At 48.3% G+C, this 121,567-nt stretch overlaps 5 protein-coding genes, 1 long non-coding RNA gene and 1 other non-coding gene across 7 annotated transcripts; 3 read left to right on the forward strand and 4 right to left on the reverse strand.

Moving 5' to 3' along the window:
* Positions 1-27,532: 27,532 nt before the first annotated feature.
* Positions 27,533-65,725, reverse strand: LOC119450686 (fatty-acid amide hydrolase 2-A). Its single transcript, XM_037714199.2, has 7 exons — positions 65,451-65,725; positions 57,718-57,937; positions 44,102-44,311; positions 39,091-39,210; positions 38,446-38,600; positions 37,915-38,010; positions 27,533-30,932 (listed from the first exon to the last, which is right to left on the reverse strand). The coding sequence occupies exons 1-7, from the start codon at positions 65,637-65,639 to the stop codon at positions 30,333-30,335; spliced, it is 1,590 nt and encodes a 529-aa protein (XP_037570127.1). The 5' UTR covers positions 65,640-65,725; the 3' UTR covers positions 27,533-30,332.
* Positions 65,726-74,076: 8,351 nt separating this feature from the next.
* Positions 74,077-76,358, forward strand: LOC119448318 (uncharacterized). Its single transcript, XR_007466507.1, has 5 exons — positions 74,077-74,527; positions 75,190-75,376; positions 75,715-75,771; positions 75,850-75,897; positions 76,220-76,358. It is a non-coding gene; the product is annotated as an uncharacterized LOC119448318 (long non-coding RNA).
* A 584-nt stretch (positions 76,359-76,942) lies between these two features.
* LOC125945027 (uncharacterized) lies at positions 76,943-77,921 on the forward strand. The gene has a single exon (XM_049666577.1). It carries the CDS (start codon positions 76,943-76,945, stop codon positions 77,630-77,632), a length of 690 nt encoding a protein of 229 aa, XP_049522534.1. The 3' UTR covers positions 77,633-77,921.
* Positions 77,656-81,324, reverse strand: LOC119448946 (uncharacterized). Its single transcript, XM_049666578.1, has 3 exons — positions 81,114-81,324; positions 79,307-79,939; positions 77,656-77,663 (listed from the first exon to the last, which is right to left on the reverse strand). The coding sequence occupies exons 1-3, from the start codon at positions 81,199-81,201 to the stop codon at positions 77,656-77,658; spliced, it is 729 nt and encodes a 242-aa protein (XP_049522535.1). The 5' UTR covers positions 81,202-81,324.
* Positions 81,325-82,635: 1,311 nt separating this feature from the next.
* Trnal-cag (transfer RNA leucine (anticodon CAG)) lies at positions 82,636-82,719 on the forward strand. Its single transcript has one exon. It is a non-coding gene; the product is annotated as a tRNA-Leu (tRNA).
* Positions 82,720-90,431: 7,712 nt separating this feature from the next.
* Positions 90,432-97,383, reverse strand: LOC119450687 (uncharacterized). Its single transcript, XM_037714200.2, has 3 exons — positions 93,846-97,383; positions 91,988-92,357; positions 90,432-90,937 (listed from the first exon to the last, which is right to left on the reverse strand). The coding sequence occupies exons 1-3, from the start codon at positions 96,908-96,910 to the stop codon at positions 90,617-90,619; spliced, it is 3,756 nt and encodes a 1,251-aa protein (XP_037570128.2). The 5' UTR covers positions 96,911-97,383; the 3' UTR covers positions 90,432-90,616.
* Positions 97,384-101,005: 3,622 nt separating this feature from the next.
* On the reverse strand, positions 101,006-107,709 carry LOC119448947 (uncharacterized). Its single transcript, XM_037712152.2, has 2 exons — positions 105,929-107,709; positions 101,006-101,802 (listed from the first exon to the last, which is right to left on the reverse strand). Exons 1-2 carry the CDS (start codon positions 107,707-107,709, stop codon positions 101,115-101,117), a joined length of 2,469 nt encoding a protein of 822 aa, XP_037568080.2. The 3' UTR covers positions 101,006-101,114.
* Positions 107,710-121,567: the final 13,858 nt, after the last annotated feature.

Raw genomic sequence — 121,567 nt, forward strand, 5'->3', positions numbered from 1 at the left:
AGCCATGTCCAATAATGCACTAACGCGGAGGCCATCGAGCACAACAGGTATGTCTAGCGAGAGTCTGTCGCTGAGTTCGGCTGCTGTCGTCGTTGAATCGTGTTGAATAGACCGTGCTCGCGTCGACGGGAGGTCTTCGGAAGCGTGATTATCAGCGGACTCGCCCCCGAAAGTCGCTGTTCTTAGCTTTCCCAGCGAGGACTTGGCAATCGTCGCTGCGCCGCCATTGGAGGGCTTCTAGGGGCTGGGGAAGATCGCCTGGGGGGGGGACGGTGAGCGCGACTGCCGCCGCGGAAGCAGTGGCATACTCTACTGGTTTCAATCGCCCTAGGCCTTTCACCATACCTGGGCCTTTGTGAATCCGTGGCACAACCTTGCAGTCCGAGGTGGCGGTATGACAACTCGTGGTACACGTGACCGGCTTCTCCACAGTGATAGCACAGAGGCCTTCTGTCCGGGGTACGCCAGACGTCAGATTTCCTTTGGAGCCGGCGCCGATCCTCCATACGTTGGATCGGTTGCAATGATGGGAGCGGCTGGACGTATGACGCGGCGTAAGACGTGGCGGGGACGAAATGGGTCGGAGCGGGGACAGGGACTAGCCACAAAACTTCCAAATACGATGCCCGCTGCAGCTGTGCTGACATAGGTGGCGTTTTGCTGCTTGGAACGGGACCTTGGATCGCTTGCTGCAGTTCATTTCTCACGAGGGCAGAAACGGAACCCAGCGTGGGCGGAGGCGGGCAGCTAAGCCGTTCAAGCTCATTACGCACCACAAAGCGGATAAGGTCTCGGAGAACGTCCACGTTTCCAAAGGCAATCGTGTCCGCCAGTGAAGCAGCGTTCGCTTGCCTGTCATACGGAGCTGAGCGCTGGTCCGAAGGTAAAGTAGCGTTCAATTGCCTTTCATAGAAAGCTGAGCGCTGCTGTAGCATCTTTTCCATCGTGGTGGCTTCGGTCAAGAATTCAGCCACGTTCTTCGGCGGGCTTCGAACAACGCCAGCAAATAGCTGTTCTTTAACTCCCCACATTAAATGGCGCAGCAATTCTTTTCCTCTGACATGGTTGAGTCCACCCGACGAAAGAGGCGCGTCATATCCTCGACGTACGACATCGCGCTCTCCTTCGGCAGATGAATGCGGGATTGGAGCGCCCGTTCGGCTTATTCGCGGCGATCAGCAGTGGTCTAGGTCTCCAGCCAGGCACGGCGGAACTCAAACCACGATTTGATGAACCCTTCTCGGTTCTCGTACCAATTGCGAGCACCGTCCTACAAGCTGAAGTAGACGTTTCTCAACTCCGCCGCGTCGCTCCATTCGTTTACCTTAGCAACGCGCTCATACTGGGCTAACCAGTCTTCTACATCCTCGAAGATATCCCCGTGGAACACGTTAGGCACTAGTAGATTCTGCAGCTGGTACTGAGTTGCCGTTGTGGCCGTATGGCCGTACCTTGCATAATGGTTGGTATAGAGACGTCGACGTTCCTTCCATACCGGTCCGTGGGGACGTCGATGTTGTTTCGGAGAGATGATCAAGCTCCGGAGGCAATCGTTCGATTCTCATGCTGGCCCGGTGGACAGGTGTGTTCACTAGTATAGGGCTGGTACTCCTGCTACTAGGAGAGGTTTGTGTCATCAGATGAACCGTACCCAGCACCTCCACCAGTTTTGTCATGAAAAGGCAATTGAAGATGTACCCGGCATCGGCGAGATATACAGCTGGACAAGATGTAGATGTAGATCCTTGGGATATACTGGCAATACGGCGTGCAAAAACTCAAGCCGGCGTCCTCAGCCTCTACTTCTTCAGCGCCCGCATCTTGCAGAGCGCGCGTCCCAGTCACAACATCTTTCTCAGTAGGAGTCTTCATGCAACGCCGTTTTAAGCGCTTGCACGCAGGCTCCCTATTTCTCAGCGCTGGCTAGTGACACCTAGCGGCAATATGCTTAGATAATGAACATGCTGCTGTATGTTCATCATCATCATCCTCATCATCATCATCAGCCTATACACACACACATATATATATATATATATATATATATATATATATATATATATATGTCCACTGCAGGACGAAGGCCTCTCCCTGCGATCTCCAATTACCCCTGTCTTCCGCTAGCGTATTACAACTTGCGCCTGCAAATTTCCTAACTTCATCATTCCATCTGGTTTTCTGCCGACCTCGACTGCGCTTCCCTTCTCTTCGTATCCATTCTGTAACCCTAATGGTCCACCGGTTATCCATCCTACGCATTACATGGCCTGCCCAGCTCCATTTCTTCCGCTTAATGTCAACTAGAATATCGGCTATCCCTGTTTGTTCTCTGATCCACACCGCTCTCTTCCTGTCTCTTAACGTTAGTCCTAAGATTTCTCGTTCCATCGCTCTTTGTGCGGTCCTTAACTTGTTCTCGAGCTTCTTTGTTTACCTCCAAGTTTCTGCCCCATATGTTAGCACCGGTAGAATGCAATGATTGTACACTTTTCTTTTCAACGACAGTGGTAAGCTCCCAGTCAGGATTTGGTAATGCCTGCTGTATGCACTCCAACCCAATTTTATTCTTCTGTAAATTTCTTTCTCGTGATCAGGGTCCCCTGTGAGTAAATGACCTAGATAAACGTATTCCTTTACAGACTCTAGAGGCTTACTGGCGATCCTGAATTCTTGTTCCCTTACCAGGCTATTGAACATTATCTTTGTCTTCTGCCTATTCATCTTCAACCCAATTCTTACACTTTCTCGAGTAAGGTCCTCAATCATTTGTTGTAATTCGTCTCCAGTGTTGCTGAATAGGACAATGTCATCTGCAAACCGAAGGTTGCTGAGATATTCGCCGTTTATCCTCACTCCTAAGCCTTCCCAGTCTAAGAGCTTGAATACTTCTTCTAAGCATGCAGTGAATAGCATTGGAGAGATTGTGTCTCCTTGCCTGACCCCTTTCTTGATAGGTAACTTTCTACTTTTCTTGTGGAGAACCAAGGTAGCTGTGGAATCCTTGTAGATGTTTGCTAAGATATTCACGTATGCCTCATGTACTCCTTGATTACGCAATGCCTCTATGACTGCTGGTATCTCTACTCAATCAAATGTCTTTTCATAATCTATGAAAACCATGTAGAGAGGTTGATTGTACTCCGCAGATTTCTCTATTACCTGATTTATGACATGGATATGATCCATCGTAGAATATCAATTCCTGAAGCCAGCCTGTTCTCTTGGTTGGATGAAGTCAAGTGTTGCCCTGATTCTATAGGCACCGGGCGCGGGATGAATTTGGACCGGTGGCGCCTTCATGCGGCGGCGCCATGAAAGTAATGGCATGTGGCGGCCGGGCAGCGCGCAACTGGCGCTGCCGTGAAACCACGTCTGATCAAACATGCTGGGTTTTCGGGTGCACCAACAGTTACTGAAACATGATTGAAGCTGGTTAGGCCATTCAATTCAATCGTTGTTCATCGCGGCATCGCGTTTTTCAGGCGGAAAGTCTGTATATGTGCGGTCTGTATATAGGCAGCAGCGCGTTCAGTGAGTGTTCAGCAGTTGAAACGCGATACTCGAATCGCATGGTCGCCAGCGCTTTTTGCACTGACTGTAAGCGCTGGGGACCCCAAACTGGTGCATTGTGGTGTAGAGTGAAAGCGAGAACCTTCCTAACGCATTATGACTGCATTTGGTCCCAAGGCGCGTCACTGTGGCTCGAAAAAAGAAAAAAAAAAGTTGCAGTGGCTTAGCTCGGCTATGCCAGGATATACGTAGCGTTAGCGAAGGTTCAGCTGATTATTCTTAGCTTTCCTGGTTGTCTAGATTGTCAAGGATTAGCTTGAGAGCAGCATTTGCGCTCTCCTTCTCCATGGCTATACCACACTGGCAAACGCCAGTCACAAGCGCAGCGGCTCCAGCGCAGTGTCAGACGGCGACTGCACAGCGAGCGCGCGCCGGCGCCAGTGCGTCTACCACGGCTACGACGTCACTCCTCTGGAATGCGCAGACCGGCGGCGGTGAGTCGCGCGCGGCGGCGGCGGAGTGCGCGAGAGGTGCCGGCTCCGGTGGCTCCGGTGCGCAAGCCGTGTGACATCACTCATCCTTGCGCATGCGCAGCACGGCTCTTGATGTGCCGCGCGAAACGGGCTTGGCTAGGCCAGTGTAGCTAACGCTACAAAAACGGCGGCAGCCGCGCGCTGCCAGTGCTTCAATCGCTGTGCACTGTACATTTCCGACGCTGATTTGGTATAGTCTAGTTGTTCTAACGTTAATAAAAGAGCCGTTCATACGCAAGAGCTTCGTGTCCCACTTGCCTGTCTTTGCCTCCGCAGTGTAACGGCTCCGGAGCTTGGGAACCGAAGGCGAACACTCAGATTTGTCGTCATTTTGCCATCTTATCAGTGCATCAGTCTTCCTTTTAATGTACATTTTCCTTCCTAGCAATTCCCAACTCTGGTTGCGTCCGGCACACGACTGTGCTGTGCATCGACGGCGAACGCCAACGCAGTGGTGTGTTCACACTCGGCGCCACCGACGGCTCCCGTCGCGCTAAGCTATATAAAATGGGCCGTGACTGAAGATTGGGCTAGTTTATAAGCAATTAAGAATGGGGAAGCATAGCAAAGATAAAAACTACAATGGACAGAGAGCGGGAACTTACTGACACATGTGCGATCGGCGAAGCAGCTCAAAAAACAAAATAAGGAAGACGTATGTCTCTTTTTTTTTCTGTCCATAATTTTTGTGCCATTCGCATATTTCCATGATTAAATACGCGGTAATGTTAAAGCGCAAAGCAAAATAGCATGTGGAATATAACTGATGGAGTTCCACGTCTTAGCTTGCCGCTGTGAGCTCCGTTCGCGTGGTGCATTTGCATCGCAATTTGCGCTCGTTTTCTGCTTTATATACTACCTGATGCCACGAATGTGATCTGCCTCGTACAAGTGACGAGCTTTCTCAAAAGCAGACACACGAAAATGCGTTTTCTGGTGCGTCGGCCCTTAAAACCCGCAGTGCCAAATCACTGGAAGCACCGAGCCCCGTCGTCCCGTTGTCTGCTTCACATGCCAGTGCTCCGACAGCTGCCGTTCGCGGCGCTGTTCACCAGCATATCGTAAAGTCCCTAAAAAAACTTTTTTTTTATTTTTATTTTTATTTTTTTTGGGACTTTAGCATATCGCCGGCGCGCCGCTGGCGCCTTACGACGGCCGCCCGGTGCCTATTGGAAATTATCTTGGTGAATATTTTATACAATTCTGAAAGCAAGCTAATGGGTGTATAATTCTTCAGTTCTTTAACGTCTCCCTTCTCATGGATTAGTATAATGTTGGCGTTCTTCCAGCTTTCTGGTACACATGAAGTTGTGAGGCATTGCGTATAAAGGGCCGCAAGCTTTTCAAGCATGATATCTCCTCCATATTTGATTAAATCTACTGTTATTCCATCTTCTCCAGCAGCTTTTCCCCTGGTCATGTCTTTCAAGGTCCTTCTAACTTCAGCGCTAGTTATAGAAGGAGCCTCTGTATCCGGTTCATCACTATTTTGAATGAAAGTAGTTTGGCTGTTTTGGGCACTGTACAGGTCAGTATAGAATTCTTCTGCTGCTTTTACTATGTCATCGAAATTGCTGATGATATTACCATACTTATCTTTCAGTGCATATATCTTGCCTTGTCCTATGCCAAGCTTTCTTCTTACTGATTTAATGCTGCGTCCATATTTTACGGCTCCCTCAATCTTTCCCACGTTATAATTTCGAATATCGTTTACTTTTTTCTTGTTGATTAGTTTTGACAGTTCAGCGAATTCTATCTGATCTCTTGAGTTGGACATTTTCATCTTCTGTCGTGTCTTTATTAGGTCCTTTGTTTCTTGCGAGAGCTTACCTACTGGTTGCCTTGGTGCCCTACCTCCCACTTCAATTGCTGCTTCTGAGATCAACCTAGTTACGGTTTCATTCATTACCTCTATGTTGTCTTTATCTTCCTTTTCTAAAGCTGCATATTTGTTTGCAAGCACCAGCGTGAATTGGTCTGCTTTTATCCTTACTGCCTCTAGGTTGGCCTGTTTCCTATTGACTAATTTCACTCTCTCTCTCTTCAAGTTGAGAGAAATCCTAGACCTCACTAACCTATGGTCACTGCACTTAACCTTAGCCAACACTTCTACCTCCTGCACTATGCTTGGATCGGCAGAGAGTATAAAATCTATTTCATTCCTTGTTTCTCCATTAGGGCTTTTCCAGGTCCACTTCCTGTTGCTGCGCTTCCTGAAGAAGGTATTCCTTCTTTCCTTTGAAGCATTCCTTCGAAGCAATTTATACCTTGCTTTAAATTGCTTTGCGCGTTTTTTGAACACTGAAAAAAAATGTGCAGACTTCAGGGATCCTTTCGGCAGTCTTTTATCAACTGCGTGTGCAATGCACGTGAATGACATGTGTCTCAGTATTGCTTCTCTTTCCAGTAGGCAATGCTAACGGCTCATGAAAAACTTCGGCAGAGACACTTAAAGCTGCTTACGTGGTAGAATGCGAAAGCATTATAGTCCCTTTGGTGAAATGTTTTAGGTGCGAAGCACCTTCTGCGCCCAGGTTACCGGCGTCTCCTGTCGTTGTCGTCGTAGTCTCGGTAAGCAAGCGGCTCGTGCTCGCGCTCGGCACGCGCTCGTGCCACTGCTGCCGCGTTCGTCGTCATCGTCGCCTTCCACAGCTGGCTGCGTTGCCGCTCATCATTCCAGCGTAGAATTTCACTTCTCTTCTGTCGTCGTAATGGGAAATCCGCGTTTGCGGCGTTTACGGGGTTATGAGCCAATTAGCGGTGCATCACTGTATGTTTCGCATCTCCCCAGGTTTCACGTTAGTGGAGCTGCATTTCGCTCAATGGTCCGGGAAAAAGAAAACCTCCGACGTTCATTTGATACTTACGCATAAAATTTAATTCACCACTCAAACCGAGCCTACGATTTAACTCGCGGTAACTGTAATCACTAATAAAAAATCACATCATCTCACCCTACGGGCAGCCATGGTGGGATGCGAAAGCATCGCGGGGGGTGCGCATCGAGTTTCCGTTTCGTTTCACTTGGTAAAACAACCCAATGAAAGTTAGAGTGAGAGAATGTATTGAGAAGAGAGGAGACGTTTGTACTGGGTTGTTGCGTCTTTATTTAGAGATCGTACGTGATTCTTAGCGTCGGTGCACTAGGAATCGGTGACGGAAGCACAGCGAACGCGCGCTTTATACTGATGATTTATTGGCATCCCCTTACTGCGCCGCGACACTGCGCCGCGACACTTGCGCCGCCTACCGGCGTACCCTTAGAGAGAGTGAGAGATCTATGCAATGATTTACCTCTCCGCCACACCTGTGGCGGAGAGGTAAATCAGGTGTGCGGTAAAGGTGTGCGGTAAAGCAGGTGTGCGCTCTCCCCCTCCCCTCTCCGCCACACCTGTGGCGGAGAGGGGAGGGGGAGAGCGCACACCTGCGTAGGAGAGGAGGATGAGGGAGAGTTGCGCATGCGCAGTATGGGTGCGGTGCCGCAGAACGGACACTGCCCCGGGCATAAGACGCTCTCGCATCTAAAATTTTCCCTGCTTTCCTTGTCTGCGCATGCTCTCGCTTCTCGCCTTACGTTCTAACTGCGCCTCGGTAAGGCCAAATGAAAACGCGCCAAGCGTTCATAGCCAAGGAGTTCATAACTCGACGGACCGCTCAGCGGCGTTCAATTGGACATTAATACTTTTATTGCGATAGCAATTATATGGACACTCCATGCGGATTTCTGCCGTCGTATTCGTCGTCTCCGTGAGATCCCGTAAAAAATCCAAGGGCGATAAAATGGGCGCCGCGCGACGTATGCTGCTTGTGAGCGTGAAAGTACGTGAGACGCGCGCTTTCACGGAGAGCGAACACACGGCGTGGAGCCAACGCGACGTATTCCGTCGCGCGAAAGGCCGTGGGGAGATGGGAGCGAAGGAGGGGGGGGGGGGCGACGTTGTGCTGCGGCACCAACTGCGTATGTTGTGACCGGGCGCAAGGGGAACTGATGACCAGCAGTTCGCCATTGTTACTATTTACTCCTCTCCTCCCTCCGACGTCACATCAGGCGTGCCGCATGGAAGTGTCCTCGGTCCATTACTCTCTTTAATTTACATCAATGCTCTGCCAAACAACTTCTCATCTTGTATACGCATATTTGCTGACGACTGCATTGTTTATCGTTCAATAAAAAGTACTAACGACCAGATTTCACTCCAAAGTGACCTGGATCGCATTAACAATTGGTGTAAAACATGGCTAATGACTCTGAACTTTTCCAAATGTAACACAATCTCTTTTACCCAAAAATAAGCTGGTTCGCATTTTCCTTACAACATTAATAACAATACATTGGCTAGAACCCCACGGTATAAGTACCTAGGCGCCCACCTCACACCAAATCTTCCTTGGGTTGATCATATCACCTCCATTTCTGCGAATGCTTCCAGATCACTAGGCTTTCTTCGCTGCAACCTACAAAGCACTACCCTTTGCGTGCGTAAATAACAAGCCTATATAACATTTGTCAGAGCGCAGTTAGAGTACGCTTCATCCGGTCGCTTCGTCAAAAATACTGAACAGATCAACTTGAAGCGATCCAGAACAGAGCATGGCGTTTTATTTCGCGGAATTACAATTATCAGTTAAGTGCAACCCAGTTGATGCGCGCACTTTCACTCCACCCGTTGAAAACCCGTCGAGACATTGCCCTTTTTATCTCTCATAAATACGCCCATGCCACTCAGTCACCCCTACCACAATGACAACGCCCCTCTTACTTATCGCATAGATTACGTAATAACTACAGCTACACCCTTATTTGCGGCACTACACATGCTTTATCTTCTCGTCACTCCCGCGCGTCATCCGCCTGTGTAACAATCTTCCGGAATGCATCGTCCTGCAGCGCAATTACGACATCTTTCGCGAACATCTGCGCAAACACTTCATTGATAACACTCAGCATGTTCGTTTGTTCTCATGATTCATTTAACTTTTCGTTGTTTTTTGTGCACTATGCATAAACCTTTATGCATTTTCCGTATTGTTTCCTTGATACATAGTTGTCGTCTTGTACTTCATATCATCATTTCCGAATGGCAAAATCTTGTAATCTTATATATGTGAGCACTAGGTTTGTAGCGAGAGCTACATTGGCCGTATTCTAGCCGTTTCGCTGCGGCCGCTGGCCGCACCGCTAGCTGAGCCGTTGCCTATAGTAACCGCCGCAGCTGGCAGCGCCGCACGCCGCGAAATCTGGCATGACATCAGAGGAGGAGCCGGTGAAACTGCGTTGCAACAACAGAGGAGGAGCCGGCGTTGCATCGTATATATAGAAGGGGCGGCCCGGTGGGATTCGTCAGCGAATATGTAAAGTGAGTCGGAGAGATTGAAAGAAGCCAGGTTTCGTCGTCGGAACGAAACCAAGAGGAGGCAGCGAGCCGAGGAGACGGAGGAAGAACGAGCCGCACGCCTATAGAAGCGTCGTAAGTACGAAGCGGCCAGGTTAGTGGATGCAGATGAGGATAGCTCACGAAACGTGGTCAAGTCACTGGAGGACAACCCCTTATCCTCCCGCCTCACTGACCATCGGGCCGTCTTTGTGGCAATTGAGAAACACCAAGATGACTTTCAAAATAAATCCGTTACACTTTAAAAATGTCTAGTCTTGAATGTAACCATAACTAACAACCAACAACAACCAAACCTAAACACTCAGACGTAGGAAGCTAAACGATAAAGATGTAACCGTAGAGAGAACCAAGCTAAAGAATTAGATTAACCGTACCTCTCGCTACGCACACCCAGGCATAACTGAGTTAAGCCACAGCCAATTTTTGTACTTACCTTTATCTTGCAGTTATGTTTCTTTATTGTTATCCTAATGTGTATTGACTTTTGTATTTTACCCCCCTAGCACAATGCCTCTGATGATGCCTGTAAGGTATTTGTAAATAAAAATAAATCTCGCACGCGAAAGGAGTAAAGGGGGAAGGCAGCGCGGAAGGGAGGGGCTGCGGCTTCTACTCTGCCATCAACTGCGTACTTGTACTTGGCGCAGCTCTGGGTGGTATATTGAAAGCGATCTGCACTCGGCTCCTACCTTTGTATGCGATGTGCTTTCGCCGCTCAGTTTCCGTTGAACCGATAGACCGCACGAACCTTCTCTGGCTGCTGATGCAGCCGCGCTTGCTCACGCCAGCGTTTCGACAGCGGTTGTGTGCGCTCATCGAGTGTGATTTATTCATGTTTGCTTGTGCGCGCTGACACCATGCTTGTTATGTCAGTTAGTAAACGAATGTGTCCAAGTTTATACAGCCGATAAAGCTACCACCCTTACTCCATATAGCTGTCTACTAATTTGCTATCGCAATTGATGCTTCACCCTTCGGGCGATACTGTGATTTTTTTTATTTCATACACTCATTTTATACACTCCTGACGTGGCGGCACATCCTACCCACTGGCTGCGTCGTCACGTGCCTAACGACGCAAGCACTAGGCCACACGTTTAGTCAGCCAGATGGCTTCCACTTGACGTGTGCAATGACGCACGCCTATAGGCACACCTTTAGTTGGGGCCACGATGGTGTCGGGGAAGCGTGCTCGTCTCGCACCCCGGAGGGGAGGGTTTGAGTCCCACCCAGACCGAAATTTACCCGATTTTCTTTTCAAAGGGAACCGTTTATTTCGTTTCCGGGAACCCCCCTAAGAAATTTAGTGTCAACCCGAGTATTAATTGTTTGAAGTTTTTGCTCTTTGCCGGCGGCCATTCTTGGTACCATAATTCGGTCCCGCCGCCGACTATGACGTCGGAGTTTCGCGTAGTGGGGCATATAATGCTTTTGCATTAGAGGAAAAAACTCTTATAACGGTTTACAACATTTATTAGGGATGGAAACATTACCACTTGCCTGCAGGTGTCATAAGTAGGGATAATTGACTCAGGAACCGAAATGAAACCGAGCCGGCTTCACTCGAAATGGGAATGAATAGTAGCATGCGCAGCAGCGCTAATACGCAGACTTACCAGTAATAAAAAAAAACCTGGCACTTATTTCGAAGCAGTATTCGTCACAGCGCAGCATAAGAATTCTTCCACGTGAACAATTCTTCGAGATCACACTAGGTTTCTTCTATATATAAACGAAAGAAGAAGGGAGACGGAGGAGTTCCATTTTTGTTAATCCTGACCGTGCGTGTAAACCCAACAGACAATGACGCCAGGGAAAGCATCGGGGAAGTTAACTGTAGCTGAAATTGCAATGTAGCAAATAATAAGCAACAGTGAAATCAAAGTGAACGAAAAGAAAACACGTTGCCGGTGGGCATTTCCCCGATTCTTTCCTTGGCTTCCTAAGTGCTAAATGCTTTCTATCCTAAATGCCAAATTCATTTATATGAGATTACTTTATGATACAATGTGTTTATGTGATTTTTGTTGCCAACTGCTGTAGTGTTTTTACGTCACCAGCGTGTCTGACTTTTTTTTTTGTTCTAGATATTTTATTTTCACCAGTGCCTGCTTGTTATTTCATTTTCAGTGTATAATTGTTCTATGTGAAAAAGGAGTAGCAAGCGCCGCTTGAAGGCGCCAACATCTTCTAAATATTATGTAATAAAAGAATGGGGAAAACTGAAGAAACTGTTGGGTTAAAATGCCTGTAGGTGATGAAAACTAGATTGCAACGACGCTCGCTGAATAGTTGTGTGAAAGGTAGTTGTGTCCGTACGCTGATTATAACACAAATACACAGATGGCTTAGGCATCAATGAAACATGTACTCTTTCTATTGCCACGGCGATGTTCAACTAGTTAGCCACGGCCAAACCAAACCCCAAGGATGTCAGAGGATCTGGAACAACGGAGTGAAAACTCCTGCCTGCGCACGGCTAATATAATTTCACTAACACGCCAGGACATTGGTGCGTGATAATAAATTCCCGACGAAAAGGTAATGGTCAAAGTATGATATATGACATTTCAACTCAGAGTAATGTCATCTGTATATGAAGCGCAGTTATTTAAAAAAAATTATGGGGTTTTACGTGCCAAAACCACCATCTGATTATGAGGCACGCCGAAGTGGGGGACTCCGAAATAATTTAGACCACGTGGGGCTTTTTACCGTGCACCTAAATCAAAGTACATTGGTGTTATCGCATTTCGCCCCCATCGAAATGCGGCCGCCGTGGTCGGGGTTTATCCCGCTACCTCGTGCTTCGCAGCCCATAATCATAGCCACTAAGCAACCACGGCGGGTGAAGGGCAGTTATTACCTTAAAATTCTACGTACGTAGTAACCAACGAAATAACAGAGCAACAAAACACAAGGCCAACAGCGGGAGGAGAAGGAAAAAGAAGGAAGGAAAGGCAGGGAGGTCAACAAGACACTTTGCTACCCTACACGGCGGAAGGGGTTTAAAGGGACGACAAGAAAGAAAGCAGAGAGAGGGAAGAAGGTACACTCATTATGAACACGTGCGGCTGTCCAACACTTCACAATCGGGCACTGAGGCCAGTCGAGTTCATGAATCGTAGCAATGATCGCGTCGCTTTGTAAGCCTGCAACGCGTGGGGCCACAATCCAAGGATCTTTGCCTCTGAAAATGGTCTGGCCAGCAGCGGCGTTTGAAAATTTTTAGCGCGGTGAATTGTCCTCAGTGCTCTGGGGTGGTCTGTGTATCTGTCTGCCAAGTGTTGTGTTCTCATTAGCAATGTCTTTTATGAACTCTTATGTTTACGTCGTTGTTATATTTTGCTATGCTTATGAGCGCCTACCTAAAAAGAAACATGCAGCTGTCTGAGCTACTTGCGTATGCCGCTAAGGTAACGATTGTCGAATCCGAAAAGTGTCGCTCTTCGGCAGTGATCGCGTTAGGTTTGCATACACGCGTTTCGCGAGGCAGGCCACGTTGAACGGATACTTCACCTTGCCATTTCTGATGTCGGTCGCAAGAGAAGTAGCAGAACGCAGCAGGAGCTTGTCAGTGACAGCTGGCAGTTGTACTGGCTTTCTCAAGGAGAACCACAGTGCAAACACCAGCCTGGCCCCGGTGCACCACAAGAATACGCCTAACTCCAGCAGCAGCTCACGACAGGTTTCTAGGATGGAAGCCATTGCACGAGGAACGCTGTGTCAGACGACACCAGCGTACACAAGCATACCGCTTATCGCTGCACATAGTCGTTGAAGAGGCTCCGCGCTATCTCGCTTCAGACTCTGTTATCTGCCCTCGATAGCGCAGAAATAGCGCATGCTTGAGTCAAAGATTACACAGCAGTTGCCGGAGTATACTGCAGAGAGCACAACATGTTTATGACTTATCGGGAATGGTGGGGGCGGGGTGATGGGGAACATTCTGTTTTGGAAAGCGTTTCGGTATCGCAAAAGTTGCTGTGGCTAGGTGTTATCTGCGGAGCGTGTCACTTCTATTTAAACCAATATACAGTAGTGAACAAAAATATATATTATTGCCGTTTTCCGTGAAGTAATTCATCAACCACGTTCCCAAGGTCATCAGTAGCTGTTTATTTTGTTTCATTTTTCGCTTGTGCCAAACAGAATATGCACGGATGGTGCCAAGGGGACAGAGATATGAAGCATTTTGTTTATTGCCGTAGATATGTAGCTCGATCTAGTTTTCACTACGCTGATTTAATGATGTTAACTGGGGCCTACGTTAACGTACGGTATATATATAGATGGATTGTTTAACAGTACCCCGTGAGCGTCGACTGGCCGGCTGATCAGCGCCTTCTAACGACGCAAAGCGACGAGATCATCAAATTGCTCTCAAAGCGCAAGTTTCGTCTACGCGGCTCTTCCTACAGGTATGACATCGCCTCTGTCGCGATTAACTCAGTGGAAGCTTCCCTCCATATCGGAGACCGCAAGTGCGCGTGAACCCGGACGCGTCCTATTTATAACATATGCCACTGTAGTCTACGTGCACTGTAAGATAAAGAACAAAGCGCCCCCCCCCCCTCCCCAGAGATTTTCTGGGGGCTATGCCCCGGCTGCGGCTATGGCCATGACTGCGGTACAACCACAGATGGGCTTGTTGAAGAGCATCCGCCGCGACTGTGGGAGGCAAGTCCTGCCGCCGGGTACCTCCCAATAAAATAGGTACAAGCGCACTCCTGGTCTGGTGCTCGGCCATTATGGGACCTCAACGCTTGGAAAGGGGTGTTGCTCTCCAACCCGAAGTCGTCCCCACCTCTATAGGTGCATTTGGGCTGCCACGTAGAAAATGGCCATCATGGGAGTGGACCAAATATCACATTTCTTTTTTGCGCTCACGAGTTTTGATGGGAATTCAGGGCGCAGGCTATTTTCCCAAGCGTATAACCCCTAAAGAAAGCCGAACGCCAGTCTGGGGTACACTTGTGCCCATTTGTGCCCGGCGGCCGTAGGAATCGAGCCCATCAGCTCCCGCAGCCGAGCCGGCGCTCTACAACTAGGCCACGGCTGCGGCGGCTGCCCCCCCCCCCCCCCCCTCTCCCCGGGAGATTAGTGAAGGGGTCAGGGGGCATCATGTCTGCTTTTGTACGGTGTTGGACTAATCGAGCAAAGAACTACAGTTGCGTAAAAGTTGAAAGAAAAGCACAACCTCAAATTGCCGCGGCTACATAAATATGTCTCGCACCAACATAGGCGACGGCTGGCAACACCAACAGTTTCAGATCCAGTTCACCATAAGGGATTCTGACTGGCAAGGCGTGTCTTCGAACGTCTACTATTCCAAGTCTCTGTGCGGAATCTAATGAACAGCCACTTGATAAGTGCAGGTGTCTCTTTCGTACACATTCCCTTCTAAGACTTCGAACACCCAAATTCAGAACACCCAAATCAATTCTTTACTCGAAACATCAACTATGAACTTACCTGTAAGATTAAGCCCGGCAGAGACTACACATAATCTTTGCGAATAGAAATAAAATGTTTATAGCAAAATGAATGATACTCTGAGTTCAATATTAAACTCTAAATCATTTAACACATCATGAGCGAATGGTGGTGAGCCAGACACTGGACGCGGTTCTACGTTGTGGCCTTGTGCCATCCGGGAATCGGTCACACGCATGTAAACCACAGCCACTCCTTAAGAAAGGGGACCCACCGATCTGTGAAGAATGCTCGGACTGTTTATCATCGATACATTCCGGTGAATTTCTCCCACGGCCTCTACGGGAAGCTGTAATTTCTCGCCTGGGTCTCCTTCGCCACTGTGGCGTGGCAGCCTGTTACGCAGCATTTCCGGCGCTCATTCTTCCGCTTCAGATTCCGAGAATATATGTCAACCAGAGAAATTGAAACTGAATTGAAACCTGCCGCCGACTGTCGGAATCGCAACCACCGCGGGTCAAAAAGATCTTGTGCGTCATCGACGTCCGGAATCAACGTGGCCATTAAAACTGCAGACTCGACAACGACGGCTGCAGTGATCGACGTCACTCCTGCTCTGCTCGCTGAAAGGTATGCTAACGTTGCCTCTGGAAGCGACCTGTAAGGCCCGCTATGGGTAACGCCAGACGGTTTCTCGAACAAACTCGAAGGCCCGCGCGCCAGCGAGCGCTTCTCGGAGGAGCACGGCCGGGGCCATCCTCTTCCGACGACCTTGACGACGGAGTGCGCCCGTGGACGGACGGTTCGAAAAGGCTCGAGCTTTTTGAAGGACACAAGGGGGAGAGAGAAGCAACTTAAAGGGACACTAAAAAGAAACAGGAAGTTCAGCTGGAATAAAAGAGGGACCTTCAGGAATGCATGCAGTTTTTGTTGGGTGCAAAAATATGAGTTATCAGCGCAGAAATTCGTAAACAAAGACCAAAAATCTCTTCCTCAATTTCTCTCACCCCAGATTTGGCGCTGAAGCAGTGTCGTCACAGATTTCAATGCTGTCAGCAAATCAGAATTCGCCATGATACGTCACCGCTTGCGTAAACGGCCGAGGCGCTGGCTGCATCATGGCTGCATGGCCGCTGCGTTTGCGTTCGCCGCGATGGATGCCGTTGCTGCCGCTGAACCTTGCAACGAAGAGCTCGCCAGGGAAGCAGGACTGCATTTCAGCGATATTCAGTGAAACGGAGAGCGAAATTATCTTCCGTGCTCGAGCAGTAGGTGTTTCCGCGTGCGATGGCGGTGAGCCGTCGGTCGCGCCGGCGGAAAGCAGAGCTTCGTTTTCGTCGACGAAAGGCGTGTGTCCGGTCCGCCAGGCGACGATGTTCCCTACAGAACAAGCGTAGAAAGTTGTGCACGTACTCGGTATGGTTATTTCGTGGCTTTATTTAGTGACATTCAGCACTCACCGAGCCGCCAGTTTGCTGCTGCAGGGCACCGGTAGGGGGTTTAATGAAGGTCGCGTTGAGGGAACAGTTGCTCGAGAAAGGACTGGCCTCTGGGGCACGCCAAGATACTTTCCGAGGGTAGGATTATACATATAATCCGAGGGCGAGAAATGCATAGAGCAAACCATCGGTTTCTCTGGCTCTTTTGCCGTTTTATCATCGGCAGAACACTGAGCCATTGCGAACGCCGGGGAGTCCGGGCTCACCGCGCGGCACCACATGAAAGGACACAATCGGGTCAACACTGCCGCTGCCACTGAGCAAGCACCTTGGGCCATTTATGCAGCCCTCAACATACACACACAAGGCATTTCCTGGCTGTTTCCCGCGAAGTCAACGTTTTTCGAGCCACGCAACACGCAAGCAAACACTGTAGAGCGGAACAGGCGCGCGCGATGATGCATGAACCAAAAAAACGAAACTACGAAACTATCACGACCGGATGTATCGCCATGCCATTTTTTCTGATTTCATTTTGTGCTAAACTTGTACTTCCTCACTTGCAACGGTTTAAAAAAGTTGGCAAATGCTGTTTATGTACGTTTAAGGTGTATTTCATTTTGCGTTTTCTTAACAGCGATAAATCGCTCTCGACCAATCGTGACCGGCCTGCGTTTGTCTTCGACGTCACGAACGTGTAGTGCGGGAAATTCGAAGGGGCGTCAGCACCTAGCCGTCAGTTTTTCGCTATTTTCTCGCTTATTAAACATCTGTTCGCCGTAAGAATGGTATGACTGTGATTACGATGGGATAATCTATTAAAGCTCAACTTCCGGTTTCTCTTTAGTGCCCCTTTAACACGCACTGAGCCATTTCTTTTCTCAGCGCCACCGTCCGTCTCTCGAATTTTCGGGCCATGTTAGATAAGTGCGCGCTTGGCGTGCTGCATGTCGTTATTTGGTATTTAGGTTAGGCTTCGAGCAGTGAAGTAGATAACATCGGCCTATGGGAAGTCTTGAAGTGTGAGCGTTAAGTGTTAAGTGTTCTGTCAGCTTTGGCAGCTGAGCAACAAGTGTTTAGTCAGCTTTGATAGCTGAGTGCGAAGCTTTTGTTACGTCTGTGTGTGTTTTACTGTACTGTTCTATTGCTATAGCAATTATATGAACACTCCAAGCGCATTTTTGCCGTCATCGTCGCCGGCACCGTGATGTTCCGTATCAAGTCTAACGGCGATAAAATCGTCACCGCACGCCGTGCGTTGTGTGTGCGAGTGAAAGCGTGCGAGGGTGAGCCGGCAACCGCAGCTTTAATCTCGCGCACGCTAGAGAGGAAGGCGGCCGGAAGCGCATGGTCTTCGTTCACGCGCGAGGAATGCGGAGGATGCGACGGAGACGGGAGGGGGGGGGGGCGTTCTGCTCGCGCGGCTGCCCATCACGGAGCTATCTTGAAAGCGATCTGCAACGCGCGCACCGTATCTTGAAAGCGATCTCCAGACGGCTCTGACCTTTGTATGCGCTGTGCCTTTCGCCGCTCTGTTTCCGTTGAAGCGATAGACCGCACGAACCTGTGCTCACTGTGCGGCCGCGCTCGTTCGCGCCAGAGTTTTGACAGGGGTTGTCTGCGGTCATCGAGTGTGATCTATTCATGTTTGCTTGTGCGCGCTGACACCACGCTCGTTAATTCAGTTAGTAAGCGAATGTGTTCAAGTTTATGCAGCCGATAAAACCACTATCTCTAATCCGTATAGCTGTCTACTAATTTGCTATCGCAATTGATGCTTCGCCTTTGAGGTGTAACTGCGACATTTTTTTAAACTGTTATATAAATGAACTTCTTCTGTTTCTCCGTGTGTCGTCCGTTTGGCGTTTGCAAGTCTGTTTGCGAAACGTCCCAACCCAAATAAATGTGTACCTCGAGGCAGGTACCAAAGTGAAGAAAGAACAACCATGAACTTTACTCGACCTATTTGTTCTTTGTACGTACAGACCGAAACACTGTTAGCCCGAACAAACGATCAACGTGCTTTTTTTATTTTTTTACAGCTAAGCTATTTACCTCTGGCCCCCGTATGAATGAGCCGCATGTGTGCTCTCGTAGGGGGTATCAGGGCTGGCTAACGTCCGCGCCGTGAAAAAAAAAAACGGTTTGCAGCAAAGCCAACTTTATTGCGAATGCTCTGCACAAAATGGCTCCAACTCTTGTTTTATCAAAACCAGCGCAAACGATTATATGAAAATTGGCCGCTAAGACGAGTCTATCATTACGCCGAGTTTCATTTGTAGTTCATAGTGAAGTTGTAAAGGTTGTGGAATTCCCGTCTGCTGTCAATACATGGGCTTTTACGGGAGGGAAATGGGCAGCCTCATGTTTCTATGCAAGGTATTTTGTGAAAACTGTCGCGCTGCTTGTGAGATAAACACTTGTCTTCAAAAGACTTCCATGGAAAAGGACTCTCGCTTCACGTTTGTGCAAAAGGGTTTTTCTAACTGGAAGAAAGCTCCTATAAGATTTCAAAGTCATGAGGCCTCGAATCTGCACCGTGCGGCCATGAGCGGAACCGCAGCTGTGAAAAGCGGGGGCGGGGGGGGGGGGGGGGTGCGTTGAATGTAGCAACTGCTTGTGTAATTGGGAAGCAAAAAGAAATGGAAGACACAAGGAAAGCGCTGATAGCGACATTATCTTCTTTTCGGCGCTTATCATGCTAGGGGTTGGCAGTACGTGTTCATGATGACGCAGAAAGTAATCTAAGACAGCTTCTGGAACGTCATGCCAATGACATTCCAGAACTGCAATCATTGCTTTCTCCAACGAATTACAGGTGGCTCTCCCACCACAATTTAAACGAATTTTTGGAAATTTTGGTTCATGATGTTCTTTGGTCACTCACAAATGAGGTTCATGAAGCGGGGCAGTATGCCGTATTCATGGATGAAACAGCGGACATATCTGCCAAGGAGCAAGTGTCGATCTGTTTTCTTATTGCCCAAAAGAACCTCGAAACACATGAGCTGTTCTCTTGATTTTATAACACTGCAAAAACCAGAGCGGCCAGTCTTTTTGCCCTCCTAAAGGACGTCCTCTGCTGTTTTAATCTTAGCATTGACAATTGCCGTGGGCAATCCTATGATGACGCTGCAAATATGAGAGGGCAGCACGGTGTGCTGCAAACCCTCACACAATATGAGGAGCCGCGAGCACTGTACGCACACTGTCTTGCGCACATACTTAACCTGGTGCTGCAGGACACGATTCTGAAAGTGGAAATGTGGCACGATTTCTTGGGCATGATATCAGAAATTATAAACTTTGTCACGTGCTCCCCAAAGCGCCTTGATATGTTCCAGGCATATCAGAAGATGAGAGCGCAAACTTGCGGAAGTTTTGTACCACGAGGCGGACGCTAAGGGCCACTTCTCTGAAGCCGATAGTTCAACACTATAGCCACCTGATCTCGTTTCGTAATGACCTTGCGTCGGAAGAACGGAACGACGCCGGAGCCAAAGCAGGTGGATTTTTGAAAGCGCTGTGAAAATTCTACACATACTTCATCCTCAAGCTCCGGAGACCCGTGTTTTCGCGATCAGAAGCCGTAATTACTACGGTGCAGAAAGCAGCACTCAGATTTGGTCAAGCAGAAAAAATGGTCAAGGTCGTCAGGTAGAGTCTTAGCGGACTTAGGAAGGAAGTATTTTGCCGATTTTGAAGCGAGACACACGCAGAGGCGTGTGAATTGCAACTGAATGCTAAAAAGAAAGGAGCTCCTGCGCCAAGGCAAAGGTAGACTCCACTAAGGTATGACAACGGATCTGTACCTCACGTATTTCCTTCGGCCGAGCACATGTATCGCCAGCAGTTGCACGAGCTATTGGATACAGACGATTCATCGCCGAACGACAGGTATCCACCAGACATGCGGCAGCACATGACACAATTGACAATTACAAGGACTTTATTGAAGTGACACAGATAGGGCAGTTTTTGACTGGGAATAGTGACAGCATGTACCTGTTGAAGTTCTATGGACAATAGACAGTTTTAGTTTGGCGTGGTTACCGGAATAGCGGGCGTACCGGAATAGCGGGATCCAAATGCGCATGCGCAGAACGCTAAACGACCCATACCGTTTACCGTGCGCACGCTATTTCTCAGAGTTAACGTTACCGTGTTAGCGTGTTTACGTAGTGTACGTAAAACATGGCGGCGGTCCCGGCCGCCCGCTTCGAACTGAATTTGGAGTTGCTGTTGCATAATTCACTTCGTTGGTAGGAAATGACTGCGTAAATCGCTTTCGCTTACCTTAAGGCAGGATCGACAATATGTTTTTATGGATAATTTAGCGGAGTTTTCAAGATGGATTTTCGTTTCGAACGCGCCTAAGCCTAACGAAAAAAACTTTCTCCGAGTAGTTAGCGCCACCTGTCGATAAAGTCGATAGATAGGCGCGACGACGGCATATGGCCTCTGAGATGGAAGGATTTCGGAGGCTATGGTAGACAGCTTGTACTGCTTGTCTGTTAAGTTGCAGATCGACGGACATGTGAATTAAAAATACAACGCGCTCCTGGCTTCCATTGCGCTGCCTATCGCACTTTCCGGACGCACACACACATAGAATTAGGTGCCCTATGTATGCGAAATTCAAAGCGCAATGGAATAGCGTCCCGCACGTAAACTACGCTATCACGCTATACTAAAACTCTCTTTCTGCAAATTTCGTTTGCGGAACGGTAACGCTATTTCCCGTAACCCCGCTATTACGCTAACGCTAAACTAAAACTGTCTAATATCTTGAGCCTGAACGGCTCAACGTTTACCGTAGTATGCTCATACAGCAAGGCAGCACAATACACCCTTGAAAACATTTCAGGATGTTGTAGAGATGCTTTCCGGCGATAACTGTGAGCAGCTGCGAGGTCGAGGCGGCTAAGCTTGTCAAAATTGCTCTGACCATCCCAGTCACGTCATGCACATCTGAGAGATCGCTTTCATGCATCCGTCGCATCAAAACGTACCTGTGGTCAACAATGGGACAAGCGCGGTTAAAATACATACCAGTTCTCCATGGGCACAAAGAGCTCACCCGCAAAATAAATCTCAGTGGCATCGCGGACGAGTTTATTCAGAGATAAACTTTGCGTAGAAACAGATTCTCGATTGTGCGGTAGCCTTTGTATAAACGTACAGGGAACTTCATCACAGTATAATGCGCCAGCTTTATTCAACCTGTCACAGCCTCTGACCTTAATTTATCCCCTCCCATAAAATCTGCATTTTGCCGCTTCGTTATTACAACCTCTGCCCTATGAGTAATTGTTGTTGTCTTTGAGAGCGCAGCTATTACTTAATGGCCCTTTCCTGTGGCGAACGTCGGCGGCGTAACCGAGCAACGCGCACAACTGCGAAAGATGAAAGGCACGAGCCGCAAACGGCGGAGACCAATGAGAGCGGCCTCTTCAGTGACGTGCGCGCGGGAAACTGGTTTTATGCGAACCCGCCCGACTGCTCGATGCGTAATCGTATCTGGTCTCAGTTGGACCGCTCGTTTCGTACTACCGTCTGCTCGCGTCAGCTCTCGCTCGCGCTTGTTTGGTTTCGTTCGCTCTTGCTTCGGTTTTCATGGTTTGCGATTGTTTTGTAATATGATTCTGTGCGCAACGCAAATTGTGTTGTACTCTCTGGAAGCCAAGCGACACCAGCGATGACACTTAAACTTCGCTTTCCTCTTTCTACTCCCCCTTTCCCTTCCCCCAGTGTAGAGCAGCAATCCGGACGATCATCTGGTTGCCCTCCCTGCCTTTCTGCTTGCTTTCCCTCTCTCTTCGACGAGTCGGGTATAAAATCCGACGCGCTTGAACCGCAGATCAGATTTTCGAGGATTGCCGACTCTGTTACAAATCTCTCTCAATTTATTTGCCTCAATATGTCGCGAAATTAAAACATGTATATAGCTGCGCTCACATTTCGCATTAGGGAGTATCGTAATCATCGGTTAATTTTTGTTTTGTATCGAGTTTGGTAGTTCGTTTACATTTTTGAAAGGCGAAGAGTTTATTATTTGTCTTTACATTTTATATTCTTAGCTGATCGTGGAAATGTTTCTATTGTCCAGTGGTTCTTACAAACGAAGAGTTTGTAATAAGTTGTGATATTTTAATTGTTAGGTTGTTGAGGAAATGTTCGCCAGTGTTCAAAGTTCTTTCACTTTGACTAAGGGCGTTATGAGTGTCTACCAAAAGATTACGTGTTTTTCACTTTCTTTTTTCATTTATTTATTTAGTATCTTAACAATGATGCGGTCATTGTTTTTAGCATAGTCGCTTGACTTCAGAAACAAATAAACTGCTGTTTACATATTTTGTCTCTCCGCCTGTGTATATGTCTTGCCAAGGAGCATGCCAGGGGTGGGGTGGGGGGTGGGGGAGAATGAAAAACGAGAGGGTGCGAAGTGGGCCCCAGCCACCCTACCCCCCCCCTCCCCAGAATATTTAAAACCCGGCATCTATATCAGTTTCTACAAGGTTGCCTATCAATATGGCTTCCAACCCTCTTATAACAATAGTTTGTAATCACCAGCATCATACTTTCAAATTTGCGTATGCTATAACGGTATTAATGAATAAAAAGGAATAAAGCCCTATAAAATGAAGTGTGTCAAGAGTGGGATTCCAACCCACGCCACGAAGACCGGACTGCGAACTGAACGCAGGCAGCGCCTTGGTCCACTCGGCCATCCTGACACGTAGGAAAATCTACAACACAAAACCCTAATTAAGCAAGAGAAACACATCTTCTGACACTTCCATCAGGCTGTAGAGGACAGGCTTTGATTGGAACTTCTCTTAACGCTTACTCTAGCGTAGACTAGTTCGACCAGTTCAATGTGTTCGCGCCGCTCCCTCAAAGCTCGCTTACTCCAAAAAAGCAATTGTTGTAGAACTAAATCCGACTGGATTTCTTTGTGGTATTTTTTTTTTTTGCTTTGATTCAGTAGTGATTTCAGGAATGTCGCTGCCGAAATATTTTTTTAGAAAACTGTAGTACAAAGTGGCAAAATTGGACAGTAATGGTGACATGACGATTATGATTATGATCACCTCAAAGGCATGGCAGCTACCTTCAAGTGCTGTTGCTGCTAATGTTAATCCTGTCGTCATCCTCGTCGTTCTTTTTTGTTGTTGTTGTTGTTCAGTGAAAATGTGGTTCATGCCTACTGAGAGGAATTAGCCCACGATTGGATGGATTACTTTAAGTTATAATCACAAATAAATTTCAGGACTAATATACAATACATTATGTAAAAAACATAATTTTATGTTAAAATTAGAAGCAAAGCAACAGTCAGAATGAATGATCAATAACTGAAAAGTACTACGACTACTCCAGAAAAGAGAAATGCAAACCTAACAGGGCAACTGGTTGTGCTTAGGAAGGAATTCCTGGACGGCGAAACCAACATCCCTGCGGCTCAATCGCAGAGTCGAGGCCCCAAGCGAATGAATAACAGGATCTGCGAAATCCGGGCCAAGTCTTCGAAGAGGTAGTTCCAAGGTTGCTTTTCTTGCAACAGTGAAGGGGCAACAAGATCAGAACAACTGGGGAATTGTTTCTTCCTTATTACAAAGAAAAACGTGCAGATGACGGCAGGACACCTGACCTGATCTGCATGGAGGGAGTGTGGCAACGTAACTTAGTGAGGGAGACCTCAAACCTTAAGTGTTGCCGAATTCACTTCACCGGGGAAATAACTGGTGCTTATAATTCTGCAGAAGGAGCGAGTATTAGATGTGCTAATACTTTCATAACTAAAAGATCTAGGGATCTTGATGTGTGCTGCCAGCGGCGAGATGGAAGGAAAGAGCCGCGAAGCGCCGCCTCTGCCAGCTAGCCACCAGATTTGTATTAAGCACAAACCTTGATGACCTGGTAACGAAATTAACTTAGCACATTGTAGTATGTCATGAACTAACGAATGAAAGAGTTTTGGCATGAGAGAATCGCTATACGGGCAACGGAAGAGCTCGAAAATCGCGAGTCGACAATAATAGCAGCTACGAGGTGTGTTAGAAAAGTATCCGACCTTATTTTTTTTTGCGAACACCTGATGGATATGAAGCAAGCGCGCTTGCATCAGCTGACCATGAGCCTTCGTGCGCATGCGCGAATTTTTTCCCGCCTGCCGATAGCGTCAGTCGCCCGGACGCAGCGTTTGTGTGAGGTAGTGCGCCGTGCTCTCATCTGTTTTTTATTGCAAGGAAAATGACGGAGCGACTGGAGCAGCGCTACTGCCTCAAATTTTGCCAGAAACTGGGCGACAGCCAAGTGGAAACCATTCGGAAGATTCAGGGCTTTCGGTGACGATGCTATGAGCAGCACAAAGATTAAGGAGCGGTACAACCGGTTTAAAGACGGCCGCATATCGGTGGAGAGCGAGCCACGCTCCAGTCGGCCATCAATATGCCGAAATGACCAGGTCATTGCCGAAGTGAATGCTGTGGTGATGTGGGACCATCGTGTGACTATCCGAGAAGTTGCGGAAGTGGTGGACATCAGCCCTTTTTCTGCACATTCCATTATGACCGAAGATTTGGCCATCAAGAGAGTTGTGGCGAAATTTGTGCCGGAGCTGCTCACGGTGGAGCAAAAGCAACTTCGTGTTGAAGTCTCACAAGACATGCTGGATTCCACAAGCAATGACCCCGACTTCATTAACACCATAATCACTGGTGACGACGCTTGGTGGTACGGGTACGACCCGGAAACCAAATCCCAGTCGTCACAGTGGAAGCATTCCACGTCACCAAGACCAAAGAAGGCCCGCCAAGTACGCAGCAACGTCAAAGTGATGCTGACTGCTTTCTTTGACTCCCGCGGTGTGGTACACCACGAGTACGCATCACAGAGTCAAACAATCACCAAAGAGTACTACAGGGATGTCCGCCGTTGCCTACGTGATGCTGTGCGGTGCAAGAGACCGGAGTTGTTGTCAACAGGAAATTGGCGCATCCATCACGACAATGCTCCTGCACATTCCTCGCACTTGATTCAGGCTTTTTTTTTTTGGGGGGGGGGGGGGGGGAGGAACCAGACTCCTGTAGTTCAACAGGCTCCTTACGCTCCTGATATGGCCCCCTGCGAGTTCTGGCTGTTTCCCAAAATGAAGAGGCCATTGAAAGGACTGCGATTTCAAACAAGAGAAGACATTATGGCTGCAACGACAGCTGAGCTAAACTCCATTCCGAAAGAGGCCTTCTCGGAATGCTCCCAACAATGGCAGCACCACTGGGAGAAGTGTGTGGTATCCCAAGCAGACTACTTTGAGGGTGATTAGGTTTCCAACGCTCCAGTTATGCCAGTTTTTTTTTTTTTTTCTTCAGCCAAAGGTCGGATACTTTTCTAACAGACCTCGTATTGTAGTTGAAAAGTTTAATTTACGCAGAGCTAGACAGACTGAAATAGAACTCAACCAGAAATATTACGGCATAGAAGATGGCATACACATGTCTGCTTCCTCGTCTTTTGTACTGTCGTCACCCTCCTCAATAGCAGCGTCCACAATATCATTATTGTAGAAAATAATTGAAAGTAGACCCTCATTTGAGACCCAGGGGAGCTCCACTTATATAGTTGAAGACACGGATCAGTTTAAACCCACATACTGTTTCGCAGTCACAACTACTCGACAGTCCATGCTGCAGGGTGAAGAGTTACAGCGAGGCATTTCATTGCCCTTTCTCGCACTTTTAGGGCGTTGTCTTGCACAATGAACCGGCTCTGGAGTTTGTGCATAAAGGCACTGGTGATGGTGCCAATCGAAGCTCCAACACAATCAAGCTGACCTCGTGTCCCCGTCATGATGAATCTGTCCGCGTCACTTTGTCACTTCCATTCGTTTGTCGTCATTTCATCGTCGCCATTCTATCGTTCTCATGCGGTCGTCACCGTTAAGTCTTCATCACTTTGTCGTCGTCATTACGCCGTAGTAATGCAGTCGTTATCACTCCATCGTCTTCATGTAGTAGTCATGAACTCATCGTCGTCTTTTCGTCCATGCCTTCTCCTGGTCGTCATTTTATCCTCGTCATTCTGCCGTCAACATGCGGTCGTCACTCCTTCGCCAGCATGCCCTCGTCGTTACGTCATTACACAGTTGTCGTCATTGCGTCGCATCATACAATCGTAAACACGAATTGGAGCCGCTTCTACTGGCGGCGATGCTCACCTCGAGAAGTGCAGTGAGCATTTCTGCCGGAAACACGAAGCGGAACAGCGTCGATAAACAGCGAATGGCTCGGAACGTGAGGGCGCACTTGCGCGTAAATGCGCAGATGGGCGATGCCCGGTGAGAGGGCCGCGGTGAGACAGCAATGGAACCGTGAAAACCCAACCAAAAGGAAGAAGTTCCCGACCGATTTCTGGCGTCTGTCGGCGTCACGTGGCGTCGGTAAAGTTTCATGTTTCGCTAGCCACTCCTGGCCTTTTGGGCGTTGGTACTGTGATGCGGATGAATTTGGCGTCGAAAGCGCGCCACCCCTAGTGTCGCATTGTTCTTGACGGCGCCTGCCGGCGCCGACGCTGAAAATGCGTTGGACGCTTGTTCCCAGTGATTGGGGCTTCAAGTACTGTCTACGGGTGGAAACAGGTGTTTTGAGAACAACCGTGCAGGAGGAGTTCATTTCTGCTTGTTGCGTGTACCATAGACTTGGCTTCTGTCGAGTGATCACACAAAAGTTTTCGCTCGTTCCACTAGTATAGTTATATATTTGGGTCAATTCAATTAATCATGTTATCCAAGAAAAGAAAGTATTTCTGAAGAGATGTTGAGAGCAATTAAATATCGAACCACGATTCATGTGTGCTACAATATTTGCGCATAATACGCGCTGTAATACTTCCACCTGCGACGCGTTAAACAATCGGTACATAATCGGTGACGCTACTTCGTGGACACGATTTTTGTAGTCTGAGAAAACTGAGGCAATCCCCGAGTCTCAAAGCAAGGTTTCTGCCACTGATTTTTCTAGTCTTTGAAGAAAAAGTGGTGTCAGTTCGCGTAAATTGTGAAAACTTTATTTGTGAAGCCATCAGGACCTTCATCTGTAGAAGTAGTCAATAACTCTATGCCATGTTTAACGGAGTCATCTATGGCACTTACACCTTCTTGTGGGATATTTAGTTCTGCATCGTTGCGCAGTAATCATAGAACGAAAGACGGAAGTGAATTGTTCATTAAAACTCAATGCTTTATTTTCGTTATCAGGAGAAACTATGCCTCCAAAAACAAGTGGAGGACGATCCGTTCCCTCCTTTTCAGTTATTTTCACTGTGCTGCCACCGTGACTTAGCATTAAAAAAATTAAATTACAGGGTTTTACGTGCCGAAACCAGTTCTGACTATGAGGCACGCCGTAGTGGGGGACTTCGGAAATTTGGACCACCTGGGGTTCTTTAACGTGCACCTAAATCTAAGTACACGGGTGTTTTCGCATTTCGCCCCCATCGAAATGCGGCCGCCGTGGCCGGGACGTGACTTAGCACCATGGCTTATTCTCGAATGAATGGATTTGCTAGAGATATTAGGGGACAATGAATGCACTCCTTTATACTATATTTCATGTTTTCAATTTCAAGCTAACTCCTATCGGTGCTTGGTCCACGAGTTGCTCTACTGTGTTCAGATGTGTTCCTTTATAAGGGCAGAAATTAGTGTTAGGCGAAGGAGGGAGGGACTCGCATAGTTTCTCGTTAGACAGCTTCAAGCCGGCTCCGGTCTCTTTTGATGAGGCATTAAAACTAGGTTCGAGAGACTAGTCAAAAATGTAAAATAGAAGGGGCAACAACACTAGTCTTGTAAGAACAGGCACCACTGGTCTAACAATATACGGCTCATCAGGTGCAAGGTGCTAACAGCCTTCTGGCGCGCAGGACAAGCCTTGGGGCCGCACAGCCTACTGCCTAATGCACAGCCTAATGCACGGGGACTGCGTTCTGTCAGGCGTTGAGACTCTATATAATTTTACTACATAATTATTGATGTCGCGCATTTGACGCACGGACACCTGCGGGGAATTAAGCCTGAAAATTCGCAATTTGTTTTATTCAAACTTCCTGCAAAACAACCCCGCTTGAAATGCGGGTGTTTCTGGGCAATGGCTTAAAATAATAAACAATAGAAATTCTGCTTATGCACGGCCGTGGCGAAACCTTTTTTGGAAAATGCCACATGCTTTTTACGGCACATATTCTCACTTCTCAAGATAACAAATGTACAATAATATTAATAGAGGTCCCTTATGCTATAACTAAGACGACTTGAAGGCGAAAGCCCGAGCGCCGCTAAATCAATGACACGTCCTTATTTCACCAAACTTGTCATCCTTACTTCACCAAACTCAGACCGTGACTCAGCACTCTTTTGCAGAGTCATCGTCCTTCTGAACCTATATTTTGCAGTCACTTTTGCAAGTCATCCTTTATTCACCAAACTCGAACCGTGACTACGTTTTTTTTTTTTTTTTGCTGAGTCATCATCACCCTGAAAGCACAATTTACAGCCATTTTTGCAAGTTTTTTTTTGCAAGTCACACATCCTATGAATCACCAAAATCCAACCGTGACTCAGCAGATTTTTTGCTGAGTCACTGTCACTTGGACCCTTAAATCTCACATATACCTTTTAACACATAGTTTTTTGTAAGTCAGTCCCCCACTCCATAACCCCTTGCTCCACTCTTAATTCACACTTCATTCACTTTTGATCTTCACCTTCACTCACTCTATCATCTCGGTTTTACTTCCATCACACTTGGTTTGCTCTTTTACTCCAAATTTCCATCACCGTTGATTCAACCTATCACCACTTGATTCTCCTTCATTCTTAATTCACTCTCATTTACTCTTCATTATCTTAGCTCGCCCTATCTCATCATTGCCTTTTCTTTGACTCCTATCACCCAACTAAACCCCTTTAATTCACCATCAATGCACACTTAAATCACCTCATTCACCTCTCTGTATACCCATTATCACTTCAGTTCACTTGCTTAATCATTCTTCCACCCTTAATCGCGGTTTTGTGTGCATTGTCGCCTCTTATCCTAAGAGGACCATTTCGTGTCGAGGACGTGGTTTTGAAACGTCCTTGAAATGAAGACCTCACCATGAGACGTAAAAAGCTTTCGCCATAATATTTTACATGCGTACGTACAAGCTATTTCTCCTGAGGCGCGCACCTCCTTTGTGATTGCGCACACCTGGAAACAGCTTCCGGGCAATTCTGGCCAACATAAAAAGCCCTCACAAGAAGGGACAGCTATAAAAATTGGCAGTCACTTTAGCATAGGCCAAAGAGGATGAAGGCGAAAGCCTCCGCGTTCAAGAGGCATTCATCAAATAACTTGGCATTCTCATTCGAATGTGTTGTCCCTTCTTATTGTTTTCTCCGACCAAATGCTGCGCGCTCGAGTGTCTTAATTGACGTTACCTTAAATAACTGCGCCCTAATTAACACCAAAGGTCGTGAGTTCGATTTCCACCAAAGTTCGTGGGTTTGAGTGCCTAATTAACTCTATATATTTAACTGTGCCTTAATTGCCTTGGCCGTAACGCCAAAGGTGATGAGTTCGACTAACACACAAGCTCGAGGGTTCAACCACTACCAAAGGACGTGGGTTCGAGTGCCCGAATTTACTCTATCTTAATTAACACAATGACGACAGTGACCCACACACCATCAAAATTCTTGCGTGAGCGTTGCTTGCTTCGCCTGCGCACCGTCAAAATTGTTGAGCGAGCGTTGCTTGCTTACTCATAGAAGACGATGGCGACGGTGAACCTGCACACCATCAGAATTGTTGCATGAGCATTTGTATATAGGTAAGACACGACGCCGGGTCCGAGTCGCCATCGTGTACGATTTCACTTCGACGACACGGTTTTCACTCAAGAACATTGGAGGTCGACTGAACGATGAGACATATAAGGCTTTCGCCTCAACAAAACTGTCCTTTTGCCGGACATCAGGCTCCACCCGGCTGTTTGGCCGAAGGATCGAGCCACCCACCAAAGCGGTTCTCGATCTCCCTGGCGACAGCCAGGCATAGCCTGTCGTTTCCCCTCTTCGCCACTACCTGCACGCACAGGGGCAATCTCTCCGATGACCACATTACGGGGCACACCGTGACGGGCACCTTGAACAAGCTAAACAGTGCCGTCATGCCCAGCGAATCCAAGAATAGCAAGTCCTGATTCTGGAACGGGGCAGCGCTGGTGGCCGCGGGCAGGACGAGCACTCCGTTGTCCCCCAGCGTCTCCTCGAACCGGTCGCGGGCGATGTCAAAGGAAGTCATGTAGTCTGCAGCCGTCTGCTTGGAACGGAAGCGGAAAAGCGGTGCCATGCTCGACGCGGCCAACGCTGCAAGTGAGTGCCGGCCAGCGCCCACCAGGTGGCGGAGCAGTTCGACTAACGTGTTGAAGCCGCCGAGCCGGAAGATCTCGGACAAAGGCTTAGGCTCCTTGACGCCGGTCACCTTGAACCACATAAGCGTGCCAAATCGCATCTCGGGCAGGTGCAGCCGATGCGCTTCGAGTCCGTGCGCCCCCCTCAAGTACTGGGTTACCTGCGTAGAGTACGGAGACAAGAAACGCTGTAAAAATAATGTCACCTATGTTGATGATGATGGAAACAAAACAGAAGACAGGCTGCGAGAGAGAGACGGAGTTGGGGTATACAAAAAATCATGAGCCATTCCACTGTGTGAACGTGGATGACCAGCGAAGCTGTTTGGTACACGTGTGCTCTTGCGTCGTCTTGCATAGCAAGCCGCTTGCGGCTAGCCTCTCGGGAACGATCTTCATCGGTGTTTGCCGCCCGCTACCGCCGATTGCATTCTCGAATCTGTTCTCGCCCTCGCTATTCGTAGGCGCGCTGCTCCTCGGGAGTACGTACTACAAGCGGCCTCCACATTACTACAAGGGAAGATAAGTGAACTTCAAGATGCAGAACGGCAGCTTGTCTTGCCGACAACGCACGACGCTGCCGCCGCCCCGGGAGAGCGAAACTAGGCATGTCCGACCTTGGAACGACGAAAAGAGAGGGCGGTGTGAACGTAGACATGGCTGACGTGGACCGCAGAGCCGTAAATCTTGGAGAAACGTTTATTATCTACTAGAGAGTCTACTGACCTCGAAAACGGTGCCTGTTGATAACTAATTTACTCAAAATGCGTATCCAAGCGATGAGAAGTATAAGGTTTCGCTCAAAAACCGGGAGCTGAGTTTTTGCAACAATAAGATCTGTAGACGGACACGAAAAATGCATAGAACCCTAGCCCTAGACAGCTTCGCTGTAAAAGCGCTTACAGCCCACAGCACACTTCTCCGGGGCGCGCGAGCGGGGTACGGAAGCGAGGAGGTGTAACATCTAATGCATGTCAGCTGGTACAGAAGAACACCTTTTTGAGCAAGAGGTGCGCTGGTGGCGGGCCCCTGCAAGTCACGTTGCCTAACTGTGCATAGAAGACAGCCTTTGTAGTTGGCGGTATGTCGCGCGACGGAAGGTTACATCGTCGCCATGTGCTTTAGCGACTGCCCAGGCCATAAAGTGTCGCTGATAGAATGGAGCAGAGAAAGCTATTTACAAAGCGAGGAGCAGGAACAGATGCGACCAGCCCATCTTGCAACGCATACTCAATGCAAGTTATTTCGAAACGGTCGCGCACGGTACACGGTGCACACAGACTTCTGAATGCCCCACTCCCCCATTCTATAGGCAATTCAACTGCACTGGAGGCTGTGCACGCATTATATTCAACAATGTGGAATGAGTAAACGCGGCTTCGTCGAATGTATTTAATCTACGGACTATATTACCTCATCGGCATACTTCCGCGAAGGTGAGTTAAACGTTACCTCAGCAGCAAGGCAAAGAGGCTGTCACTCTTCGTGCACCGTACGTAAAAGCGACAGCTGGCCTCTGTGGTCTTGGGAAATTTCGTAAAAGTACAGCGGATGCAGACATACAAGTGCCGTTATTCTCTCTGTGCACAGTCTGTCGCATGAATAGAAAATGACTGTGCAACAAACCAATTCTCGTGTTGGTCTTGCAGTAACCAGTTCAGATAATAAGATTTGAAAGTTCTGCGATCAATAAAGGGAAAGCTACGGGCGCGTGGCTGCTGCATGTGTGTTAATCGCGCCAAGTAGTCCGGCAGCGTTTGATAGTGCTTTTGGTTGCTCTTCTTTCTGGGGTTTTACGTCCCAAAACCAGTTCTGATTATGAGGCACGCCGTAGTGAAGGGCTCCGGATTAATTTTGACCACCTGGGGTTCTTTAACGTGCACTACAACGCAAGCACACGGGAGTTTTTGCATTTCGCCTCCATCGACATGCGGCCGCCGCGGCCGGGATTCGATCCCGCGACCTCGTCCTCAGCAGCGCAACGCTCTGAACAGACGGTTTCGCGTTTGCTCAGACGCGAAAATGAAAAGCGCCAAAATAACTAAACTTTCATACTCAGTGGTGTGTTTTTTCTTATTTAAGTGTTGCTAATGAGCTGTTTATGTTTTATCTTCCCCAGCCTAAACCAACGTGGATTAAAACGCGGGACTGTCTTCAGAAGCGCTCTCACATGTGCGCACTTTGCCCTCCGTAGCCATAGCCACAGAAAGTTGTCTCCGAGTGCACTATGTTGCGTGGCTGGTATGGGGAGGCCGCATACAGTGCATACTGCCGAAGAACAGCTCCGCTGGAAGCCCACATTCACAGAGTGGTAAGGCTGCGATTGTTTTGTTTTTTTATGCCTGTGGGATGTAGCAGAATTCAGGTCCATGAGCTGGTCTACTCAATGAGGCGGAAACTACTTGCACAAAAATTGAAATGCATAATCGACTAATTAACAAAATAGCACTAATTCAGTTTCATTGGGATAGCAATTATAAGGACACTCAAAGAGGATTTCTGCCGTCGGCGTCGCCGTGAGGTTCCGTATGACGTCAACGGCGATGAAATCATCGCCGCGCGCCCGACGCTGTATGTGCGAGTGAAAGGGCGCGAGGAACGCGCACTTTCACGGGGAGCGAACGCACGGCGGAGAACAAACGCGCGTTCTGCGCCGGGAAGGGATGCAGAATCCGCCTTTTGCGTTGCGCTGTGGCGCCACCTTAGCGGGCTCCGCCAGAAACAATATGTACGGCGTCGGGGCCCCGCGGGACGCAGAGGCACGCTGCAAGAAGCGAGCTGAAATGGGTTTGTGCATTTGTCAGTCATTGTAATTTTCGTTTTGTGTGAGTGGCCGCTTGTTGGACAGCATGCCAAGGCCGGCAATAACTCTGGTGCGACTTACAACCGCAAGTCGTCGAAATATGATGACGGGATTTCATGCAGCTACGCCGACAAAACCAGTCACCGTGCGATGTGCCTCTGAACGAATACATCGCACCGTAACGCAATTGACACAGCGCCTAGGCTTGTATTCCTGTTATGCATATTTATTCGTACCGAATATGAGTCGAAACATGCTTCGGAAGTTGAAATGCACGAACGTGAGCACTCGCCAGCCGCCCACATCAAGTTTAAGTTGGCGTCGATTCCGCTCAGCGAAGGTTAGCCGTATCGTATATAGCAGCCGAGTTCATGCATTTGCCACTGTTAGACCTGCACTGAACGTACGCTAATAGGATGATAAAAACTCCTTTTATAGCTGAGTCTTGACTACAGTGGCCATAGCTCTTTGAAGGGGCGACACTGCGCCCAGAGTATTTATGCAACGCAAGAACGGCGCATTTGTTTACATCGGCAGGCGTACGGCCACCGCTCGCTGTTCGCTTCAAGTACCGTAGAAACCGTGCACCGCTCACACGAAATAATGAGGAAATGTTCAAAGCATATATGAACACTTCTCATGCACATATCAAAAGCGATCACACTGGGACGAGAAGGCATGAACGTCCCGAGCACATCGAAAACGGCGACAACGACCACCTAGCCGCACTGGCACGCGAAAATGCCGATGCCCGTCGTACCCGCGTGGCAACGAGCGGTGTTGTTGCTTACGATGCAGTATCGAAAGGGCCATCATTTGTTGCCTGTTTAGCATAAGAGGCAAAATGTGTTTTCGGTAACTACTAAATCTGGCAGCATGAACATACTCTTCATAGGTGCACTTCGTGCATGGAAGCGCCGGCGACTGCGACCGACAGCCTTCGTTCAAGAACGGTGCCTGTACCGCGGTATTAGCACTGCGCCGTGTCACCGCTTCCCACTGTGTGTGTGCATCGTACTATGCTAAGAGTGGTTCACTTCAAGTCGGTAAGGTCAGTACTGAAGTGCATAAGCAGTTTCCTTCGTCGTACTTGCTTATCCTATCTTTCAGGTCCGCCGGTAGCGAACGAACTCGTAGGCTGTAAGGCCTAATGAAGCTGCCTGAACGAGATCGACACCGCCTCAAACTTGATGTGGAGAGCTGGAAAGGGCTGGAAATCGTGCGTACCAGCATCGGAAGCACGTTTCGACTCAATTTGAGCGTCAATAAATACATACAGGAGCGCATTTGCGGCGATATTCACGTTGTCGGTGCGATGTTCTCACTCGGAGATCAGCACACTGGTTTTGTCGGCGTCGTCGGCACGAAAGCTTATCACACTACGATCACTCGCTGTCGTCGGTCGCGTCGTCGGTCGCGTCTTCATCATATACTTGTATGACAATATAGGTCTCCCATTGGCACAGTATCACAACTACAGCCGGCCGAGCGTTGGCACCGGCGTGAGGTCGACTTCTGACCGACATCGGTGTCATGTCGGCATATATTGTGATGTACCGGACGTTAAGCGAATATTGCTGTGAACAGCTGAAGTTCATACCGAAACACAGCGCAAATACCGCGTCGTCGACCGGAACAGCGCCGACAATAAAGAGTTCGCGTGCTCGACGGCTATGCTGCATACGCGTGCGTCGTCAGCTGCACGAACCACCGACCCCGTACAAAACGTTTTCGGCGCTCGCCGCTAGGGTACAGCGCATTCGCAGTCGGGACATGCAAAAGGCGGATTAGGCGTCTCTTTCCTCCTTTGCAATTACCTTTACAAGTCCACGGTCGCGAAGCCACTACGACGTTGGATGCCATGCTGTCTCACGAGTGTGTCGACATACCTACCGACGTTGCCGAATTTACTCAGCGCGCCGAAGAAGCCAGACAGCATCTGCTATCAGCAAGGCCAAGATGCAAAACGGTACGATCTTCGACACAGGTCCGTTCTCTACACTCCCGGCGATAAAGTATGGGTTTGGATACCCATACGCCGTCGTGGACTTTCCTAAAAACTGCTAAGACGGTACTTTGGGCCGTACAGAGTGATTCGACGCCTGAGCGACGTCACCTGCGAGGTCGTTCCTGACAGTGACAGTAGTTCCAGTCGCCGCAAGCACTTACACGAAGTGGTGCATGTGGTGCAGATGAAGCCGTATCTGTCGAACACGTTTCGTGTGTTATTTTCTGTTGTTTTCTGTGATTTTGTTTTGCGTGTCTTACTCTGTGCCATTTGTACACCGCCCTCATATGCTTAAGTTGCGCATCGGGACGATGCTTCCTTCGGAGGGACGCAAATGCCGCGCCTGTACTCCGATGAAGAGGAGGACTAGGCGAGCAGGCATGCGCGCTTCTATCAAGGCGCGGCGAAGAAGTCGCAGTAGCGCGCTGTATTAAAAAAGGCCACCTCCTGCTATTCCTCATGATCAGGGCTGTGCGACCTCTGTTTTTGATGTTGCGACAATATATATATATATATATATATATATATATATATATATATATATATATAGAACAAACACGACTTCTCCCGTCGCGCGAAAGGCCGTGGGGGGACGGGAGGGAGGGAGGGGTGGCGACGTTTAGCTGCGGCACCAAATGCGTATTTATATAAAAACGTTGCGAGGCGTGAAGGTGGTAAGGTCTTCCGACGCTGCTCGACGAGTTTCCCGTTCTGATCTCGTCGAAAACAATCCGACCCGCCCCCAGAGGCCCTGGAAACACTCACCAACGCTGCGCGCGTTCGTTGCGAACGCGGGCAAAAGGCGACGGCGTGGACAACAGTTCTGCGCGTTGCTGGTGCTGCTGCATGTCCAAGTTTATACAGCTGGTAAAACTACTATCCTTACTCCGTATAGCTCTCTACTAAGTTGCTAACGCAATTGATGCTTCGCCTTTCAGGTGACACTGCGACATTTTCATTACGCCTGCTATCAGCCAGAGGTACACGCCACCGCAAATAGCAGAGTCCATTGTTTGCATCCGGTGAAACAATGATGCAAAATAAAGCTCGGAAACATCTTTGCGGCGCCGTTTCCCTGCCCTCCACCCAAGTGTCGCTCTTTTACGTATTCTTTCGTTTCTTTTTAACTAATTGTCTTATGGTACATATTCCAATTATTTACAAATTCTATCGGGTGAGACTTTTGTGCGGCTAGTTAAATCATCGCACCAGCTCTCACGCAGTTCATGTTCTTGTATCTATTTCATGCGTGGCTTTGCACATGTTTAACTGTTGCTAGTTGCTTCATAGATAACAGATTTTTTTAAGTGCGAGGATTTGCCTCGCCTCGTTTTTAGCGTGGTTAAATCACGCTGCGTTTTATCGCAATGGTACAGTCAACTGCTTTTTTTAACAGTTAGATTTTTTTTTTTTTTTGCCCGAGCGCACCTTCCATATTGTGACTACTTGGGAAATGTTTTAGAAATAGGGTAGCTCAGGTCGATCATTGCTGTTAGCAGCTGCATATTGTGTTGCTGTTCGATTTTCGCTGAAAGAACAGTGTCATCTTTGTGAAGTCAATAAAGCTGGCCGCTGTCTGGGCCGAGTTAACACGGAGGGTGCTTTGTTTGTTTCACTGCCGATTCCTTTTCGCATGCATTTCGTAATCATTTTAATCTTTTCTTAATATCTTTTGTAGAGTGGCACTGCATTGTTTACGCCCCAAAGAACTAAACCCGCCCTTTCCGCCAGTGCCCACCTACCTTGGCCGGCACTGCTCCGTCTTTAAATATCTCGTGTGGCTCCACATCTTCAGTAACGTTCTAAAGAAACGATGCTCAAATGTTGGTAAAGCCGTTGCGCTGTACGTTTCCAAGCATGTCACTAAGATAACTTCAAATTGAGAAAACATTAGTGGGAAGGGCAGTTCATCAACGTACGGAACGGAATTGCATCGGCCATGCAGCGCTACGTCGCGCTTCTATATTCCACCCGTGCTTCTTCCGACTTCGTTGACGGTTGTGCGCATTTGCATTAAGTGTTTCCCAATTGATCTTCATGGGGCGATTTTCACTGTAGTTATTCGGCGATGTCACGCGTATTCAGCGTCTATTCAACCACTGAAGAACAGTCTTCAGGCGATATGCACGCCGCATGCGCACATGTAAACATGTAGTGGCAGCAGACATCGCTAGGCACAAACCACAGTATGCGCGGTTCAGTCGGTCTCCGCCAGGTGTAGCGATTCCACTCGATTTCGCAGCGAACGCCCATCAAAACAGAACACTCTTGTCATTTTGTTTCTACAGACACGTTTAAAGCGTCAGTGTGGAGATTTTGTGAAAGCACATACCCGTCTAACTGCCCGGCGAGCCTCAGTGGTCACACGGCTGATGTAAAGGCTTCCCTCTGTGTCCATGTAATACAGCTTGAGCGTCTTCAGATTTACCTGAATAAAAAAAATATTGTGTTTGCATTTCATCGTTGCAGAGATATTTCATTTATTATGCATGGTACCCCGGTTAGACAATATTGCATTCGTATATGAAAACTATGCCCGTCAATCTCATCAGTATACACTAGGAAATGTGTACAAATGCACTGCGATTGATTTAGCATGTTCTCAGCCTTCGTGTCCTCCTTTTGTCCAAATCGCGGGGCTGAAATTTCTTATTATGCCTTATGATCTGCATCTTGAAGGCAGCTTCTAAAAGTCGACTTAAACGAGAAGTTTGAAGAATTTAGATGCCGGAATGAAAAGAAAGCTATCTACGATAATATCTTAATTCACTTTTCGCATTGCTCACCGTTGTGTTCATTATGTGCAGAAGAACGGTGGCTCATTCACTCGCTCTACGACAGCACGCCATAGAATCGTACACACCTTTTCATTTAGTCTAAGCCCGCTGGTCGCACTTTCCGCCAGAACGCTGAGCATCAGCGGCAAGTCCTCCGAGAACTTGGCCATGGGGCCCACGCAGTTGAACTGCTCCAGATTTTCTCCAACATCGGGCAGCAGGCCAGTGTTGGGCACCACTCCTGAGGTTTGCGTGCGAAGAGCAGAGGTCAGCAAAACAACGCCTCCATCATCATCTTAACCCAGTTTCGCCAATATAAAGTATTTCCTCTAACAGTGAAAGCGTGATTGAAGGAAGCTCGGAGCTTAAATGCGAACAGGAGAAAAAAGTAAGTAATGTGCAAGGGGGAAGGTAATGGTGACGAAAGAAGTTGTGGATTTATGGCGTCTTATGCTGCTAATAATAAATCCCTCGGCTAACGAAAGCTGTATTGGTATTCGGGGTCACTTGTTTAATTGTAACCCTCTTGGGCCACAAGCACTTGCCAAAATCCCTACACACTGGCGTTCTTGCTTACAGGCCCTGTCAAAAAGTTACAGGTGAGATTTGGAATTTAACATACAATCTCGGGCTCACGAGCACGATGTCGTAGTCAATGTACTATCACGTAGGGTACAAGAAAAGAGATGGCTGAGTTATTAAATTGCAAAAGCTCGATTTGTATTTTTCACCGGCTGTTGGCTTGTGGCTGAAGACCCCGCAGTAGGCGGCTGGTATTCGCAGGCTTCCGGCGATGTCTGTGCCTAGGCCAATCAGTGAGCCAGCTGCAGCCAGGAGGCTTCCCTCTCCACCTGCGGTTTGTGGGAAAAAATGTTTGTAAATCGGGTAGGCCGTTTCAGGGATGCAGCCACAGTGGGATATGTGAAACATTTTCTGCGTGCTGCAGAGGGCTATGGGGGCTATATGGTACAGAGATGACTTAACCAAGTGCACAACTTACGTTTTACAGCGAAGCTGCTAACTGTTGAAAACCGCTGTTAAGCTGTTTCTACACCGGCGTGTACAACAATTCAAATGCGTCGCGCCACCTTGTGGCGTCGTATGAAAACGTCGGGATGGCGGCGTTTTTAAACTTAGGGATCGTAAGACAATTTCAGACACGTCGCGCCACCTTGTGGCATGGTATGACAACGTCGGGATGGCGGCGTTTTTAAACTTCGGGATCGTAAAAAACTTGTGCACTACATCGCGCTTTTCGCAGGAACTTAAGTTTGCTTCTTCATTACGTGATGTAGCTCACCCTGCATGGCACGTGAGCGCGTCAGCGCTAGTACGCGCGCTGCGATTGGCGTATCCGTCTTTAAAAACAAAATAAAAATCATCATACTCTCTCCTGTATCGTATGTAGGTTCATTGTCTGTGCGTTAGCGCACATCGCTCCTGAGCGTTGCGGCCCCTTGCGGCGCCGGCTGAAAGCTTCATCGCTCCAAAGCAAAACGTACATCGCACCAAAGCGTAGCGCCACCTTGTGGCGCCCGCTGAAATCTCGGGGTTTCGCGGAGAAAACGGAATGGGCGCGGCGGTTGCGGCAGGATACCAGCGACGATGAGCGGTTCGCGGACGCCAAGAGTGAAACGTGCCGCCCGCCAGGACACCGAGGCGGAAAAAAATGCGAACCGTCCTTGTGACCCCGATCCCGCGAAATTGGAGCGTTTCACCGGAGCAGTGGTCAATCACCACATAACCAGATTCACTGGTCATCCACCTTCACAGAGTGGAATGGCGCTGAATTTTTACGCCTTGAAATCCTTAGACGCTTAACTTATGCTACAGCTTTAGTAAGGGTTTTACGATCTAATTTGGCAATGGTGCTCGCAACCTATCCGTAGTGGGCCTTGTTTGTTTTACAGAGGGTGTTTGGGCGATAGGGTCGAATGCAGCGGCGTCATCCCGGAGCAAGCGTGGAATATCTGCAATTGTAAGCGTTTTAACTCCCGATTAGCAGCGGCATGAGTTCGATGAATCACACTAATATGGAAGATACAGAGTGAGCTCTCTTAAACGCTACCTCTCCTGCTCTAATCGACAAATGTACGGCCGAGTTATGCCTCTCTCAACGCCGCCCGCAAGGCTAAATGTAGCTGCGATTGCTTCATGTGTGGTGCTACAACGGCGCTACCTGCGCACGCGAAACATTTTTTAATTTTTTTTTACATACATGACACTGCAGACCTCATTGGTCCAAGCAGAATCGTCAATGCATGAGTAATAGCTTCTCTTTATTGTACGCAACGATACCAAAGCAAGGTGCGTGGGTAATTATGGTTGCAAAGGTATAAGCAATATCAGTGTTACATGCTTTCGTTATATGCGCTTTAGCAAGTGACCCACACGACCCATACGACCAGCGACCGATATCATAGACGTTTCCGGTCAAAAACGGGATGAAAAACATCAACTTACGCTCATTGAATATGACGAGATTCAATACGTTAAATAGCATATCTATCCTTCAGGACTGGAGAGGCGTGATTGAACTTCGGTTTAGAAGTCGCTATAGAATGTTATTCAAAAAATAGCCTTTCGGGAATTTATCACACCACCTCTTTTTGGCTTTGACCAGGAGCAAGTATTTCTAGTTGAGGCTATTGATCATGCGTATCTACGCCAATGTTTATGATATATATTTATCAAAGCAGGACACGCACTCTCGAAAAAGCCCTACTCAAGGGCTGCTGGCCAAGGTGGGCAACCTGGGCCCCTTTAGAAGCCGCCCAAACCTTAGTACACGATCATTTTTGCATTCCGCCCCCACGAGCGCGTGTTTATTTATCGTATCGTGCTAATGCTATTCTGTGTAATGCTAATGCTAATTCTCAGGTTCATTCACCCACTTTTCCGGGGCTATCTATCTACTGTCCATCTATCTATCTATCCGTCCATCTACCTATCCGTCCATCTATCCATCCCCGTCCATCCGTCCGTCTATCCGCACGTCTATCCTTCCATCCGCCCGTCTATCCGTCCGTCTATCCGTCCGCCTACCCGTCCGTCTGCCCGTCCGTCTACCCATCCGTCTGCCAGTCCGTCTGTCAGTCCGTCTGTCAGTCCGTCCGTGTGTCAGTCGGTCGGTCGGTCGGTCGGTCGGTCGGTCGGTCGGTCGGTCGGTCGGTCGGTCGGTCGGTCGGTCGGTCGGTCGGTCGGTCGGTCGGTCGGTCGGTCGGTCGGTCGGTCGGTCGGTCGGTCGGTCGGTCGGTCGGCCGGTCGGTCGGTCGGTCGGTCGCTCGGTTGGCAGAACCGTTTTCGTGCCCACTTGGGTCATTGGGAAGTCCGTGGTCTAATGGTTAGATAGAACTATCGGGCTGCTGTGCTGAGGAAACAGGCTTCGAAACAAACCACCCGACCACCTAGGGTCACTGGGTATGCGATGATAGGTATGTGCCACTCGTAAATTTACCCTTTTCACACCAGTTCATGTTACTGGGCACGTGCCATTGCTTATGTGCCACTCTTGAGGGAACCTCCTTCACACCAACTGAGGTCACGGGGTATTGTGCCTGGCGGTCCTTCTGGACAAAAGGTGCTTCACCGACGAGCGTGCGATTTACGAAATGCCACCCTCACTTCATCTTTTCGACGCCAAACAGCTGGCGCCGAAGCCACCGTCTCCTCAAGATAACTGACAGTGACATTGTGTCGCGTCTTCACCTCTCCGACGACCCAAAGCTGACTTGATTTTCTCATCGCTCGGACGTCATTCTGGACCTCTCTTTCGACCGGCACCTGGCACATCACCAGTGAGGGAACCTTTGTGGCCTCTCGGACCCCGAACATCACAATAGTATGTGCAGCAGGATATGCACGGCTCTTCAATAAGCCTCATTAGCACGATTGCGGCAGATTAGAGTTACTGTGTAGAGAGCCTATACTGTAACTCTGCGGGACATGTACACGGCACGCCATCTCTCGGCGGCGGCCGCGCACCCTGGTGTAAGTGAATGGGGAAAAGATAAATATATATATATTTAACATGAACAAAATTATTTATCGAAAATGACTCGCGGTTTTACATGATAGAGACCCACTGGGTCATTCTGGTGAAATTCCAGTAGCGTGCTGCGAAGCGCGTAGGATCCTAAGACATTTAAATATTTTACAAGAGAGCCTATGATAGAGTCCCATAGGCTCTAGCATGGGCGCCAATAAAATTTAATTCCCAGAATTTGTTAATTATGGTGGGAGTCTTGTGATAACAGTCACTGCATAAAACAAAAAGAGGAAAATAATGGCGACAATTCAGTTTTTTTTTTTTTTTTTTTTTTTTTTTTTTTTTGCTGTCGCATAGTGGCTCGACGACAACTGTACTTGTGCCAAAGACCACTGTATAAGACAAGAAGGAACTATTCCACTCACTTAATTTTTTTAACTCCACCTACTGACCTACGTTCAGGTTTTTATGGTAAACCCACGATACGACAGGGTATCAGAAGGGCACTTAAGATCTCACTTTGTTGCCTTACAAGCAACAACGAGAAGATACAATCAGAGCAGGTTGGATGCGACAAGGTCAGCTCACAGATAAGGGTGCCCTGCAAACAATTAGATTAGATCCTTTGTGTACTGCAAGTGAACAAAAAAAGAAAAGAAAGACAAGGACAGATGAATGGTACACCGCGTCCGCTAACTTCAACAAATGGTTTACTTGGAACAGGGAGCAGAGTATATATTTGCACACAAGTGACATTGAAGTGGCTTAGATGTCACACTCGCATAAATCAACATTTTGAAGAGATTACTCTGTTTTTGAAAGAGATATGGAAGGGACGCTTACACACTGAGGTTCTCTGAGGTCTTTACATATCGTCCGTCACATCCGTCATTTTCTGGCCGATCGCACCCGTTGGTGCTATGAACCTCGAGTAAACAAGCGACTGGCTTCCCTACAACTCGGCTCACTCTAAACTCGTAAAACGAAGTGTTGTTATGTTGTGCGTTTATAATGCCCTGAAGAAATCCTCATGTCACTGCATTAATGACACTTTGTTCACGCAATATGATCACCTCTTGGATGCAGGTTACCCTATACACATCCAAGTATCTGTAGCTGAATGTTTGCTAAAACAAGCGCTTTTGCATGAGCACGCTAATGCTATGAACGCTCCTAGGGCCCCGAAAACAAATGGCCGTTGTGCCATACCTGCACAAAATTTCACCCGGCTTGAAGAAGGTAACAAAATGCGCAAGCATAAAGGTAGTGTTTACTGCCCCTTACAAATTGCCTAGGTTGTGCAATATCAGCAACTCATGTAGTAGCAATAGGCGAGGCTACAACAAACGGCTCAAAACTACATATGTGATCGGTAAAAAGAGCGTGTAGTATACCAAATCCCTCGCTCTTGTCGCAGCTGCTAACGTAGGGCAGGCTGGTCGCTGCCTAAACGACGCGCTCAGAGAACATAACAACATGCTTCACGCTCGCCATGCCGAGATGGTTGGCTAGCATTGTGCTGCAGCACGTTTAGGTGCCGTCCGCCATTTCAGAGTTGCGCCGCTCTGACGAGAAATAACGACGCTCTAACTAGATATAAATTTCAATCTGCAAACATTTATAGTCTTGGTTCTCATTATGCGAGCATCACCTCCATATCTTTGTCAGAAAAAGAATTAGCTGTTTTTTTCTGGAAATTCATATGAGTTGCTTAATATTCGACAGAACAACGTTGGCGCCAACGAAGTACCCACCGCTGCTGCCTCCGGGGCTTCGGCGCGTGTCGTGCGGGTTCCGCGTGCATCCGTCGACCAGGTTCTGCGAGTCGCCCCACATGCACATCTCTGGTACGTTGGTCAGCGCCAGCGGGATGGCTCCGGCTGCCCGGAGCAACGCCACGCTCGGGGCGTCCTCCACGGCCCGCCGTCCACGCCAGAACAAGGAGCCCGCGTCCTGTCGCAAACCTGCAAGGCGAATACAAGCGTACATTCGCAATATTTTGAGCGTGAACACGGGAGCGCGTATAATTCTGTGCTATCAACACTGTTATGCGGCGCCTCACAATATCTGTGCGCATGCGCGGCGAGAGTATCTTCCCTTCGCGCGCATCACGTCATCGCAGCACTCGCTTGTCGTTTGCTAGCTGTTTTATTGCGATAGCAATTATATGGACACTTCAACCGGATTTCTGCCGTCGGCGTCGCCGTCGTCGGCGCCGTCGCCGTGAGGTTCCCTATAGATAAAATCTTCGCCGCGCGCCGTATGCCCCGAGCGGAAGCGTGCGGGGACGTGCGCTATCACGGAGAGCGAACGCACTCAATCACCCACGCGTACAGGACTAGAATAGGGATATGTAGGGGCCCCACGCACTCGCAAGGTACGTTCTGTTGGATCGCGACGTTGACCGTTCTCCCTCAAGGGCTGCAGAAGATAGCGCCAACCTTACCTTTCTGAAAACTAACCACTTAATATCGACGTTGTCGGCTCTCGACTGCAAGTCCCGCCGGCGTTTTCAGCAGTATCCTCTCTGCTTGCTCTCTGCTTGACGCTTTACTCAATGTGCACTCTTAGTGAGTGAGAATGGCTAGCCGCCGTCGAAAATACTGCTTTGAACCCGAGTGCAGATCTGCTGACAGTCGTGTGAAAGATGCACCAAAGGCGTCTTTGCTCAGCGTTCCACGTGATGAAGAACGGCGAAAGGAATGGGAGAGGAACCTCAACCGCGCAGATAAGACACTGGAGGAATCTTGCGAGTCTGTGATTTACACTTCGAACCGTGATTCATAATTAGGGACCTGTGCACCTTATAAATATAGAATGCAAAGAGGTGTGAATTCGTCGTGACAATTGCCACTGCTATCAGAAAACGCTGTTCCCACGATTCTTCCGAATTTACCACAGTACGTGACGAAGACGACACCGAAGCCCAGGAACAAAAGGAAATGGTGTGAAAGGGACGAAGCAACCGCGAAGAAAAGCCGAATCGCACTAGACAGTAGCTATTCGGAATTTTCACCGGCTGCTCCCGTCGCTTCCCGGATCATTCTTTACTTCGTTGTAAATAAACATTGTTAATTATTGCAGAAATGTACACCCGTGAGCAAAAGTATACGGACCAGGGATTGCGCGATAAAGCTGATTTTTTTCAACTGCCTGCGAATGCAACTTGAAATTGAGGACTGCAGTCCAATCTTGGCATTGCGAGCTTTAACGTGTACTGGTCAATTCCACTTTATGCATGTTAATTACGAAGAAATTGAGTTTTTTCGGCGACCCTGTGGTCTGTATACTTTTGCTCACCGGTGTACCTGGTATTTTCATCCTTTCGATTTCATGTCGCATTAACGTTACGAAAAATGTAATACATAAATAACCAGCTAACCAGCTTAAATTGTGCAGCAGTGATGCCTAAATATTTAATTTCATGAATAGATGGGGCAACGTGAAAATGTCTAAGGCGCTGCACGCCTTACCTGCGAAAAAAAAAACTCGAAGTGGTGGTTAAATTCGGCGCGGTGGTGCTGGAAACGCGGATGCGCGGTCGTTGTGGCGAAACCACACTGACCATTTTATCTATCAGCTGCAGAAAAAACTCGAGTGCCTCTTGTTACCGTGACTGCAGCGGCCGTATCAAGCCTTTAACAGAACAGGCTAGTTCATCCGTGCCTCCGGCTAAAAAAAAATCGCCCACCCTCTGTAGATCAGCCGCAACAATAGTAATTTATTTCACTGCACACTGCGAAGGTGCACCAAAAGAACTTTCGTGCGCTGCACGTCGTGCATTTTACTTTTATACGGTGAAAACAGCAACACGCGATAGCTGCTTTACCGCGACGCGTAGGAAAGTTTCAGGTGACGCTGCGAACCGCGCCACTGTCGGCGGCGACATGAAGTGCGTCAAGCTCTGCCGCGGTGTGAGCGCACTACAACTCTTCTAGTACACTGTACCCACGCGCAAGCAAGGAAGCGGGAAGCCAGCGCCGGAGGGAGCGGGGGGGGGGGGGGGGGGGGCGCACTTCTACTCTGCCAACAACCGCGCTCGTCGCTCGCTCGCACCGTCGCTTATCTCCACACGGCTCTGACCTTTATGCGCCGTGCATTCGCCGCTCAATTTCCGTTGAAGCGATAGACCGCACGTACCTTCGCCCGTTGCTGCGGCGTATGCTTGCTGCCAGCGTTTTGACAGTCGTTGTCTGCAGTCATTCAGTGTGATCTATTCGTGTATTGTTTGTGCGTGCTCACACCACGCTTGTTCATTCAGTTAGTAATAGTCGGGCCACATTTTCCAACGCACGCTACACATGCAATGCTGCCCGGATCGGCAGTGCAGCGCTACAGGTGTGTCCCTTCGCACGCGCTGCCCACGTGAAGCGCTTCTCATCAACACCACCGTTTCACACGCACCTTCTCGTGGTCATCGAGTCTCTCTTCATGTCGGTCTACTTACGCCGCAGCACACCTGCTTACTTAATCAGCTCATGTTTACTACAATTCATATTGCTACCAAAGCCGCTCACCTTACTTCGTATGACATTGCTGTGTTGCTATCGCCTTCATTGCTTCGCCCTTAGGTCGAAACTGTGACATTTTTTTAACCTGAACTTTCACGCTCGCCATGCTCTCTAAACTGCGTGCGCGAAAAAATAAAAAACTGCACACAGGGGTTTCTGTTCCTCGAAGAATCGCCTGTGTCTAGGTACTACTGAGGCGTTGTCGCTCCTTGAATATCTGACTTTGCCTAGGTACTACAGTGGAGAACTTCCTTTGCTCATTTGGTATACGTTTGTCTCTAGGCTAGCCGGCATGTGCGTTTGCGGTCTCGTTTTGCTGTCCCCCCGGGTCATTGAAAACTCCATGCCACAGGTAGGGGTTGCGCCCGCGGGCCGTTGACGACGCTACACGCCTCGCTGCCGAAAAGCCGCATCGCTCAAGTTTTCAACGACGAAAGTAGGCACGCTCACAGCGAAAAAAGGGAACAAGACGGCGGGATGACGGTGCCCGTGTGTTGAGGCTGACAACAATGACGCCGACATGGTAAGTTTTTTTTTTCTTGCTTGCAGTGAAAGTGCGATGTTGCGAGCGTCCGCTCTTGCGCAAGCGGATACTGCTCTCGTTTGTGCCCCGGTGCCGTGGCGGAAGCCGCGGTGCCGGGTGCCGACGTGAAGCGGTGGTCGTAGAGGTGTTGCGAAGCGCAGCGTAGCAACACCCCAAATAAAAAAATACTGCTCCAGTCAGGTAGACTGCTCCCTCCATGATAGTGAGATTATATTTGCATCATCAAACAGTGATGCGTTTATTTAGGAATACCATTGATCCTTAACAGCAACCACAGTTGTGCCTAGTCATCACCAGCCCAGCGTGTTCTCCGTTCCAACGCCGGCGGCGGGAAGCCAGCGTCGCGTAAACAAACCTCAAGTCTCGGAAGCCAACGTTAGCAACAAACGGATACAAAACGAGCAAAGGAAGCTCTCCGCTGTAGTACCTAGGCAAAGTTGGATATTCATAAAGAAAAAGCCCCCAAATTTTCTCTCGTAACACCGACTCCGCGCGCAGTGAGCTCCGCTAGGGACGAACAGAGCAAAACCGGCAACTCAATTCCTCAGTAGTACCTAGACACAGGCGAATCTTCAAGAAAGAGAAGTCCCTATGTGCAGTTTCTTCATTTATCGCGCATGCGCAGTTAGGAGAGCATGGCGAGCGTGAAGTTCAGGTCTGTTTTTATCTTCCTCGGTAGTGACCACGTTATGACTGTAACCAAAAATCCGAGGACACCTAAGCACGCCTTGTGACTTGCTGAACGCCAAAGCATTAACGTCCAATTGAACGCAGCTGAGTGGTCCTTCGAATTTTGCGCTGCAAGTAATGTTTTCGAGTTTTGCGAATAAATTGCTGCGGATTAGTTTTTAAATGCGAAGCATTTCTTGGCGAACATTTGCTACTTTGACAATATCTATCTATCTAGCCGCCTACGTCTTTGTGCTCTCATGGTCGTTTCGTTGACTTGGTAGGTACCAAAATTGGCATACTATGACAGGAGTGTATGACGAACATAAGTGATGGGTCATGACATAAATGTCATGACATGCGTGTCATGTAGGTCATGACAGTGGCCCAGCGAAAAAGATTAACACTCGACAACCACTGTAATGGGTTCGGACATGGGTACTAAGTGAAGGAAACACTAAAGGATGCTAGTAGAAGTCATAGTCATGAGCATGACTCAGCAAATATGACAATGAGCGAAAAATGACTAACACTCAAAAACCCCTCGAATGGTTTCTGACGTGGGTACTAAGTGAACGAAACACTAAAGGATAATGGTAGAAGTCATGACCATGTCTGAGCAAACATGACAATGACCCAGCGAAAAAATACTAACACTCAAAAACCACTGAAATGGCTTTGGACGTGGGTACTAAGTGAAGGAAACACTAAAGGATGGTGGTAGAAGTCGTAGTCATCATCACCATGACTGAGGAAAAATGAGAATGACTCAGCGGAAAAAGATTAACTCTCAAAAACCAATGGAATGGGTTCGGCTGTGGTAATACGAGTAAGTGAAGGAAAAGGCTAAAGGTTGATGGTCGAAGTCATAGTCATGAGCCTGACTAAGGCTTTCGCCTTAAGGTCTCTTAGGTGTAGCTAAATGGACTCATGAATGTCATGAAATGCGTGTCATTTAGGTCATGAGAGAGCCACCTAGGTCTTGGTGACCTCATGGTCGTTTCGTTAACTTGGTAGGCTCCCCGCACACTGCTTGCATAACATCGATTCCCACAAGGCGTGGGATCTGCCGGATTTTTATAGTTTCTACGTTGGCATGTTCGCTGTAGACTGGCATCATTTGCGCGATATTACTGTGAAATCAGGGATGCCACATGCCACCGACGTTTGGCGCGACGAGAGACCGAGGAAGCAGCAGCAGGTAATTAGTTAAAAACGTAATTAAATAATTTTTGTTTATTGCTTGATTATGCATTTCAATTTTGCTCTTGCAAGTAATGGCCGCATCTTCCAGTAGACCAGCTCCTGGCCTAGAAATATGCTATCTGCCACAAGCAATTTTTAAAAGTTTTCAAAGTGTTCGCGGAATCACCCTGTATGTCTGGGTGCAGACGTGCATACGCACGTACCCACCCGCACACCGAATGTCTGGGTGTGCGGGTGGGAATGTGTGTGTGTTTGCATGTGTGTGGGTTGGTGCGTGTGTGTGTCGGTGTGTATGGATGTGTGTGCGGGTGGGGGGGGGCGGATGTGTGTTTGCGTGTAGGTGGGTGCGTGTGTGTTTGTGGGTGCGTGCGTGTGGGCGGGTGCGTGCATGCGTGTGTGTGTTTGGGTGTGTGTGGGTGTGCATGTGGGTGTGTACGTTGGGCGGGTGGATGTGTGTAGGCGCGTGTGGGTGTGCATGTGGGTGTGTATCTATGTAGGGGTGGATATGTGTGCGTGTGTGTAGGGGTGTGCGGGTGTGGGCGTGTTTGTGTGTGTGGGCGCATGTGTATGTGTGTGTGCGTGCGCATGCGTGCGTGTGTGCGTGTGGTTGTGTGTGCGTGTGAGGGTGAGGGTGTGTGCATGAGTGTGCGTGCGTGTAGGTGTGGGTGTGTGCATGCGTGGGTGTGTGCGTGTGTGCGTTCGTGTGTGTGCGAACCGACTTCGCTATACAAAAAGAACTTCACGAAGTACGGCTTTGAGCGAGAAGCACTCTCGTCAAGGAAGCCCACTCCACTAAATTAACTGATCTAGTTGCTTCAGCAACACATTTATGCAACAGCATGTCAACATTCAAACTAGGTGACCGGTAGTGGCGCAATAAACAAAGTGCCACAGAGCTTCTGCTCAGCACTTCTCTTTGTAATACGGTAAATATCCTCAGTGCCTATGCAAATCCCCGCCGGTAGAAGCACAGGTTGTGAAGCGAGAAGCATGGCTCAAAGTCGAATAATTTTTGACGACCAATGTTTCTAAGTATCAGTTGGCTGTGGAAACCATGCAGAACGAAATGGTCTGCAATGAGAGAATTTCAGTGAATTTCTACAGTACAAAACTATTTTAAAACTGTATAGTTTGCATTTGCTTAAGAAGAAAATAAAGTTAAATTTGAGTGGAGAAAGTATGGGTTGAGAATTTTTTCCCACTAAAACCGCGCGGTGTCCAACGCGTTCTGCTTGACGTTCCTAATGTCACGGTATTCTGGCCCATTTTGACCGCCGCTCTTGGCGCAATAAAGGTTCCCGAAAACTGCCAGTATGACTACTCAATCTTCAATACAACATAATCATTTCTATTTGAAAAAATTATTAACTAGACGCGAACAGATTGTGAAAATACATGACGCCGATGCCCCAGGCAACACGCTATTTCTCACGGATGTCCGATCAAGATCCGTGAGACTCAACACGGGTGCGGAACGTGGGTCCACAACAGGCAGAGCTTTGTGCGTGACTCCAATAAAAGTGTCTAAAACGCAGGAACGTTTCAACACACGGCGGTGTAAACACAAATGCAACGTCATCATTGCGAAAACACACTGAAGAAGCCATATCGGCTCCCGAACGCTTCCGACTGCTTGCTACAGCGTATGAGTTAGATTCAATCTCTACAGCTTGGTTTTAACTCATACAAGTTAGTGAATTTCTTCGAGTCTTATTCAAACGACCCTACAACTGCTTGTGTCCACGCTCCACTAGTCGCCTCCAGTCGCCATGAGCTGTGCCAAACATGTCACCGATTGTGTTCACGTGCCAGGACTTGTATTCTGAATTTGATGTTCGACATTGAATATGTGTCAAAAATATTTTTTTTTGTTTTGAGGCACTTTGCAATAAATCCTTACGCTTTCAGATAAGACATTGACCGCTGAAGTTACTGCTTTTAGGCAAAAAGTGCACGTTTATGATTCGTCCGCATGTCTTTTGACACACTAGGTAGGCAAGAACAGTGTATAAAACTAAGTGCATCATAAAGTACACACGTCCTTAGTCATATCATAAGACGGCAACAAACAAAGATGCCGAGGACAGCATGGGGAAAATTGCTTTACTTAATTATCAAATGAAATAAAGAAATTACAAATTAATGGGAATGAAAGTCGAGGAAAAAACAACGGGCCGCCGGTGGGGCACGAACCCACGTCTTCGCATTACGCGTGCGATGTTCTTACCCATTGAGCTACCGCGGCGCCGTTTTCCCATCCGCTTTCTTGTGTATTTATGCTTACCTGCTAGAACTAACCCTGGAAGAGTTTCCTTTCTACACGTCCTTAGTGTGTTTTATATGCTAAATTCCGCGTTTTACACGCTGTTTCGGGCCGTGATAAATAAAGACTAAACGAATTTTTCAATTTAGGCGCATAGGTCGGCGCACTCACTCATGAGTGCACTCACTCACACTCACTCGCAGTCATTTGAAAGGCGTGAGTGCGAGTGAGTGCCTGTGAGTGTGAGTGGATGCGAGTGCGAGTGAGTGGCAGTGAGTGTGGGTGCAGGTGAGTGCGAGTGAGAGTGAGTGCCAGTGAGTGCGAGTGAGTGCAAATGAGTGCGAGTGCGAGTGAGTGCCTGTGAGTGTGAGTGGATGCGAGTGCGAGTGAGTGCCAGTGAGCGTGTGTGCAGGTGAGTGCGAGTGCGAGTGAGTGCCAGTGAGTGTGTGTGCAGGTGAGTGCAAGTGAGAGTGAATGCCAGTGAGTGTGTGTGCAGGTGAGTGCGAGTGCGAGTGAGTGCCAGTGAGTGTGAGTGGATGCGAGTGCGAGTGAGTGCCAGTGAGTGTGTGTGCAGGTGATTGCGAGTGCGAGTGAGTGCCAGTGAGTGCGAGTGCAGGTGAGTGCGAGTGAGGGCCAGTGAGTGTGAGTGAGTGCCAGTGCGAGTGAGTGCCAGTGAGTGTGAGTGGAAGTGAGTGCGAGTGAGTGCCAGTGAGTGTGAGTGCGAGTGAGTGTCGGTGAGTGTGAGTGGAGGTGAGTGTGAGTGAGTGTAGGTGAGTGCCAGTGAGTGTGAGTGAGCGCCAGTGAGCGTGAGTGGAGGTGAGTGCCAGTGAGTGTGAGTGGAAGTGAGAGCCAGTGAGTGGAGGTGAGTGCCAGTGAGTGTGAGTGGAGGTGAGAGCCAATGAGTGTGAGTGGAAGTGAGTGTGCACGTGGTGAGTGCCTGTAAGTGTGAGTGGATATGAGTGTCAACGTGACTGAGTGCTGTGTGAGTGGAGCTGAGTGTTAACGTGACTGAATGCTGTGAGTGTGAACGTGATGAGTGCTTCTGGGTGTATAGAGGTGAGTGTGAACGTGAGCGTGAGTGCAGGTGAGTGGGAACATGAGTGAGTGTTTTTGAGTGGAAGTGAGTGTGAGCGTGGTGAGTTCTTGAACGATGAGCAGAGGTGATATCGGTTCACCTTGCTTGCGGAAAAATGGAGGCACGTTGTGTGTACAAGCTCACTCGCGGTGATCACTTATCGCGCTAGCATATTGTGCACGCCAAGATAGAAACCACTCACTAAGGTCGTAATAATCCAAGGTTCAGGCATGAGTGAGACAATGTATAATGAAATGAGCGGATATAATATATTGCCATAGCAATTATATGGACACTCCAAGCGAACTTCTGCTGTGGCCGTGGACGTCGTTGTGAGGTTCCATATGAAGTACAACACGGTAAAATCGTCGCCGAGTGCTGGCGGTACGCTGCGTGTGCGAGTGCAAGCTTGCGAGGGTCAGCCGACACTTGCTGCTCAGTCTCGTCGCGCGAGGGAAAAGGCGGGGCGGAAGCGTGCTGCTTCTGTCGCCTGTCAGGCACGGGGGGGAGGAGGAGGGGAGGGGGTCGTCTTGTTCCGACTCCGGCCGCGTGGGTGTCGCATCTCGAAAGCGATCTGCGACGTGGAAAATGTGCGCGCCCGCGCGGGCCTCCTCTTCAAATCGATTTGCGACGTGAACAATGTTCAACTAGAACCGGTAACTTCGTATGCGCTGTGTTTTCGAGGTTTGGTTGGCTTTGAAGCGAGAGGCGGCACGAAGGTCAATTCGCTCGCGTCTATAGCTGCGCCTCGATCCTTACTCCAGCGTTCTGACAGCGAGTTTCCGCGGTCATCGAGCGAGATGCGTTCATGTTTACCTGTGCGCGCGTGACACCATGCTTGTCTATTGAGTTAGTAGGTGAATGTTTACAAGTTTATACGGCCCATTAAACTACTATCCTTGCTTCGTATAGCTCTCTACTAATTTGCTATCGCAATCGAAGCTTCGCCTTTCGGGCGAAACTGCGACGTTTTCTTGAATACGTCAGGGAATATGTATGGGCTGGAGCGCTGATGGCAGACATATCCAAATCACGACCGGAAAATTTTGCCATGACTTCCACTGAGTGAAGACGCTTAATACGGTGTGATTTGCTACACCTTCGCGGGTCATCCGCCTTCAGAGGGTGGAATGGCTCCTCATTTTCTTTCTGCTTCCCTCTTAAACGTACACGTACAGGCTCTTATATAAACAGGCAGAGCGGAAGAGGGACTATAGCCAAGTTAGCACAGAGTAACAGACACGCACGCTCGCATACACGGAGAAAAAACGAAGATGCAATGGTAGATACCGCTTTGTTCTCCCTTTTGTGTTTGTTTCGGCGTTAAGTGGTTGACTAAGTATATGGACAGGCAATCTCTCTCTCTATTTCCCGCTCCCTTGGCTCAATCCGACCGAAGAGGAGCTTAGCGAGCATGGGCGGCAAGCATGCACACGTCTAATGTAAATGACAGAGAGATGGACAGAGAGAGGTTGGGGCTGACGTCAATGCTTATGTCACCATGAATAAATTGAAGCGAAAACTTTGGTCGTGCTAGTTTTGCTCTGCTTTGCAGTGTTAATAAACCAGCTCTTCTTAATAATTCAGTAAATCAAACCGTTAACTTGTATTTATTAAAACAGAACCTTATTGCCGTCCTTTGCACCCCTTCCATTCTTGCAATAAATTCTTTTGTGTACGGAAACCAAACAATATTGGTGTGCTCCTGCACTGTTCGAACAAGCATTTTGTAGGCGAGCAAATTTTATCTGGGGGCGCAGGACGAAGGTGTCTTCTCAGAAAGAAGAGTCGCTTTAGTGGTCAGCATGTACAGTGATTTCCACTTGAGGTTATTTTGTTAACATGGCTTTCCCATAGGAGAGCGTATGTTAAAGTGACACCTGAATATTTACGCTGAAATGCACAAGTGAGAGGTGTGTCATTAATGATATAAGTAAACTCAGATATCTGTTTCTTTATTAGTGTTAGCGTTACAGATTTTTGGGCATTAAGAGTCATCTGCCACTCCTGACACCAAGAAAAGGCTGAATTTTGTAAATGGTGATTATAACTGTGAATAAATTCGCGGTACGAAATACAATAGTCAGCGAATAGACGGATGTTACCATGTAATCAGGAAGGCAAATTTTTATGTATATTAAAAATAAAACTGGGTCCAAAACACTGCCTTGGCGCACTCCCGATGCAACAGGTGCTAAATTGGAAGCTTCGTTATGAATATACACGAATTGTGAGCGGTATAGATCGGCACAGTGACTCATGAGTGCACTCACACTCTCACTCATTTCAAAGGGGTGAGTGCGAGTGAGTTCCAGTGAGTGTGAGCGCAGGTGAGCGCGAGTGCGAGTGAGTGCCAGGGATTGTTAGTGCAGGTGAGTGCGAGTGCGAGTGAGTGTCAGTGAGTGTGAGCGCAGGTGAGCGCGAGTGAGTGCCAGTGAGTGTGAGTGCAGGTGAGTGCGAATGCGAGTGAGTGCCAGTGAGTGTGAGTGCAGGTGAGTGCGAGTGTGAGTTAGTGCGAGTGAGTGTCAGTGAGTGTGAGTGCAGGTGAGTGCGAGTGCAGGTGAGTGCGAGTGCAGGTGAGTGCGACTGCAGGTGAGTGCGAGTGCAGGTGAGTGCGAGTGCGAGTGAGTGCCAGTGAGTGTGAGTGCAGGTGAGTGCGAGTGAGTGTCAGTGAGTGTGAGCGCAGGTGAGCGCGAGTGCGAGTGAGTGCCAGTGAGTGTGAGTGCAGGTGAGTGCGAGTGCGAGTGAGTGCCAGTGAGTGTGAGTGCAGGTGAGTGCGAGTGTGAGTTAGCGCCAGTGATTGAGTGCAGGTGAGTGCGAATGCGAGTGAGTGCCAGTGAGTGTGAGTGCAGGTGAGTGCGAGTGTGAGTTAGTGCCAGTGATTGTGAGTGCAGGTGAGTGCGAGTGCGAGTGAGTGTCAGTGAGTGTGAGTGCAGGTGAGTGCGAGTGCGAGTGAGTGTGAGCGCAGGTGAGCGCGAGTGCGAGTGAGTGCCAGTGAGTGTGAGTGCAGGTGAGTGCGAGTGCGAGTGAGTGCCAGTGAGTGTGAGTGCAGGTGAGTGCGAGTGTGAGTTAGCGCCAGTGATTGAGTGCAGGTGAGTGCGAATGCGAGTGAGTGCCAGTGAGTGTGAGTGCAGGTGAGTGCGAGTGTGAGTTAGTGCCAGTGATTGTGAGTGCAGGTGAGTGCGAGTGCGAGTGAGTGTCAGTGAGTGTGAGTGCAGGTTAGTGCGAGTGCGAGTGAGTGTGAGCGCAGGTGAGCGCGAGTGCGAGTGAGTACCAGTGAGTGTGAGTGCAGGTGAGTGCGAGTGCGAGTGAGTGCCAGTGAGTGTGAGTGCAGGTGAGTGCGAATGCGAGTGAGTGCCAGTGAGTGTGGGTGCAGGTGAGTGCGAGTGAGTGTCAGTGAGTGTGAGCGCAGGTGAGCGCGAGTGCGAGTGAGTGCCAGGGATTGTTAGTGCAGGTGAGTGCGAGTGCGAGTGAGTGTCAGTGAGTGTGAGCGCAGGTGAGCGCGAGTGAGTGCCAGTGAGTGTGAGTGCAGGTGAGTGCGAATGCGAGTGAGTGCCAGTGAGTGTGAGTGCAGGTGAGTGCGAGTGTGAGTTAGTGCCAGTGATTGTGAGTGCAGGTGAGTGCGAGTGCGAGTGAGTGTCAGTGAGTGTGAGTGCAGGTGAGTGCGAGTGCAGGTGAGTGCGAGTGCAGGTGAGTGCGAGTGCGAGTGAGTGCCAGTGAGTGTGAGTGCAGGTGAGTGCGAGTGAGTGTCAGTGAGTGTGAGCGCAGGTGAGCGCGAGTGCGAGTGAGTGCCAGTGAGTGTGAGTGCAGGTGAGTGCGAGTGCGAGTGAGTGCCAGTGAGTGTGAGTGCAGGTGAGTGCGAGTGTGAGTTAGCGCCAGTGATTGAGTGCAGGTGAGTGCGAATGCGAGTGAGTGCCAGTGAGTGTGAGTGCAGGTGAGTGCGAGTGTGAGTTAGTGCCAGTGATTGTGAGTGCAGGTGAGTGCGAGTGCGAGTGAGTGTCAGTGAGTGTGAGTGCAGGTGAGTGCGAGTGCGAGTGAGTGTGAGCGCAGGTGAGCGCGAGTGCGAGTGAGTGCCAGTGAGTGTGAGTGCAGGTGAGTGCGAGTGCGAGTGAGTGCCAGTGAGTGTGAGTGCAGGTGAGTGCGAATGCGAGTGAGTGCCAGCGAGTGCGAGTGCAGGTGAGTGCGAGTGAGTGTGAGTGCAGCTGAGTGCGAGTGCGAGTGAGTGCCAGTGAGTGTGAGTGCAGGTGAGTGCGAGTGCGAGTGAGTGCCAGCGAGTGGGAGTGCAGGTGAGTGCGAGTGAGTGTGAGTGTGAGTGCAGCTGAGTGCGAGTGCGAGTGAGTGCCAGTGAGTGTGAGTGCAGGTGAGTGCGAGTGCGAGTGAGTGCCTGTGAGTGTGAGTGGAGATGAGTGCGAGTGCGAGTCAGGTTGTGTGAGTGCAGGTGAGTGCGAGTGCGAGTGAGTGCCTGTGAGTGTGAGTGGAAGTGAGTGCGAGTGCGAGTGCTGTGAGTGTGAGTGGAGGTAAGTGTGAACGTGAGTGAGTGCGGGGCCTGGAAAAAATTATGGTGAGTGAGTGTTAGTGAGTATTCTCCCACATTGCCGACCTATGTTTAGGCGACACTATAGCAATGACACGCTGAAATAAATTATTTAAAATCGTGCACTACTTGGCACCATATATATAGGAGCACTGTGTTGCATCGCATGCCTTCTTTGCAAGTGAAACACAGCTGAAAATATGGAACAATACTGACGAATATCGTTATCGTTCTACTTGCCCATGATCACTTTCTTTTGTTGTGAAACGTCCAAATGTGTCTTTTGAAATTCCCCGGGGATGTGCCTTGCAATGCTCGTGGATTACGCTGCACGTGGTACACTGGACATCTTGGCTACATACATTAAGGGGGAGGGGCGCTAGGGGACTTGCATTCTGCCACCCGGCTTTCATAGTTTTTTTTTCTAGCATATCGGCCTCGAATTAAGAAAATATTAATGGTACACCAATGTCTAATTTACAAGTTTCTTTTAACTTAACATATCTTCATAAGGCCTCTTTACGACTGAATGTTTCCGGCCTAGTGTGCCAGGCAACCAACAAATAACCTTTGATGGCAATGCTGTTCTTGGCAGTGAACGGCAGCCCCAGCAACGGCTTTTTCTTGCTCATTTGGCTTGCGCTCATGTTTCCCGATGCCACCAGTCTGTCAACCTCCTTGGCGTCTTCGAGCGCTTCCTCAAATCTCTCCTCGACGACAGCGTTGATGATGGGCTGCACTTCCCGGATGCGCCTGATGTAGGCCGAGACGAGGTCCACGCTTTTGACCTGCGAGAATAACGAAACGTAGTTTGGCACAATAGTTTCCACAGATTTTTTTTGTTTTTGTTAATTATTCAGAAGACAATGCCAAAAATAAATATGTATTGTCCGAGAAACTGCTTCAAAGGCACGAATGCGCGATAGTGTACCAAATCCCTTTCCCGTCCATAATTACCTATACATATCACTGAGACAATAGAAGTGGTTGGATTGAAATGCGGGGAGGCGCACATGATTAAATGGGGGGGGGGGGGGGGGGGAGTACAAGTACAAAATGAATTGCAGGCGAAGCATACAATGTAATCACTGCAAGATATATGCTTAAAACTAGATATTGCATGTGCGTAAACACCTACATGTGCAATAGAATCAGTACAGACATACGTTACTTCAGACTTATTTCACTAAAATAATGCAAAATAAATGAATAAACTGTTGTCAGGTCCATACCAACAGGACATTTGTAAGCAAAATCTATTTGTAGTTGTATAAAAAAATACGCATTGGCCATTTCCCCAGTACCCACTAAGCGCAAGTTCTTTTAACATTTTTCCGGCAATATGGTGGTGTTTTCGAAAGTTTGCTATTGTGTAGGGTTGTTATCGCATGCCATGCTATGTTCGTATCATTACATTGTCGTAAAGTACTTGTATAGTGTTGTACCACTGTTCATTCGAAATAAAATTTCAGAAAAGCTACTGTGCACCTAATTGCATGTTGAATAGCTACTTTCTGATTTACGAGACGTTGCGTTGCTATCTCGCTGTTTGCAGGAACGTCCAAATAGCGAAATTTTCCATTCGAATTGAATACGAATATTTGAGGGGAAAAAAACACACCACATGTCAAATTGAATTTTAAATATTTGCGCGTTTCGAAACAAACGAAAATTGCGTGAAAAGAAGAAAAAAAGTTGAGTGAAAGCTTCTCGGTAAAACAAAAAGTCGCAGTTACGCCCGAAGCATCGATTGAAGCATCGATTGCGATAGCATACTAGTGGACAGTTATATGAACTAACGATAGTAGTTTTATTGACCGTGTAAACTTGTAAACATAGGCATACTAAGTTAGCAAGCATGGTGTCACACTCGCACAAGCAAACATGAACGCGCGCATCCCACTCGATGACTGCGGAAACGCGCTGTCAAAATGCTGTAGTGAGAAGCAGCAGCGAGCGTCCCGCCCGTCGCATCAACGCGAACTAGGCCGCGAAAACACAGTGGAGGAAGGACTGTGCCCCCGCCGTAGATGGCTTTCGAGATACAACAGCTCGGGTGGGCGCTCGCGGCGCATAACGCGGCATCCCCACCGTCCCCCCGGATGCCTTGCGGCCCGGCGGGCGCCCCCCCCCCCCCCCCTCACTTCCTGGTATGTAAATGGAGCAAATCGTTATAAGCTTGTTGAATAAAATTGCTCGCACAGATACAGCCTCGGGAGGCGTGTTAAGGCAAACTGTAGGCAAGCAACAGACTTATATACAGTTATGGCTACACCTCCGGACAAGGCAGAAGCGTTGTCACGATCTTTACAGAAAATGACATATTGCTTGAGAAAGTTGGACTGGCTAAGTTTTAAGTGTGTTTCTTGGACACACAGCACCTTGAGATTAAATTTATGTATGAGTTCTGTGATGTCGTCGAGGTTACGAAGTAGTCCTCTGGCGTTCCACTGTATTATCTGTGTGTCCCTGTTGCAGACGATGTTTGTGCTCTGTGTCTCGTGTAAAAACACTAACTTAAATTACAGAGCCCTTCTCGGGCCCTGTGATGCGGGCTTTTTCTTTTTTTGGAGCGGTCGAGAGATTCTCGCCGCTCCTTAGGCGCTGGCTGCGCCGTCTGGCTAGAAGATGTGTCCATCGGCTCTGGCGGCACGCTGGACACCCGCTCTTGAGAGCGGTTTGTTCGCGGTGAAGGCCTCGTCTCGAGGGACGAGACCCTGGGGGCCACCAGCCCAGAGGTAGATGGCCCCTTCTGCTGGGGTGGCGGAGCAGCGCCAGCTGCAGCCGCCGAGGGGGCGGATGGCGTCACCGCTGGCTCACTACGCGTGTGCCAGACAGCCGCCGGGGGCCGTTGTTGCGCTGCCCCCTGACGCGTCACTTCGGCAAAGCTGGTTTTCAGCAGGTACGCTACCCGCCTGCGTGCCTCCTTAAAAGTTATGTTTTCCTTTACCTTAATTGTCACTATTTCCTTTTCTTTTTTCCAGATGGGTACGACCGCGAGTACGCGGCGTGCTCCACATCACAGTTAACACAATGTAGAGAACTTTCACAAGACTCAGAGGAGTGTTCACGAGCACTGCATTTCGCACAAGTTTGGAGGCCTCGACAGTTCTGCGAACTATGGCTGAACCGCTGGCATTTGAAACATCGAAGAGGATTTGGCACGTATGGCCTAACACGGAGCTTGATGTACCCGGCCTCGATGGACTCGGGCAGCACACTTGAGCTGAAAGTAAGTATCAGGGGCTTGGTTTGGATTTCCTTGCCGTCGCGCCTCATCTTAATTCGTTTAACATTGATTACATTCTGGTCACTGAAACCCTCCAGGAGTTAAGCCTCATCAGCTGCAACAGATCATCATCTGAGACAAAGCCACGGGGGGTATTCATAGTACGGTGCGGAGTTACTGTTACTTGGGCATCTCCAAATGACACTAGATTAGGCAGTTTCTCGTATTTTCTCGCAGTTCCAAGAGGAGATCCCCCGCTTGCCATCCTGGATGCTTTATAGCCTGGTGCAAAAATATCAGTCAAAGTCTTTGACACAAGGAAAGGTGAGATTGTTCGTACTGATTTGTCTGTTTTTTCTGAGTGAATTACATGGAATCGGGGAAAAGTTTCTCTTTGGCGACCAACAAACTGGAAGACTACATCGGTGCGCCCTCGTTTCAGACGGCAATCAGGGAGTGGGGGGAATGAACTTGCCATAAGTATTTATGGATTTTTCGGCAGCAACGCCAGCCACCCACCATGAAGCCCAACAAGGGGATGCAGCAGAATCTGTAAGGGACAGGTCCTGCAAATGCCAACTGTACGCCCCCACTATAACCAAATATGGAATATCCAAGGTTGGCTACCCACACAAGGTTAACCCTAGCTGCCTGGGAAATTGGAAGTAAAAGGAAAATGCGCAGAAGACAGGATAGATTGAAAGTGAGAGAGAAAGACGAAGGTTTAAGAGGAGGACAAAAAAAAGCAACTGCCAATTTCCCATTGGTGGGTCAGGCCAGGGGTGCCGTCTATGTGAAGCAGAGGCCGAAGAGGTGTGTTGCCTCCGCCGGGGGCCCTAAAGGTCCGAACACCCGGCATCGGCTCAACCCCCAGGATCCTCCTTCCCCCAGACACGGCTAAGCCGCGCATGGCTGCACGCGGGAGGGTCAAACTCCCATGCGCTCGGGTCCCTGGTGTCGCAATTAACACACCAAACGCCTGCTGACGCAGACGCCCCTGTGGGGACTGCTATGCTGATTGAACCGGGTTTGAGAGCAACCGTCAGACCAACTCGGGTGACTGGGTATCTGACGCTGGATGTGTAACCACCATTATCATCATTAGCTTATATTTGACCCCAATGCAGGACGAAGGCCTATCCCAGCGATATCCAATTACCCTGTCTTGCGTGAAGCAAATTCCAAGTTGTGCCTGCAAATTTTTACATGTCATTCCCCCACCTAATTCCCTGCCATCCTATAGTGCGCTGCCCTTACCTTGGCAACCATTCTGTAACCTAATGGACCACCGGTTATCTGCCCTGCGCATTACAGGGCCCCGGCCCAGGTCCATTTTCTTCCTCTCAATGTCAACTAGAATATCAGCTACCCCTATTTGTTCTCTCATCCTCACTGCTCTCTTCCTGTCTCTTAACGTTACGCCTAAGATTTTGTCGTTCCATCGCTCGATGCTCGGTCGTTCACTTGTTCTCAAGCTTCTTTGTTAACCTCCAAGCTTTTTGCCCTACACAGTAGTACCGGCAGAATGCAGTCATTGTAGACTTTTTCTCTTCAAAGATAGCGGCAAGCTCCCGGTCATGATTTAGTAATGCCTTTCCGCATGCACTCCTAATCCATTTTTATTCTTTTGTAAGTTTTCTTATCGTGATCAAGGTATCCTGTGCATGAGTAATCGACCTAAATAAACGTATTCCTGCACCGATTTTAGAGACTGACTACCGATAATGAATTCTTGTTTCCTTGCCAGGCTATTTAACATTACCTTTGTCTTTTGCATATTACTTTCCAACCATACTTTTACACTTTTGCAATGCGGGCTTGTCGGTATGGCATCGTGGAGTACTATTGTATAGCACATGCCGACGACGACACAAGAAGGCACATTAAAGTACGTCTGTGTCTTTCACGATGTACTTTCTTGCGTTCTCCTCCGTATGCGCTACCAGAGTACATCTTTTACACTTCCTTGGTTAAGGCCCTCAATCATTGGTTGCAAACTCTCCCCATCCTTGCTGAATAGGACAATATCATCTGCAAACCGAAGGTTGTTGAGATATTCGGTGTGGATCTTCACTCCTAATCCTTCCCACTCTAATCGCTTGAATACGTCTTCTAAGCATGCGCTGAGCCTGCATTGACGGCGTATGTGCCGCTATTCAATTAACCTCGCAGACGCCAGCTTTGGTCAGTGGGTATATGACACTGAATATCTGCCGCTCAACAACGAACCTCTCTGGCCCCAGCTTGGGTTTCTGGGTATGGGCCACGAGGTATGTGCCGCTCTTCAATGACAAAAAAAGAAACTTTAAATCTTATACTGTGCTGGGCGGAATCGCATCCACGTGGCATAAATTCAGACGATCTTGTCTGAACATGAAAGGAACAATTGTAATCCACGCGAATGTAGCACGACGCGGCTAGAAACGAACCCAGTGCGGGCTTCTCAGAAAGAAATCCTCGCAGTTGAGGAAAAATTCGTCCTGGTCCCGGATATGTATGTTCACAGCATACAGTTTCCTACTATAATTACTAGAAGGAACAATGGCGTTACAATCCTTCAGCCACCACGGGAATGATGGGCAGTACATGGCTTTGTCTGATCTTCGTGCTTCAAGCTTCGGACGCTCTTGTGGCTTCATTTATTACGCTTTATCTGGGCCTGAACTGGGCTGAATTTCAAAGCAATTTATACTTTTCTAAATTCCGAAGGCAATGCCAGTCTGTGAACACGCGTGTTCGCACGCGATTCCGCCCGTCGAGGGGGTCAATTAAAAACTCACCAAGCGTCTCAACCTGGATTCATGCGTCCGATGCGTAACGGTCTCAGTATCGGTCTTCTGTGTTAGAGGTCCTATGCTCAAACCCTGCCATCGAAATATTTCATTAATGTTTATTTAATCATTTATAACGCACCGAGTATGTTGAGAATGATCAGTTTCCAATGTCACGGAGCCGTTTAAAGCCAGAAGGCCGAGGTTGAGTCAAATCCATCTACTAACCATCACTCCCGCGCTGGATAAACCATGAAGTTTCAAACAAAAATGGCTGGTGGCTGAACGATTGCAGCACCAGTGTTCCCTCTAGTATTTATTGTACGACACTCCATAGACTGAACCGCCCTGCTTCCCGCTCCTATATGCACTAGGGTCAGAGTTCCCATTAGTAATTGTTGCATGAAAGTATGATTCACACACGCACCCCGCACGGACTTTTCGATGGCACCCCTAGATGGGGCAACACGTCCATTGGCAAGCGAGATCGAGGAGCCCTGTTGTATACACGCCTTATATATGATGCGTGCCGGCGTTGGCAATACGATGCGTCACTACGTTGCTTCAATGCTAATTCCATTAACGTCGACATTCGGCGTTAAATACATTCTGCCAGAATTACTTTTTTTTTTCTTTGTCGTTCGTCCCAATGTGAATCTGAATTGATCATACACTACCGCATAATAAAGCTTTAGTGTGCACTGGCATCTAAACAGTCCTCCACCTACTTGTATCTCGTGATACCCACAGGACAACCTAGTTGCGAAGCAAGATCAAAATGTTCATATAGTAATTAGCTGTGAACATAGTTATGTACCGCGTGAACTCGCACAAAACCATATTGCCAAATACATTTATATTGACACACGTACTTGTTTATTTCTCGGGTGACCGGTTTTTACCGGCTGGCAGGTGTTGGACGTTGTCGCTCGGCCCGGAGTGCACCTGCGTGTGTCGGATGTTTCTCGAGGGTTGTCGATGGTTCTGTACGTTGTCTGTTGTCACCGAACCTTGTGTGATCTGATTGTGTGCCCGACGTGGGTTGTGTGGTGCTTTCTGGGGGGCGCGAGGGCGCCGGCCATTGCTTTGGAGCCTTCGATCACCTGTGTGTGGAAGCCGACGTGCCTGACACGCTGATCAGGTTTTGACGATCACCGACTGTGTTCGCCGCTATCGTTGTGCTTCGAGTATCGTCTTGTTCGCCCAATGAAAGTTAGTTTCGTCATTGACAGTCTTCCTACTGTATTCTTGACGGTCACTACAACGTGACAGTATGGCATGACTTTTCTTTCTATGTGTTGTACGTGATTTCGGTTGTAGTGCATATACGTCACCCGTGTGTCTGCCTTTTTCTTTATATATATTTTTCTTTTGTTAAGGGCCGGCTTGTTTTTTAAGTTTCAGTATATATTTGTTCTATGTGAACAGGTGTAGGCAGCGCCACCCAAAGGCGCCAACATCAAGGGATAACTGAAGGAACTGTTAGGTTAAAAACCAGCAGGTGAATAAACCTAGGTTGAAACGACGCTCGTTGATCACGCACCATCATGCCCAAAGATAGTCCTGTTCATAATCTGATTATAAAACAAATTCAGCGATGATTTAGGCATCAATGAAACCTGCACGCTTTCTATTGCCACGGCGACGGTCTACTGCTCATCCACGGCCAAAGCAAGCCCAAAGTACGTCAGTGGATCTGAAACTACGGGGCCGAAAACGCCTGCATGCGCACAGCTATATACTCATTACACTAACACACGAGGACATTGGCGCGTGAAATGATAAAAAATAATCTGACTATGTCCAAGCGACGGCAAATCACATTACCTTGATTCTGTCCAGCTACGTGGCATTTGCATATATTCAAAGTTACGTCAAACACCCGGTATACGACAATCCAACTCAGAGTATGGTCATCTGTAAATGCAGCACAGCAACAACATTTGAACTCATAAATGCGTAGTAAGCAACGAGATAACAGAGCAACAGAATACAAGGCTTTAGCTTCAAAACTTTTAAAAGCTTTAGCACGGTGAGTTGTCCCCAGTGCTGTGGGGTGGTCTGTGTATCTGCCGAGTGTTCTATTCTCATTTGCAGTTAACTGTTACTTTCACGCGGCTGTTATATTTTGCTATGTTTATGAGCGCTCACTAAAAAGTAGCATGCTGCTATCTGAGCTACTTGCGTATGTCACTGAGGCAACGACTGTTGAATCCGAAAATTGTCGCCCTTCTGCAGGGATCGCGTTAGATTTGGATATACGAATTTCGCGAGGCCAGCCATGTTGAAAGGATATTTCACCTTGCCATCTCTGATGTCGGCCGCAAGAGATGTAGCGGAACGCCGCAGCAGCTCGTCAGTGACCGCTGGCAGTGGTACAGGCTTTCTCCAGGAGAACCACAGTGCAAACACCAGCCTGGCCACAATGCACCATAAGTATACGCCCAACTCCACTACCAACTCACGACAGCTTTCCAGGATGGAAGCCATGGCCCGAGAAACGCTGTGTCCGAGAGACACCAGCGTATGGAAGTGTAATGCTTATCGCGGCGCATACGCATTGAAGAGGCTTCGCGCTATCTCGCTTCATACAGGTGCGGCAGTGTAGGCTTTCGTATCAGCTGCTCTCGAAATAGAAATAGAAATAGCGGGCGTTCACGACCACACAGTGGTTGCCGGACTACTGCAGGGATTTATCTGGTCTATCGGGAAGGGTGGGGTGTTTCTGTTTCGGGGGGCGTTTCAGCGATGCAAATGTACCCGTGGCTAGCCACGGCCAGTTTATCACAACGAACCTGTCCGTTTCTACCGAGAGGCCGTATATGCTAGCTTCATGTGACACCTGCAGCGCGCTTTTATGTCGTGAAAAGAAGCTGCGCACACGTGAAATGATGTGTCGTAGAAAACACTGTTGTTTAAACAAATTTTTAAAAACGCTTGCTGGACGGCGGTTATTGCATTTTTCGTAAATGGTGTGGGAACGACACCCGTCGTGATTGCTGAGTGGCTACGGTGCTGGGCTCCTAAGCACGAGGTCGCGAGATCGCGGCCACGGCGGCCGCATTCCGATGGGGGCGAAATGCGAGAACACCCGTGTACTTAGATGTCATCATCATTAGCCTGTATTTATGTCCACTGCAGGACAAAGGTCTCTCCCTGCCATCTCCAATTACCCTGTCTTGCGCTAGCAGATTCAGACTTGCGCATGCAAATTTCCTACCTTCATCACCCCACCTAGTTTTCTACCGTCCTCGACAGCGCTTCCCTTCTCTTGTTATCCATTCTGTAACTAATGGTCCATCTGTTATCCAACCTACGCATTACATGGCCTGCCAAGCTCAATTTCTTTATCTTAATGTCAGCTAGAATACTGGCTAGCCCCACTTGCTCTCTGATCCACACCGCTCTCTTCGTGTCTCTTAACGTTAGGTCTAACATTTTTCGTTCCATCGCTCTTTATGCGGTTCTTAACTTGTTCTCGAGCTTCTTTGTTAACCTCCAAATTTCTGGCCCAGATGTTGTCACCGGTATAATGCAATGATGGCACACTTTTCTTTTCAACGCCTGTTGTAAGCTCCCAGTCAGGACATGGCAATGTCTACCGTATGCACTCCAACCCAATTTTATTCTTCTGTATATATATTTCCATCTCATGATCAGGGTCCCCTGTGAGTAACTGACCTACATAAACGTACATACAGACTACGTACTACATACAGACTCAAGAGGCTGACTAGCGATCCTGAATTCTTGTTATCTTCCCAGGCTATTGAAAATTAACTTTGTCTTCTGCATATTAATCTTTAATCCCACTCTTACACTTTCTCGGTTAAGGTCCTCGATCATTTGTTGTAATTCGTCCCCATTGTTGCAAAATAGGACAATGTCATCTGCAAACCGAAGGTTACCGAGACATTCGCCGTTGATCCCCACTCGTAAGCGTTCCCAGTCTAAGAGCTTGAATACATCTTCTAAGCATATAATGAATAGCATTGGAGAGATTGTGTCTCCTTGCCTGACCCCTGTCTTGATAGGTAACTTTCTACTTTTCTTGTGGAGAACCAAGGTAGCTGTGGAATCTTTGTAGATATTTGCCAAGATATTCACCTATGTCTCCTGTACTCCTTGATTGCGCAATGCCTCGATAACTCCTGGTATCTCTACTGAATCAAATGCCTTTTGATAATCGATGAAATCTATATAGAGAGGTTGATTGTACTCCGCAGATTTCTCGATTTCCTGATTGATGACATGGACATGATCCATCGTATAGAATAACGCATCCTGAAGCCAGCCTGTTCACTTGGTTGACTGAAGTGAAGTGTTGCCCTGATTCTATTGGAAATTATCCTGGTGAATATTTTATACAATACTGAAAGCAAGCTAATAGGTCTATAATTCTTCAATTCTTTAACGACTCCCTTTTTAGGGATTAGTATAATGTTGGCATTCTTCCTGTTCTCTGGTACACTTGAAGTCGTGAGGCACTGCGTATAAAGGGCTGCAAGCTTTTCAAGCATGATATCTCCTCCGTGTTTGATTAAATCGACTGTCATTCCATCTTCTCCAGCAGCTTTTCCCCTAGTCATGTCTTGAAAGGCCCTTCTAACTTCATCGCTAGTTATTTAGTTATTGAAGGATCATCTGTATCCTGTTCATCACTAATTGTAAAGTACACATACGAGCTTTCTTCATATAGGCCTATCGCTAAAGCCAGCTGCGTCGGCAAAGTAATGGAACACATGGTGCTGACAAGATTGGAATGGCTCATTGAGAAAAATGCCACCTTGCGAGACTTTATGAACGGATTGTGCAGATGACAGTCATCTATGGAAGGTGTTATCGACCTCGTTTCATATGTTGAACAGGAAAAACCGTCGGCGATTAGTGGGTGCAATTTTTTGGTCATAAAAGGCGCTTACGATAACGTCCTTCACGAAACCATTCTTGATGCGCTTGAAGACCTTGGCATAGGTGGTCGACTCTACGCGTGGATCTTCAGCTACCTAGCGGACGTACTATTTTTGTGTCGACAGCTGACGGTGAAACAGCCATACACCAGGTTGGCGGTGGAGTTCCACAAGGTGCGGCCCTCAGCCCTATGCTGTTTAACATCACGCTAATTGGCCTTGGAGCTGAGCTCCCTGAGTATGTTAACATCAGTGCATACGCCGACGATTTATGCATATGTCATCTAGATCAACGTGTCCGAAAATACGTGCAACACAACGGGCCACAACAATAACATCAAAATACTTGCGCCATCAAAGCCTGCAACTTTCCACAGCAAAAATGTGCTGTAATGGCATTTACATAGAAATCAACGAGACGGTATCCGATATTCGTTGACGGAGCAGTGATCTCTGCTGTCACGCACCATAGATAGTTAGGGGTCATCATTGACCGCTGCCTATCTTGGTCGAAACATGTCAGTGCACTGCGTACCAAACCATTCAGTGTTATACACGTTCTTCGTGTCGTAGCTGGACTTAGGTGGACCCTTCTGAAAAAAGTCTTTTGCAGCTATATCAGGCGTTTTTGTGGGCTACCTACGATACAGTATGCCTGTGATTTCCAATATACGTATAACTTGTCTTCGCTCATTGGACCTTCAGGCCCAAGCTCTTCGAACATGCCTAGGTCTGCCACGGTGTACATCGACTCCCGGCACTATAGATGAATCACGGGCCTATCCAATTTTACTTTACATGTCTTATGAGCCACTTCGAGTTCACCTCCGAGTGCTGACTCGACACACACACCGTCCCTTGTCTTCAATTCAAGAAAACTGTCCAAGCTGCACCTACTCAAGATGTCTCAGTACTCACAGGCATATCATACCCTCAGACTTCACACCTACCGTCATCTCTGAAATGCCACCGTGAACACTGCATAGACCAAAAGTGCGCCTTCACATAATTGGGATTTCGAAGAAGTCGCGTATCCCATCCACTGGCCTTAAAGAACCATTTGACTGGGCTATACGACGGCTCTGTGCACATATACACAGACGGATCGGTTACTTCATGCGCCTGGACCACGGCCTTTGTGATCCCTCAACTGGGCACATATTGCCAATACAAATTAGACCACAAATCGTCCTCAACAGCTGCAGAGCTTGTCGCAATACGGTAAGCTGCCCATTTTGTCTCCTCCCTGACACCACGTACATGAACTATTCTTTCTGACGTAAGATGACAGCTGGAAGCTATCGATTCTCTCTCGAGGAGAGGCCAGTATTACATGGTAGCGTTAAGCATCCTACAAATATTTGATCTTGCTCAGAGGAACGGCCACTCAATTACCTTCCAATAGGTACCTGGTCGCTGCGGCTTGGCCGGCAACGGCTAGCTGATGCGGAAGCAAGAACCGCCATTCCTACAGCTGTCGAAGTAAAGGTTCCTTACTCCCGGAGCGATGTAAACCCTTAGTTGACCACGCTCATGCGAGATTGAGCAGCACAATACTGGGCTAAACCAGACCATCGGTACAGGTGCCTGCGGGAAATAGACTGTGACAGGACTTTTCGCCTCCCAGCTAAAGTCAAGCGATGCCAACAAGCATGCTTCACGGGATTCGCCTGGGCGTCGCCTTCAGTCGACGCTAGTACTCATCTAGCACTCATCTTATTGGCCGTACGGACAGCCAGAACAGTGAACGCTGCCAAGTGTCGGAGACTCTCCAACATCTGTTTTGCGACTGCCCTCTCTACGCATCACAGCATAAGGTGCTGGCTGCGACGCTAGCAGGCATTGGCGGGCGAACATTGTCCGAAAATAATATTTTGTCCGCAATGTGTGACCGTACAATAGCACCAATAGCTACAAGGGCTGCTCGGGATTACCTGGAGATCACCGGATTAGACGCAAGACTAAGGAAACCAATGTGTTAGTGTACATATTCACCCCTTCTTCCTATCCTCATCATCATCTTTCATCACTCTTTTTTGTCCCCTTTCCTTTTCCCCTGTGCAGAGTAGCAGGCCAGAGCATGCTCCCTCAGGCCGACCTCTCTGCCTTTCTAATAAATTATCTCTCTACTTCGAATGAAAGTAGATTGGCTGCTCTGGGCACTGTACAGGTCCTTATAGAATTCTTCCGCTGTTTTTACTGTGTCATCAATTTATGTGCACGTTAGAGAAACCCAGGGAGTCGAAGTTATTCCGAAAACCTCCACTACGGCGTGCCTCATATTGCCACATGCTATATCGTCGCCGCGGGTATGTGCCCGGCCATGGAAACGACGCTGAAGTGGCGCGCGGGTAGAAAAACAGAGACGACAACGACGTTGCGTTTGCTGCTCATATAAAGTGCTTGTATACGTGCTGTACGCCTGCTTCCACGTCTCCTGCGAGGTCGTGACAATATCAGATCGTCGTTTTGGCACGTAAAACCCTGTAATTAAACTTTTTTGTAGGAACGCCGACATGAGTAGCGGCATCAGAGCCAACTGTGAACGAAGAAGACGACGGACGCACGAACAGTGGCGGGAGGGACGCACGAGTTGCCGCTGGGAGCCCTGGGGCGTGGCCGGCGCAGACTAGAGCCTACTGGCGTGGACTGCAGGATCCAACCGTTTCCCACAATGCATAAAAATTCGCGAGTGGCTTGTGGTTCTCAACTCCGCTTTCAACTCAGAACTGAGAAGTATGTGTTTTGTTTTTCAGCGACATTTTCTACTGATTAACCCTTTGGGTCCCAGCGATTCCACTCGCATGCAAAAATGTAACGGTTAAATTTTCCACGACAAAACTGCTCCAGTTAGAAAGATTAGGCTTTTTTGTATCTGCTGACAAGTGCATGTGCGCTTCAGTCATATTCTGATATATTTGTGACGCCGACAACTCTCCCTCCTTTCCTACGCTCCCCCCCCCCCTTCTCTCATCTAGGAATCCTCTACTCTACGGAGCGGCGCCCGCGTCCCACACCCCTACAGCGCATGCGCGTCCCCTCCCCCTCTCTCTCCTATCATTCGCTCCCCCTTTATCTCCATTAGGAATCCTCTATTCTACGGTGCGGCGCAAACGACAGGTGGTGCGACAGCTGCATATTCTGCTGGGGGCGCCACGGTAGTTTCGCGGTATGAAAATGACGGAGCGTGCGTGCCTCATTCTCTCTCCTCCAGCAGACAAGGACACAACGGAGAGCACTCGGCCGTTAGACTCTACTTTGACAACGACAACATCGTCATCATGACAATGTATCTCGCACCCCTCATCTCCAGAAGGAGCGTCGAACGTTACCTCGAAAAGGCCATGGTACAGTACACAAAGACATACAGCCACGCGCCCTTCGTACTTGTGGGTGATTTTAACGTGGACATAACGACGAACGATTGGCACGTCCTGCACATGCTAGACGTGTACTCGTTGCGATGCATTTCCTACGATCACAAACAACCGCTCACCAATAGGGGAACGTGCATAGACCTGATCTTCGCAAACTTCAGAATGAAAACTTTGGAACAGCAACCCTTGACGCTACACTTCACCGACCACAAGGCCGTCGTCTTCAAAGCGCCGCGTGCACCGACGCTAGGAATGGCATACGGTCTCTAAATAAATAAACAGGCAACCACCACGTTCTCTCTCTTCTCTTATACATTCTCATTCGTCCTCTCAATAAAATTACACCATCTCCCGCTCAAGCTAACCATCTCACCGCTGCTTCGCATACACACATGGTTCCCCTTAGCGGGAGATGGAGTAATTTTTTAGACACCAGTTGTAGTTCTTGAATTCTTGGTAGCGCAATGGCAGCTCACAGAAGCCACACAGTACAATGGCTGTAAAAACAAACACATACAGAAGATAGGTACATATAGCGGGCAAGTGCATAAATGAAATGAAACCGTCACCACATTATCAATCCGCTACTTGCGCACGAGTTGCACGCATTTTCAATATGGATACAGCAGTTCCTTCCAAAAAAGGTTGCAATTTATTGTGTCCCCAGCGATCTGGAGGCCGCCTCGTTTTGATGCCGAGCTATGCCTGAATGGTCTCCAGCAGAACGTAGGGACACGGACAGAAAGGGGTGACGACACACGTTGGTAGGAACACAGAAGGGCTCAGAGAACTAGAAAGGAACTGGCGCATACCCACTGCGCATATTGGCCAAGATTCGAATGGTGATAGGGTTGAAGTTTAGTCAGTACTGAAAAACAAGTTTTCTGGAATAAACGAATAAAACATACCATGAGAAGCATTTATCAAGAAAACCACTTTGAAACGACTAAAGATTAATCCGCGGCTGAGCAAGCATCCCTGTGACTGTGTATAAGTGAGGAGGCACTGGGAGAAAAAGTCCGGGATCAAAAAAATTGTCACTTTCGCCCGAATGGCAATGCTATTGCTAGGGTTTAGCATTGGGCCACTCCTAACAGTTTCCGACTAACACGCACGCGACGTAAGCTGGTGCGCCAATATTTCTGCCACCCTTGAAAGCAGCCGCCGTGGTTACTTAGTGGCTATGGTGTTGGGCTGCTAAGCAAGAGGTCACGGGATCAAATCCCGGCCACTGCGGCCGCACTTCGATGGGGGCGAAATGCGAAAACACCCCTGTACTTAGATTCATGTGCACGTTAAATAACCCGAGGTGTTCTAAATTATTTCGGAGTCCCTCACTACGGCGTGCCCCATAATCAGATCGCGGTTTTGGCACGTAAAACCCCATAATTTTTTACCCTTAAATGCTTTAAAGGGCAACTCCGGCGATTTTTTGACCATGACGAGCTAATAAAATATTTAGGTTCCCGAGACCCTCCTGTGACGCACCTGATAGGAGAATTGTTCCGCAAATTCGAAAATAATTTTAAATAAACAAAAAAGCGCAAAAACGAAACCGAAACCTGAGCAAGCAGCCGAGCGAACCTCTGCGTGTGATGTCACGAATGTATCCCCGGCGGGGAAGGCGCACAACGCATGCCGGTCTCGCCCGCGGAGTGAACGAGTTGCCAAAGAGCAGACGCTCAGCTTATTCGTGACCGCGCCGGACCTTCGGATGACAATGCATGTAAGCTGCACCACCTATTCGGATCTGTTAAACAGTGACAGTTATGATTCAGAAGAATTCAATAGCCACGAATCGCCGTCCTCCACCACTACAGCCAGCACCCATGCGCAACATATCGCGCTGCGCATGAAGACCAAGGGTAGCCCTAACCACTGATATACGTGCTGCTTGCTATTTTAGGTGTTTTACCGCTCTCAGGGAACCGCTTCGCATGCTCACTGTAAGATGTGGAGCACGACTTTCCGCATTTGTATCCCACAAGAACGCCGCTGACAGTCCAAAGCACCGACCGGTGCATTTGTTTACATCGGCAGGTACAGCGACCACTCGTACGTCGTTCGCTTGAGATAGCCGCTCATCGGTGACATCAATTAATGTCAGAACATATCAAAACACGTAGATTTTGTGCATGTAAGCACCGTTACATCACTTTGGGTCGCGCTGATACGTGCGACCACTCACCTTCGGAAACAGCGAGCGGGAGACCGTAGTAAGGAAGCGTTGTGCAGCCTGCTTATCATTCTTTGTATTCTCTTCATGCACACAATTAGTGTTCCGTAAAGTAGACATAGATTGGAACATTGCGCGTATGATCGTTCATTTAGAGAATGTATAGTTTTCTCGCGGAAACGCCGATGTCATGACGTATGACATCGTTGGCAGCTGAACGAGACGGTTGTTTACGCATGCTGTATCGAAGGGGCCTCCGCTTGCTGCCCATTTGGGATACGAGGCAAACAGTGCACCTCGTAAGCTAAATAATGAGTCAGCATAACAATGGGTAATAATACACCCATGGATTTGCGTAGTCACATTTCATTTAGGGAAGCGCCGGTGAGTGCGACTGGCCGCATTCGAATAAGACGATTTTACGGAGCGCGCGGCGATACTCTCGAACCAGGAGCGCTGCGCGCGATTTCCTGTTTCCGTTTCCGCTTACCCAGAGTGGCCACCTTGCAGTGGGCTGTTAAATTTGCTCGACCGTGGTTGATACGTGCCTGTATCAATGGGTTTTCTTCTTTTTGTGTGCACTGGTTAACAGCAGAAATGCCTTTCACCGTGCCTACGTCGTCCGGTCAGCACTGTGTAGTGGTAGGTTGTGGCAACAACCAGCGAAAACGAAAGAATATCGCGGATAGCTTGTGCGAAAAGCACGGCTTGAAGAAGGAGCAATGTTGTTGCGACATATTTCTGCTACACCGCTTTCCCGCGAATGTCGACTTGTGTCGTCAGTGGACTTCGCTGATAAACAGGGAAGACTTTGCGCCAAACAGAAATTCACGTGTGTGTTCTGCGCATTTCGTGGATGGAAAACGCACGGAGCAAAACCCTCTACCGATGCTGAACTTGGGTTACGAGCGAAAGGTAAGAAAACACTTTGTTTTCCGCTACCTGTCTAGCTCTAAAGCGCCGAATTTCGTGTAAATAGTGCTGTAGACGTTGTAGTGGGCCTTTACAGCTGTAGTAGAAAAGCTACAAAGTCATGTACCGTAGCTCGTAGCTGTTTCTGCCCCCCTGGTTTCTGCATAACCTTAATAAGAGACATGTGCCGTCGTTTCGTGCTCGATATTCGGTGTGGTAGTGTTACTGCGGAAATATGACGCTTGAGCTCAGGTTTCGCGCTAGAGGACACGATATCGAACTGATAAGATCTCTATGTTTCCACCTTCGTTGCTTCGCTTCGCTCGTCTGCGGCGATTTACCAGCAGCTGCTGCTGAATCGAAGCCTCCGTTTGTGGCTGCCATAATAAACTTGCTGCGGTGGCCTAGCGGTTATGGCGTTTCGCTGCCAAGACCGAAGTCGTGGTGTCGATTCGCATCGGCGGCAGACACATTTCGATACTTTTCGATGGAGGCGAATTGCAGAAAACACTGGCGTACTTAGACTTGGGTAGTCTAAAGAACTTCGGGTGGTCAAAAATAATACGGTGGTCACTACTGCAGTGTGTTTCCTAATTTCATCATGGCTTTGGCACATAAAACCCCAGAATATTTAGCGGCTATAAAAAAGCTTCGTCATATTTCAGGTTATCTTTGGGCGCAGACGCCTGAACCGAGACGAAAACACGCCACCACCAATTAAGCGGAAGGCAAGTGTACAGATTGTTATGACATTGTGTGGCTCATAATGATTTATTTCCATTCCAGAGAAAAACGAACAAAGACACACAAGATGAAGCGCCAGAAGCGTCACGCCAGGTTCCTTCACAGAGTGTAAGGCTTTTCTTTGGTTTAAATTGTCTGATTCTGAACAAACCAGTCAACTCTGGGAAATAGCCGGTGTGTACCATCATAAGAACAATGTAGTAAACTGGTCACAACAAACATTTCAGTAGTATGTTACATACCACAATATGGGAAGATATTATTTGTTAAACGAACTGTTGTCTTTGAGAACACAAACTTAGCTAGTTGATAATCTTGCCTGCAAGTAACTTCACTTACTGGAAATGCCCCAAGTAGCTCTTCCGCGGGCTATGAAGTTTCTATAACTATGTAGGCTAGCTGAAGTTCTGTCAATGCAACATACGCTCTTGATGTGGTTCTTACAGGTCACTTCTGACGCACAAGCTTCCACGTTGACCTCGGTTTTAGACAGTTTGGAAGATGTGAGTAGGCATTCACCTGTCTTGACATACTATCACTGAGAATATATACTCACTTTTTGCGTGTCCTGCCCATACCAGGTGGAAGATACCATTCTAGACAGCCCTAGTGCGTGCCAGGAAACAGAAGTAAGTAGTCATGCAGACAGTCTAAGTTTACAGGCACACCAGACACCTTACAACCATGCCAATTTTTGTAGTGCTTCCCTCAACAGGAGACTTCTCTCACCGAACCTGTAGCGCTCACTCATGCTTTTGAAAGTGAAGCAGCTGTAAGTGCATGCAGCACTTTTGCACCACTTATTGACACACTGAATGGCGATTTGTTTAACAGGCTGAGTAGTGTAAGCGCTTTTCAATTCCTATTTACACATTATGAAAGAGTAAGCAGTCATGCGAAGTCTTCTGCCTTCTTATATTGTCATATTTAAAGGAAACTTAACTTCAACAGGTTGCAGCACACACCGAAACCACATCAGTCAGCAATGTTCTGGGGAATGAAGATGTAAGTGCTCACACAGTCTGTCTAGGCTTTTGAACATGGTGCCTGTTTAAGAAGTACACCCATTAATATGGTTTCTCCTTTCATAGGCTTACTGCAGTGAAAATATATTTGACAGCCCAGGCACAGTTTGTGAACCACATGTGAGTGGTCAGGGAAACCTAGGCTTTTTCATATGTTGCTTCAAGTGCAACTTAGCTGTCACTTTCTTCTACAGGTTTCCCTTTAAGAAACCAGATGTGAGTGTGCAAGCATGCTCCTCTCCACATGGTTATGTCTACTGCCTGTGTGATGCTGCAATGATGATTGCTGCTGTGCTTTGTTTACAGGCTGCCACTTATGGTGTAACTACGCCAGACAGCACTGTTGCAGAAAATGAAGTTTGTGCAAGCTTAACATCAGATCACGAAAGTGATGTAAGTAGGCACGCAGATTATTTGAGTTGCCAGATGGCGTGTTTAAGTTTCCGACAGAACTGTCATTTTGTTACAGATTTGTGCAAGCAGAACAGAGCACATCATGACTAGCGAAAGTACAAAGGTAAGATTTTATGATGTTAACATGCTCTAAATCATGACATGCCTTTTCACTTCCTTGCAGGTGATGAAAGATAGCTCCACACAGTAGGAATTGCCGCCAACTGACCATTCATACACAAGCACGAGACATCCCATGACCGTGAAAACTATTTCCTATCGAACACTGACCAGTGATGACATTCTTTTTTACACTGGCATTCCTGTCGCTGTATTTGACAAACTCGTGTTAGCACTGAAGACTCAGGACAAGACAGTCTGCAAGGTCTTGACCATCGAAGACCAGCTGCTATTGACCCTCATGAGGCTTAGACTTGGCCTCCTTTGTGGAGATCTAGCAAGACGATTCGAGGTCTCAGTCGCTTATATTTCTAGAACATCTTCGAGAGTGCTGGACGACCTGGTGAAGATCATGCAAGAAGTTGTTGTATGGCTGCCCCGCTCAAGGTTGCGGGCAAGCATGCCAGAGAGTTTCAGAAACAGTGAGTACAGTCGTACAACATGCATATTTGACTGCACTGAGGCACTAATGCAAAGGCCACGGAAACTGATGGCCAGATCCCAAAGTTACAGCCAATACAAGGGTGCAAACACAATGAAATTTCTTACCGTCATAGCACCAAATGGATTTATAATGTTCGTGTCAGATGTGTATGGAGGCAGGGCCTCAGACAAATACATTGTAAAGACATGTGGAGTGGAAGAATACCTCCTTCCAGGGGACGAGATAATGGCAGACCGCGGTTTCAAGCTTGACCCTCATCTTGAAGTTCAAGGGATTAAAATGAACAGGCCTGCATTCACAAAAGGTAGGTATCCACAATAGTGTTTGTGATGACCTCCATAAGTTTAAAGAGCTGCACAGTAATTACAAGCGTGTACATGATTGCCTTTTTGTTTTTGTTCTTTTCTTAGGAAAGGATTAGCTGCCTGAAAGTGAAGTCACCGAAACTAGGCGCATCGCTTCGCTGCGAATTCATGTTGAGCGGGCAATCAACCGAATCAAGACGTACAGAATTTTCAAACAAGTACTGCCCATCAAGTCAAGAAAGTATGCTAGCAAAATTGTCCTTGTTTGTGCGGGACTCTGCAACCTTAAAAGTCCACTCATCAATGAACTCGAGCGTAAATATCCCATATATATTGTAATTTTGGCCCTAAGCGCTCTGTGAGAAGTCAGTAGGTTAAACGACACTTCACTTCAGTGATGCTGTTTTTGTAACCTCACTGGTCTCGTACCTGTGAAGCTTATGAAGTGATATGAGGCCAAGGTGTAAAACAGGTGGTTGAATGGTGTTTATTCTTTCAATATACTTAGAGGGCTCTAATGAAGCAAACATTATGAATAAATAAAATTTTGCTTGCTACGTATGTGTTATTTGACAAATCTCAACATATGTCTTGCACACAGCCAGCTTCTTTTTATAACGTAGGTCCTCAAGGTGAGGCAGCAGGTGCAAAAAGTAGAATGCTTCGAGTCTCTTCATGTTCTGTTCAATGTACCGTGTGTCAACTGGCACATTTACGATTACATCACTTTCAGCTGACCACACATAAAAATAGCACATGCTTTTGCCGCAGCAAAACATACCAAACTGTACTTGGTCATAGTACCCATTTTTTCCGCCTGGGCAAAGCACATGTTCGCCATTCACAAGCTTAACGTCATACTTTCCCCCTTCAATTAACACCTTGCAATCAGAAACTGTGGGACACTTGATCTCAAGTAGGGCATTATCAGCACAGATGCCATCAGGGCTTGCAGACAGCCAAGGATGTGTACTACTCACTACCATCCCCGACTGTGCTACAGCCAGACCAGTTTTCCTCATGAATGCCACTCTTGCAACGGCTTCGTACTTCAGCCCGTGCTTTGTGGCAGCATTGCCAGTAAAGCTTGGATTTGAAAGTGCAGAAACAGCTTTCGAGGGGTCAGTGCTTTCCTTTTTAGGAACCCGCTTCACATTTGATGCAGTTATGCGAAGGCGCCTGGCCATGTGCCATAGTGGGCACCCCTGTTCCCTAGTGGAAAACTCAAGCAAAGCCCGTCCTTCATCCGAAAGCACAATAAATTTTTGATAAAATAATTTGCAAGGGCCACAGCTTTCTGGAAGTTCCAATGGGTCTGTATGTGAGTGGCGAGGCTGGCTTGGCAGATCAGCAGCAGATGGGTCCCAAGCTGCTGCATTCATAGTGCTATGAAGCAAAGTACCTGCATGACATAAAACAATTGCAACTAATTTGCACTGCATTCTGCCAGCTAACACCACTTGTATTTATAATTAAATACAATAACCAAACATCATGTCTATTGTATTTGAAAGCCACCAAAATCTACCATCACAATCTACATTATTGTTAAGCTAAATAAATGGCAATGCGAGTCATTTCCATGAAAACATACTAATGAGCTTTAACAAACAATCGCCACTATAATTTTAAGGCATTTAATTTAACACAAATTCACTCGTTTCACCTGTCGAAAGAAATGTGCCCTCACCTGGAATGTTGAAGAGATCTGAGAATGGTTTGCTCCTGATGTAGTTTATCAGCTCTTCATCATTTCCGAAGTGATGAAACTTTCTTGAGGGTTTTGGTGCTTTATTTTCGGATTCCACAGTTTGTTTTTGGAGCTTAAAGTCCATATCTTCAAGCAGGACAGGTTCCACATTCCTCTTTGTTCCCCTGTTCCACTGAGCTGCTTGGTCAGTACATGATGTGCCGGTCATTCCTGACGTGACAGCCATATCGACTTTCCACAGTAGTGCACCAACATGGCTGCAAACCCTTGCTTTCCCAGCCATACATGAGCATCCAGCAGTGATTACCTGGCCGGTGTGCCTGACACAAGCCCATGCTGTCCAAGGCTTTTGATTTATGGCCTGCGAGGGTCGAACATCCGCCTTGAGGTACACAACGTCTTTGTTAACATTGTGACAAAGCACCTGGCCAACCCAGCCACTCTGCACAAAATTGTAGGAGTCTAGGCTTTTGTATGCCTCTGCTTCCTTGAGGTCACATGCCTTGCTCCTTATGAGGTAGCACACAATGTGGGCACTGGACACACTTGGCCATGCCTTCACGTCGTCCACCCAGATGTTGACGCACATTGGGTGCATGTAGGTCACGCCATCTGAAAAATAGGTGACATCAAGCAGTGAGTGTATATGTAGGTTAAAACAAGCATGCTGTAAGGACTGCCTAATTGAGCCTCCTTGGGCACAATATATATATATATATATATATATATATACTGCCACACCAAATACGACGATTAAACATTAAATTCTGGGGTTTTACGTGCCGAAACCACAATTTGATTATGAGGCATGCCGTAGAGAGGGCCTCCGGATTAATTTTGACGACCGGGTTCATTAACGTGCACCCAATGCACAGTACACGGGCGTCTTAGCATTTCACCCCCATCAAAATGCGGCCGCGATTCGATCTCGCGCCCTCAAGCTTAGTAGCGCAACGCCACCACGGCAGGTTATCAAATACAATGGGAACACGCGATGGGAGAACAGAGATCATCGATCTCCCATGCGTTAAACTGTGAGATGCAACTGGACGCGATAAACATGCCCGTGGCTCAGACTGCAACATCCCTACATTCCATTTGCTAAAAACATTAACTGCTGTCCGTAGTAAGGGACTCCAGATTATTTTGACCAGCTGGGCTTCTACACACAACGCACGGCACACGAGCGTTTTTGCATTCTGCCCCCATCGGAATGTGGACGCCGCGGCCGGCATTGAACCCTCCACCTCACGCCCAACAGTGCAACGTCATAGCTACTGGGCTGCCGCGGAGTGTTCCTTTTCATGAGACGGCACATATTGCATCGTTCCCACATCGTTTCCATTTATTACGCGAGATAGGGCTTCGTAGCACGCCAGCGATGCGGGCTGTTTATTAGCACGGCTAGACGGCTTTCCGCGATCGCGGATCAGTAGAAACTGAGCCGTTCCGCATGTCTGACCAGAAAGCACTCGCAACAGCGAGAAAAGATTTCGGCAGGACACCGCCGCAAAGCCATCCTACGCAGCTTGGTCGCAGACCAGCCATGCGATAAGATGTTGCCGATAAAAGGACAGCGAGCGAACGGGAAGACGCGGTGTCCGCGCCGCCACAAACGTGCGACGCTGCTACGAACACTCCGTGCACTGTACAACTAATAGATGATCCTGTACGTAATTGCTCGCTGAGCGATCACAGATTCTCCAAACGATGCAACACAGCATGCATTGTTTATTCTACGCTAAATTTGCGAGCAAAACATTGCGAGTTGAGCGCAGACACTTACCGATGTCGATCGTATCCCCAGCCGACAATGTGCGGGGCCCGCTGGCTCCTGGCTGCGTGCTGCTGTTCGTTCTAGCCACTGTGGCCATTTCCTACCATCGATGAAGATTTGGCCAGCAGAAAGATGCGTCTGCAATATGCTAACAACAATTCCGCACGAGTTCACAGACACAATCGTCGAAACACCTCGTACGAACACGTTGCCGAAAGGCGCTGCCGACGCACTTAACAGCCCAGCTTAGCGCGGCATTGGCGTTTCTGGCGAGAGCCGCTAGGCGGCGCTAGTAATGTGAGTATGGTGGCGCCCAGCTGCCTTACGTAAAATAGTCTTATGTTGATTGCGCGTCGTGTTGTCGCTTTTAGCTTTTTGCATGTCCACTGTACGAAATGAAGAATGGTTTATTTCAAATACGTATGGTCAAAACTGAACTACAGAAGCAGCTTTCCTCATCCTAATAGCTTAATTAGCTTCATATCAGTGGGTCTGGTCCGCCAGCAGCAGACGCACGAACTTGGCCACTGTGATAGGCTTAACCTCGGCTGAACGCGATCGGCATCGCGTTCAGCCGGCATCGCATCGCGTCGGCATCGCGTTTTTTTAGCAAACTAGGTATTAGGTATCTGCTTTTGCGACAGCAGACAGGTTTGAACAGTGCAGGCAGGCAACAATCACACAGTGGCTTAAGGGTCCATAGAGCAGGGTTTCTCATTATGTAAATCCAACAAACGTGTCGTTTTGAAGCTGCTTTCTAGTTTTGAGGCTGCTTCATCTTTCATTTTCCGTCGTAGATATTTGCATAAGCTAGGAATTGTATGTTTGGAGTTTTCTTGATATGGCTTCTGTTAAAACGAACTTCTCATTAAACGAACGATTTTCACGGTTCCTTCGAGTGCTGCCGACGGTTAGGGTGTTGTACCCAAGTTGTTTTTTGCCCTGTGTGGACGCGCTGAGATGACGCTCGTCTTCAGAATCCGAATATCCGGAGAGAAATATAAGAATATAGCATTTCACTGTCCTTCTTCGCTTAAACGTTTATTTATAATTCGTAAGAGTTGAAAGTTTTCTTATGTATGGTACCCATTTTTCGAGGTGCAACTACAGGCTTTGGCCGTAGCTAGACGAAGACGATGACGTGTTATTGAAATCCCATTCTCCAGTTGTGGGTAGGTGCCACGCCTTTGCAGTCCTGATCATCATCATCATCATTGTCAGTCTATTTGGCGCTTGGTATGGCGTTTTCATCATTATTTTGCCAGCTCCCTCCTGTGGATAGAATATTCAACCAAACTTAATGTAGACTTAATGTAAACGCAACAATTGTTTTTTTACAGATAAAGAGCAATTGCTCTTTGGAGAGAGAAAGAGAGAATAAACTTTATACAAAGGAGTCGAGCTCGTCAACAGCAGAGAAATTATTAAAAGGATTCCCAGTAAAAATATGCCTTCCACGTGGTCGGAGTGGATCTTGGCAGGGGCATTTGTCTGGTAGAAGTAACAGTTTGTGTCGCTAGATTGACGTCCTGTCAGGATGGCCGAGCGGTCCAAGGCGCTGCGTTCAGGTCGCAGTCCGGTCTTCCGGGCGTGGGTTCGAATCCCACTTCTGACATAAATTCGTTTTTGCTTTTTTTATTATTATTATGTGTACTTGTGCCGTTTTATTTAGAGCTTTAACTGTGGGGCTTTTCGTGCAAATACCGCGATCTGATCATGAGACATGCCGTAGCAGGGGGACCAGGGATTCATTTTGACCACCCAGGTTATAATATGCTCCTACATACAAGTGCTCAAGCATTTTCTGCATTTCACCCCCATCGATATACAAGCTGCGACGGCCTGCATATCGAAGGGGGGAATTGCAAAAATGCTCGAGCCCTTATATGTATATGTGGCAACGCAGCGACAAATATAGCCTCAAGTTTAGCGCAGAGAAATCGGCAATTATGACCGTCAATGAAGATACGAGTAATAACTTGGTGTCAATTCAACAGCAAGTCATACCTATAGTCGAGCAATGTATATAAATACTTCGGTGTATACATAAATATACACAAAGGAAGGAACTACTTACTCAAGCACCCACCAATATAACGTGAAAATAAAGGGAAAGCGTAATGCAGCACTAATGAAACATAGATTACTTTGGGGCCACAATAAGTATGAGGTGCACGGTGCGTGGAATCTGGAAAGGAGTAATGATGCCAGTGCTCACGTTTGTAAATGCGATTCTGTGCTTCAAATCGGATGTCTTGTCGAGGTTGGAAGCTAGCCAAAGATTGGTAGGCCAGTTGGCTTTGGGAGCCCACGGTAAAAGCACAAATGGGTCAGTGCAGGGTGCCATGGGTAGGGCCTCTTTTGAAGTCAGAAAAGCGGAGAGCAAAATTAGTTTTGAATAAAGACTCAGGAACATGGGTCAAAATAAATGGGCGCCTGAAGTGTACAAGTATCTGTACCTGAAAAGTGTGGACACAGAATGGAGAAAGAGGACAAGAAAGGTTGGCAAGAAAGTACAGGGTTATTGAAATAGTAAATAGGCAACCAGGAGTCATATGAAAGGAAGTGAGAGAAATAGAGACCGTGAATTGGATGCAAAGAATGGAAACAAAAAGGACAATGGAGATTTACAAGAATGAGAAGACTGAAATTAGAAAGGAAAATCCGTACGATAACACAAGGGGCAGTGTCTTGCGATTTGAAGCTCAAGCTGGTTGCCTAAGAACATAAACATACCGGAGCAAATATTCGCAACAAGATGCGGCGTGTGTATGCTGCAGCAAAAATCCGCAAACACTCCGCACAGCCTAACTGAATGCGAAGGGACTCGCGCAGTGAGACCAGGTGGTAACGTCCACCTTCCAGAAGCTCGGTGTTAAACTGTACGGAGGCATCAACGGGTCAGCCGTCGAGATAAGACGTTTAGATAAGTTTAGATAAGGTACGTTTAGAGCAGTGGTGGAAAAGAAGCAGGGAAGAAATTGATACGACCAGATCTGTTAGAGACAGGTAGCAATACAAGGGAGATATACAAGTTTAGAAGCAAATAAAGAAAGATGATGTACATGTATACAAAATGCTAGAATGAAAAACATGTTCAGTTTATCTGACTAAATCAAGCAGGCTAGGTGACTATTTACCACCGCGCTGTTTCAAAGGGGATGCCACTGAATAACCATCAACATCCCCTTCACCCTGTCGCCGATGACGTCATTTCTAAGGCGTGCGTCAAGCGCGTCCACCGATACCATATATGGAAACAATGCCCTGGCGTGGCCTTCGGACCCACTGCGCCTGCACGGCTTCGCCTGCGCCCCAGCCGCTAGAGATTGCGCTCCGCTTATACCACGCGTTGCCGCGTTCCCGCTTTCTTCGTAGAGAAAGAAATTCAACAAGAGCGGGCTAGGGAGCCCACATGCAAGCGCTGGCATGTATAGGCTCCCTAGAGCGGTCACTCGGCGAAAGCTGGCAATAGGAAATGCGTTACGCTCGTATTCAGATCAGCCGAAAGCTGACGCGAGCATAAAAAAATGTGAAATGAAGTTAACAGACGACGTTTTATTAAAGCGAAGCTCTATATGTCTAGGCGAAATCGTATATGGCTAGGCGAAATCGCCTGTCCACAGAAAACTATCATCATCAGCATTGGCTCGAGCGTCGTCTTCTTCCGCAGCTGGCTCGTTGACTCGAGCTCGTTCCACTGCTCCAGCATTAATCGTCGTCGTCTGCTTCCACAGCTGGTTGCGTTTCCGTTAATCATTCTGGCGTAGAATTTCATTTCTCATCTGTCGCCGTAAAGGGGAGGCCGCGTTTACGGGAGTATGAGTCATTGCTTAAGGGGGTATGAGCCATTCATTGTCTTACTTAACGGACAGATTTAAGTTTGAAGCAATTTAATTTCGAAGACTCGAAAGCGGCAATGGCGGGCGAATGCTGCTAACCACGCCGCCGAGCAAACTCGAAACATCGAAAGCAAGCGACCACGGCGGACTGCGGGCATACCGTCAGTGACGTCGTTCTCTCCGTCACAGCCGAACATGTGTATAACCTCATAATTGAGAAATAATTTAATGAACCCTCGGGATTAACCCTGTGCATGATAAGCACCGGGGCTGCACGTTTCAGCTTCGCTGGTTAACTATCTTCACGGAGTGGAAGGGCCGACGATTTTTTATATTTAGTCCTGCGAAAATTCAAGAAATCTGTGTGTCTAAATTAACTTATACCTTGCGACGTATTTCGCTTGCATTACTTACTTTCCTTGCGTTACCAGACACGCAACCGAAGCGAGTGAGGCCGACTGTGCAGGTAAGCGTTCGTCTGTTCGGCAAACCTCCTGTCTGGTGTTTTTCTTTCTTTTTCTTTCCTTTTTTTCTTGGAGAAGGGGGGGGGGGGGGGTGTAGCCTGGTTTCTCGGGCTCTCGGCGTACTCTTGCTTTCCTTCTGCACTTCGACACCGCACCACTGCGCTATCGGACTACGGCAGGGAGAGAAATTTTGTTTGACTGTGTGCGCTGCATGTTAAACAATTTAGCCTTGCGGCACGGCACCGAGCGGTGTGACGCAATTAGCGAAAAACACTTACTTTTGCGTGCGTTCAATCGTACTGCGACATGTTTGCGACGCTTTCTATGGGCCCCAATACTATTGCAATTTATTTCGGAACATTTTTGGGCATGCTTTCCGCACCTGGCGTTGTGACGCAGTTAGCGAAAAACAGCTGGGCCGTGGTGACGCATTTAATTTTGCGTGTAGTGAGACAAGTTTATGGCGCTTTCTCTCACCCCCAAATATTATTCTAACTAGAGCAGCAACAATAAATCGGTTTTGCGGGAACACCGGCTATCCGGTTATTCGATTCACCGGTTATTCGAGTTCGAAAACCGGATAACCGGAGTGATCGGTAATTCGGTTGGTTATTCGGTTAATAATATCCGGATATTCGGATAGCCGTATTCTTGTGCAGGAACTACCTCTCTTTCGCTCTTGTATTCTTATATTAACGCGGCGCTAAGGGCCCCGTGTCGTAGAAAATCTGTTCTGGGCATCCGCCGCCGGCGGCGTTGTCCGTCAGCAACAGATCATGCCGAACCACAACCACGCATGCCCTCCGCGTGGCGCATAGGCGTTACTGAACTAATTGAACTTCACAAAGTAAAATTCGCCAGAAAATTGGTCAAGGCCGACTTACACACAACATACAGACACGATAGCGTCGGATTGTAATTTGAATATAGGTGAGATTAATTTGATTATACGAGAAATTATACTTCTGTTACGCGGAAACCGAAACCCATTTTCCTTGCTTACGGGGGTATGAACCAGTGATGAGTAATTGCTTTTAGCCGCTGCCTTACGGTGGCATGAGCTCAGCCCTGCACGGCCGCCTGTAGCGTTCCACTCTTAAAGACGAACCTTAAAGCGTCCTCCAAGTTTTTTGTAGTTATTTTTGCAACCGACATCTGCTCTGGTTAAGTTAGAGATGCGCTTTCGGTCTGTCAACATTTAACTGCTAATAATCGGTCACACCTGTTGAGTGTATTTTCGACTCTTGCCCCGGACAATTAGTCTGAAGCCCGCTTTGTCTGGGTCCCCGGACATAGTGGAATCTTTTTTAAATGAATCAGCTGACTCGCTTGCATCGTCATCACTTAATGGTCCGGTCTCACAGGTTCTTCCTGGTTTCTCTTTTAGCAGGAGCTAGATTTAAACGCCTTTTATTGCTGAATTGTAATGAATCGGCCATACTTTCAGCAGATGATTTCCGACGCCTAAAATTTCGGTGGAACGTACACGAGCAATGCCTTTCACGCCAATGTGAGGTGAAGTTATCAAGCTTCTGCTGTAGAGTTCCCCGCCTAAATTTTTACCTTCAAACATCTGGTATCCATAACTGACAACTACTCCTTTTGTAATGAACTGGCAACTATTGACCTTTTCTTTCTTTCTTGCCGCCGCTTCTACTCACTCCGAAGAATGTTCCTCATATTTCCAACTAGTAATCGGGGTTTAGCACTAACAGCACCAAACTTTTTTGGGGCTTGTCAATTAGGCACAAGCAATGGTTCACTTATTACTGCGGTGCACAAGTTCATTCAAGCATCCGAAAGGTTACGCTGCTAGAGTACCGGCCGTGGGACATTTTTTAATTAGTTTTTTTTTAGTTTTCTAGTCTATTTTATTTCTATTTATTCAGTTTATATATAGGTCCTCTCAAAATCTGTGTTATCAATTATTTGCCAAATTCTTTCGTCTGAATGTTCGACTTTACCCCTTGTACGCTGTACGTTTCAATCCATCCAGTGTGGCCAATCCCCCTCGTGGGTACTGGCCATGTTTTGAGGCAACAACAACAACTTCCTTACCTTTATTCTTTTAAGCACCAAGTATTCGTGTCCGAATATTCGAATATCCGACTAACCAGTTATTTATACCGGATATCCTGAATATCCGTTTCTTGAAATCCGGATAACCAGTTTTCAAGACCGGATTCAGTTCCCTCCGGTTAAGCCGGATAGCCGGTTTGACGGATATTTCCAAGCACCAATTGTAACTAATTTCGGCGTTGTGATGCATTAGCGAAAAGCAGCACGGCCGTGGTGACGCTGTTAGTTTCGCGCGTTCTGCATCCTGCTGGGACAAGCTCGTCACACTTTCTCGGCACCCCAAGATTATGGGAACTAATTTCGTTACTGTTTGGTGTACTTTTGAGGCACGGTGACCACACCCAGCGTTATGAGGCAGTTAGCGAAAAGCAGCTCGGCCGTGGTGATGCAGTTGGTTTGGCTTGTACTGAATCTTAGTGGGACAAGTTTTTCACGCTTTTTATGCCACCCCCCCCCCCCTTCCCCCTATTCCAACAACACATACCTTCTTTCGGTACTGACGCATGTCGCAAATGCGACGAGCGACTGCTAAGTGTTCGAACACGCGAGTGTGTTGCTTGCGCCGGCAGAACGCGCTAAAGATAACGCCGAGGAGCTCCAAAACCGGGCACTTGTGACTAGCAAATCCCGTGCTCTGAAATACTAAAAACTGGCTTTGCACCCATGCATTTGTCCCGAGTGCGAGTAGAAGGCATTCTGCGAGCGTATAGCATGGTATGGCTGGAGCCTGTGTTGTGGCCGACTCGGCGTACGCGGCGTACCATCGAAATGTGCAGTCCCGGCCCCGTGAATTCGTGCAGGAAATAAGGCCCGCGAATGGGGGAATGCTTGGAAACAAGTTGTTTTCGTCATATTTTATGTATGGAATTATTTCGGATGAGTCAGGTACTTTCTACGCCATGCTTCTAAGAGCCAATTGTTTTGGGTTCATTGTTGCCAATTCACCAGTTTCGTACGTTTCGCCTCTACACGCAATTTTCCGATAGCTTCTAAATACCAAAATGACACATAATTGTAATTTACTTTTTTCAGCCGATGCCACCCGGTGGAGCTTCGTACGGGCACTACTGCTGCTTACCTGGTGGTACAACAATGGATGAACGCACGAAAAACCCGGAACGAGCATTCGGCATACAGGGCAAAATAAACATTTCCTCATTTCACAAGGCCTCTTGCGTCTACATTATGAAATTGCACGTTGCACAGCGGACAGATTCGGTGGAGGATTGTAAAGGTCGCTCGCAGTCATACTTATTTTACTAAGAAAAAAAAAGATTCCTCACCAAGACAGCGCGTGGTTGCGCAGTATTAGTAGAAAGAAATACCGCGCCGATCAGCGCAGCCGGCGTAACGCGTACCAGCTAGCGTTCAAAACGCGCGATCCCAGACCCGAAACCGGAAGTGTAGTTCCGGTTTTCACATCAGCCGCTTGGTACGCTAGAGTCAATTCGGCCGCTGGGCTCTATGGGAGGGTCCACTCTTGTGATGTCTTTCTCTACGCTTTATTTCTGAACAATGAGCGACACAATGAGCGACTCAATGCGCACACCCGTGCGCATTGGGTTTCAGGAGGATATCGGCAAGAAGCTATTCAATGAGCATCAGTATGTCTGCATGATTTAACATGAACTGACCCTGGCGCACCTGTCACAATGGCTATACTCTAGCCAAACTTTCAAAAGGTAAGTATGCTACATACAACGGCTAAATGTTTGTTAGGAGCGATGCCACATGGCATTTCTCTAGGCCCCAAAATGTAGCCAAAGCAACATTCTACAACATTCCTTCAATTACTTTAGTATGTGCAGTAGCTTCTCTGTGCATACATCTCTCAACGCTATTCTTCGCTCAACAGGCTTCACACATTGCCTTCGTCCTCGTTACACAGACCTAACACCTGCAGGCGATGAGAATGAGTGCATGTACTCCGCTATCGCTGCTACTTCACTAACTCCAACAAGCTTCGCACCAATTAGATTTCAAGATTGCGATGAATCTGATGTGCGTGCTCTTACCCTGGAGTACCTGCATGCAAGGCCTTAGGAAACAAACGCAAAGAACTGCCGACTCGATTGCAGCGCTACACCGTGAAAACATTGTAAAATACAAGTAAAAATGAAATTATGGGGTTTTACGTGCCAAAACCACGATCTGATTATGAGGCACGCCGTAGTGGGGGACTCCGGAAATTTGGACCACCTGGGGTTCTTTAACGTGCACCTAAATCTAAGTACACGGGTGTTTTCGCCATCGGCCATACCATGCTGTAAAATACAAGTACGAGCGGCAATTCAGTTGAAGTGCAATCGCACGAAACAGTTGGGCTTCTTCATTAATGGTAGAACGGTTTGCACGTAACAGTCATGTTGATTTTTCAATGGCAATTAGAAAAGATGCCTTCGCTTCTAACGGCAGCTATCAGGACTTCCGGCGACAGACTAAGTCCGATGCCTTATATAACAATATTCTACCTACGCAGATCCATTCGAGTTGCAGAATGGGTGAAAAGGAAAGGGAAGCGCAGTCGAGGACGGCAGGAAATTAGGTGAGGCGTTGAAATTAGGAAATTTGCAGGCGCAAGTTGGAATCAGCTGGCGCAAAACAGGGGTATAATTGGAGATGGCTGGGAGAGGCCTTCGTCTTGCAGTGTACTAAACAGGCTCATGATGATGATGATCATTATGATATGCGTAACGGCGCACTTAATACGTAAATGACATTGATGGTCGCAATGCTCTTCGAGATTACTCCGGATACGTGCTACCGCTATACATGACGAAAAGCTTCTTAAGGGTATCCTTGGCAGACTGCACGATGTCCCTGCTTTATTATAACCTAGCGCCAGGTCGGGCTCTCAACTCTATTTATGAAAAATGCGCATTATAGACCGTAGTGAGTGTCCAAGCTTTCGTCGGCCTGGTCAAAGAAACAGACGCGAAGAGTCGAAAACGGCTCTTTAATGTCCTCATTACAGCATAAGCCCTCTAGGCCAACAAGCTATTCGCCAAAATAAAGCTGAATAATAGTAATAATAATCATCCCATTATACACCAAGTACCTGAGGAGCTGAGTTTAAAACCATTGGTTTCAGACTCAGTAGCTATCATTACGTGTGGGTGTCAAGTGCCTATTGACCGTCGTCCCGGAGACCAGGCCTGGGCGCAGGCCACCGCAGCACTCCGCAGCGTTTCATGGGCGCCATGGCACTCCGCCCCGATTCACACCCGAAGGCTTCGGCAAAGTGCGCCATCTGTCGGAGGGGCAGATTGACCCGCTGCTCGGCCGGCAATCGACGCCAGGCGCCGTACGCGTGTGCGCGGTGCGTGCGGTCGCTGCGCTCGCAGTTGTCGAGCGCGTAGTACAGGAAGAACAGCTGCTCGGCCGAAACGTTGGCGAGGGAGGCGAACCGGAAGTCGAGCCGCCAGATCCGATCGACGCGAAGCATCTCCTGCGGCCAGTAGAGGGCAACAAGGGTCAACAGTTAGTACAGTCGAATCTCAGACACGGTTGATGCGAATTCCCGCATAATGCGAGATTTGAAAACGTCCTGGCCGAAATGCAAAGGGACTGTGTGGAGTTCTATGAAGCTGCTCTTAGGAGCAGCTTTTAAGCTACTCAGAGGCTCCTCATCCTTTTTGATGAAAAGAAATGCTATTGTATTTTGCAATGCGTTCTGTCGCGGACTACTCAAACTCTCTAATCCTCCGTCACGGATGGTACGAATGTCTGGGCCGTCGCGGGATATCTCACAGTGCAGGAGTGCGGCCTACAGTTGCAAAATCTGGAGTATAAAATCTTTCCCTTCCAGGGTCTTGGTGGAGACGCGCTCTCGAAGAGCGCTCAATGCGGCTTGTAGAGTGAAGACTGAGAACAAAAATGAAAGAAGGAGCTCCAAGCTTTACACATGCAGGATGTATCTGCACCAAGACATTGTGGAAACAAAAGTCCAGAAAGCCATTAATGACTTGTCAACCGAAAGTAATTAACATAAGTAAACTTAATTCCTTGCTTTCACTTCGCTGTTGTGAGTGTACTTTTATTGTTCGTATAAGTCTTCAACGGCACGACTCATTTTTGAGGTACCACAAAATTTGTCAAGATTTTGCTGTGTAGTTAAAGTTTAGCGCGGAAACTCACTCACGTAAAAAAAAACGCTGTTCTGTGCTTGCGTGCAAGCTGTAAAGGATGAATGCTGTATATACAGACAGCAAGCGCACAAATATACACCCACAAGTCTGGTACTGGCACTGTAGCACTGCACTACAATTATAACTAGCTGTCACCAGTTATGCCGCTAACCATGTACGGAGCACACGGCCATCACTGCAACACAGACTGCACGCGTTGACTCACAGCCTTCAGTCAGACAAGCTGCAAATTTCGAAATTTTAGAACTTAGTTAACAAATTGACTTTTAAGGCAAAGCGTCGGGGCTGAAGAACAACATTTCACGCCCAGTGACCCATCATCAAATGCATCCGGAACCGCGCTTGCTCACCTTGAACGCCGCGAAGGCGAGGCCGAGAGCGGCCGTCTGTGCCAGTATGGCGAACCCGGCTTCCTCGCCTTCCCGCCCTTCGCCGTCCCACAGCACGTCCGAAGCTCGGGGCTGGAGCTGCGAAGGCAGCGACTGGGCGTCCTTCGTCAGACACTTGCGGAGTCGGGCTAGTGACCGCTGCGACTGCTGCGTCAGCGCCGAGGGCCCCGAACACTGGTCACCGCCCTCCGCGCTTGCCAGCGGCACCAGTGTCCGGAAAAGACGCGTAGCCACTCGAGACAAGTGGAAGGCAAGCATTGTGCTGTTCTCCGGAACAGAAGCGTTGACCAGACCAGGAGGAACGTACACTGTCTGCAAGGATTTCGCCAACCTGCGGCAGTGAGAGCCGTTCTAAATTCGTGCACCAGCGAGCCCTCTCCATGATGTTTTTTTTTATTATTATTATTACCGCGTCGCTCGTGAGCGTCGTCTTAGCACGAGCCAAGTTTATTCGTCATGTACGCACTCTTGAAGTAGTTAATCAGCTAAACCGTCATTTCTGACACAGCGAAAAGAAGTGAACACGATATGCCCACGCAGTGCTTTCTCGGAAAATGGTTCAGTTTATTTTCGTATTTTTCTTTCCCGTGATGTAGAGATCTTTCGCACGACTGATAAAACGCTCAAGTGTGATACGAAATCGGTCGAGTCGATCGTAATGTTGGTCCAATTGCAAGTTGTGCCACATCATCGAGTAAACTAGAGCGGTATCATGCATGATCTAGCAACAATAGCTGTGATCAATGTTGATCATTCGTTGCGCGGTTCGAACTCTGTTTCTTTTCCCGGTGATGCAGCCCTGCGACACTGCGTAATCGTTACATTTGTACGAAGTCGCAGTAACGCTTCTAATTTAAAGAGTTGTCGAAGGTGCATTGTTTGTGTGATCATTTTGGATTGGGAACAACAATACACCAAAGTTTAAGAAAATAAAAAAAAATATTCAATGGCGATTTAGTGCTACGTGCTAGGGAAATGCTTTAGCATTACTTCACACCTCTTTGAGGTCCCGTATGCTTGATTAAAACTGCGTTCACCACATTGCAAAGTATTTTTCAGAAGCTCATCGCTCGAGGAGCGACATGCAACGGATGATAGTCTGGAGCAGGCTACCGTCCGTAGCACTGTATATTATATATATATATATATATATATATATATATATATATATACAGGGTGTCCCAGCTATCATGCAGCACAATTTAAAAGAAGAGGCACGACGTTACGCGACGCAAACCTAGTGCGTATTGTTTTCAGTACAGTGGAGTAGCCGCCGGTAATTTTTTCGTTACTGAGATTTAATGAGATAATTGTGATTAATTATCTAACTCGAGAAGTACTGTCCTAATTATCTAAGTGTGAATGAGAAAGTTGTAGAGCAACATGAAAAACTCCCGATACAGCTTTCTGTTTCTCAATACGTGCTACATAAATGCGTTTTTCCGAGTGTGAAAGAAGCCCCACAATATATATATATATATATGATGTTACGGTGAAGGGAAAGAAGAAGGTGACGCGAACGAGAGGAAGACGAAGTCTCTGGCCGTTGCCTGAACGCCATATTTCTTCGCTTGTAAATATACATCCTTCTACACTCGTGGGCCTGCTTTCTTCCTGCAACATTTTGGTGCAACATATATAACGCATACACGCTCTTCTAAGCTCTCTCATCGCCTCTTTACCTCTACCACATGACCGGCTTTCCACAGTTCACACGCTACGTTTTGCCGCTGTGACACTGCTAACGCATTCACAATATTGAGTTATGAACTAGGTCGCTTCAGGCAGCAGGCGATGTCACCATGCTTTGTCGACTAACCTGGGGTGTGCTTCGAAGAGGAATCCCGGATCCCTGGGTAAAAGTCGTTGCGTTGTTTGGGTCAGATACCTCCCCTGAAATGTCTCCCACGTAGCTAGAATGGCTGGCACGAGTTGCGACTTCTTCAGTCGTCTTCTCGAAGCCAGCAACTTTCGCACACCTTCACAACCGGTGCCATTTTTCGAAGCTTTATCGAACAAAACGTGGACAAACTTGTAGCGTTCCATCTTCTTTTCCATGAGGCTCAGAGTTTTCTCCGAAATCCAGGCATAGAGGCGCAGGTTTCTGGAGAAGAAATCCTCCATTTGAAGAAGCCAGAAGCGCCTCGCCAGAGTAGGTGCTCGCTTCTGAGCAAACATCTTCGCTTGCAGATTTTCCAAGCAGGTAGGTGCCACAGCCTCTGCAAGACGCATACAAAGGAGCCACTTCAAGTCATCCTGCACAACTCGGCCCGTGAATTCGACGCTGAACAGACGCCTCAGGTTCACGAGATGTTCCGGTAGTAGCACGGCCAGCCGAACAAGTAACCGGAAGCCCAGATAGTTGAGGAAATGCTGCACGCTTAAGTTGTGCGTTAATCGGACAAGTCCTCCGAGAACCACGTCAGAGTTCCTAACGACCACGGTCGTGCTCGGATTGATGTCACCATTGAACACGGCAGCGACAAATGTTCGTACGCTGTTGTCGATGTGCTTGAGTTTCCTCACCCGGCAACTTCTCGCGGCCGCTGGTTTGTCACTGACCGCGGCGAGGCCCTTGAAAACTGCCATGATCTGCGCTGTCAAGTTTGCAGCCATGGGTTTCTGGTTAAACTCCGTGGCTGCTTCGCGAATTGCATCCCTAAACATATGCTTTACGTTTGGCCGCGACTCGTCGCCGCTGAAGAATAAAGACCGAGGCAATCTCAATTCCACGATGCTGTCGTTTGTAGTTCTTTGAACGCCTACGACAACATCTAAAAGTGCCGGAACACCGTATTTTCGCGCGATGATTCCAGCTGTCCGCCATACTTCAACGGGATTTGTGGTACCGTTAAACGGCCACGTCTTTACTGGCAACGATGAAAATATTTTGGACTTAATAAAAGCAGAAGTACGGTGATAGGATGCCATACACGCCTGGTAAAGGAATCTAGCTGAATTTGCTCCGCCGTTTTCCTTTCGGAGAATGTAGTCACGGAGGTCCGAAGACATGTATTCATCTAGCACTGTATCCACAGACGTCGATACCCCAAGTCCCAAGGCAGACAACGGCGTTTTACTTTCCCAATTGCTACATGCATATTGGTAAAAGTTGTCGCACGGTGACGCATCTTTTCTTATCACTGACTTCACGTACGCGGCCTCCTTTAAACAAAAATAAGAGGAGCAAAAGTAAGATCTGGATGAGGGCTTGCTAGTCGACGTCGTAGTGACTTCGGTTTCCGTTGAGTACCAAAATGTTTGGAACGTTAGAGCTATGAACGACGGTCCTGTCTGGTTCCTAGTCCCTATATGCAGTATGCGTGTGAGCTCAGGCCGGCGCGCAGGAAACACTGCTGCAATCCACACAAGGCAGGTTAGTGATACGACCGTGGCCAACACAATTTCGGTATACAGCAACCTCTGCGGTTTACCTGTAATTCTCGATGTCGCGTGAGGCAGTGGTGAAACTACTATTCCAGGAACGCAAACTCCGTTCAATTCGACTGCCTTGCTGCCCAGCAGTTCACAGTCGTACACCTGTTTGTCAGCTTCGCTGCCCGCATGCTCATTTTCATGGACCGCCAAATAATGAGGAAGCGCAGTCTCTCGAAGGACAAGTTCATTTTTTCTCGCATTAATCACGGCAGATGCATCACACTGACCTCCATTATCAAATGTATATTTCTTTTCAGCTTCCTTCCTTGAACTTGCTGATAATGATGTCGGAACATCGAATGTAGCGCTGTTATCACAGTTTACTTGGAGCACCATTGAATAAATATCAATTTTATTGGCTTCCATGCTGTCAGCGCTGTCTCGAACAATGGGCGTTTTCTGCATAGTCGTTTCTCTGGCCCGCACTGCTTGCAGGGCAAGCGAACGATGTTGCTCTGCAATGTCTTCGACTCCTTTCCTTTCATCAGTGCCAGCCGGAGTTTTATTCGGCACCGTTTTTTGCTTCACATGATCCTCGCTCGCAATGGCGCTTTCAGTCTTGAGTTGGTCATTCCTCCTGTTGACAGACTCACCCTCTTCAGCAGACGGCTTCCGGGGACAAGAAACCGCATCACGTGACGGCCGCTCCTTTGTCGCTTTCCGTTCCTTCTTCGAAAGGTTGATTGTACGCGGACGTGGTACGGGACGCCGTGTTACATCTCTTGTAGGCTGCTCGCATAAATTTTCTCTGAGAACTCCCAAGTCCTGAGACGCGGAGACGCGCATATATACAGGATCATCTGGCTTGAGCCCATTGTCAAAAGATTGAAAACCGTATGATGCGTGGTCCCTCTTATAAGCAATGCCATGCAATACAGTCGTGGAACCGCTCGGCAATGTTGGTGTTCGAATACGTGCAAGATTATACGGCGCGTGTGAAGGCGTCCCAGAATGCGAAGGCTGACACAAAGTCGTGAATTCAACGCCCTGCGCTGCCTGTGACGGAGATTGTTGTGCTTGCCTTTCGCGCTCATACACCGCCGACTGATCCGATCCACCTTGCGACGACTCGAGTTTCTTTTTCGGCACTTCGCAAAGCACAGTCGACGGATCCAAGTCAGCTGTCACAAGCGGAAAATGGTTTGTTTCGTTTTGGATTTGCGGCGGTTGTTTCGAATGGGAGGGCTGGTACACGACAGTGTGACTCTTAGCACGCAGCGATGTCCGTCTTAAGCATGCGTTCTCACGGGTGATCAGAGTCAACAAGTTGTCGGAGGGCTCCCCTTTTAGGTGTGATGATGACCGTACGCCGAAGTTTAATGCCCTCGTTGACATCACCGTGTCGTGGATCTGATGACTGTCTGCAGGCACCAACCCATATCCACATGGAATGCTTTGCGAAATGGCACCAGCGGGACTGCAGCGCCCGTATGGACGAGCGAACATGTGATCCTCTATAGATGACGAGGACCACAAAGATTAGCGCTCCCCGCGCTTTTGATGTCACTTCTGGGGGCATCCATGATCGCGCCAACATCTGTACTCTTTTCACGCCAAGCGTCGATTCTCTGTACGGTCGGCGCCTTGTCTGTTTGCAACATGCGTTGCGCGTCAGACTTATTTTGATACCCGGAGTCTGAAGCGCAAACTAAGTAAAATTTATCCTCTTCGCCGTCTTTTTTTAATAGACGACCCTCAGCCTGCAAGAAACTTTCGTTTCGGGAGGTGGTAAGTCTCCGGAACTCGGATTTATTTTGGGGGGCCTCACTAGTTTGTAGGAGCGTATGTTGCACCTCACTTGCTTGCGCTGCATTGGCGGCGTCGGAAGCATTTCGGTTGGGATGCGTTGCTTCGGAATTAGTATATCTTTTGCTGGCCGACACTGGCGCCTCGGAAATTGTGTTGACTGGTTCGCGACACTGACATGAAAACGCAGCTCCATCATCCTTGTATCCTGTACCTGCAGATTCTCGACGAAGGAGATGGCTTTGTTCAGCTGAAGCACGGATAGCAAATTTGGTGTTTACCATTGGATTGGAGCCGTCTGCCGAGGAGCGTCTCGTGAAAGGTCCGGTCCATGGAGGCAGACAGACCACGTTTTCGGTAGAGCACGGAATAGAAGCGGACCACGGGTCAGTGTTGAGTTCTGGGTACAGAGGGGTAACTAGGCTGGGTTCGACGGTAGTAAGTTGTTGTGAGACCCTTTCGCAATCATCCGCAATATGGCTTGCCGAATACGTCATCGCATCTGCTACCATCCCTATACATGCAGGCACACCAACAGGCGGCGCCTTCAAGCCTCCGCCGGACGCCATTCTCGAGCTGATGCTGAATACCAAGTCTTTGGTTACAGTCTTTGATGGACGCCTACCCTTCTTGCGAGCTTTAAATAGGGCGCTTTCGGCCAGCCTCAACTCATCAGCGATTTCTCCCGCGCCGCTGATATCATCGCGATACAGCAACCTTTCTTCGTGCCGAGATTCTGCGCTGTTATCTAGTTCGGAGTTGGCTTGATCAATGATGCAAAGGCGTTTCTGTCGGGAGGCAAGACGACGCTTAGACCATGGCACGGTATTGCGTTCAGATATCTTAGGAGCGGTTTCATCCGGGGTCGTGTTGGTCGCTTTATCTACCGTGTTCAATGCTGGCGAGCAGTCTGGCAAAGGTTGGCGTTGTTGCACTGGATATATCTCCCGATTTTTCAATGAACTCCTCCTATCTTGGCCAATGGGCTTCGCCATAACCTAGAAAGAAATCAAGGGCGTCATGCAGTGGGATTCACTTCTGTGCTGCATTTAGGAATTCATTTACAACATATGAAAAGAAATTACGACGACCATGCACGAAAACAAAAAAGCCAGGAATGTTACCGAATACACTGATCTTTCGAGAATGCCTGTGACTGCATCACATGTCCTACGGTATCATGCTAACCAAATAAAAATTATGAAATCGTTCCTCAATCATTTGATCCAATGATAGGCAGAGACAGACAAGTACAGTGCGTGCAAACGTCAATTCGACGGTAGCGAAACAGAGAAAAGGAATTCCAGCACGTGTCACTGAGACGTAGGCACCGGGTTCGAGGTTACATGTATTGCATGTCCATGCGAATGTCATTGCACACAAGTTTCAATCCACGAAAAAGAAAGCGATGGCGACTCCTTCAGCGGGAGTATTTGTCCCCTATTTCGCTCGATCTTCGCAACTTAATTCTCGGAAACTCCAGTAATGTGCGTTTCCTACGCTCAATTGCGCTACCTCGTGCGCGTGAGCTCACGCCATCTCGTAATAACAGAACTGTCCAAAATGCAAATTAGTACGTGATCAACAGCGCACAAAAGGACTTACCAATGCTCCACTTGACCCTAGAGTGTCTCTAGGGCCAAGTGGAGCGGCTACAAGCAGCTACCAATCAGGTATCGTTCTCTGTACTCAGAAACATATCGCATACGCTAAGCAGAGCCGTGCAATAGAATACCGACACTTGTAATAAATATTTATCAGGGCTGGATGATTGATCGATAAACGCTTTAATAGCGATTATTTTATCGCGATTAATCTGCTAATGACACCGGTGCTAGGACAGGCAAGCGTACGTAGGCACCAACTTGCCCGCTTCGCTTGCTCAGTGGTAAGGAAAGGAACCTCAAGCTGAATTCAATGTCACGACATAGGCATAGAATCGTTGTGCATGTTTCTCTGGAGTCGGAACAAAAGCCACACCCATGCATTGTACTTTATTGAAGCCAGCGGGACAAATGGCCAATCGAATACCCTTCACTGTAGCTGGACTTTTCATGCAGTTGATATACGTCCACCCAGTATGGTGTTGCTCACGTGACAAAAGCAACCCATTCATATAGCACTGTTTGTATTTCAGATTTTTTTTCTCCAAGTTTATCTGCAAAACTAATAGGTTGATTTTACGCTTTCTATTTTACTAATCCTCTAGCCGACTAATCGATTATTAATCTATAAAAGGTTTAAATTATTGTCGGGTCAAATTTATTGGTATCGATTGCTGGTCATAATAGGTCACCATAAGAGATCGCGTCTAACACTTCGGCGGCCATCACTTGTTGCCTTAAGATCCTCGAGTCAGATGCAGCCTTTATTAAACATGCTAGACGTGCTTACTAAAGTTTTGTTGCCTAGCAGCTACTGACACCTTATTTTGTTCTTGTCGTATGCGCAAAAAAAAATGTAAAAAAAACTGTAATCCGCCGAATCAATCTGCTGGAATCAGTACCGTGTGCACAGTTGACTGTTGTGGGCACAAAAACGTGTTATTTGTGCAATAAAGGCACACAATTAAGATCACCCGTTTTCCTCCCCATTTGTGGTTACCTACGCACGCCTAATTAATACATCCGAAGCTACGTCACAATAGCGACACTTTGGGACACAATAAGCACCTAAGACTTCCATCTTGATAGACCCAGTCCAGGCTCATTTTTCTATACTATACGCGACCGGAATGTGAACTATGCTTTCCTAAAACAATTAATCTATAGCAGCTTCATGAGCGGCGCGTGCTATTATTACAGTTAGGGTAATAAAGAGGCCACCGTGTTTCTAGTTAGCGCTACTGAGCGTGATATTTCGGTGCACTTACCCAATCCCAGTTGTTGGGTCTAAAAGCCTAAAGTGTAAAACTAACCGCACTGTTATTCAGCGCGTAGCATTAAGTTCCAGTTTCTTAATGTCAACATAAAAGACCACGACATTTCGTCACTTTGGGAACAACAATCAATTTTCTGCACAATGAAGACGACAGGCAAAGTGAGTTAGTATTCTTTCGACGATAATCGTGCGGTCCTTTTGCGACATTTCACAGCCCACAAGACGCACTCTAAATTATGCATATAATGTCGACGACTGGGTTCAGTCGTTGTTACAATGGTCATAATGTATTTTTTTTTCAGGTTTGATGCACCAGTTTCGGGCTAAATGCAAGGTGAAGAAACTAAGAATGTCTTCAGCGTATAAAACTGAGAAGAACGTTTCCTAATAGTAGTTTAACATGCTGACTGCTCATGTAGCGATGTCGCCTTTTCGTAGAAACATGGCCGACACGTCGGAACCATCTGCCATGACAGCAGAATTCCGACGATCACGTCCTCGGCATCGGCATCGGGAACACCACAAAATTAAATAAAGAAGATCGACGATGTAAATAAAAGACTACAAGTCTGTCCTTGCACGACAACGCAGTCTTATACCATTATCGAATATGCGTTAACTAAGGGGGGGGGGGGGCTATTTTCTTGTTCAATCACTACGCTCAGGATTGTGCAGACCAATGAAAATGCACGTACTGTGGCACTACTTGAAAATTATTGACGATACGCCATCGCGCAACGAATGCGATATGGTCACGTGCGACGTCATATTCGTAACGAGGCGCTTACCCGGAGTCCTGCGCCCACAAAGTGGCAAACCAGAGAAGAATGATGCTCAGAAGCAAAAGCGATACACGCGCCACTGTAAACACCACGCGTATAACAGTCCACGCGGTAATATCATCGTACTATGGCAGCATCGTTCGTACAGCTACACCACGCAGATACATCCATTCATGTCATGTGCCTGAGAGTGACCGCGTGTTTCAACCAGCCAATCGGAAGCATTTCCTTACAGCCTCAACCTATGGGCAAAGGGGAAAAAGGGTCTCTTCGGGAGACATCCTTGTCACCTGGGGCCCAGCGGCCATGCTGAGTTCAGTGGCGGCTCGCGCAGCCCTAGCGTCGACACGGTCTCGGTTGTGGCCGTTGGCGTCGCTGTTGACGTCGTTGTCGGTAGGACGACCGAACTGACCATTGGCAGCGGGCGCTGTAGGTGCTACCGCGACGTTGACGCAGCTGTAGTAGACGAACTCTTGCCGAGGCGGCGTCTCCCAGATGAACTCGGTCGGTCGCCGACGGTCATCGTGCCGAACGCCACTGGGGCTTGCAGCGGCCAAATCTGGCTCCCTGTCGTAGAACACGTCGTAGGTGCCCTCGCTTACGTCGATCGCATTGCCGAGACTGGGCACGCGTGCACTGTTCCGCACAGAAGGAGACGCGCCGCAGCCGGTGTTTGCCGAGACCAACGCCTGCGAGTGATCGTGGTAGTGCGGCTGCAAGCGCACTCCCGCCAGCCCAGGGCACGACGACGAGGTGGCGTGTGCGACCATTGGCGCAGCAGTCGGCGGTCGTTGACACGAGGGGCCGTGGTGTCCTCCGCAGAAATTGTGGGGCCCCCAGCACGAAACGGCCCTTCGTGAAAAGGCAGCGAGGCGACATCCCGGAATATGCTGCACAGCTCGGTGCCGACAAGGCCGATAATATGGAGCTCTGCGAAAGAAGACAAGCCCGAGATGCAGTGCAGAATCAACACTTGCAAACCAGCAACGTTAGTCAAGAGAGCATCGCCGATACAGTTTAATGTTTTGAAGCGGAAAGCCTCCCGCTCAAAATAGCGTTGTCTTTGGTATAAGTTGTGCATCCTAAAGCTCTGCCCATCGGGAACCGAATTCAAAACGCTTTTTATTGTGATAGCAATTATATGGACACTCCAGGCGGATTTCTGCCGTCGCCGTTACGTTCCGTATAAAGTCGAAGGGCGATAAAATCGTAGCCGCGCGCCGTATGCTGCACGTGGGGGTGAAAGCGTACGAGGGTGAGCCGGCGATCACGGCTCGATCTCGCACCCGCAACAGAGGGGAGCGGGAAGGACGTTGCACCGACTTCCAGTCGCGCGCAACGCTCGGGAGAGACTGTACCGAGGGGAGGGAGAGGGGCGTCCTACTCCAGGCGGCCCGAGAAGCCGCGCGCGTACGCCCGCAAGGCTCCGCGGGGTGTGGGTACGGAGGGGTTGGTCGCGTTCAAGCCACGCGCACCCGCCAGGGCCCCTTTATCTTGAAAGCCGTCTGCGGCGGGGAACAGTCGGCTCTTCGCCATGTTCTCGCGGCTTAGTTCGCGAGCGTTGAGGGGAGCGGCGGCACGAAGGTTAATTCCCTCGCTGCAGCTGCCGCGTTTGCTCACTCCAGTGTCTCGACTGCGAGTTTCCGCGGTCATCGAGTGAGATGCGTTGATGTTTGCTTGGGCGCGTGCAAAACTATGCTTGTTAATTTAGTTAGAATGCCTAGGTCTAAAAATTTGCCTAGGTTACAAGCTGTCCACTAATTTTCTATCGCAATCCTTCGCCCTTCGGGCGAAACTGAGTCCTTTTTGTTTATATGCCAATTTTGGAATCATGCTATCTCGTGAACGTATTATTAAACTGTGCTCTTATACACCACGAAAGGAGTAAAATGGAACTCTTGCCGAAGAAGGCAACGGGAATGCAGCAGATGCCACAGTGCCAGCAACCTTGGTCACCTGCACGATATGCCGTATAGGACAACTTCCCACAGGCGACGACCGACTACCACGTCAGTGCCAAGATTCGCCAGTCTGAACGTGCAACTTCTCAATTTTTTTTTAGTTCATACCATGTCACGATTTACAAGAAAGGTGCAGTAGCCCTGTTAACAAGGCCACCAATACAGATAAAGGTAGTGTGATCGGTTTGGGCCTACAACCAAACTAAAAGCATTACGAAAACAAAACGTACTTTATATTTACGACATTGCAATACATGAAAAAAAAAACGCGCAATGCAAGCTCTAACAAATTATTTCAAGTAAATCTCGTTTATTTATTGCCATATTACCATAAAGAAGTACAAAAGTCGGCATATTTGGTCGTCCCCGACTGAGTCAAGTCGGGACGCGGCACGTTTACTCAGTCCGGACGGTACCGTTAAATGCGGGACGGTTAGAAACCCTAGCCCGAATAGACAACTTTTCGGGCACTGTGTATATATGTGCCACTGAATATGTGCTCGAATGTGCAACTTGAACCACTGAATATGTGCATTTGGGTATTTGACACTATGTTTGGGACAATGGCCCAAAATGAGAATGTGTGGGTAGGTGCCCGAACTGACAAACACAACAAAAGGCAAGAAGTGAAAAAATGGCAATAGAAAATTAAAGAAGCCGGCTACAAAGAAGTGAAGGAATCGGCAACAGAAGCAGCCGAGAGGGGAGAAAGAAGTGAAGTGAACAAAATGGGACCACATCGTGCATTGAGCGAGGAGCGTCGAGCCATACGAAGAAATGAAGACGTTCGCAACAGAAAATTCAAGGAATCGACTAGAGAGGAGGGCATAAGATTGCATTGTTTTTGGCTAATTGCGCACGAACACTTCTTTCATTGGCGTTACGTTTCCATTGCATTTGCTTTAAAATTTAGGCTAACATCCAAGTAAGCTTCTCTTAACACCGATTTTAATAAGCGTGGGATCCGCGGGATTTTTTGAAAGAGCCCATAAGAGAAAAGGTTGAGTCATAGCTCAAATTGTAATATGGCGTAATCATCGTTGATTGATAAAACATACTCCCCCTCTTCAAAACTTCCGCCTCCATTCCACCCTATGAAATTGGATGTACAGCGAAGCTAGTGCCGACGTTAGACCAACACCACCGACATTAGACGACGTTGGACAAGCACCAGCAGGGACGTACGTCACGCGTGCACCCACATGTGCGGAAGTGCAGCATACATGTTCACTCTTCTAGACCCTCCGCCAAGCGCAAGTGCCTTATTGAACTAATTCAATTTTTCAAAGGAAATCGCATCAGAGGATTCGTAAAGTACGACTTGCACAGAAGCTGCAGAATTGATCGATTCTAATTGTAATTCGAATTTGAAACTCAAAGACAAAGCCCTTCTCCAGCTGCCGTTTGAGGTCTGTCTGAGTGGTCACGGCCGCTAGGTGGAGGTACGGTTTCTGGACACTGTCATAATGTCGATTACGGTCGTAGCACACGCTGTGCGACAGATGCAACGCATCGAGGACAGATGCATTATGGGCGCAAGCACGTGTGCGGAAGTGCAGCATCCATTCTCATTTTCTTAGGCCCTCCGCCAAGCGCAAGTGCGTTATTGAAATAATTGTCTGGTTAACCTCCCTGCCTTTCCTCTCTCGCTTGCTTTCTCTTTTGAACTAGTTGAATTTCTCGAAGTAAATTGCGCCAGAAAATTCGTAAAGTACGACTTACACACAACCTGGAGACGTGATAGCTTCGGATTGTGATTCGAATGTACGAGACATAGAGTTTCTCACTGTAACACCTAGAGGCTAAACTGGCTCCACCATCTATGCGAGTTCCTTAAAGGGCACCGTGCCCTCATGGGAATGACGGGATATGTGTCTGCGAGGCTTGTTGCCTGGTGTTGAACGAGGCTTCGTCTAAAACGTGGATATGGCTACACAAATAATGCGTTCTTAAAGTAAAATCTACATAAAAGGCTTTCATTCATCCATATTACATCTCTCAATAAAGTTCACTCACCTGCAATGCAGAATCAAGCAATGAAAAGCAAGAACAGACGCCAAGTTGTTCCAGAGCGAGCGATAATGTTGTCGTCTGCCCTCCAACTTTAGCGGCCAGCTGGTAATTTTTACGTTTCATTTAATTGTGCATCCAATAGCAAGTCCTCAAAATTAAAGAAAACATGTTTTTGTGTAATAATAAAGCTAAAGCAGCTTTTTACGTGCTGTTTTAGCAGGAAATGAATCATTGTGACAGACAGAACGGTGCTAGCCAGGCGCGTCTTCAAGGCGTTCTGGCACTCCGAGAACGATGCCAATCCGAATTCACAATATACCGGCATTCCCATGGATACCACAGCGCAGCAGCGCCAGTTTTCCCTCTAGGTACGAGAATAACAACATTGTCACGTGATGATATCGGCTGATGACGTTTTCCGATGCTGTCATTACGTCAATCAATGACATCTTCGTCAAGTGATGATGTCCCTTGATGAGCCTCTTGGAGAAACTGCACACTGCGCGCTTCCCGTTTCTTTGCACTGTCTCCGGGATCGGCCCACATTTTTTAATGAGCACCGCGCACGCGGACACGAAAAATCCCGGACAGCTAGAGGTTAACGGCTTCGCTGCAAAAAAAAAAAAAAAAAAAATCGCGTACGAGGTATACCTGGCATAGTACGACGTTCGACAACCCCCGCTTGCACGCCCCCCTCACCTCGTTAAATGTGAGACTATCCCACTATATCCAAAAAAAATCCAGGGTAGGTAACTGGCCCTTACTGACGTCGTTGACACGATCAAACAAAGTTTGAGTTGTGGATCGCTCAGGAAAGAGATTACTCAATAAATCATTACTGTATTATTTTTAACTAACATTTTCTTATTTTTCGGTATTCCAGAAAAGAACATGAGCATTTTTGCGCTGAAATGGTGTATATGGACCTTGTAGAGTCATAGCTTGAAGTTAGTCTTTATAGCTTCCCATAACGCATCACTCTATTATCAGAACCAACTGCCGTAGTTGCGCAATCCCCCATGACCCAAACCTCGACATCATCGCCAAGCAAACGAATCTGAATGAAATTTCATGCGCCTTACACTGGACGCCGGTAAGGTTGATTTGCCCAGAAGCCAGGCGGCCGAAGCTGCATGCGCTGGTAGACTGCACCGACCCCATGACGTGCACGGTACGGAGACGACGCCGGACGCCTGGACTCCTCGTAGCGGTACTGAGTGGCCGACGCGTCGCGCGCCACTCCAGCGATGACGGGCGCCGCAGCCTGGGTGGGCGGATCCTCGGGAGCCGGTTCAGATTCCACTTCGACAACTTCTCTGACGACTGTCTCGATGAAGTCATTCTGAGGTCGCGGGTCCCTATCGACGTCCTTTAGACGGCGTACGGTCTTCACGGTCTTCTTCAGGGCTCCGCTTGCTGCGTTCTTTTTAGACGACAGTTCGACAACTGCGCCCGCTGCTTTGGCACCGTCAGGCTGCTTTTCGAGCGTGGCTTGTATCCCTTCTTTTTCCGCAGGACCGATCACTTCCGTGATGGTCCCTTCGACGCTGTCGGAAGTGTCGGTGTTCTTTCTCTGCTTGTGGCGATCCTTCGGGCGGCGCGTTGTGCCCACAGTTTTCTTAACGGCTCCAGCGCTGGTGACGTTGCCGGCCCCCGATGTCGAAGCCTTGCTTCCACCAGCATCATTTCGATCGTCTGCGGCCTCCTGTGCTTCTTCTGTTGTGGTCTCCTCGATGAGCTGCTTAAAACGCGGGGCCCTGCTTCTGTCGGTGTCCTGAAGACGTCGCGTCGTCGTCGTCGTCGTCGTCGTCCTCACCGTCTTCTTGACTCCACGCGAGGGTTTTTGAACCTGTGTCACCACGGGGGGAGCGGCGATCACAGCGCCATATTTGCCAATTTGTAAAGGCTGCATCGCTCCGTAGGAGCTTGGGGGAGCGTTGCTGTCGCAGAGACTGCATGATGACGGCGAGAGCAGGACGTGTATGGGCGTGATTGGCGGTGCCTCTTGCCCTTCTGGGTTCGTCTGCACAGCTTTGTTCCCTCTGGAAGGGCCACGTTTCTTACGCGGCTTTTTGCCCTCGTTGCTTTTTGCGGTGACCTTGTTAAAGCTTATGGACGACCTCTTGTCTATCGCCTTGGGCGCCTTCGCGTCCGCTTCACCATTCACCGCTGCATGCGTCTTCTCCTCGTTATGTACCTCTGCTGCTGGCGAGGACGGCCCGGGGGAAGTTATCTCTTTGTCTTTTGGCCCACCTTTGTATTTTTCCTTCGTGGCGCTTTCCTGCGAGGGTGGCTTTTGCTTCTTTCTTTCCGCCTTGTTTTCGGTATGTGCTGTCTCAAAAAGTGTACTTTCAGCGCTGTCAAAATGGCTGTCGTCGGCATCTTCCGCGATAGCTATTGAACGGTCATCGATAGGCTCCTTTGGCCACGCTTGTTCGCTCGGGACGCGGTTAATGGGAGCTTCGTCTGCCCTGTCCGTCTTCACGTCGGACGCTGTCGCGCCGCCTTTCTCAACGTCAGCGCCCGAAGTCAGACGTAAAGCGCTCGGTTCGGCGACGAGGGGCGGCTTCCCGGTACCATCCTCTCTCTTATCGGCCTTCGATGCCGCGTCACTACTCTGTACGACACTCGGTCCCTTCGACGACTTAGTGCTGCCACTCGCCTTAGAGTAGGATGCGACCCGAGGCGGCTTCTTGGTGCCGTGCGCTCTCACACCGGCCTTGGGCGCCGCGTCGCTGCTCTGTACGGCACTAGGACCCTTCGACGCCTTAGGGCTGGCACTCGCCTTTGAGTGCGATGCGAGGAGAGGATTCTTGCTGTGCCTCTTGTGGCTGGAAGATCTTTTGCCTTCCCTAGACTTCATGCTCCACCGAACGGCGTAGGCCTGTAGAAAGATGCGCTGCTGCTTCAGCGCGCTATGCAGGGCTTCTTCCTCTTCTTCTACGTCGAATCGGTACAGTTCCACAACGGTTTTCGTGCGGTGGCAGCACGGTTGGTATCGAGGAGTAAAAAAAAAACACCTCCCAAACACTCCGTACAGATGGTTAACCAGCGAAGCTGAAACGTGCGGCCCCGGTGTTTAGCAGTGGGTTAATCCCGACGCTGTATTGAAGCGTTTCTCAATTGTTGGTTACATGTTTGTGTTTCTAGTGGAACGCAAGCGCCAATGGCGGGCGGATGCTGCTAACCTCGACACAGAGCTACCTCGAGATATCGAACGCATGCGACAACGGCGAGCCGAGGAGGAGGCGTTGCGGGCAGAGCAGCGTCAAAGTGGCAATGGCGGGAAGAACGCGTTCGCCGGGGCCAACGTCCGCTTTCGGCGGGAGTTTCTAGAGCGGCACTTTGGCTAGGGTTGAGACGAAACGCCCACGTTGAAATCGCCAAGTGGAACGCAAGCGCCAATGGTGGGCGGACGCTGCTAACCACGACGCCGAGCTGACTCGGGATATCTAACGCATGCGACGACAGCGAGCCGAGGAGCCGGCGTTGCGGGCAGAGCAGGTACGACGCAGAGAACGACGTCACTAACGGCGCTGCCAATGGCGCGCGCGCTTGGGTGCGACGTAGAGAACGACTTAACTGACGGTGGAGCCAATGGACACTGTCAAAATGTCCATTACGGTCGCAGCACACGCTGTGCGCCAGATGCAACGGGCAGAGTGCCCACGCATCAAGGACAGATTCATTATTTCATTCAGTTTAGAGAAACATGGGACGAACGATTTTTCGTTTCGCCTAGCCATATACAACTTTCGCTGTAAAAAGCCCCGTTCACACTGCATGGTAATGGCTCTTTCCGGTGGCGCGACCTAGACTTTCCGGTCGCCTATCATTGTCGGCGACCGGGAAATCTACATCGCGCGACTGGAAAACGCCCGCGTTGAGCTGATCAGTCCAAGACCTATTTTCGTCGTTGGAAAAAAAAGTGCATTGGTTTTTCGCAAGCCTATCAGAACGCGGGATTTTCGCCTTGCTGCTCACGTGAAAGCTTGGCTTCCTGATTCCCACAGTACGTGGCATCCGCCATATAGCTTTTTTGGGCACACACATATCTTAAAATCTTACACTAAACGTGAATTTAAAACGCCCTACGAGAAGCTACCTTGTGAACTTCCGTACATGCACAGTGCATCTCGCGAGAGATGCGCTGTGCACCTCTCTGTGCATCTCTGTGCAAGCCTGGCCTCTATAATATGAGTCGCACTGTATTTTGGTCGGCGAATACGAGCATGCAGTCAGATCAACTTATCTAGTCGTCGTAGCGTTGGCTTCTATGTAAGAAATTTGGAAGGACTGGAGCATAGCAAAGCAATCATACAGGATGTAGACGGACTATACATATTCAACACGTCTTGTGTAAAATTCGGCAAGTGGCAAACCGGACCCCTACCGAACATCCCAAGGGTGTGAGAACTCCCTAATACATGTTTCATTCTTTTGATTATAAGTTGCACGGATTTCGGTACACCTGAGAATTTTGTTGTTGTTGTTGCTTCTTGGGAATTTTTACAGGTCATCTGCTTTCTCTAGCTCTGATTTTCAGCATTTCTCCTTCTGTCGGTGCGGCATCCAGGGAGTCTCCCGCACTGAGACCTGTTTTATCTGCTCCGTCCTCGTATTACTGCGCTCAATTCGAGCCCACCACATTCGGCCGGGGCCACCGCACGATCTGACCACTCTCTCTTTCTATCTCTTTATAGGGGGCCAGACAAATTATTTGGATTTTTATTTATTTCTTGCAACGATATAAAATTCCAAGATTATGCGGGAACAAAAGACAATGATTGCACGACAGAGATCCATGATCTCGCCCAGTAGCAGCAGTATAGCGTACATAAAAAATTCACATTTGCTACAAACAGTGTTAATAATTCAAAAAAATTGTATTTGGCGTTTAAGTCTGCAACATAAACGTATCGCTAGTTTAGGTGATGGTATCGTTGAGGCTATACAAAACGAAGTACAATCAACATAAATGACTTGCAGTATTGACAAGAAAAGAAGACAGCAGATGTGTGCGAACCTGAGAATTACAAACCAGTTTCCAGCGAAGCTGTTTTCTTCGAACAGTTCCAATAAAAGTTTCAGTTTTTTTAATTATATCGCATGCTTTAAAACGTTACTAGTATATGGCTGTTCCGTTTGGAACCTTGCCCCCATGTAATGGTTCGGAGCTGTCTTGGGGGGGAGGGGGGGGGGAATTTGTAAAACGGCAGTAATTCATTAACGTACGTTACCCCTCCCCCCCCCCCCACACACACACACACAAACACACACACACTCAATTTTTGCTAATTTGATATCGGTTGAGTTCACAGTTCTCCCAGGGAAGCGGGATAAATTCTGCTTTGTTCGTAAAACACATTCATAAAGCTCCGGATCACGTGAGTGCGTAATTTACTACAAATATCATAATTAGTCCTCTGTCTTGGATGTTTGCCTACACATTGTCCATAACGCGCCCTTTATTTTCGCCAAATATAAACAAAGTGCCTTGTTTAGTTCACCGAGAACATCGATGAAACCAACTAGGAACGCCTCATGACGCATGAAAATAGAGGGGGAAAAAACCACGGCTCAGTAATTATTTGCAGAGCTTATAACTAGACCAGGAACGTAAAAAATGTGTCGCACATTGCACTTGCCATGACCCTCCTCTTTCCCTGAAATATGAATCTGTTGTAGCCCCCAGCTATGTCGGAACACTGGGAAGCATAGCCGATAGCGAAATGCAAAAACGCCCGTGTGCTTGCGTTGTAGTGCACGTTAAAGAACCCTAGGTGGTCAAAATTATTCCGAAGCCCTCCACTACGGCGTGCCTCAGAACTGGTTTTAGCACGCAAAACCCCAGAATGAAGCAGAGGAATAGCTGACAGCGGCCATATCACATTCTCTAACACTTGAATAAGATTTTTAAAGACGATAGTTTTCCTTGGGCTACCTAAACGCGAAAAACTTACTCTTTCTGTCTGTCATTCTCTCTGTCTGTCACTCGATTCGACCGGCCGGCCAAAGCCGATTCAACCGCCCTGCCAAAACCGACCAAGCTACTAGCACTGGTGACACGGGGTCATACACGTCAACATTATACAGCGCAAAGGAAACCTCAGGCCTATTTGAGACAAAATATATGTTCATAACCATGATCCGTAGCGTTCATTTAATTAAGAATACACATTGGACTGGTTTTTACGTCAGTAAATGAGAAATCAACGTGTTAGGAATGATGTCGAACGCGTTAGAAATGGTTTCAAAGAGACGCTACGCGTTAAAAACAAGCCGACTGAAGCCGCGGCTGTGTAGCCGGCTTTAAGCCAACAGTAATAAAAAGTCCGAACAGATGGCGCGAGAGCAGGGCGAACGCAGGAAATTTGAATTGAATTCAACATAACCTCCATTGCATCGATAATGGGAGGAGTGAGAGGGGAGGGGAAGAGCGTGAGGGGTGGAAGGGAGAAGAGAGGGTGTTACGTATCAGGGGCGGCAGAAGACTATCGTCTTTCGGCGTCATTTCCAGCGAAGCAAACAAATATGTGGCCATTTTTTATAATGACAGTGTTTGATTCAACCGAATTTAACTTCGCACAGACAGTTTCCATGGCGTACCACCAATTTTCGCGAAATTTGGTTTTGGTGGCTTTTATAGTTTTGCCAGGGCAGCGGGCTCAATTCTGCTCCGATCGTTAGACACGCTCATAACACTCTAGAGTGCTTGTACATGTAATTTATTCTGAAAGCACCAATTACCCATCTATATTAAACTTTACCTACACATACAGCAATTACCTTGTCTTTACAGTCGACATACATAAAGCTGCCGCCTATAGTTCAGTAAGGACACCAAGCGAACCTAGTTACATTTTATTTTATTTCTATTTAGAAAGTCCTTACAGGCCTTGTGAGAGGCCTGTAAGGACTTTCAATTATACCTACTATGGCTAAGTGAGCTGTCAAACGCGGCCATTCCTGCTCGGATGGACAAACGTACTGCCAATTATATCTACTATGGCCGAGTGAGCTCTCTAAAACGCGACCATTCCTGCTCGAATGGACAAACGTACTGCCAATTATATCTACTATGGCCGAGTGAGCTCTCTAACGCGGCCATTCCTGCTCGGATGGACAAACGTAGTGCCGATTATGCCTACTATAGCTCATTCAGCTCTCTAATACGCAACCATTCCTGCTCGAATGGACAAACGTACTGCCAATTATGCCTACTATGGCATAGTGAGCTCTCTCAAACGCAGGCATTCCTGCTCGGATGTATAAACGTACTGCCAATTATACCTACCATGGACAAACGTACTGCCGATTATGCCTACCATTGCCGAGTCAGCGCTCAAACGCGGCCATTCCTGCTCGGGTGGACAAACGTACTGCCGATTATATCTACTATGGCCGAGTAAGCTCTCTAACGCGGCCATTCCTGTTCGGATGGAGAAACGTACTGCCAATTATACCTACTATGACATGGTCAGCTCTCGCAAACACGGGCATTCCTGCTCGGATGTATAAACGTACTGCCAATTATACCTACTATGGCCAAGTGAGCTCTCAAACGCGATCATTCCTGCTCGGATGGACAAACGTACTGAAAATTATGCCTACTATGGCATAGTGAGCTCTCTCAAACGCGGGCATTCCTGCTCGGATGTATAAACGTACTGCCAATTATACCTACTATGGCCAAGTGAGCTCTCAAACGCAGGCATTCCTGCTCAGATGTATAAACGTACTGCCAATTATACCAACTATGGCCAAGTTAGCTCTCAAACGCGATCATTCCTGCTCGGATGGACAAACGTACTGCCGATTATGCCTACCATTGCCGAGTCAGCGCTCAAACGCGGCCATTCCTGCTCGGGTGGACAAACGTACTGCCGATTATATCTACTATGGCCGAGTCAGCTTTCTAACGCGGCCATTCCTGTTCGGATGGACAAACGTAGTGCCGATTATGCCTACTATAGCTCATTCAGCTCTCTAATACGCAACCATTCCTGCTCGAATGGACAAACGTACTGCCAATTATGCCTACTATGGCATAGTGAGCTCTCTCAAACGCAGGCATTCCTGCTCGGATGTATAAACGTACTGCCAATTATAGCTACTATGGCATAGTGAGCTCTCTCAAACGCGGGCATTCCTGCTCGGATGTATAAACGTACTGCCAATTATATATATATACCTACCATGGCCGAGTAAGCTCTCTAACGCGGCCATTCCTGCTCGAATGGACAAACGTACTGCCAATTATGCCTACTATGGCATAGTGAGCTCTCTCAAACGCGGGCATTCCTGCTCGGATGTATAAACGTACTGCCAATTATACCTACTATGGCCAAGTGAGCTCTCAAACGCAGGCATTCCTGCTCGGATGTATAAACGTACTGCCAATTATACCTACTATGGTCAAACGTACTGCCGATTATGCCTACCACTGCCCAGTCAGCGCTCAAACACGGCCATTCCTGCTCGGATGGACAAACGTACTGCCGATTATATCTACTATAGCCGAGTAAGCTCTCTAACGCGGCCATTCCTGCTCGGATGGAGAAACGTACTGCCAATTATACCTACTATGGCCAAGTTAGCTCTCAAACGCGATCATTCCTGCTCGAATGGACAAACGTACTGAAAATTATGCCTACTATGGCATAGTGAGCTCTCTCAAACGCGGGCATTCCTGCTCGGATGTATAAACGTACTGCCGATTATATCTACTATAGCTCATTCAGCTCTCTAATACGCAACCATTCCTGCTCGAATGGACAAACGTACTGCCAATTATGCCTACTATGGCATAGTGAGCTCTCTCAAACGCAGGCATTCCTGCTCGGATGTATAAACGTACTGCCAATTATAGCTACTATGGCCAAGTGAGCTCTCAAACGCAATCAGTCCTGCTCGTATGGACAAACGTACTGCCGATTATGCCTACCATTGCCGAGTCAGCGCTCAAACGCGGCCATTCCAGCTCGGGTGGACAAACGTACTGCCGATTATATCTACTATGGACGAGTGAGCTCTCTAACGCGGCCATTCCTGCTCGGATGGACAAATGTACTGCCAATTATGCCTACTATGGCAGAGTGAGCTCATTCAAACGCGGGCATTCCTGCTCGGATGTATAAACGTACACCCAATTATACCTACTATGGCCAAGTGAGCTCGCGATCATTCCTGCTCGGATGGACAAACGTACTGCCGATTATGCCTACCATTGCCGAGCAAGCGCTCAAACGCGGCCATTCCTGCTCGGGTGGACAAACGTACTGCAGAATACTTACTATGCAGTGAGCTCTCTAACGCGGCCATTCCGGCTCGGGTGGACAAACGTACTGCCGATTATGCCTACCATTGCCGAGTGAGCTCTCAAACGCGATCATTCCTGCTCGGGTGGACAAACGTACTGCCGATTATATCTACTATAGCTCAGTCAGCTCTCTAAAACGCGGCCATTCCTTCTCGAATGGACAAACGTACTGCCAATTATGCCTACTATGGCATAGTGAGCTCTCTCAAACGCGGGCATTCCTGCTCGGGTGAACAAACGCACTGCAGAACATGCCTACTATGGCATAGCGAGCTCTCTCAAACGCGGCCATTTCTGCTCGGATGTACAAACGTATACTGCCGATTATGCCTACCATTGCCGAGTGAGCTCTCAAACGCGACCATTCCTGCTCGGGTGAACAAACGCACTGCCGAATATACTTACTATGGAGTGAGCTCTCAAACATGGCCATTCCTGCACGGGTGGACAAACGTACTGCCGATTATGCCTACCATTGCCGAGTGAGCTCTCAAACGCGACCATTCCTGCTCGGGTGGACAAACGTACTGCAGAATATACTTACTATGCAGTGAGCTCTCAAAGACGGCCATTCCTGCACGGGTGGACAAACGTACTGCCGATTATGCCTACCATTGCCGAGTGAGCTCTCAACGCGACCATTCCTGCTCGGGTGGATAAACGTACTGCAGAATATACTTACTATGCAGTGAGCTCTCAAAGACGGCCATTCCTGCACGGGTGGACAAACGTACTGCCGATTATGCCTACCATTGCCGAGTGAGCTCTCAAACGCGACCATTCCTGCTCGGGTGGATAAACGTACTGCAGAATATACTTACTATGCAGTGAGCTCTCAAAGACGGCCATTCCTGCACGGGTGGACAAACGTACTGCCGATTATGCCTATCATTGCCGAGTGAGCTCTCAAACGCGACCATTCCTGCTCGGGTGGACAAACGTACTGCCGAATATACTTACTATGGAGTGAGCTCTCAAACATGGCCATTCCTGCACGGGTGGACAAACGTACTGCCGATTATGCCTACCATTGCCGAGTGAGCTCTCAAACGCGACCATTCCTGCTCGGGTGGATAAACGTACTGCAGAATATACTTACTATGCAGTGAGCTCTCAAAGACGGCCATTCCTGCACGGGTGGACAAACGTACTGCCGATTATGCCTATCATTGCCGAGTGAGCTCTCAAACGCGACCATTCCTGCTCGGGTGGACAAACGTACTGCCGAATATACTTACTATGGAGTGAGCTCTCAAACATGGCCATTCCTGCACGGGTGGACAAACGTACTGCCGATTATGCCTACCATTGCCGAGTGAGCTCTCAAACGCGACCATTCCTGCTCGGGTGGATAAACGTACTGCAGAATATACTTACTATGCAGTGAGCTCTCAAAGACGGCCATTCCTGCACGGGTGGACAAACGTACTGCCGATTATGCCTACCATTGCCGAGTGAGCTCTCAAACGCGACCATTCCTGCTCGGGTGGACAAACGTACTGCCGAATATACTTACTATGGAGTGAGCTCTCAAACATGGCCATTCCTGCACGGGTGGACAAACGTACTGCCGATTATGCCTATCATTGCCGAGTGAGCTCTCAAACGCGACCATTCCTGCTCGGGTGGATAAACGTACTGCAGAATATACTTACTATGCAGTGAGCTCTCAAAGACGGCCATTCCTGCACGGGTGGACAAACGTACTGCCGATTATGCCTACCATTGCCGAGTGAGCTCTCAAACGCGACCATTCCTGCTCGGGTGGATAAACGTACTGCAGAATATACTTACTATGCAGTGAGCTCTCAAAGACGGCCATTCCTGCACGGGTGGACAAACGTACTGCCGATTATGCCTATCATTGCCGAGTGAGCTCTCAAACGCGACCATTCCTGCTCGGGTGGATAAACGTACTGCAGAATATACTTACTATGCAGTGAGCTCTCAAAGACGGCCATTCCTGCACGGGTGGACAAACGTACTGCCGATTATGCCTACCATTGCCGAGTGAGCTCTCAAACGCGACCATTCCTGCTCGGGTGGATAAACGTACTGCAGAATATACTTACTATGCAGTGAGCTCTCAAAGACGGCCATTCCTGCACGGGTGGACAAACGTACTGCCGATTATGCCTACCATTGCCGAGTGAGCTCTCAAACGCGACCATTCCTGCTCGGGTGGATAAACGTACTGCAGAATATACTTACTATGCAGTGAGCTCTCAAAGACGGCCATTCCTGCACGGGTGGACAAACGTACTGCCGATTATGCCTATCATTGCCGAGTGAGCTCTCAAACGCGACCATTCCTGCTCGGGTGGATAAACGTACTGCAGAATATACTTACTATGCAGTGAGCTCTCAAAGACGGCCATTCCTGCACGGGTGGACAAACGTACTGCCGATTATGCCTATCATTGCCGAGTGAGCTCTCAAACGCGACCATTCCTGCTCGGGTGGACAAACGTACTGCCGAATATACTTACTATGGAGTGAGCTCTCAAACATGGCCATTCCTGCACGGGTGGACAAACGTACTGCCGATTATGCCTACCATTGCCGAGTGAGCTCTCAAACGCGACCATTCCTGCTCGGGTGGATAAACGTACTGCAGAATATACTTACTATGCAGTGAGCTCTCAAAGACGGCCATTCCTGCACGGGTGGACAAACGTACTGCCGATTATGCCTACCATTGCCGAGTGAGCTCTCAAACGCGATCATTCCTGCTCGGGTGGACAAACGTACTGCCGATTATATCTACTATAGCTCAGTCAGCTCTCTAAAACGCGACCATTCCTTCTCGAATGGACAAACGTACTGCCAATTATGCCTACTGTGGCATAGTGAGCTCTCCCAAACGCGGGCATTCCTGCTCGGGTGAACAAACGCACTGCAGCACATGCCTACTATGGCATAGTGAGCTCTCTCAAACGCGGCCATTTCTGCTCGGATGTACAGACGTACTGCCTATTATGCCTACCATTGCCGAGTGTGCTCTCAAACGCGATCATTCCAGCTCGGATGGACAAACGTACTGCCGATTATATCTACTATGGCAGAGTGAGCTGTCAAACGCGGTCATTACTGCTCGGATGTACAAACGTACTGCCGATTATGCCTACTATGGCCAAGTGAGCTGTCAAACGCGGCCATTCCTGCTCGGTTAGGCAAACGTGTTGCCGATTATACCTACTATGGCCGAGTGAGCTCTCTCCCGCGACCACTCCCACTAAGATCAGCAAATGTGGTACCGAGCTGTGCGCCGCTGACCACCTGAACGCCGACTGAGGCTAAATTTAGCTCCCATTGCGTCATGCGTAGTGCGACAACGGCGCCATCTGTGCGCGCAACACATGCATGACACAGTAATGGCTCCTTCCCTCTATATGGTACGATAGTAAAGTTAGGCGCGTGGGTAGTACAGTTGCAAATATGCAAGCGATAATTCTATGACACATATTTGTTACATACGGTTAGCATGCGACCCCATCGGACCGATTTCTGAGACGTGTCACGTAAAAAAATGCGCCGCCCCTTACACTCTGTGAAGGTGGTTGATCAGCGAAGCTGTATGAAATCACCGTAGGTTCTATTTAGAGTGGCACTATTAAGATGCGCCGGCAAAGGCGGGTACACGTAACGGTTCGTCGTAGCAAAACGAGGAACCGCACCCTTTAGCGCAGCCTGTTTACAGGTACCGCAGACACGAAAGTCCGACACACACTCGCCGGGGAAGCTACGCGTTAACACCTGCAACGCATGTTGCCGCTTCTCGCAGTCCCTCACGCCGCCGATCTTGGTGAGGTCGTTATCGAACCACAGTTTGTAGCACACGTTGCAGCTCTAGCCGAAATGACGATCGAGAAAGTACCTTTGCAACCTGGCATGCGCGCCCTTGAACTCTTCCAAGTTGGCACCTTGGCGCCGAAGGCGCTTTGGGGCATTCTATGACTCACGATATGCGTCGTCGGTTCTCGCTCGTCGCTTACGTGCACACGTCTGGCGGGCACCGCGTGTCGGCACGCCGTCGACGATTACACTCTCGTCGCTGCTCCCGCCGTCGCTATTCGTACGCGCGCAGCTCTTCGGCAGTCCTGACAACGCGTGGCCTACCCAGGGTAACGGTGGAACGAAATGAGATTACGAAGACAGAAAAGAAGTGAAATTCTACGCTGGAATGATGAGCGGCAACGGACTCAGCTGTAGAAGACGACGACGACGAACTCGCCAGCAATGGCGCGAGTGCGTTCGCGCGGTTAGAGTTACTGTATATGCTTCCATTGGGGAGCAGGGTTGCGCATCTGATTTATTGCGCCGCTCGCGCCCCTATTCGCCAAATCTGGTCACATGCGCAAAAATCATCCTTTTGAGGGAAAGCCAACTTGACGGCTGCGCCTGCATCATCGAGTTTCTATGGCCTGCACTGCCGCCCGCCTCACCACCGTCGTCGCGAGCCCCTGTGCGCTGCCGCCCGCCGCGTCACCTGGCCTGCGCGGAATGACGCAGCAAGTACACTCGGCAGCTGAGCCGCGCCGATTCCCGCGTTCAAGGGGAGTGGCTTTTCTGCTTAACACGGATGCGTCGGCGGGCAAGGTGGCGAACCTATGCGCAACCCTGCTCCCGTAGGGATCATATACAGTAACTCAACACGCGGTTGTGCCGAGAGGCGTCAACGAGCCAGCTGTGGAAGAAGACGACGACGCTCGAGCCATTTCTGATGATGATAGTTTTTGCGCACGGACGCCACTGAACCCCGGATGTGAGCCATATAGAGCTCCACTGTAAAAGTAAGTTTGGTCTTCGTTTGATCTTCTGGTTATGAACTTGATTCCGCGAAAAACCAAAGATGGAGTTCTTTAAGGCTACTTTGTCAGTCTAAGCTGGTTTACTATTTTCCATTAGTGCCCCTTTAACGCCGCGCTGGCTACGGCTCTCGGGCATGTACAGGTCCATTCGATTCGATTCGCCTGAACTTTCTGAACTAGTCTACGATGTGCTGCACTTCGCTATTCGTTTCACCACTTCAACACTGCTGCATCTGCACGTTGCCATTCGTTTCCCTCTGTGCAGGCTTCATGCGCGACGAGTTCACAGCATTTCCTGCACACGTGCGAGAGGTAGTGCAGCATCCGTAAGCTGCGGCGCCGGTTCAGCAGAGCAAGAACTGGCACTGAACCGGAGGGAACTATAGTTCACGAAGCTCCCAAGTACTGTGCAGCCTCCGATTGCGCCGCATGATGGACTTGGTTCACGAATTGCTCTCGTACGTCATCTCATTTATTGCACTTACGTCGATGACAAAATTTAAAAAAAAAACGAACGTACAGTCGCCTTCAAAAGCTTACGGAGCGCGGGATCCAAGAACACGCCGACTTTCCGAGCAGTTTGTGCCAGAAGCCAGTAAAGTCGTACTGCACTAATGTCCTATATGCTCGAAATACGTACAGGCTGTAAATATTTTATCTTCATTCAAAAGAACGTTCTTGCGCTAGAACTATTGGTAAGAGCAGATGCTAGACAATGGCGATGTTGGACATATCGTTGGCGAAAGCGGCCTGCCGCTGGCACACAGTACTCACGAAAGAAATCATTTGTGAATTCGGCCGCCGAGCATAAAGCTGCTTTCCCAGGTAGCGGAAATGATTTTTTTTCTCCGATCCTGTGGTCCTATACATGACCCACGATTCCTCATGATATACGCGTACTAACCGCCCCACTGAATACGCATACGTCTATTAGCCGTCTACAAGACATATTGACAAGACGAGCAAGACACCTCCGCGATCACCTCACAACTATAGAAGACGTCTTTTAGACGTTTCCACAAGATTTCGAAAAACGTTTTCTCCACGGTATAGATTACTTTTTTAATGCCGACTGTACGTATTGATAAATAAAAACATTCCACCGACTTTGGCTGGCTTGCTGAACCACCCCTCGGGCTTGGCGAAATAACATAGCTCGCAGGCTATAGCATACGCTGCTGTGAACATCTCAGCCAAGTTTTGCTGTCGTACGCGGTGCGGGGATCTCGCAAGTGGAGCGCGAAGTCACCTTGCCAGGGATGAAAGCGGCCAAGGAAGTTTTGGAGCAGCTTTGGGAACAGCAAATTTGGCGCTTTGGAGCAGGTTTGGAGCATGAGTTTTGGAGCAGTAAATACGCCCTTAGGAGCAGCTTGGTAAAGCTCAACCTGAATGAAATACAGGCATATGAAGAAAACGTGTTCCTTATTTGACTTTGCAGAACAGTATTAGGCTACGGCAGATCAGTTCTGCGGAAACCCGCTAGGCGAGCAAAATTCATGACGGGGAAAAATTGTCATCCACCTGACAGTATATGAAGCTACAGAAGAAATATTTCCGAAATGAACCAATGATACAGGTTTCTCAGAAACTGCCTTTAAATTACATATCGGATGTACGAACTAAATGCGGCCAAGAAAAAAAATAACCTAGGGCTTTCCCTGAACAACGTCTACTCTCTGTTGATAGGCCTGTGTTAACGCAAGTCGAGTTTTTTTTTTTTTTCCATTGTGAACAAGCAACTACTTTTTAATTTTAATGAACTAACATTTATTACCCTACTTATTCGATAAGGTGCCAAGGCAAAGGTTATGGAGAACTGGCCGATAAGAGCATATATGGCGAGCTAGGTCTTGCGTGGTCCATTTTTTATCGACGAAAAAAAGAAGAAAAAAAAAACACGAGGAAGCCTGCGAACTTTTTTTTTTTAACTCCACGTGACAACGCGTCTCCGCACCAGTAAAAAGCGAACCGTTACAAGATCGCGCTACTTCGCGTTTAATAGGTACCGAATATGCGCGCCATAAACTGCTGACGCAGCGAGAAAAAAGCGCGGCCGCCCGTTCCCTATGCCCCTATGGTTTTTTTTTTTTTTTCTAGTTGCACGAGCATGGAGTGACATTCTTGTTTCTTGCGCAGCACTGCCGGTTCACCTCCTGAGACGGCCGGGGACGAAATTCAAAATAAATCAGAAAAGAATAGAAAAACAATACAGTACAAAATTCATGGGTTTCATTATAGATATGATATCAGAACATAAGTTTAGTTACAAGTTGAGTTACTGAAGTGTTTGGAATAATTAGAATTAATTAGCTGAGACAACCGGTAACGAAATTCAAAATAAGTCACAAATAAAGAAAAAATACTGAGTACAAAATTCATGTGTTTCATTATAGATATATCAGAGCACAAGTATAGTAACAAGTTGAAGTACTGAATTGTCTGGAATAATTAGAATTAATTATAAATCACTGATTACCGGGGACAAAATTCAAAATAAATCAGAAAAATAGGAAGAAATAGTACAGTACAAAATTCATGGGTTTCATTACAGATATGATATCAGAGCATACGTTTAGTTACAAGTTGAG

The sequence above is a fragment of the Dermacentor silvarum genome, chromosome 4, assembly GCF_013339745.2.
Source record: "Dermacentor silvarum isolate Dsil-2018 chromosome 4, BIME_Dsil_1.4, whole genome shotgun sequence".
NCBI lineage: Eukaryota > Metazoa > Arthropoda > Arachnida > Ixodida > Ixodidae > Dermacentor > Dermacentor silvarum.

Bases quoted from the DNA above. Each gene is read 5' to 3' on its own strand.
- LOC119450686 (XM_037714199.2), bottom strand. From the start codon at position 65,639: ATGGCTTCCATCCTGGAAAGCTGTCGTGAGTTGGTAGTGGAGTTGGGC. The intron at 57,938-65,450 runs GTGAAATATCCT...TTATTCTCGCAG, and splicing joins CCGACATCAGAGATGGCAAG to GTCAAAAGCGTGGACCTCGT. The intron at 38,011-38,445 runs GTGTGTACGATT...TTTTTTATTCAG, and splicing joins GGCTTAGACTAAATGAAAAG to GTAAATCTGAAGACGCTCAA.
- LOC125945027 (XM_049666577.1), top strand. From the start codon at position 76,943: ATGACCGTGAAAACTATTTCCTATCGAACACTGACCAGTGATGACATT.
- LOC119448946 (XM_049666578.1), bottom strand. From the start codon at position 81,201: ATGGCCACAGTGGCTAGAACGAACAGCAGCACGCAGCCAGGAGCCAGC. The intron at 79,940-81,113 runs GTAAGTGTCTGC...CCTATTTTTCAG, and splicing joins TGGGGATACGATCGACATCG to ATGGCGTGACCTACATGCAC.
- LOC119450687 (XM_037714200.2), bottom strand. From the start codon at position 96,910: ATGTTCGCTCGTCCATACGGGCGCTGCAGTCCCGCTGGTGCCATTTCG. The intron at 92,358-93,845 runs GTTAGTCGACAA...TCACTGCCGCAG, and splicing joins CTCTTCGAAGCACACCCCAG to GTTGGCGAAATCCTTGCAGA. The intron at 90,938-91,987 runs GTGAGCAAGCGC...TACTGGCCGCAG, and splicing joins TCGCCTTCGCGGCGTTCAAG to GAGATGCTTCGCGTCGATCG.
- LOC119448947 (XM_037712152.2), bottom strand. From the start codon at position 107,709: ATGAAGTCTAGGGAAGGCAAAAGATCTTCCAGCCACAAGAGGCACAGC. The intron at 101,803-105,928 runs GTAAGGCGCATG...CTTCTTTCGCAG, and splicing joins CAACCTTACCGGCGTCCAGT to AGCTCCATATTATCGGCCTT.